The 108494-nt window shown below is 48.1% G+C and overlaps 5 protein-coding genes across 6 annotated transcripts; 2 read left to right on the top strand and 3 right to left on the bottom strand.

The window, feature by feature from the left end:
* Window positions 1-4911: 4911 nt before the first annotated feature.
* On the bottom strand, window positions 4912-8101 carry TMEM125 (transmembrane protein 125). The gene is made up of 3 exons (XM_079777460.1): window positions 7963-8101; window positions 6484-6634; window positions 4912-6254 (listed from the first exon to the last, which is right to left on the bottom strand). Exon 3 carries the CDS (start codon window positions 6108-6110, stop codon window positions 5451-5453), a length of 660 nt encoding a protein of 219 aa, XP_079633586.1. The 5' UTR covers window positions 6111-6254; window positions 6484-6634; window positions 7963-8101; the 3' UTR covers window positions 4912-5450.
* A 5534-nt stretch (window positions 8102-13635) lies between these two features.
* CFAP57 (cilia and flagella associated protein 57) lies at window positions 13636-73859 on the bottom strand (the record flags this gene model as incomplete). The annotated part of the gene is made up of 22 exons (XM_079776567.1): window positions 13636-13958; window positions 22771-22903; window positions 30119-30262; window positions 30339-30473; window positions 31778-31894; window positions 34917-35060; window positions 37382-37540; window positions 38513-38686; window positions 43192-43382; window positions 44002-44095; window positions 45282-45437; window positions 49162-49323; window positions 52552-52725; window positions 54620-54832; window positions 57713-57826; window positions 59944-60109; window positions 60882-61021; window positions 64012-64164; window positions 66172-66379; window positions 68870-69156; window positions 70527-70843; window positions 73703-73859. 22 exons carry the CDS (start codon window positions 73857-73859, stop codon window positions 13729-13731), a joined length of 3768 nt encoding a protein of 1255 aa, XP_079632693.1. The 3' UTR covers window positions 13636-13728.
* Window positions 73860-74302: 443 nt separating this feature from the next.
* EBNA1BP2 (EBNA1 binding protein 2) lies at window positions 74303-81991 on the top strand. Its single transcript, XM_079778395.1, has 9 exons — window positions 74303-74513; window positions 74601-74684; window positions 74905-75074; window positions 75645-75768; window positions 76840-76929; window positions 78759-78834; window positions 79057-79150; window positions 81456-81618; window positions 81747-81991. The coding sequence occupies exons 1-9, from the start codon at window positions 74448-74450 to the stop codon at window positions 81795-81797; spliced, it is 918 nt and encodes a 305-aa protein (XP_079634521.1). The 5' UTR covers window positions 74303-74447; the 3' UTR covers window positions 81798-81991.
* A 4712-nt stretch (window positions 81992-86703) lies between these two features.
* CFAP144 (cilia and flagella associated protein 144) lies at window positions 86704-95803 on the bottom strand. 2 transcript variants are annotated; one of them, XM_079777775.1, is made up of 4 exons: window positions 95786-95803; window positions 95439-95674; window positions 90164-90267; window positions 86704-86915 (listed from the first exon to the last, which is right to left on the bottom strand). In XM_079777775.1, the coding sequence occupies exons 2-4, from the start codon at window positions 95569-95571 to the stop codon at window positions 86805-86807; spliced, it is 348 nt and encodes a 115-aa protein (XP_079633901.1). In that variant the 5' UTR covers window positions 95572-95674; window positions 95786-95803; the 3' UTR covers window positions 86704-86804. The 2 variants fall into 2 exon arrangements, with proteins under 2 accessions (XP_079633901.1, XP_079633900.1); XM_079777774.1 differs by lacking the exon at window positions 95786-95803 and adding an exon at window positions 92741-92800 and having other exon boundaries at window positions 86712-86915.
* On the top strand, window positions 95799-97606 carry LOC307103421 (spermine synthase-like). The gene has a single exon (XM_079777773.1). The coding sequence runs from the start codon at window positions 95889-95891 to the stop codon at window positions 97119-97121; it is 1233 nt and encodes a 410-aa protein (XP_079633899.1). The 5' UTR covers window positions 95799-95888; the 3' UTR covers window positions 97122-97606.
* The last annotated feature ends 10888 nt before the right edge of the window (window positions 97607-108494 follow it).

Here is a 108494-nt window from a genome sequence, read left to right as displayed (position 1 = left end):
GGGGGCAAGCTCCTGGTTTGGGAGAGCCGCTGTGAGGGTAGAAGTGGTCTGTTCCATCCCTGGGGGCCTTCCAGTCCCGGGGGCTGACTTCCATGGCTATGCCCAGGGGCGTCTCCCAGGTCCTGAGGACAGTCAGGAAGGCGGCCCCTGTCCCGTGCAGAGTGCTGAGCGTGAGGGGCCTGTGTCAGTCCCCTGCAGCCTGGAGGAAGCTCCTTTGGGGAGACCTGAGTGACCCCAGAAGGCCCGAGGTCTCATGTAGGATGTGCTTGGATATGATATAAGCTCCACCTGGACTGGAACAGACTTGGAAATTCCTGGAGCATGTTCTTCCAGTATCCAGGCATCCGGGTGACACGGCTGAGGACCTAGAGTTTGACTCTTGAGCTCAGAAGGAACACGTGGCAAGTCCTCTCTCTCCACCTCACCTGCCACCCGCTGGGAGCCTCTAGCTTCACACCACTGTCCTCGGTCTCCGTCGGCCCCTTCTTGCCTTTTCACTCAATGCCAGTTTAGATTTCAGGGTCTATTCTGTCAGCCTCTCTCGACAGTCTCCTCTACTTACATGCCCCATTGTCCCAGCATGGCACACTCCAGGTGACCTCCAGCCTAGGACCTGGAGCCTGGCCTCTGAGTGCTGTGGGGTAAGGCCCACCATCGTCCAGGCTGTGGTCTCTGTTAAGGCCGGGCCTCCAGCCTCTCGTGGGCTCTCACAGCTTCTGGGAATCGTGCTGTTTTTTGGTCCCATCCCTCTCCCACCCTCCACAGCAGCTCCTTAAAATGGCTGGTGCCTCACGGACACAATAGTTATTGGTCAGGGCCCCCTTCAATTTCCTGCTACAAAACCCACACCTGTAACCTGTGTCCATTCTTCTCTCTCTTCAAAATGGCTTTATAAGCCCAATCCTCCCCTTGTGTCCTGGACTTACCCTCCCTGCCTCCTGTTTAGGGACTTTAAGAGCAGCTTCTTCTTTACCTGTAGCTTAAACCTCTTTCTATCGACCTTAACCCATCACGTCTCCCATCCTCCAATCAGTCACAAGGACCTGTCAGTCAGCTCTGAACATCCTCGGAATCTGTTCTGTTTCTTTCTGTCCCTCGTCATCTTGCATCTGGACGATGGCATTAATCAGCCAACCCATTTCCTTGCCTCCATTTCGGCCCCTTCCCATGAAGTTTCTGTGTTGCAGGCAGGACGATGGTCCTAAAACACATTCTGACCAGGCCATTCCTCTGCTTACAGCCCTTCACTGGCTTGCTCTTGGCCTTGAGAAACTGCCACATGCTAGGGAGCTGCTGAAGCCTGGGACTGGCTGAGGGCCCCTCCTTAGCACCCCCCTCGCCTCTTCCCAGCTACTGCTCCATGTTTCAGCCACACAAACCCTTAGTGGTTCCTCTTTTTTTTTTTAAAAAAAAATATTTTTATTGATTTCAGAGAGGGAGAGATAGAAATATCAATGATAAGAATCATTGATTGGCTGCCTCCTACGTGCCCCCTACTGGGGGTCGAGCCTGCAATCGGGCATGTGCCTTAATGAGGAATCAAACAGTGACCTGGTTCATAACTCGATGCTCAACCACTGAGCCACACCGGCCAGGCCCTTTGTAGTTCCTTGAAGGAGCCACGTTCCTTTGTCCCTAGATCCTTCTGCTATTTCTTCTTTTTGGGGCACTCTTCCCACCCCTTAGGGCCAGCAGAGACATCACTTCTGGGGCTGTTTGGCCATTTCTTCTTATTCTTTTCAGGGAGAGCTAACCCTGGTTCCAGACTGCAGCCAGCGAGTCCCAAATCCTATTCTCACTCCCCTGATTAAATTTGTCCTGTGTTTCTCTGAGTCCTGAGGACAAAGTCCAAATTCCTCAGCTGGGCTGCCAAGGTCATTGCCCGGACAGGAGTAAGGAGGAGGGATTTGGTGGGAGCAATGTGAAGGCTTCCTTCCATAGGACTCTCAGTCTCATGAGGTGGAAGGTCAAGCCACCTGCAGAGAGTGATGTCAGGTGACGCTGGGATGTGAAGGGAATGGAGGTAACTTGAGGGTCACTGTGGGAACAGCTGACGAAGGAAACAGTGCGGATGAGCTACATTGCGGACCCAGCTGAGACTGGTGAGGAATTCATGGTGACACCTGCTGCCTGGCTGTGCCGGTTTCTCTAATAACCACTCACTGAGAGGCAGCAGGTGCAGTGAAGGCCAGTGTGTGGATTAGTCCATGGAGGTGGTTTCCTGGGAGACCAAAGGGGCAAGTGGCTAAGGAGTTGAGGACTCTGTCGAGGAGTGGGTGAAATGATGGGCCGAAGGATCATCACCAGAAGGGGGATAAAGGCAGGAGGGGGAGGTAAGAGAGGAAGGGACAGCTTTATATTTATTTTTTGTTAATCCTCACCTGAGGACATTCTTCCATTGCATTTTAGAGAGAGTGGAAGAAAGGGAGAGAGGCAGCAACACCAATATGAGAGAGACACATTGATTAGTTGCCTCCAGCACCCGCCCCAACTTGGGGCCGGGAATTGAGCCTGCATCGAACCTGGGACCCTTCGGTCTGTGGGCTGACACTCTACCCACTGAGCCAAACCTGCTAGGGCAGGAAGGGGAAGCTTTAGAGAGACAGCAGAGGGGGCCGGTGGCCAGCTGGTTGTAATGTGGACCGAGATGGGGTTTTGTGAAGTGCTTTGAGCAAACAGGCTGGAGGCGGGAGGTTGTGGGTGGGCTTAAGTGATTGAGGAAGCGGTAGCATTTCTGCCCTGCCTGTGCCTTGACCCAGCTCTTACCCTCCCAACTCCTGTTCCAGATGGGTGTGCAGATGTCTACTCCCACTGCTCTCTGAAGTAGGCCATCTGGGGACACAAACTATATTCTTCATGTGGTCTCCTTTCCAGGAGAGCCTGGCACGGGCCTTGCCTGGAGTAGCTGCTCATCCAGACATCTGTGCCATGTAACCCTCCCCCTTCCCATTTTCTGGGCCTCTGTTTTCTGTTTTCCTTTAGTTTCTTAAAAGAAATATTATGGAAGAGTCTAACCCAGTCTCGGCCAAAAAGAAACATGATTCCTCCCCATGTTACGGGATGGAGAGGTGTTCTGTGGTCCTCGAATGGCCCAGGAGTTGGTGATAATGATTGCTCCCTCCAGGAAGAGCCAGAATGTCTTGGGCAGGCAGGGTGGGGCCTCAGGAGAGTCAGGGCCAATAGTGGTCAGCAGCCTAACTTCCATACCCTTCACAATTATAGTTGGGTCTCTCCCTGATCCTTGCACACACATTGCCATCCAACAAAGCACCTACTATGCGTCAGGCCTGTGCTGGGAACTAGGGACACACAGGTGAGAAGACCCAAACCCTGCCAGGAGGAGTTTACCACCCAATTAAGGAGACAGGTGCACAGAGAAAGAATTGCAGACTGTTGTCTACAATTGAGGGTTTGAGGCTAGAAAAGGGGCAACTCTCTAGTTTAGGGGAGATGGTCAGGGAAGACTCCCCGAGAATGTGGTGCCCTAGAGAACTGAGTCTTGGAGAAGGACATGAAGGCAAGGAAAGAACACACAGAGGCGGGGAGAAGGGAGAGAACACGGTGAGGTCCAGCAGTAGTCGAGCATGTCTGGCTCACGGGGTGATTCGAGAGGGGAGAGACCAAATCGGCTAAAGTCTGTACGTTAGCCTGCAAGAGGTGGGGCCACCGAAGGATCTCAAGGTAATTTGCATTTTTTGTTTTAACACAGTCACTGGGGCTCCACATGTACAGGTTGGAGCTGGGGAGGGGAAGTCGCGTTTAAGAGGAGAAAAGAACAAAAGTAGGGAGAACAGTAAGGAGGCTGCTGCACAAATAGGCCGAGACGAAGAGCACTGTCTGGGAGGTGAGCGTGGAGGTCTGAGTATCACAAGAACATCTACAAAGGAAGTCCGCAGGAGCTGCTGTGTGTGCTGGACACAGGGCGAGGGAGAGCGAGGGTGCTGTCTGGGCCGGCTGAGGGTGCTAACCTGGACGCTCGGTGAATGGTGAGATGGAGGGGCTAGTTTAAGAGCGAGAAGAGGGGTTCCAAGTTGAGTATATGGAGGGTCCGAGGTGCCTTTAGGATACCTGGTGCTCCCGGACACGCCCTATTCCTTCTGCTCCCGCAGCTCTCTCCCTGGGTTGGAACACCCTTGCCCTCATCCAGCAGCTCGGTGTTGTCTCCAGGAGACGGCCTTGACCTCGGCAGCTGGAAGCAATGTTCTCTGGTGGGAGCCCTTGCAGGTCTACATTGAACACGTCTGGTCCCGACCTCTCTGCTCGCGGAGGTGCTGCCTGTAATCTGCACCTTGCGAAGCAGGAAGTGATGAAACGCTCTTCTGGTGAAACTTTGCCCTGGGCACCCAGGAAGTGTTCCTGCACCAGAGAAGGGGAGAGCCCTTCCAGGGTGGACCTCAAGCAGGAAGTGACTCTTACCACCCGAGGGAGTTTCAAACAGCCCTCCTGTGCCCAGGAGCCCAGAGTCAGGCCAGCCAGTGCCGCGAGGACACGGACCAGGACCAGGACCAGGACCAGGACCAGGGTGTTCCGGTTGCAGGGGCGGGTAGGGAGCTGCTGCCTCCCGCGTCACCAGCTGACAAAACCCCAAACCCGAGGCTTCCTCGTGAGCCAGCACATGAGCTAATGGCAAGGACCTCCCTGCCCTCTCTGGGACCAGAAACCCACCATCTTCCCGAGGCCGAGCCCCCCTCAACCCCCATCTCCCCTCAGCTTCATAGCAGCTAAGAGGAGGAACCCCAGGCTTTACTGAGGACACCTCCAAGATGCTTTTGTCACAGAATAGGCACCAGTGTTCACTTCGGATGCGGGGGGGGGGGGGGGGGGGGGGGGGCGGGGAGGGTGAGAAGGGAAAAGGAAAGTCTCTAGGTGAGGTGGGGATGTAAAGACAGTAACAGTAATAGCAGCCACCACTTTTAATGCACATCTGTAATGTTCCCAGTCCTTCCATACTCAATCCTCAGCATTGATGACCACAACCATGACTCTCAAAAACTGAGGCGCAGAGAGGCTGAATCACTTGCCCAGGTTCCCCAGCTGGGAAGTGGTAGAGGGGGATTCCAACGCAGGCCTGTCATGCTCCGGAGCCCACTCCGCCACCAGTGACTCTCCTCAATGAAGGCTTGCTGGTGTGGTCTCTGGGGTGGGCAACAGTCACTCCTGGGGAAGCCCCTGACGAGTGCTAGAGGGCAGGATTGGCTTGGAGGGGTGCTGGGAATAGGAGCGAGCCGAGAATCTCCAGGGGCCCCAGATACTTGTCTGCCTGGAGACCCCAGATGCAGACAGGCAGCCGCTGACAGTTCCATGGACACAACACCCAGTTCCAAGAAGACTCACACTCACCTTCCCGTAGAAGGCTGGACAGTCCTGGGGACGTGCACACACACAGTCACACACACTCACACTCACACGCCAGCACAGGTCCACGAGGCTGTGGCAAGGGCCCGGCTTGGTCAGATGAGGCTGGCGATGCTGGATGTGGTCTCGTGACGCTGGCCAGCAGAGAGCCGCCCTGAGATGCTGAAGATGCTGCCGCTGCCGCTGCGGTCACTGCGGGCGGAGGGGGCAGCTGCGCGGAGGGGAGGGCAGTGTCCACTCACGCCCACCTGATACAGCAGCAAGCCCAGTAGCAAGAGTGAGCCGGAGGCAGCCAGGGCGATGCCCACAGACAGCATGACGGTCAGCGGCCGGGCGGGGGCTGGGGCGGCGGCCAGCCCGGCCAGCGTCAGGCCGGTGACCAGCAGCACCAGGCCACTGAGCAGCACCACGAGGGCGTCGGCACCGCCACCGCTGCGCAGCAGGGCCACGTGTTGGGGCTGGCGTACGCAGTTCATGTCCTGCACGGCTGAGCTCATCAGCTGCTTAACCAGAACCAACAGGGCCAGCAGGCAGAGCACGGTGCCCACTGCCAGCCGCCACTCGCCCGAGCGACTGCTGGTGGAGGCGAGCAGTGCCACGCCGCCGGCCCCGCAGCCGGCCACGAGGCCCACTGCCATGGCAAAGCAGAGTGCCGAGCGCCGCGGCTCCTGGGACCACCATAACTCCACCTGCTCCGCCAGCACATCTGGGGGCAGCGCCCGGCCCCGCGGGGCAGGAGCCTCTCCTTCCGACATGGCCGGGTGTGGCGGGAGTCAGGGCAGCGGGCAGCACCAGCGGTCAGAGGGTGCAGATCATGGCCTGGAGCCCCCGCCACCTGCTTGGCAGCTGGAAGCCCGAAGTCCTATTCCTCTCGCAGTCCAGGGCAAAGTCACCATCGTCTGTGAGGGAGAATCACTGTTGTTACCTCCCCAGCCCACCTGCCCCCCATGGTCTCTCCTGGGGGCTGTGGGGATGATCCCTGAGAATCCTCCCAGGTCCCCTGGAATATCCCCCAAGAAAGCCCCCTCCCCAGCACTGCTGCTTGGGAATGCCTCCCCAATGACTCCAGGAGAGTTTCCCCATATAAAGCACCCCCACCCCTCCGGGGAACCCCCTTCCCCAGCTGACCTCTCTGGCTCTCTCAGTTGCCTGTCCCATCCCAGCTGGCCGAGGGAGCTGGTGCCATGGTGGATGGTGGACGGTGGCCGATGACGAAGAGCCAGAGATAAAGCCTCATTCAGGATCCGACTCACATGGCTTCAGCTGTCACCACTGACTCCTGGGGGGAGGGTGACGGGACGGGAGGGGGGTGACTTAACCCTTCTGGAACCAGCAGCCTGACCCTGAATATTCTCTCTTAGGGCTGTGGTTCCTTCTCTGCACATTAGGATCTAATCCCTAACACCCTCCTCCCCCTAACATTCCATCCAATCTCCCAGCCACGGCCCTCAAATCCCAAACTCCCTCCCGGGCTCCCGACCCATAAGCCAACTGTCACCTTGATGTCCCATAGTCACCTCTGATGCAACAGGTCCAACCCGAGCTCGTCATCTTACCCAAACCTGCTCCTCCTCTTAAGTTCGTTCCTCACGTATGCACGTCCCAGGGAGGCCACCTCTAGACATTTCTCCATCCCAGTCCCTGCCCTCATCCCCTCTGCTTCCTGACTCTTCAACACCCCACCTCCTCACGGGCCTTCCTGTCCCCCAGCTCTTCACCCCCCCCCGGCTCCCCCCACCCCATCCTCCTCCTCCAAGATTTTTCTAAAGTTGTGCAAAGGGAAAGAAGGGCTCTGGACCTGAACCCCAGCTGCAGTCCTTACAGCATGGGAACTCGGTGAGGGACCTCAGAGTGGTTCCTCATTTACTCATTTAACTTGTCCCGAAAGACACCAGGCAGCAGGACTGGGCAAAATGGAGCTGCCGGGGTCCCTGCCCTCAAGGAGCTTCGGTTACAGCAGGTTCGCGCCATAAATGCTGGGTGTGGATTAGTCAGAAGAGGGGTTTGGGGGAGGGTCAGGGAAGCTCCCTTGCGTTCACCTCTTAGAGCCCCAGGCTCCGTATCTTAAAATCGAGGACAAAACATTTATCTTGAGGGGGTGGGGGCGAGTCATTTGATATCTCCATTTCAGAATTTCAGTGGGAATTCTGGGGCCTGCACAGATGCCCAGAGCATGCTTTTTGAATAAAAGAACACAACGTTCGTTCCCTCCTCCAGTTCAGGATGGGACTCCTGCTATATACTTAGGACCCAGACCCTGGGTCACTTCCGGAATGTGACTATGAGGCTGTACATGGGTTACGCCCCACGTGAGGCATCATCAGTCCTCCACAACCCCTCTGCAGGGCAACCCGGCCACCGGGTAGGAGGGGCAGGTGCAAATGCCCCTAAGGGAGATGGAGAAGGGGCCGTGGGAGGGGCGCTGGTGTCAGAGCCACATTCCCCAGGGCGGTGACTGCACTGGTCAGAAAGTGCTTGCACAAGTGTGCTGGACAGTGGGGCCAGGCTGGGGGTGAGGTGGAGGCTCTCAGGTGACGAGCCAGTGGGAGAAGATGGAGGCGGCGGGGGGGGGGGGGGGGGGAGTAAGGGGGGCCCAGGGACACTCACGAGAAGCCTGGGAGTGCTGGATCCAATCCGAGCCCGGCAGGTGGAGCGCCCCAGCTCCGTTTCCGGGGGAGGTGCTCACCTGCCTAACCTGCACCCTGGTGAGCTCTGCGAGGGGGGTGGGGAGGGGAGGGAGATCAACAACAGGTGTTTCCCAGTCCGGGCTTGAGCTGATTGGCTGACGTGGCACTCCTTCTCCAGCGGAGGCATTCCTGGGAAGGGCGGGGCTTCTGTCAGCTGCTGTTAGGGCTCCGGCAGAATTCCCAGACCTGGGCAGCAGGAGAAATGTCTCTGCCCCAGCGCCTGGGCCCGAACCCATCCCCCCAGCTCCACCCCCATCCTAGATTTAGCCCCAGCTGCAGTTTCAAACCCTAACTAGAACTCCTAGCTCCAACCCCAGATCTTACCCCGCATCTTAGCCCCAACCTGGAACTTTGAAACCCAATCCCAACCCCCAGCCTCATTTCCAAATCTAATTCCTGTCCCAGCTCTCAAACCCAACCCTGAATCTGGCTTGGAACCTCAGCTCAAATTCCTCACCTGACCCCAGCTCCAAATCCTGGAATGAGGTCCTGGACCCCACTCTCACCGCAGTGCCGGCCTTGCCTCCTGTTCCTGAATCCAGCCCCCAGATCCCAAATCCGGATTCAGACTGAGCCTCAGCCCCAAATTCCCCAGCTGGTCCCTAAGCCCCAGTCCCTCCATCCCTTGGCACTTTCCCTGGGCCGAGGCCCCCACAAGCCCCCTGCTCATTCTCCTTCAAAACTCCATCCAGTGCCTGACTATGGCAGGTCTGCCTGCCCCGACCCCCCCACCACCCCCCGCCCCGTGGCTCCCACTGGGGGGCAGGAGGAGGCAGGATTTGAGCACAGGAAGGAGGGGTAAAGGCACTCCTGTGGGAAACAGGAGCTCCCTTGCTTAAAACACTTGCAGAACAAACTTCCAGATAAATGCCACACTCCTTCACGGGGCTCACAAGCCCCTGCCATACACACCAGGCCAGCTAATTGCCATGGGTCCCTGCCCTCCAGCCAGAATGCATGTCGTTCAGTTCAGCATGCTCTGCCCTCTGCTCTGCCCTTCCGGTTAGTTCTTGAACCCAGAGTTCCCTCTGCCTGGGATATTTACCACGCCCAGCCTCAGTCTGGCCAACAGGACTTCTTTAACTGAGATGTTACCTCCTCCAGGAAGCCCTCCGTGACTTCAAGACTGGTGGAGGTGCCCCTTTGGAGCACCCATGGTCCCTGTGCTTCCTCCACAACTGCTGACGTCGCATGCACTGTAATGTTCCTTATTTACTTACATGTTAGCCCCCACTAGACATGTGGTCCCCAAAGGGTACAAGTTTATGCCTATTTTGCTAACCATCGTGGCCTCAGCAGCCAGCACTGTGCTCGGCACATGGGCAGTAGTCAGGAAATGTTTGCTGAATGAACAGAAGTGTGAACTGACAGGGTTTTGAGCAGGGAGCATGTGAGATGAAGCGCAAAAGATGAGCTGCACTGGGCCTTGAATGCCACGGGGAGGTACTGGGTCTCGTCTGAGGCACCGATGGAGGGTCCTGAAGTATAAGTGGACATGGTCAGGGCTCCGATTCTAACAGGTGAGCCTGGCACCACACACCACATGTGCTCTGGGTGGGCTAAGGCGGGTGCTGGTTGGAGCTGGTTGGAGGCCGTCACCCCTCCCCTGGATTGAGATCCTTGAAATGAATGCCTCTTGCGCTCTCTCCTCCTGATGTGTTTGAAGGAGACAAGAAAACAAAACCGAAGTTACCTTTCCACCAGCAGCTCACAAAGTGCTTATGCTTGACCTGTCCATGCTTCTCTTCGCTTTGTGCTGTGGAGACGATAGGGGGTCAGTCCCAACTCGAGAGCAGTGCTGTCCAGTAGGAATATAACATGGGCCGCGTATGGAATTCAAGGTTCCAGTAGCCACGTTAAAAAGGTGAAAAGAAATCGACGCTACTACATTAAACTGGTTATTTAACCCCTAAATATTTTCACTGTAATATGCAAATGATTAAATGAGCTATTTCAGTCTTTCATTTTGTATGAATTGTTGAAAATGAGTTGTGTACCTTAGACTAGCCCCGTTTCAAGCGCTCCATCGCCACACGTGGCTTGCGGCTCCCTTACTGGACGGTGCAGCTCTGGGCGGTTCTGTCCCTGGGAAAGCTTAGGGTAGGCTGCCTAGTGCGGGGCAGGGTCTGGGGGCGGGGGGACCACGTGGTTTGCCATTTTGCAAAGCATTATAAAGGTGTCCCCTTCCCTGGGAGGAGCAGGGGGCCTGGCAGGCTTGCTGGTTGTGTATTCCCCTCGCACATGTCTGACATCTATGAGTATTTATCTTCCTGGTCCCAAGGAGGGGCCAATCCCGGGCAGACCCACGGTCCAGCTGTCCCAGGTAGAGCTGGGCAGGGAACTTGTGAAAATTCCCCTCCCTTTCCCCAATCCTGGTCCTGACATGTCTTCTCTCTTACCTCTCACTCCAAATCCAGAGCAGTGAGTGCCAGGGGAGTCCTACCTGGACACACCGACATTCCCATGCTCACCAGGGTCCCTCAGGTACTACTTGGGAGCAGCTGGCTGGTAATGGCTGCTCACACTCTATATGGGGAAAGATGGACACTGATGCCAGAACCTCCTATGGGGCAGGGTCTTCGGTGCTGGGAGAACAGGATGGCAGAGGAGGCTCAGCTGGGAACCCACATGGTGTGGCCAGAGCTGATGCTGACTCTAGAAGAAGGGCAGGAGAGCACCTGGCGGTCTGGGGCCCAGGCAGAGGGCAGCCTCCAAAGGCACCCGCGGTCACCCCAGCATTGCACGAGTCCCCAGAGCTCCATGATGGACTGCAACCAGAAGAATGAGAGTGGAGTCCATATGCCAATGCCTGGCCACTGGAGTGGCCAGCAAGGTTCCTAAGGCTGCGGGAGGAGAGACTGCCAGGCCCACTCAGTGAGGCGTCAACTGGCTGAAGAGACCCCGTGAAGGAGGAGGTGGCACCGTGAGGTGAGAACCTGCCCCTGGGGTCAGCACAGGCCAATGGACGGAGGTCTCAGGTGCAGCGGCCACCCAATCAATGCCACCCAACAGGTGGATGGCGGAACACACAAGACAGAGCGTGGAGAGGTAAGCAAGGTTATTCCTCTGGCCCCAGCTTTGCTAGCAAGAAGCTGTGCTCACCCTGTGCAGCTGAGAAAACACCTTGCGGATGCGCTGGCCACAGGGCCAGGTTCTGTTGTGGCGGGCTCTCCTTGGCTGGGCTTTCTCCTCCACCTTCTCCTCCCCAGCTGGGCCACAGCCAGCCTCCGGCTTAGGTAAGCTTAGCTGGCAGGTGTCAGCGCCGTTTTCTTCTGGGCTGGACTCTCCAGATGTCACACTCCTAATACCGCCAACACTTGGCCCAGTGCTCTGTTTGGACGCGTCTCCAGGGCAGGCTTAAGATCATGGGATGGGGAGGCCACTGGGGAGATGGCCTGCAATCCTGGCTCCATCGTGTGACCCTGCGCTGGTGACTTCATGCCTCCTTGGTTTTGGTTTCCCCATCTGTAACCTAAGGCTCATCTTAGAGGGGAAATGGGATATCTTGATTCTAAGGCATTTTTAAGTTGAAAAGTCTGTCATTTGAATGTTGCTACTTCATAGCCACAGCGAATTCATTTCCTTCTGGCCCTGAGAAGGGCCCGTTTCTTTGGCGTGTTCCTTCTTACTGGGTCTTTCTACCCCCCACCCCCACCCCAGCCCCCCTTGCTTGGACAACTCCCTCTGGTCCTAAAGTCAGGATTCACTTCTCTGCATCTCCACCGCCACCATGTTGGTTCCAGCAGTTGTCCTCTCCCATGTGGTCGGCCACCGTGTCCTCCTAACTGGTCCCCCTGCCTCCACTATTAGGTCCCTTAATCAGTGACCCACCCAGGTACCCAAGTGAACTTTAAAATCCGACAGAGCCTTGCCTCCGTGGAACGAGAGCCTAGAAGGAGAGGCAGCATCTACAACTGAACGGATCTGTCACAGAGGGTTATGAAAGGAAGCCATGTGGGAGTGTAATTTAGGGGGGGGGGAGGGCGGGGTCGGGACAGTCCCCCAACATTTCAGTTATCATCTGAAGGATGAGTGGAAGTTCTCTGAGTGAGGTGTAGAAAGACCTGGAGGCAGAGAAGAACTTGGCCTTTTGGAGGAATTGGAAGGAGGCCAGTGTGTCAAGAGCCTGGGAGGTGGTGGGGAGGGACTCTCGGTGGTTCAGCACTGGCCTCTGTATGTGCCTTCACCGCTCTGCACCATCTGGCCCTGCTGACCTCCCCAAACTCATTTTGAGTCCATTTCCTCTACAAAGGTCAAGGCAAGGTGCTGGCCGGGAATGGAGAAGTCCGACTCCCAGAAAGCCCATCTGCCCAGCGTGGCTGTGGTCCTAGTGGGTGAATCTCTCAGGGTGCCTGAACGTTGTCCTGCTTCCTGGGCCTGGTCTGGAGGAGATAAGCTGGCCACTGTGGCAGGTGTGGGCTGGGTGGGGGTGGGGAATTGCTAAGGAGAGAGAGTCCCGTGTACACTTGCTTTACAGCCTCTGCCCTGTGCCTTCTTTCCGCTCTTCCCAGCCCTCAGGAGAGACTTGCCAAGTGTGACAGCCATGCCTCGGCGCTCACTGGGGAAACTAACCCGAGAGCAGTGCCCAGAGCAGATCGGGGAAGCTGGGGAGATGCCCTGGGGACACAGGTTTAAGAGGCAGCAGGGACCAGCAGGGTATTAGAGGGGTGCCTGGCCTCCGCAGGTGGGAGGACAGGGCTGTCTGGGTATACTGCTTTGCTCTTTAGTGCATAAAAACGGCCTTTTCTGCCCTCGCTGGTTTGGCTCAGTGGATAGAGCATTGGCCTGCGGACTGAAGGGTCCCAGGTTCGATTCCAGTCAAGGGCACGTGCCGAGCTCTATCCCCAGTGGGGGGCGTGCAGGAGGCAGCCGATCAATGATTCTCTCTCATCAATGATGTTTCTATTTCTCCCTCTCCCTTTCTCTCTGAACTCAATAAAAATATATATATATATATAAAAAAAGAATAATTGAATAAAACAACAACAACAAAAACAGCCTTTTCTGGTATGTGTGGCTGGGTACCCAGGATGGGTCCCAGAGGAAGAGGTGTCCCCCAGAATTGCAGGCGGGGTAGGACCTTGGGGAACAAGTCTAGAGTGGCATGGAGGTGAGAGAAATAAGGGTGGGGCTCTGCTTCTAATTCTAACAACAGGGTCAGCAGATAAGGGACTTTGAGGGAACTTTGCCATGTTCTCTCTTTTACTCTGATCTTTACACAAATCCTCAGAAAGCCTCCTTAGGTTTCATAAAGGAGAACAGATGACGGAGGCTGTGTCGGGTCCTGTTCTGGCTGATGGAGGAGAAAGCCAGGTCAGACACGCGGGCAGTGATACTTAAAGTGGGAGCAGGCAGCCCATCTGTGGGGCCCAGAGAAGAACGTGGTGGCAGGAACCAGCTCCAAGTTCAGTGTGATTTCCATAGGGAGAGGTGGCTTTGGATGAGCTGGAGACACCCCCAGTCCTCAGAGTCCCCCCTTTCCCTTCTTCTTTCCCCAGCTCCTTGGCTAAGCAAAGAGGTGGACACAGCTGTGGGCAAACACCTTTATTCTGACCAAGTCTCAAATTCCCCAGGGCAGGAGCGAGGCTGGGGCGGTGAGTGCCGCAGGGGCTGCAGCCCAGCGTCGGCCGGGGACAGATGCGCAGTGCTTCCTCTAGTGTGGCTGGAGGTGGCTCACCAGAGGGGGTCACTTGTTGGGCACCTCAGCGTCCACCTTGGCAAAAGAATGAATCCTCGTTCCGAGGGAAGGAAGCCGGACTCCACCGATGGAGTGGAACCCTGGGACTTGCTCCTGTTCTTGGATCTGGTTTCTGAGGCGCTGGATTTCTAGGCGTTGCATTTCAATAATTCTCCCAGTTTCTTCTTGCTCATTCAGTCTCACGGTGGGAGCGACGCGGTGTGTGACCTCACTGGGCCCTGTAAGGGACAGAGCAGGGTGAATGCGGGCCTGTCATTGGACTGCAGCATATCCCCCCTTCCTCCCTCCCTGCCTCCTCAAAGTTTTATTGAGCACCTACTCAATCCCAGATGCTAGGGATACAAGGTGGAGAAGTGAAGAGACATACTTGAGAGTGATAGCCAAATGCTGACCTCAGCCCAGCACCTCTCCGGAGCCCCAGGCTGCTGGCCTTGAGGCCACTCCCGTGCAGGCCGCTCATTCTCCCATTCTCCACCCCAATCAGGGTGGCGCTCTCCTGTTGACGTTGGTTGGCTTCTAAACCTCCAGTGCTCCTCCTCGGGTAAAACCCCTGCTCCTGGAGACAGACCCCTCTCTACCCCTCCTGGTGTGGCCACTCATTCATGTTCCTTGAGGACTTTCCCTTAACTCTCCCGTCCCCAGTCATTCTCAGATGCTGCCATCATCCTGGGCAACGCTGGTGTCCACCAGGGTCCAGGGCTCATCCATTACCTAGCCTCACAGGCTGGACCCTCAGCAGGAATGTTCTTGGCTTCCACGATGTGTCAGCACCCACTCCTGTAGTTTCCCCTCCCTTAGCACACACGAGGTCTCCATTCTCCCATCATGACCTCTCTTACTGCCTTATGCTCAAGGCACCTGTTCTTTGACTGAGTTTGGACCTCTTCTTCCTGGACAACTCTATTTCTTACCTACCAAATGGGATCTTTTTACATCCACTCCCTTTTCTGTCCAGTTAGATCAATTTACAATAGCATCAAAAAGAATAAAATACTTAGGAATAGACTTAACCAAGGAGGCAAAAGACATTTACATTGAAAAGTACTTAAAAAAAAAAGGAAAGTACTTTCCTCTTACACTACAAAGCCACCGTAATCAAAACAGCCTGGTACTGGCATAAGAATAGACATATAGATCAATGGAACATAACAGAGAACCCAGAAATAGACCCAAGCCATTAAGTTGAATTAATATTTGACAAAGGAAGGCAAGAGCATATAATGGAGTCAAGAGAGTCTCTTCAATAAATGGTGTTGGGAAAATTGGACAGACATATGCAAACAACAACAACAAAAAACTAGACCACCAACTTACACCATATACAAGAATAAACCCAAAATGGATAAAAGACTTAAATGTACTAGTAAGTTGTGAAACCATAAAAATCCTAGAAGAAACCATAGGCAGCAAAATCTCAGACATCTCTCATAGCATTATGTTTACAGATACATCTCCTAAGGCAAAGGAAATTAAGGAGAAAATGAACAAATGGGACTATATCAAAATAAAAAGCTCTGCACAGCAAAAGAAACCATCAACAAAAGGAAAAGAGAGTCCACTCTATGGGAGAACCTATTTGGCAATGATACATCTGATAAAGGGTTAATATCCAAAATATATAAGGAACTCATACAACTTAACAGAAGGAAGGCAAACAATCCAATTAAAAAATGGGCAAAGGACCTAAATAGACACTTCTCCAAAGAGGATATACAGATGGCCAAGAGACATATGAAAAAATGCTCAAAGTCACTAATTATCAGAGAGATGCAAATCAAAACAACCATGAGGTACCATCTCACACCTGTCAGAATGGCTACCATCGACAAATCAACAAATGACAAGTGCTGGCGAGGATGTGGAGAAAAGGGAACCCTACTACACTGCTGGTGGGAATGCTGACTGGTGCAGCCACTGTGGAAAACACTATGGAGTTTCCTCAAAAAATTAAATATGGAACTGCCATTTGACCTAGTGATCCCACTTCTAGAAATATATCCTAAGAAACCCAAAGCACCAATCAGAAAGAATATATGCACCCCTATGTTCATAGCAGCACAATTTACAATGGCTAAGATCTGGAAACAGCCCAAGTGCCCATCAGGAGATGAGTGGATCAAAAAGCTGTGGTACATTTGCACCATGGAATACTATGCAGCAGTAAAAAAGAAGAATCTCTTACCCTTTGAGACAGAATGGAGGGACCTGGAGAGTATCATGCTAAGTGAAATAAGTCAGTCAGAGAAAGACAAGTATCACATGATCACACTCATGTGGAATCTACATAACAAAATAAACTGATGAATGGAGTGGATCCAGAGACATGGAAGCATGGAACAGAGGCGGAATCTCAGAGGGAAGGTGGGGGAGATAAACAACCAAAGACCTTGTATGCATTTATGCATAACGCATGGACACAGAGAATAGGGTGTTGAAGGCCTGGGGTGAGGGGGGCTGTGGCGGGGGCTGGAAGGGGTCAATGGGGGGGGGGGGAAAGGGGACATATGTAATATTTTCACCAATAAAGATTTATTTTTTAAAAATAAATAAAAATAAAAGTTACAATGATAGAAGAACTGGGCTGGCAGTGAATTGTTTTTTAAAAATAGAAAAAGGAAAAAAAGTTATGTTTTTTTAGTGTATAGAAATGCAACTGATTTTTGTGTGTTGATTTTGTATTTTGCAATTGGAATTTTTGATCCTTTGCATGAAATCTCCCCTTATTTTCTTTGGAAGGCTAACATTTAATGATGATGGCCCTGTTGAAGGTCTATCATTTTTTTTCAATCCTTACCTGAGGATACTTTTTAATTGATTTTTAGAGAAAGTAGAAGAGAAAGGGAAAAACAGAACTATCATGTCAGAGAAGAAACACATCAATTGGTTGCCTCCTGCAAGTGCCTTGACCAGGGCCTGGGCCAGAGTGGAGCCTGCAACCGAGGTATATGCCCTTGACTGGAATCTAACCCAGGACCCTTAGGTCCGCAGGCCAATGCTCTATCCCTTGAGCCAAACCAACTAGGGATGGCGAGGGTCTATCTTTAACCATTCTATTAGATACTGGGCGGATCAAATAACTTTTTAAAATGTCCCTTTTGTTTTCAGGCCCACTTTACTCCCACTTCCAGAGATGTCAGCTTCTGCTAATTTCTGAGCCTTTTGAGGGTTCTGTGATTAGGTTTCCTCTAGTTTTCCCAAACCTGGCTTAGGAGTCAGGTTTCTTGTGCCTATGAAGTGGAGTTACCACTCATGTATCCATTTTCAGCTTTCCAATTTTTATGTCTCTTTCTTTCTTTTGGGTTGTTTTTTTTTAGATCTTATAGTTTACTTGTGCTATTTTAGTAGGTTTTCAATGAACCATCTTTAATTAGAAGTTCTAATGATATGGTTTTAGTAATTGAAAACAAGCAGGTGTATCTAGCAGACCTGTTAGTTAATTGTGTGAATAAAAACTTAATAATAAATGCTGCTAAAACTAAAATGGTGGTTTGGAGATGGCAACCTCTCCTGTTTGGAAAAAAAATTCTTAAAAGCCAACCAAACTCGTCAATTCCTTAAACAACTTGAGGGTGTAAATTTTGAGTTAGCCTGTCTTGGCGGGCCCATGTTCAAAATCAGAGGTTTGACTTAGGCTGTACATGATCAAGGCAGGCAGTTGGTAATATATGTCTCCAACTGTTATCCTATCTAATAAAAGAGTAATATGCAAATTGACCATACCCCCACTACACCACAAGCCACGCCCACCAGCCAATCAGGAGTGAGTATGCAAATTAACCTAACCAAGATGGCTGTGGCCACAGAGTGAGCAGGAGGCTTGGGTTTCCCCGGTAATGGAGGAAGTCAAGCTTTCCGCACACCCTGGCCGGCCTAGGCCTCCACTAAAGGCTACAAAGTTTCAATTATAGAAGATAAATAAATCCCAACAAAAATGGCGGCAGCCATGGAGCTGGAGAGAGCAGGAGGCTTGAGTTGCCCCTGGCGATGGAGGAAGCCAAGCTTTCTGCACACCCTGGCCGGCCTAGGCCTCCACTCAAGGCTACAAAGTTTCTTTCTTTTTTTTTTAAAATTTCTTTATTGATTAAGGTATCACATATTTGTCCTCATCCCCCCATTCCCATCCCACACCCCTCCCCATGCATGCCCCCACCCCTCTGTTGTCCTTAACCACTGGTTAGGCTCATATGCATGCACACAAGTCCATTGGTTGATCTCTCCCCTTTACCCTCACCCTCCCCTGCCTTCCCTCTGAGGCCCGACAGTCTGATCCATGCCTCCTTGTTTCTGGGTCTGTTCTTGTTCATCAGTCTATGTTGTTCATTATTTCCCCTAGATGAGTGAGATCATGTGCTATTAGAAATACACTTATAAGAACCGAAAATGAGAAAAGCAATAATGGTTATGCTGACAGGCAAATGAATCAGTCTGTAGTGAGTTTCTTTCTGGGCCAACAGTTCTTTTGAGGCCCAATTTCAATGTCAAGGCTAGAAAGTTTCAATTATAGAAGATAAATAAATCCCAGATACCAGGGCCTCCACTTGGGTCGCCGGGGGGCGTGGCCGGCCTGCAAACCACCACAGGACCCTCGCCCAGGCCACCCCACGCCCCAAAGGAACCCCCACCCTGATCCAGGACACCCTTCAGGGCAAACCAGCTGGCCCCCACCTGTGCACCAGGCCTCTATCCTATCCAATAAAAGAGTAATATGCAAATTGACCATTACTCCAACACACAAGATGGCTGCCCCATGTGGTCAAAGATGGCTGCCCCCATGTGGACACAAGATGGCCAGCAGGGGAGGGCAGTTGAGAGGGACCAGGCCTGCAAGGGAGGGCAGTTGTGGGCGATCAGGCCAGCAGGGGAGGGCAGTTGGGAGGGACCAGGCCTGCAAGGGAGGGCAGTGGGGGCGATCAAGCCTGCAGGGAAGGGCAGTTGGGGGGGACCAGGCCTGCAGGGGAGGGCAGTTGGGGGGGACCAGGCCTGCAGGGGAGGGCAGTTAGGGGTAACCAGGCCTGCAGGGGAGGGCAGTTAGGGGCAAACAGGCTGGCAGGGGAGCAGTTAGGCATCAATCAGGCTGGCAGGGGAGTGGTTAGGGGGTGATCAGGCTGGCAGGCAGAAGCAGTTAGGGGCAATCAGGAAGGCAGGCAGGCGAGCACTTGGGAGCTAGCAGTCCTGGATCGGACTAAAGTGTCCTCCTGTATCAGGTCACATCCACCTGTGAGGACCTACCACATTCAAATATATGCAGGTCCAAAATCCTTAGAGTTAGCCACAGTGTCAGAATCTTTCAGATCTTAGAGCAGCGATTTTCAACCTTTTTTCATCTCATGGCATGCAGAAACTACTAAAATTCTTTGGCCCATCAAAAAATATATACTAGTATTTTTTGCTGATCTGACAAAAAATAGGTATAATGTTGATTTGTTCACATTAGACAGCTATTTTGTTGGCTCTTGTCATTTCTTTTATTTGACAATCTAAGGGAAAAGAGGCCCCAGGGGAGGGCAGTTAGGGGCAAACAGGCTGGCAGGGGAGCAGTTAGGCATAAATCAGGCTGGCAGGGGAGTGGTTAGGGGGTGATCAGGCCTAAATGAGCAGTCGGACATCTTGAGGGGTCCCAGATTGGAGAGAGTGCAGGCTGGGCTGAGGGACACTCTCCCCCCCGCATACATGAATTTCATGCACGGGGCCTCTAGTGAACTATAAATATCTCCCATGAGAAAACTACATTACATGAGTGCCATGATGTTTGCTTTGTTTAAAAATAATCCATGGTGGGTGTGGGGGCAATTACTGTGGGGTAGGGACACTGATGAAGCAAGAGTGACAGAAATTGATGCTTGTTGAAGTTGGGGGATGGATTCATTAGACTTTTCTCTCAATTTCTGAATATGTCTGAAAATTTCCATGATTGTAATAAGAATACCATAGATAGATATATCATACCTCATCCTGAGGATGTCTCAATGAATTATTTGCTAGGACTCTCAGGCATATTCATTTGTAAAAAATATTTTATTTATTTTTTACAGAGAGGAAGGGAGAGGGATAGAGAGCTAGAAACATCGATGAGAGAGAAACATCGATCACCTGCCTCCTGCACCCGCGCCCCCCCCCCCCCCCCCCCGCACTGGGGATGTGCCTGCAACCAAGGTACATGGCCCTGACTGGAATCGAACCTGGGAACCTTGAGTCCACAGGCCAACGCTCGATCCACTGAGCCAAACCAGTCAGGGCCGAAATGTTTTTTAAAGTGAAGTTTTGCAATTGTCAAGTGCCTGGTCTTTGTAATACATGTGCTCTTATGTCATTCTTTAGATCTGATAGTGCCACTCAGATACTACTCAGAGAGTTTACTATTGTGTTAATTTCTCATCAACTCTAATGACAAGGGCACAGGAGACATACACACACTATATATATATATATATTCTATCTAATAAAGAGGGAATATGCTAATTGACCCTCACACTGTCGCAAAGATGACAGCGCCCATAGCCAATAAGGAGGGAATATGCTAATTGACTGCCCCACCCTCAAAGATGGCGGCACCCACAGCCAATAAGGAGGGGATATGCTAATTGACAGCCACGCCCTCAAAGATGGTGATGTCCACAGCCACAAGATGGCAGCACCCAGTCCCCTCAGCACCACTGGGGTGGCAGGCATGTGGCAAGGCCGGGTGCCTGCCTCCAGAGTCCCCCAGTTGCCCAGGGCCGGCCCGAGGTACAGGCAAGCCTCAGTTGGTGGCTGCCCAGCCACCCAGGACCACCTGAGGCTCAGGTAACCAGGGCCGGCTGATGCTTGCACTGCTGGCAATGGCAGCAGCAGAGGTGTGATGGGGCGTCGCCTTCCCCTGATCACTGAGTCACCTCCCGCCCCTGAGGGCTCCCAGACTGTGAGAGGGGGCAGGCCGGGCTGAAGGACCCCCCATCCAGTGCATGAATTTTCATGCACTGGGTCTCTAGCATGTATGTATGTGTGTGTGTGTATATATATATATATATATATATATATATATATATATATATATATATATATATATATATAGTTTAAGACTTACAAGAAGTTGTGAAAATAGTACAGAGAGTTCTTTTGTATCCTTCCACTACCTTTCCCCCAATGATAGTATCCTACCTAATAATAGAAAATATGCAAATTTACCGTACCTTCGCTATGCCCACGATTGGCCAGGAGGCGTGGAGGGGTGGGACTCAGGGTGGCCGGGGTGGCCTATTGGGCTGGCGGGATGCTGAGCTCGCGTCGCCAGCGGCGGCTTGAGCTCAGCATCTGTGCCATGGCTGTGCTGTGGCACAGAAGGGGCCTCTGGGGCAGCGAGCTCACGTCCCACCACGGACCATCAAAAGCGGGAGAGCTGGGTGCCTGTCCGCTCCCACACCAGGCCTTTCAGAAGCCTCCGCCGTGCCGGAGGCTTCTGAAAGGCCTGGTGCACCAGCAGACAAGCACCCAGCTCCCCCGCGATCGAAAGCAAAAGCGGGAGAGCTGGGTGCCTGTCTGTTCCCGCACCAGGCCTTTCAGAAGCCTCTGCCGCGCCGGAGGCTTTCGAAAGGCCTGGTGCACCAGCGGACAGACAGACAGCTCCCCCGCGATCGAAAGCGGGGAGCTGTGTGTCCGCTCCAGCACCAGCGGACCCCCTGCCATCAAAAGCGGGGAGCAGGCTGCTAGCAGTGTCCGCGGAGCGTGCTAGGCTTTGCGGGGCAGTGGATATGGCCTGGATGGCAGGTTAGGCCTAGGGGACCCTACATGTGCATGATTTAATCATGCACTGGGCCTCTAGTCTTATATAACCTCAGTACATGAGACAACTCATATTTGAAAGACCCGGTCCTCAGCAATGGGATGTTTTGTCAAGGTTTCTAAGCTTTATTCCTGAATGTAAATCACCAGAACACAATATACTTGAACCATGTTGGCTTAATTTTCCACAGAAATGCCTTACCCTCTTGGTTTTTATTGACTGTCCAGGTAAGAAAGAAATGGACACCTGAAGAATGTTTTTTTAATTGTCTGAAAACCTACAATTATAGACTATCAATTATATTATTCAACACCCCTTTCATAAGCATCCATGTGATAAGCTTTTCATGCAATTTAGTGCCAGGGAAAGGTTTCTTTCTCCAGAAAAAGAAAATTCCTTTATCCATAAATGAAAACTATGTAAATAATCGTATTTCTTTGTTTCCCTTTTTGCCTTGGTTGTCAGAAATTCAGAGGAACTTTAGGATATAATTATAGTCATAACTCATTTATAATTTCTAATATCATCTCCCCCTCTCCCTTTAAATAGTCTCTGATTTTTTATGTGTCTTTAATTATACTGGTCTTCCATCCCTTATCCATAGTTCTAAGAGGCGCAAAGCTCTAAAAATGAAATGCATTTTAAAATTATGAAGTGTAGTGTAAATATACAGCTGTTTCACAAAAGAAACACTACTGTAGGGCTGCCATGTAATATACAGTATACAGTATGCTCTAAAACAATGATTTTCAACAGGTGTGCTCCAAGAATTTTTTAAAACATGCAATACCTGACTATTTAGTCAGGGCCACTGACCTCTTTTCCCTTAGATTGTCAAATAAAAGAAATGTCAAGAGCCAACAAAACAGCTGTCTAGTGTGAACAAATCAACATTATACCTATTTTTTGTCAGATCAGCAAAATATACTAGTATATATTTTTTGATGGGCCAAAGAATTTTAGTAGTTTCTGCATGCCACGAGATGAAAAAAGGTTGAAAATCGCTGCTCTAAGATCTGAAAGATTCTGACACTGTGGCTAACTCTAAGGATTTTGGACCTGCGTATATTTGAATGTGGTAGGTCCTCACAGACCCTTTAGAGAGCAGGTGTGTGGCATGGGAGGCTCCCAGAAGGCCATGGGGTGGATGTGACCTGATACAGGAGGACACTTAGGAGAGGCTACCTCGGAAGCCAAAGGGTGACCTGCCCATGGCTGCCATTGGTCTGATTGTCCCAATGTCCATCTCCTTTAGCCACTGGGGACAGTACCTGTTTCTGGAGCCTCTTGTTGTTGGAATTTCTTGGTCGGTTTCAGAGCTGCTTCAAGGTCATAGACCTGGGAGCGGGTGAACTTCAGCTCCCTGCGGAGCTCATTAATCTCCTTGATGAGGGAGACATTTTCCTGCATAAAAGGAGGAAAAGAGAGTGAATATGGATGAGTGATCAGTGGGCGCAGGGCATTGCCCTGGCTAGGGGCCGAGGGTGTGGGGAATGGGTGGGGTTGGTCCTGAACCCAGATTAATTATCTGGTGCCTCTACTGGGGTATGAGTCTTCGTCCTAGCTCATGGCTCAGCCTCTTGAGGCATCAGCTAACTTACCTTCAGGTGGACTCTAGCAACATTAGATACAGACAGTACACACAATTTCCATCCATCCAGGCTCTTTCCAACACCAACAAACTTTTCTAAGAATTTCATATGAATTTAATGCATTGAAGAAGCATAATAACCCTGTAAGTAGATTCTATTATAATCACAATTTTACAAAAGAGGCAATTGAGGCACAGAAAGGTTATGTAACTTGCTCCAATTACATAGATAGTAAGTGACCGTGTCAGGATTCTGAGCCTGACAGCCTGGCTCCAGAGTTACAAGCTCTTAAGTACTGTGCTGTCCTTTATTCATTTTTTTCATTAACTGTTGAGCCTATATTTATAGGGTATCTGCCATGTCCCTGAGATGTAGACAGAAAAAGACATGGTTTCTGCCCCCCACAGCATACTGTTTAGTTAGGAACCCAGAAAAGTATGTGGATAATTAACATTTGCAACATCCATCTGAAGTTCACTTCTCTTGTGTTTGATAATATCCATCCATCCATCCATCCATCCACCCACCTATCCATCCATGCATCATCCATCCCATATGTATGAGTACCAATTATGTGCCAGGCACTGCGCTGACCCTGAGGTATACAAAAAGTGAGACCTGGTTTTGAGGAGGTTAAGGTTTCGTGGGGGACCTGGCACAGTGCAATGCGTGGCTGCCCTGCGGAGAGGCAGGAGTGGGGCACAAAGCACAGGTGCTTAGCTCTGCCGGAATGACCAGGGTGGATTCCTAGGAATAGGTCCGTGGGCTGAGGCTTGAAGGAGCTGCCAAGGAGAAGGTAAGGGGGTCCTAGACAACTGGGACAGCAGGAGAGAGGCAGAGAGTAGGACACGGCGGGTGGGCGACTAGCAGCAGTTCTGCATCCTGGAACACCCAGTGAGAGAGGGGAGTGGCAAGGAGTGAGGATGAAGGGCCTGCTGGGCGCCGGGTGGTGGGGGCTCTGCCCCTGGGAACACTCTTCCCTTCCCACACCTCAGATCACTGCCTTCCTTTTCTTACTCAGCACGAGGGCAGCAAGGGTGGCTCTGCGGAGGTGTCCCCTTCACCACAGGCCCAGAGAGACACTGGCCATGTTGCTCTGAGCCCACAGCCTCAAGTACTTGGCTTGTCTACAGCGGCACCTCCCATAGATCACCCAAAGGAATCACCTGAGGATCCTGTTAAATGCGGCTTCGGACTCGGTAGGTCTGGAGCTAGTTCTGAAAGTCTCCATTTCTAAGGAGCTCCTAAGAGATGCTGCCGCCGGTGTGTGAGCCAGGCCATCAGTGGGTAGCAAGGCCCTGGAGGTCTGACTACCAAAACAGTCAATGCGGGCCAAACCTACATGGAACGGACTTGTGCCGGGAACAAGCTGAGCTTCCACTGGGGACATTGTGAGTGTGGGGTCTGAGCCCAGAGAACGGGATGATCCCAAGCACTGTTCTCACTGAGTTCTGACAGCACGTCTGGGTTATGGGGACATGCCCGCGGAGCCCAAGAGGAACACCCCATCATAGTCTTTCCCCCCAGAGCCTCTGTGTCTAAGCATGTCAAACATACCTTCCGATTTTCAGTGTATCACTTAATTTCAGTGTTCTTCCCTCCCTCGTGGATGAGGTGCCCAGTCATTGTCAACCGCCTGTTCTCAGGCAAGGCCCTGTGCCTGTCTGTAGACAGTCAGCAGCTTTTCTCCATCTGATCTTTTACCCTTTTAACCCACCCAGGCCTGGGTGATGAATCGGCCACATTTCCTCCCAGATGCTCTCCAGTGAAAGTCTCTGCCAGCCCTCCCCGCCTCTCCCCATCAAACTTCTCTATGCTGACTCTGTATCGTGACACAATCAATTAAATGTGTACCTGTATTTATGGGGTTCTAAGACCTTGGACTCTGCCTTGCCTGTAAGAGGTGCTCCATAAATATTTGTGGAATGGGTAGGCAAATGAATAACGAATGCAGTGGATACCAAGTTGAATAAGACGAGATTCTTACTAATGAGGAAATTATAAACCAGGGGGTAAAGGTCAGGCAGGGGAGAGAAGACCGAGAGGAGGCTCGGGAGAGCTGCAGTGAGCTCATGGGCCACTCGCACACTCGGGGTTCTCCTCTCCTCTCACTTGGTGTCGCTCGGCTTCACTCTCCTGCCTCATTCAACAGAGTAACAGTCATTAGAATAAAAATTAGAGGCTGAGGGTACCATGTCCCCAGTCCTCTCCATAAACTTCTGTAGTTACTTCTTCTTGGTCATCTCTATCCATTTGGTCACTGAACCCTGTGGATTCTGTGTCTGAACAGAATTTCGTGTCTATCCTTCCTGCTGTGATTCCTAACCAGCTTGCAGCATCTCTCTCCTCTGCTACTGTAATGCCCCCAAGTGGACCCTGCCCTAGTTTTCTCCCCGACTCTACCCTCCACAACCCTGTCACATGTCTGGGACTTCTGGCTCCTGATACCTTTAGGTGTGAATGCCTCTTTCTGACCCCACTATCAGCCTTGGGCACCTCCATGATGCTGGTCACCTAACGAACCTCCAGGACATGGCTCAGTCCTTATTAGAGTGTGACCGAGACCCATGCAGCCTGATTCCCCTGTTGTGTTCGTTCGTTCATTCATTCATTCATTCACTCACTCACTCACTCACTCACTCACTCATCCATTCATAAAAAAATCACTTAAGAACGAGTTCCTGAAAGCCTACTATGCACTGGTCATGGTGCCAGACACAGGAGGTCCAGCTTGGATCCAATGCCAAGAGATGCCCTGAGAGTTTGAAGAGGGGTGCTCACCCCATGTGAGGAAGGCTCCATGGGGTGGCAGGGGACAGGGAAGAGTGTTTCAGGCCTGGAGTCAAGAGGGAGCAAGCAGGAGATGAGGCACTAAATACTTGATGAAAATAATAATAAAAGTAATATAATAAGAGTAATCATAATTTCAAGGGTTGATTTGGCTCCCTAAGGAGTACTTTCTGGGGTGGTTCGTGCTCCGAGGAGTCCAGAGGTCACACCGAAGTCAACTGTACAGGCAGGCATACCTCGGGGAGATAGTATGGGTTTGGTTCCAGACCCCTGCAATAAGCGAATAACACAACCCAAATCGCATGAACTTCTTGGCTTCCCAGTGCATATGTTATTTTTACCCCACACTGTAGTCTGTTAAATGTGTAATAGCATTATGTCTAAATACAATGTATAGACCTTAAGTAAAAAATACTTTATTGCTCAAAAATGCTGACCTTCACCTGAACTATTGGAAAACATGGCACCGATAGTGTTGCCTGATGCGGGGTTGCCACAACCCTCCAATTTGTAAAAAACACAGTGTCTGTGAGGCCCAATAAAGCAAGGTATGCCTGTGTGAGCTTTGAGTAGCTTTCTGAACTTAAAACGTGGACACAACAGTTTGCCGAACCTTCTGCTCCTGATCCCTCCTCAGTCAGGATGGCCTACAAAAGCCCTCCAATTCTCCAGGTCCCCACTCAGCAACTCTGGCAGGGAAAAGCTGGCCCAGGCCCGGCAGGTGCCAAGTCACCAGGTATGTAAGAGAGACTGGCTGGGGATGCTAAAGTCTGTTTATACAAAAAACCTTCTACCTAAAGGGGCTGTATCAAGCTGGCCAGGTTTGCCTTTTGTGGAGACTGTCGCCAGAGAGCCACAGATGGGAACAGACTGGCAGTTAAAACACCCACGGTGGGAGGGAAGGGAAAGAATGCCTATAGCACCCCCTACTGGCTTTTCCTGAGTTGACATCTTTAAGAATGTGGCTGGGTGGAAAGAACAGGCGACTGATTGATTCGGTGAACGTAGAAGCCCTGCATTGGTGGCATTTTTCTGGAACCCACAGGTCTCGCCATCTGCCTCATTGCGCAAATGAGCCATTTCTCTGTTCCTCTTTCAACCTTCTCACATGTACTCTGACATTTCTATTAATCATTTCTACTCTGAAATGTCTTTTGACATTTTCCCCTTCCAAGTCCTTCTCGTCTTCCTTGAACACGGGTTTTCCTGCCACTCGCCTTTCCACCTGCCAACGAACTTAACCCCTTTGTAATACCCCTGCCCACTTAAGAAACCTCAGATGGCACCTGCTTATAAGATAAGCTCTATGCTTCTTGGTGTGGCATGGAAAGCCCTTTCAATGGAACCCTAAACTACACACTGTTCCAGTGGGTCCTTTCTCCCTGCCCCCACACTGTGCAATAAAGTAAGGTCTGTGGACTCCTGAGTTCCAACCACCCCACGGGCCTCTCTCTTCTCTGCCTGTCCTCGGGTAGTGCCCTCTGCTGAAAGGCTCTTCCCCATTTGCTCCCAGTCCACTCTCTACTCATCCTTCATGGCCCGCTCAAATGCCACGTCCCCTAACTGAAGCCCACCTCCGTGGTGAGCTCACAGCACTGCATACACGGTGTGGAGCAGTGCTTACTGTATCTTGCTCACGTTCCCTGGCATAGAGTTCCCTACGATGAGCTCCCTGAGGGTAGGCACACTATCACACTCATCTTGGAATCCTCCATGGACGGCCAGAACTTGCCATGTAAGAAGCCCTCAAAGCATGTATACTGAAAGAGCAAAGTATGTGTCCTAGATATTTGTATTCCATAGCAACTCCTATTTTCATATCTGCAAGTGTGCTGGAGAATGAGTAGGGAGGCCCTGTGCTCCCGTCTGAACATGCAAATGAGACAGTGACCTCATTTTCTGTTTTCTAATGAGTTTCTCTCAGATGCCATGTCCGCCCTGGCCTTCCTTGCCCTTTATTTGACTGAAGTGTCAGGGCCTTGGAACCTGCAGACACAGCTCCTTACCAAGGCGCCAGGCATCCAGGCCACCAGCTGGGGGCTCTGGGGTCAGTTGAGTGGCCCCCTCTCCTGTCCTCTCAGCCCACAGGTACCCCTGGTCCATGTGGTGGCCTTCCAGGCTCTCCCTCAGGATTTCCTTGGTTTGTAAATAGATCTCTTGCTCGGGGGACAGGAAGGAAAGAGCATTTCTGAGCACCTGTTCTGGACCTGGCCAGTGCCAAAAGCATCCTATTAGATCTCTCGTTCAAACCTCGCATTACCTTGCTGAAGTTGGTGTTTTCTTCCCCATTTTATAGATAGGGAAGGCATTCCTGAAGACGTTAAGGACTTTACTCGTGACGTCCCCACTAGAGTGGCTGAGGCAGGACAAGCGGGGTCTGCCCAGCGCCAGTGCCTGCCCGACTCCTTGCCTGACCCTCTCCTTCAACTCAAGATTAAAGAAAGGAACAATTTTTAAAACCCAGACCAATGGTTTTGAAAGTTTTCCTTTAAAAAAAAAATCTTCCAAACAAAAGTTTACAGAGCCTGCTGTAATCAGCAAGGAGGCCTCCCCGGTTGAGGGTGGGGACCCTGCCTCCCGGTTCCCCTCTTGCTCCCTGCAGTTGCCTGGGGCACTTCTGCGGGCTCCGGGGCACAGGGGTTTACAATGCTGCTCAAGAAAACACGCTTCCAGGGACTTCCCTCTGCCCGGCACTGGGGAGTGGCAGGGTTGGGCAGGAGCCCTGCCTGATCTCCTCTGCTCCTTCTTCTCCGACTTGCACCCTGCCCAGCAGGAGTGGGCACACAGCCTCTGGGGTAGTGAGGAGCAAAAGAGGACATGATGCCCACCCCGAGCAGCCTCAGGTGCTGCTTGATCCTGGCTAGCCTGCAGTCTTCACTTTCTTTCCTTTTCCTTCTTCTCCTTGGACTGACACTTACTTCGGGCGTCTGCTTGGCATGGAGACAGGCAGCTCACCCCTAGCCCCCTCCCCACCCCCCACCCAGGCCTGTGCGCTGAGAGCTCAGCAATGTCCCCTGCTGACAGCGGCTCCTGCAGTCCCACTGCCCCACTGCCCAGCACGAAGCACTCCCTGGTGGGCTCTTCACGCGTGGGGGCACTCGAGACCCTTAGCCACGGCTCTGTGTGTCAGCTGCTCGTGCCTAAGGGTCCCACCTAATGATCCACTCCTGTCTCTGGGCCTCTGACTGCTTCCAGGGTCCTGCCGTGGGGCAGTGGTTATTGATGGTGTGGGCTGCTTTTAAACCGGGGCTGTTTGTAAGATGGCGCGAGACCTACCGTGCCTGGGCCTGGCCTGAACTGCAGTGCCCTCTGCCCAGGGGTGTGTGGGCTGGCCAAGCCGGGCACTGGTTTGTTTCCATCCAACTGCAGCCCATCCCCATTCCAGTATTTTAATTATGGCATTAAAGACATATAAGCATTAAAAGGTATGTGCCTTATATAGGGGATTCTGATTAATTCATATTAATTGCCTCAGACGATACTGATACCCAAACAGAAATCTGGCAGGAGAAGGCCTGGCAATCCTGATAACGCGCTTACGTGGAGGCGGCAGTAATGGGGTCAGGCTCTCTGCACAGACTATGGAGGATCCGGCAGGTGGGTGTGGAGAGCTCATTAAATCAGAGTGAGGCCAACTCTTGGGGTGGGTGTGGTTAGCTCTGCACCCAAGAGATAAGGGTAGGGACCTGAGGCACCAGAAAAGTCAGGCGAGGTGGGCGGAGACAGGCGTGTTCAGAGGAGAGAACTTGGCCAGCAGGGACCATGTGATACCAGCAGCAGAATAAAAAGCAGCAGAACAAAGTAGGTGACATAAGAGTTGGGAACAGAGGAAAGGAAAAGGAGAGTGTGACTCAGGAGAGCTAAAATCACGGGGATGAAGGTCCAGAGGGGACGGGGCAACAAGAGGAGTGAGGCAGGACACAGGAGTGCTTCAGATAAAGATGGGGCAGGAAAAAGAAACGGATGAAGTTGGGGGGATGCTTGGGCATTGGGGGGCAGGCCTGGGCATAGAGATGCCTAGGAAACCTCCTTGGCGGGCTCTGGGCCATGTCACAGCCAGGGCAAGCTCTGGGAGGTCAGAGGAGAGGAGTCAAAGATAACGTTTCAGGGAAAGCTAGTGGGTCCCCTGGACCCTTGGGGAGCCCTGAGTATTGGGTGGTCTCGAGGGGCCCTTGACAGGCTCTCTCATCAGGGATGGCTCAGCCTCTGAGGGAGCCGACCCGGAGCGCGCAGGTACCTGCATGATGCGGACGTAATCACTGCGGTGCAACTCACTCTCCTTGACCACCTTCTTCTTGAGAGTGGCCAGGTTTCGCTCCAGGTGCTCCCGCTGGCGACTGTACTCCAGCTGCAGGTCTGTGTTCAGCCCTGCGATCTCCACCTGATGGGGCACAGGGGCCTCTGAGCGAGGGGAGACCGGGAGAGAAGGGGAGGGCGGGGAGGGAGGCAGAGCTCACCATGTCTGCCCGCTGCACGTACTTCTCAAAGAGACCTCGGACCTTCTCCTTCAGGGCCCGGGCCTCCTGGATGTATGCCACGCAGTTGTGAAGGTCCGTCTTAAACCGTTTAACCAGCGCCTCCAAGTCCCGCTCCTGCAATCAGAGGCGCTTACTTCTGGCGCTGAAGGAATGGACTCTCCTGGGGCGGGGGCTGCGGGCTAATGGCTGCAGAAAGGGACCACAGGAGGCACCACATCTGGGAGACACCACAGGAGGCACAACCAGGCACAGAGATGGGCACACAGCCCAGAGGTGGAGGCACTAAACCTCCGTGCACCTGGCCTGAACAGCGTCAGCTTTAAGAGGCCAACACAGACTGATTCCTTTATTGGCTCTGGGTTCCCTTCAGGACCATGGCCTTAAAAGATGAGAGGAAGCCCAGTAGTCACCCTTATTCCGTTCTGAGCCGAACTGGAGTATCGATTCTCTCCTGCAGGTCCCTGGGCCAGGGCTTCCGGACCCCCTTATTACAAAAGCTTGCCCAGGGTTTATCCTTCCTGAGGGCTGCTGTGAGTGGGTAGGGGACAATCTGACAAAATTGGGCTAGACGCCCCCCCCCCCCCCACTTCCATCAAGCTTTCTCTGATACCCATCTTCCCCTATCTCTGACATAGCGAGTCCCTCCTTTCTCCTGGCTCCCATAGCCCTTTATTCACATTCCACAATTTTCCACTGTGCATTTTAACTTTTATGCACATGCCACAAACCACCTGTCAACCTTTTCAGTTTGGGAAGGGCAGGATCTGTGTCTGTTCATGTTTGTAGCTCTGTAGCAGCTTCTAGCATTACCTAGTACAGAGCCAATACTTACTGTGGGGAATGGAAAAATCCAGTCTGATCCAAGCAGCACTGCAGGGTGCCCTGTGCCAGTGGGTGAAAGTGCAGCCAAGTCCTGGCCCAGGGCCAGAAGACCTGGCTCCCAGTATTGGCTCTCGGCTCTGTATGAACTATGGGTGCCAGGTGAAGTTTCTTAACTTCCTAATCCTCCTGGCACTGCTTTCCTTATTTCTTACAAATAAAGGACTAGAATAGGTGATCTCTGAGGTCCTCCCAGCTGCAGCATCGATTTGATAGTCAAGGCCTTTAAGCACTGACTACAAATGACTCTGAGCATGCTCCTTCCCAGGACAAACAAGCCAACGCTGAGGGCATTCACACGAAACTGGTCTCCCACCCTCGGGTCACTTTACCCAAAGTCATTGTGTAGTCTCAGGAGGGTTCAGTCATGTGAATTTGCATGGGCCTGCAATCTGGCAGGGCTGTGAGCAAGGATGCAAGTTAAAATGGGACTGTGTCTTAGCAGTGGGCTGGCTCTGCCTCTTAGAAGCCAGCTGCCCACGGCAGGCAGGTGCCAGATCCTGAATCCAAGAACCGCCAGACGCTGAAAATCCTCACACCTTCTGTCTCTCTCTGCGCATCTCCTGATCAGTGGCTCGTAATTTCTGCCACAGTTCTGTGATGTTCAGCTCCAGCTGCGTGTTCTGCTTAAAGAAACGCTCCAGTTCAGATTCCATCTGCAGAGAACAAGGAGCAGAGTCAAGAATAAGAAAGTGAGAGAATGAAAATTAGGTTTGAACCGAAGTCTTTCCGTGGGAATGTCTCCCCTGATAACCAGGACATGTCTTTTCTAGTTCCCACCTGTCCTCTGGAGTAAAACCTTTCTTCTTGCCCTGCCAGGTTTGGTTCAGTGGATTGAGCCTCGGCCTGCGGACTAAAGGGTCCCGGGTTCGATTCTTGTCAAGGGCACATGCCCAGGTTGTGGGCTCAATCCCCAGTAGGGTGTGCAGGAGGCAGCCAATCAGTGACTCTCTCTCATTGATGTTTCTATCTCCTTCTCCCTTCCTCTCTAAAATCAATAAAAATATTTAAAACAAACAAAAAACCTTTCTTCTTACTCCTTGTCTCCTCTAAAGCCCCCACCCCCTTGGCTGACATGTTAACCCAGATCACGTGTTCTATAGCTGGGCCATGAATTTTCCCCTCTTAGTTGCCTGGTTACCTTCTTCGCTTACATTCCTTATGAACGGATAACTCTCAAGTTCTGGAACCTCAACTCCACCGGGAGGCAGGGTCCTACAGGGAAGCACCTTCCTTGCCTACCTCATGACGTTGTGTGAGTGAATCTTGACCCTCTGGGGCCACAACTCATCAGAATCGATTCTAAAGCAGAAAGTTTGGAGGGACCAGCATGTAGGCATCCCCAGACAAAGGCATAAGACAGGAAAGAGGAAGCTGAGGAGGAACCTCCGCCTCACCGCTCTGTTGAAAAGGTCTTAAAAAGTACAACTGAGGAGAGTGTCCCATCTTCAAAAGAAAAAGCAGAACCCACAGGAGCTTCTGCAAGATTTATTAGTTGCTGCAGTTGTAGTGACCAAAGATGTGACTGACACCTGGAGCTTCTGATTAGAGTGAAACCAGCAGTAGCTGAGCTCTCAGCTGATTTAATTCCTCCCCAAAGGGAGAAGTGAAGTTCATTTTCACACGAAATCTGGTGGACCCTAGTGTTCCTGTTAACAGAGAGGTTCACTGTTTAGGGGGCTGGGACATTCACTGGTTTTGTTCATGGCTGGATGGAGTGGCCCCTCGAGTCTATTTCCGGCCCTCTGCTCAGATTTCAAGGCTCCTGGCCACCTTCTGGGCATCAGGAGGTCCTCATGAGCCACACTCACGTTGTGAACACTAAAGGGCAGGTTTTAGAAGAACTTTATCCTCATTATTGAAAGCACTTTGTATAGACAGAGAAGCCCAAATGTGTCTCTGAAACACCCCCCCCCCCCCCCCCGAGGTAATCCTCGAGGTCAAAGGACCTCGAGGAAGGAGTCAGGCCAGCTATCAGCCTTGGCAGCAACTGGTACCAGGGTGGGGTAGGAGGGCCTCTGTTTGATCGCTCCCCAGGTTCGGGCACATCCCCTGCCAAGAATCAATGCCATGGTTGGCGCAGTTACTGAAGGGAAGTGAGTAAGCTCTCAGGTATGTTGGGGTGGGAAGTAACCAACTAAGTCTTAAATCCAGTTGACAAATATGGCAAGGAGGAGGGAGAAACGGGCAGTGATCTCCAGGGGCCTGCAGCACATTGATTCCAGGCAGGGGGACCTCTGCTCTCTCTTTCATATTCTCTGGCTACCATTTTTGGGCCCTGAAGTCACTCAAGAATGGCAGGAGGCCCAGAGGAGGCAGCTCTCTGGTCAGCTGGGGACATCCTTCCTTATCCCAGAGGCCAGGGAGAAAGTCATTGCCAAAAGGACATATGTTCTCTGGACTGCCCTAGCCCTGGACTGATCCCATGCCTGGCTTCTTTCCTGGGCCTCCTAGAGAAAGGGCTTTGCCTTCTCCACCATAACTCTTGTGCATCCAATTCTAGTTGGGTCACCAATGCTCTCTGACACCCTTTTACTTGTTATCCTTGCTCAGCACAATTAGAGAAAATGGAGGGGGAGCAGGAGGTCATTTTGCATAGGGTGGTCAGGAAAGGCCTCCTTGAAGAGGTGGCCTATAAGCTGAGACCTTGAAAGACGAAAAGAAGCCAGTCATGTGAAGAACTGGAACCTCTGAAACAGCATTGCAAAGGTCCCGAGATGGGAAAAGCTTGGCTTACCCTAAGAACTGTCAGAAAGCCTGTGGGCTGGAGAAGGGGAGGGAGCCTGGAGATGAGGCTGGAGAGGCAGATAGAGGCCTCCTGGGCCTCAGTAGGGAGCTCGGAGTTTATTCTAGATGGGATGGGACACCATTGTGGTTCGCTGTGGCCTCTATGTGGGAGTAGACTGGAGGCTGGAGTCAAGTCCAGACCAGAGATGATGGAGGCTTGGACCAGTGTGATGGCAGCAGAAAGGAAGAAGGATTGGATTTGAGAGAGCTTTTGGAGATTGATCAGATAGGCATTGGTGATGGTTGGATATAGGGGTTAAGGGAAGGGAAGGACCAAGAAGACTTCTACACTTCTACCTTAAGCCCCTGGGAGGATCGTGGGACACTTGTACCTCACTGGACTCTCAGGAGCCCTCTTCCAGTTGCTCTTGTTTCTAATCTCCTAGCTACGTTCATCCTGTTTGCTTTCCAAAACACACACTTAATTATGCCACTCCCCTGCACAAGAGCCTTTGATGACTTCCCATTCCTATCAGATGAAGTCCAAACATGGCTTTACATAGGGCCTGAACCAACATTTCCAGTCTGAGAAAAAAATGTTGGAGGGGTGTACTTTCCGGTGCTCAAGGCTGGTGGCTGAGTACACATCGCCCCCTGGTGGCTTAAGGCCCCAAAGCCGCGGTTTCCCTTAGAGGGCCCAGAGCACGCACCTTGAGGTGCTGGTAGGGCCAAAGTCCACCCCCAGGACGGGCGAAAGCCAAATCCCAATGCACTTCGCTCTTGCACAACTGAACACCTGGTTGGGCCTTCTCTGTGGCATCCTCTGCACACACGTGGGAGCAAGGGGGGACTGTGAAGAGAGTTTTCTTTCTGTCCCTCCAGGCCACCCAGGAATAGTCGGACAGGTGGCTATGGTTTGGGGAGGGCAGGGTGTGGCAGATGCCTTCTCACCTCCTGAATCTGTTCCTTCATCACCTTGATCTCATTCTCTCGAGGTTCTATTTGCTTCTTTAGCTCCTTTATTTTGTAGTCGAGCACAAACTTGAATTTCTCTAGTTCTTGATTTTTCTTTTTCAGGTCATAAATTCGCTTCTCCTACAGGTGAGATGAGAGAAAAGCGAGGTGTCAGGAGGCCCGGGATATGGGATCCTGTTAGGCAAAGAACATCCATCCTGTGCCCCCCTGATTGAGGAGGCCACGGACAGCTCTCCTCGCTGGGGATACAAAGGCTGTGGCTCTGACTCCTTGGCTTCCGTGCCAGGACTGCGTGCATTCACTCACTCACTCACTCACTCACTCACTCACTCACTCAAGCACAGGCTGTGGCCGACGGTTTCCCAAAGCTGGCCTCGACAGCATTTCTTGTCCCACATGTTCTTGTACAATACGACCTTATGCTCCTCCATTAGGAGGTAGGATCTGATTCCTCCCCTTGCATCTGGCTGGACTTGCTCGCTTGTAACCCACAGCATGTAGATCACATGATGCTGTGTGGCTTCCCAGGCTAGGTCAGAAAAGGCCAAGCAGCTGCCACCGGTTCTCTGGGGGAGGCCATGTGCTAGGTGAGCAGCCCCACTGCACTGAGACCTCCAGGCTGGGGAACACATTAGGTGCTTTGGTGGATGGTCTTGGCTGATCCCAGCCTCCCAGGTATCCCTGCTAAGGGCTGGGCATGAGGATGAAGAAGCCACCTTATATGCTGATCTTCCCACTCCCAGCTGCTTGCGTCCCCCTGACTGAGGCCCTGCGAGGCCCCAGACACTGAGGACAAAGACAAGCCATCATGTCTAGTTCCAAACCCACCGAACCTGTGAGCATAATAAAAGAGTTGTTGGCTTTTACCACCAAGTTTTGGGGTAATTTGTTGCAAGGCAACAGTCACCAAAATGTAGGTCTATTTATCCATCAAACATTTACCAAAAGAAGACCTTTTATTAAGGTCTGAGATACTAAATAAAAATATGACACAGACCCTGCCCTTAAGGAGAAAACACTAGCTGGGGAAGCAGGTGTGTCCACCAATGTACCCTACGCGGTGACAGGTGTTGCAGAAGAAGGCGTGGAAGGTGCGTGTGTATTGAGGGTGCTGAAAATAAGGCGGTGGTTCATGGGGAAAGTGAAGAATGAGGCTGGAGGGAAGCAGGTGAAGGAGGCAAGGGTCTTGCGTGTTGGATAAAAGGTTCAGAATTTATCCAGGAGGCCAGGAGTTGGCAAACTACGGGCCTCAGATCAATTCTGACCTGTTGCCTGTTTCCACAGTTTTATTGGAACATGGCCAAGCCCATTCATTTATGGGTTGTTTCTGGCTGATTTGGATGGCAGAATTGAGTAGTTGTGACAGAGACTATACTGCCTGCAAAGAGTACACTATTTACTACCTGGCCCTTTACAGAAAAAAGTTTGCTGAGCCCTGCCATAGGCCATGGGGAGCTAGGGAAGAATCTTAAGAGGGAGAGTGACATAATTACAGAGTGTGGTGGCAGGGAGGTGGGAAGAAAGGCCTTTAGACTGGTCAGGAGGCTGATGTAATTTTCTAGGTCAGAAGGTATTAACCTCTTTCTTGTCAACCCCTCACCCTCTTTTGAGAATCTGGAGAGAGCTTTAAACCCTCCTCTAAAAAATGCCCAGATAAATACATAAACACTCACATGTAGAAATTACATGCAGAAACTGTCATTTCATCCCATCAGATGCCCTGAGGGGGCCCCATTTCACAGGTGAGAAAACAAAGGTTTAGAGAACTTGCCTAGGATCCCTTGGCTGATAATAGAAGAGCCTGTGTTGGAACCTAGCTAACTAGGCTAAAACCCATGCGTTCTCAAACATTTGACAGTAATGGTAGAGCCTGGATTTGCTCATGAGGATAATGATATAAAATCAGGAGGATATTGAGGTGGTATGTTTTACAAAATATAATGGGTCTGTCTTCTAAGTGTTTTGTGAGAAAGGGTATCCTAAAATGTGATACAAGTCTTCTGGGGTGCCCAGCAATTATGGGGCCAACACCAGGGAGTTCCTCTCTGAGTGGGCAATGGGGCAATGAGCTGCCCCCAGTCCATGGGGATGGCCCCCCCGGATACCTGGAGCAGTGGAGAGCAGGGGCCTTGCAGTCAGCTGACTCAGGTTCTTATCCCAAGTCTGTCACCTACTACATGTATGGTCTTGGGCAAGATACTTAACCACTTGGAACTCAGTTTCCTGAGCTTTACAACTGGGTTGCTCCTGGCCCCTGGGGTTGCTGGGAGAATTCAATGTGATGTGTTTACAGCAATTAGCCCAGTGCTAAGCACACAGTAGGTACTTTACTGACTGCTTATCCCTCATCGAGTTAAATAAATATGTTCTCCTGGACTTTGTCCTTATTGATGGGGTCCATCTAGGCTGCAGTTGAGGGCGGACAGGAGATGAGCCTTCACCTTATCTTGAATCGTCTCATCTCTTTCCTGGATCTCCCGCTTGAGGCCCAGGATGTCCTTCTCCAGGGACTTAATGACTCCTTGCAGCTTCATCTGCTCTCCCTTCAGGCTCTCGATGTCATTGGCTCGCTCCTCAATCTCCTTCTGCAGGCTGCTGAACTAAAGATACAAATGGCAACAACAAAGACATCAACGGCTTTGAACTGTCTCCATTCCTCCCAACTGTCTGTGAATGTAAAGAGCTCCCCATCAGAATTTGGGACAGTCAGGAATTTCCCAGGCCAAACGGAGGATGTAGTGTTCAGTCTGATAAGATCCAGTTCCATCCCTTTAAGCGGGGATGAACTGTCTTCATTGGGAGGCTCTGGAGACCAGCTCCCCGAGTGGACCCAGAGTTTTCCATGACCACACCGGCCTTGAAAGGTTAGCCTCATCGGGGTCACAAAGATTGAGCCTTAACTGGTGAGTCTTCTTAGCCATGTCCAAGAGGGAAGACATGATGGTCCCCAGACTGACTTGTAGTAGCGTGATTTCTAATAGGAAGGAACGCGGGCTTGCTTACTTGTCTTCTCTATCACTACACATTTTGGGAAAACTGTGGCAATTCTATGAGGATCTATAAACTGAGTCCCTCCTCACCCCGACCATCAGTGGCTAAACACACTGGCCAAGCCCTGTAAACTAAGCATCCTACATCCCCAAGCCGTCTCCCACCCATGGAGTCTAAACTGGAGCCAGCCAGGACTCCCTACACCAGGAGCCTGAGGACACCTCCATGTGAATGCCAGCCGTCTCACCTCCAGAAGACCTCATTTCCATTCCTATGGGGGGGTTAGCTCTGATGACTAAATCCTACTGGCCAATAGATGAACGCCCAGAGCGCGCCCATCAGCACCACCGTGAACCTCACTATCCCTGGGAAGAGAAGGGGAAGCCCCGATGGTTACCCCTTTGGAGGACGCGGTAAGGAGAGCCGAGAGAACCCTGAGGCCAGGCCACGCTCCTTTCCTAACCCACTTGCTGGAGGGGAGGCCCTTCAGGCAGGCTCCACGGCCGTCCACCCGCCGCCCCTCGCTTTCCCTGCAGTATTGCCCTTGCCCCCGCCAGGCCTCTGCGGGAACAGCCCGATACCTTCTTCCTCATGATGCCTGTTTCTCCTTTGAGCCGAAGGTTTGACTCCTTTTCATCCCGAAGCTTTTTCTCATACTTGGTTTTGATATCTTGGATTTCTCGGTCTTCATCTTCTTCAATCTGTTTCTTGGTCTCTTCAAATTCCCGAAGCTGCTGCCTGACATCTTCCTGCGCCTGGCTCAGAGAGAGGGAGAGTGTGTGCTCGGGGAGAAGGGGCGCAGGACACCTTGTGATAAGACAGCCTGGGGCGAGATGAGCACAGGGGCCCCGCGTGGGGAATGGGAGACTGAGGTTATTACAGAAATGGAAACCGAGGCCATGGGTCCCTTGACGCTTCCACATTCTTCCTGTCTGTCCTTCTACCTTCCCTTCTTTTCCTACCAGATTAGGCCTCAGGCCCCATCACTTCAACCACTGTCTTACCAACACCCCCAACCCCTCTTCTACCTCTAGCCTTCACATGGACACCCAGGCCTCCTCTATCTTTCTTCACCGAACTTAGGATACTTGTGATTTTATATTTTTGTGTGAAATTATTTGATTGTCTCTTCCATTAGATGGAAGTTCCTCAAGGGTAGAAACCCTGTCGATCATGCCCACCATTGAACTCCCAGTGTACAACACATACCAGCACACAGCAGGTTTGCAGAAAATACCTGAATGAATGAGTGAACCTTTAATTCTGCCCTCCAGATCCTAATCCAGTCCACCCTGATCTTTCACCTCCCACATGGTTCTTGAATCCATCCACTTCCCTTTATGCCTCCACCACTGCCCAAGCCACTTGCCTGGATTGCTGTCTCGGCCTCCTAACCAGTCTCCCATCTCCAGTCATGCCTCCCTCCCGTCTGTTCCCACTCTCTACTCACAGGGAGCTTTCTAACTCACAAACCTGATCATGCTACCTCCAACTTGAAAGCCTTCCATGGCTCACCTTGTCCTCAGAATAGAGTCCAGACTCTTGAGGTGGGTCTACAAGACTGTGCATGAGTTATAGCACCAGCTCACCTCTCAGCCTCAGCTGACACTCCGCCCCAAGCTCTTGCCAGAGTAACCTAACTTCAGTTCCCCCAAACATGCATGTTCCTCAGCTGCTGGGCTTGGCACACGCTGTCCCTCTGTTTTCAGCCCTCTTCCCGCAACTCTCTCCTAGCTCTTGACTCAGCCATCATTTCTTGCCACTCGGCCATCACTTGGTTATATTGGAATTGCCTGTTTGACAGAGCCCTCCACTGGAATGGAAGCTCCTCAATGGCAGGACCACATCTCTCTGCTCACCACTGTGAACAGCCAGCACAGCATCGGGTCCATAATTGGTGCTGAATGAGTAAAAGCCCAGAGAGCTCAGATGCTGGGAAAACGAGCTCTGCCTGGTGGAGTTCGGCAAGTGACTAGGGCATGACTCCTCGTTGCTCACTGCCACCAAGAGGTGGAAATTTCCAATTATATCAGCATTGACTGCTTCCCTCCCAGGCCGATCCTGGCACTCACTCTCCCAGGCTGCATGTACCATCCCTGACTGTGTGTTTCCAGGGTTGAGAGAGAAAAGATGATCTGAAAACTGGGCTCAATAGCCTCTTAAGGCAGGCTTCTCTTTGCCCATCGCACGTTACCGCACCCCTGCCAGACAGAAGCCTGGCAAGGCCAGCTCTGCCTGAAGCCTTAAGTGGCCCACAAACTCCTGCTCTTTTTCTGGTAGATGTTGCTACGGCATAAAAGCAGCCCAGCCAGGTGAGTTAGGATGGTGTGCCAGGTGGAGGCTCCTAGGAAAGTTCTGAGTTGAGATCTTATTGACTCAGAAGAAGAAATGCATTGTGATCAGTGTGGGAGGTGCTAGGAGGAAGGCCAGCCTCTCTCCCCTCTGGGTGGATTCAATATCCCTAGAGGCAGAGCTCTGACTGTTCTCTTCAAAAACTACTCCATACCTCATGACTCTCCTGCCCCTCACTCTCAGCACACCACCTGCCACCATTTCATGCCAAAAGGAGGCCATCTGGCCTCTCTCGATTTTCTCTTCATCTTGGGAAACTAGGTATTTTGGCAACCCACAGTGCCTGAGCATCTACCCCATTGCTCTGCTTGGGTGCCCTTTACTCCTGCGTTTCCCAGGCTCCTGGTCATGTAACTTACATTCCCCCTGGATCACGTGAGCTCCTTCCCTGACCTCCCAGGCCAACGTGGTCGGTGCCCTTCATCTGCGTGCAGACCTTTATGAGTGGCCATGAATGTGACCGCCTCTCTCGCCTACCTGAGAACCAGGCCTCATGTTTTATTTTTCTTGGTCACCCAGCACTCAGGCTGGTAAACCAACAAGACACTCTTTGTCTTTGCTAAGCCAGCAAAGGAATGACTTCATTTTGTAAGACACAGAAGTTATTAAAGGGCTTCAGACAGCCACCTTCCCCATCATTCCGGGCCCTTGTTCCTCTCCAGGTTCTATAAGCTTCTTCTAGAAAGGTGTCCCCAATTCTTTTTTTTTTTTTTTTTAATTTCTTTATTGATTAAGGTGTCACATATTTGTCCTCATCCCCCCATTCCCATCCCACACCCCTCCCCATGGATGCCCCAACCCTCTGTTGAACTTAAGCATTGGTTAGGCTCATATGCATGCACACAAGACCTTTGGTTGATCTCTCCCCCCTCCCCCCACCCTCCCCTATCCTCCCTCTGAGGCCCGATAGTCCGATTGATGCCTCCTTGTTCCTGGTTCTGTTCTTGTTCATCAGTCTATGTTGTTCATCATTTCCCCTAGATGAGCGAAATCATGTGTCACTAGAGATATACTTATAAGAATTGAATGTGCGACGAGCAATAATAGTTATGCTGACAGGCAAATGAATCAGTCTGTAGTGAGTTTCTTTCTGGACCAACAGTTCTTTTGAGACCCAATATCAATGTCCACCAGTTCCCTATGAGTACATGTCGGCACTGACCCCTCAGCTCTGGATGGTGGACAAATGGTGGTAATGCAGGTCCGACTCCCTCTGGTTTGGTCTCGGCCGGACCCAGGGGCACTGATTCACCCGGATCCAGGGGCCCACGGCCTCACCCGGACCCGGGGCCAGGCTCACCCGGATCCAGGGGCCCATGGCCTCACCCGGACCCGGGGCCAGGCTCACCCGGATCCAGGGGCCCACGGCCTCACCCGGACCCGGGGCCAGGCTCACCCGGATCCAGGGGCCCACGGCCTCACCCGGACCCGGGGCCAGGCTCACCCGGATCCAGGGGCCCACGGCCCCCCCCGGACCCGGGGCCAGGCCCACCCGGATCCAGGGGCCCGCGGCCCCCCCCCCCCGGACCCGGGGCCAGGCCCACCCGGATCCAGGGGCCCGCGGCCCCACCCGGACCCGAGGCCAGGCCCACCCGGATCCAGGGGCCCGCGGCCTCACCCGGACCCGGGGCCAGGCCCACCCGGATCCGGGGGCCCGCGGCCCCACCCGGACCCGGGGCCAGGCCCACCCGGATCCGGGGGCCCGCGGCCTCACCCGGACCCGGGACCCAGGCTCACCCGGATCCGGGGGCCCGCGGCCTCACCCGGACCCGGGACCCAGGCTCACCCGGATCCGGGGGCCCACGGTCTCACCCGGACCCGGGGCCAGGCTCACCCGGATCCAGGGGCCCACGGCCCCCCCCGGACCCGGGGCCAGGCCCACCCGGATCCAGGGGCCCGCGGCCCCCCCCCCCCGGACCCGGGGCCAGGCCCACCCGGATCCAGGGGCCCGCGGCCCCACCCGGACCCGAGGCCAGGCCCACCCGGATCCAGGGGCCCGCGGCCTCACCCGGACCCGGGGCCAGGCCCACCCGGATCCGGGGGCCCGCGGCCCCACCCGGACCCGGGGCCAGGCCCACCCGGATCCGGGGGCCCGCGGCCTCACCCGGACCCGGGACCCAGGCTCACCCGGATCCGGGGGCCCGCGGCCTCACCCGGACCCGGGACCCAGGCTCACCCGGATCCGGGGGCCCACGGTCTCACCCGGACCCGGGGCCAGGCTCACCCGGATCCAGGGGCCCACGGCCTCACCCGGACCCGGGGCCAGGCTCACCCGGATCCAGGGGCCCGCGGCCCCCCCCGGACCCGGGGCCAGGCCCACCCGGATCCAGGGGCCCGCGGCCCCCCCCGGACCCGGGGCCAGGCCCACCCGGATCCAGGGGCCCGCGGCGCCCCACCCGGACCCGGGGCCAGGCCCACCCGGATCCAGGGGCCCACGGCCTCACCCGGACCCGGGGCCAGGCTCACCCGGGCCCGGGACCCAAGCTCACCCGGAGCCAGGGGCCCACGGCCTCACCCGGACCCGGGACCCAAGCTCACCCGGATCCAGGGGCCCGCGGCCTCACCCGGACCCGGGGCCAGGCTCACCCGGATCCAGGGGCCCGCGGCCTCACCCGGACCCGGGGGTGTCCCCAATTCTTAAGGCTTGAGGGTACAGCTAAGATAGAAATAGGCATGCACTTAGTCTGTCCAAGGAATTTTAGTCTCAAAACCAGAGCGCCCCCTGGCTCAGTGAGTCCCCTGGTCTACAGACAAACAAATGTATGAAACAGAGGTCGAAGGACACACACGCTGAAAGGAAGTTGGGGGAGGAGGTCAGGTAAGGCTTCCCACAGCTCTTGGGTTGTTCAGAGGCCGGGCCTGCAGGCCATGCTGTGGGAGGGAGGCACAGCTTGGCTTCTGTGAGTACCTCTTCCAGAAGGCCGGTTTTCTCCTGTAGTTTGGCTTCATAAAACTCGGTCAGCTCCTCCAGGGCCTGGCTCTTGGTCTCATCGTTATCCCGAAGCTGTTTTTCGTACTCCTCCTGCATCCTTTGGGACTTGAGCTGCAATTCCTGGTACTTCTCATACTCCAGAAGCAACTTTTGGTTGTTGCAACATTCTGAAGAGAAGCAAGGAAGGTGTTTAAGGTGAGACAGTGGCACCAACCTCAGGGACACCTAGGAGCCTTGGGTGCTTTCCACCCGCTTCCAGCACCAGCTAGAACATCTGCCTCCAAAGCCAAGATCCAGAGCCTGCCTGTCTTCCTCTCCTGACCACAATTCCATCATCTCATCAGGCAGCCAAATCCCCTTCTCTTTGCTGCCTAGGAAGCAAGGTTTTGAGGAAAGTGCAGATGGGAAGCTTGGGGGTTCAGGGCTAAGAAGAAACATCTATCGATTTTGAGTGTGCAAAATAGATAGTAGTATCCTCATTTTACAGAGGAGTAACTGAGGCCTGGTGAGGTTAGGTGACTCCCCAGAGCTCCCCACAAGTACATGGTGAGTCTGGGACAGTAGATCAGGCTCCAAACCTGCACTTTTCAGTATCTCCTACTGGCTTGTGTTTAATCTGTGTTTAATGAATGAGTAAAATACACAGGAGTAAAAACCACGGTGAGTTCCAGGGGATAAAGGCAGCCTGTTTATAGACAAAGCCTCACCATCCAGGACTTCTGCCGGGTCTGGGGACTCTCAGACATCTGCTACCTTCTGCCCACGTGGCCTCCACTGTGGACTCACCCAGGTCCTGCAGTTCCCGGGTTTGTCTGTCCAGGAGGTCATCCATGCGTTCACGATGAAATATATCCTGCTTTTCTTTTTCTGTTCTTAAAACCTAAAACACAGGGTCAAATGTTCTCGTTTCTACACATCTGCTGAAAGCACTGCTGAGGTGAGAACACATTTTACAAGTGACGTCCACCTTCACCCACAAACATTTCCCAAGCTCGTGTTTTGTTCCAAGCACTGCTCTCTGGGCGGTGACCAAGCTACCCCTTTTTATTTACATTACATTTTGCCCTGAAAGTTCTATACTTTCACTATTTATATGCTTCTACTAAGTGGGTCTTAATGAGTTCAGTTTTGGACATGCAGCAAATGCATTTTGGGGCGAAAAAGGTAAGGGTTCAGTGGGATTCTCTGTTGTCAGCACATTTTTAAACAAAATCCTTGGATATGTTAATGTGTCAGCGTCTAAGGAAGTGTTTCCTTTCTCAGAGCAGGAAGCTCCTCACAGGCAGGGAGGTGCCATCTCCAGCTCCTAAGTTTGTGCTTAGCTCATAGAGGGCACCCAATCAGTGTGCTGACCAAGTGAATGAAATAATAAAATCAACAGCCAGGTTTGTGGGTTGTGTGTGTGGTTTTTTGTTTGTTTGTTTGTTTGTTTTTTTGCCCAACTGTGTGACCCACAGAGATAACTTAAAATAACAAATATCCCTTGAGCTAAAAATAGGGAGTTTTGGGTGAAGGGCCAGGCAGATTAGTGCAGAACAAAGAAATGATTCTGAGAGAGTCCTGGACCAAATCTAACCAGAGGAAGACCATTTAGACTAATTTTATTTAAATTACTGACAATCCGGAGATCAGTACTCTGCTAGCTTTTTTCTTTCTATACTTACTTTTTCTTGTGACCTTTTTATTTTATTTTAAAATAAATTTCTCTTGATCATAAAGGTAATATATTCTTATTGAGGAGTATTTGGAAATTATATAAAAGTATAAAGAACTTTTAAATTACTCATAATTCCAATTTCCAGAGAGTATCACACTGTTAACTATTTTCTTAAAAAAGTGTTCCATGTGTATTTATTTTATTTAATACTATTCACTATAGAGTTTAATATTTTGTTTTTCACTTGCACTTTGTCATAATCATTTCTGATGTTATCAGCTATGCTTTCAAATCACACATTATCATGGATCTTATTGCATGAGCATATACCAGTTCCACCTTGAGTACATGGAAGTGAAAAGAAGATTTCTTGATATTTGTGGTTGCTGGTTTGGTCTCTCGAACAGACCTGGTTTTTCGTTTTCAAGGACTCCATTTCCTGGATGAATTTGTCAGTTAGCTCCTTAATCTTCTCAGAATAGTTCATATCCTTTAGTCGCAATTGATACTCATTCTCCATTTTTAATTCTTCCACACGAGTCTTCAGCTCCAACATGACCTGAGCCTTTGGGAGAAGGACACAGGATCAAGAACACTGACAGTGAGAGTGACTTGGACTATTTACACCTGTGGCCCTGAGCTCTCTGAGACCGGCACCTCTGTTTAGCCTCCAACTCATGTGTCTCAACTAGAACTTGTCATCAAACCCCACAAGACACACAGACTAACGACTAGGAGACATAGGAGCTTCTTCCTCTACCCTCACAACATACATTCAGTGAGCCCTGCTGTGTGCCAGGCATTATGCTAATAACCATCTCCTGCAAACATGAATACATGGCACCTGCTCTGTGAGGTCTATGTGGACCACACCATTTAATCCTGCTACTCTCCCCTTCTCGTTCCCAGCACTCATGGCCACCCTTCCTCCCAACTCTGCCCTACTTTTAATTATTTCCTTACACCTTGGCACTTTCTAATATATACTTTATCATTTTGTTTATTGTCTTTGTGTTCTTCCCCCACTAGAATTTAAGTTCCAAGAAGTCTGAGATATTTGTTGGCCTTGTACGCTGATATATCCCAAGTACCTAGAACAGTGCCCTACACCTAGCAGGCATCGGGAAAACATTTGTTGAGCCATGATTCCTGCCCCCATGGAACTTACAGTCAGAGAATACACACAGCATTATGAATTGTGATAAGTGCCCAAAGCTGGGCGGTTCCGAGGACTGTTCATTTGTCCCTCTCAGGGTCTGTTATGCTTTGCCTGGCCTCACTGTTACTACTTTAATGTAGGTCCTAAGTCTTTCCAACTTCCTGGTTCCCATGTCTAATGTCTTCTTCCTCCAATCCACAGTATTCACCATTGCCACAGTTTTATAAAAATACTGTACTACATACCCCCTCATTTAAGAAAGAGTTGATGACAGAGGAGGCGAGAACACAGGTGTGTGCACCCCCATTCATCTCTTCTGGTCTGTTTCCCCTACTTCCTGGCCAGTGGACTAGTGTGAATCTGGCACACAGGAAGTGCTGAGACAAGAGACGAACACAAGTTGCATGTGCAAAGTCAGGAAGGTAAGAGCGAGGATGCCTGGTCAGGGCACTGCATGCGATTTGGTGAGGTAGGAGGCCGAGGGTGAGAGAGGAGGCTGAGACTGGGTCAGACCATCGAGGTCCCTGTAAGCCGTGCTAAGAAATTTTGATTTTCTCTACAGGGCCTCCGAAGGCCCTTGTCTAACCTGATTAAGCTGACTTTGCCTTAGAAAGACCTCGCTGATGGCAGCGTGCAGCACGGGCTAGATCAGAGGACTGAAGGCAGGGGTACTGCACAGGCCTGTGGGGATGGCAGAGGCTTGATGAGAGGTGGGGTAGGGGGAGCAGAGAGCAATGGAAAGATTCGAGAGAGATTTTAGGGAACGTGGGTCCTGACTGGGTGTGGGTGAAGGTGTGAAGAGAAGGTGAGAGGACCGGGGATGAAGACTGTTTCTCTGGCTAGACTGTTTCTGTGGGTGCATTTGGCCTGTCTTGCTTCACTGCTTTATCCTCAGAGCCTGGCACAGGACCACAACATCGTCAGCACTAAATAAATATTTATCAAGTGAATAAATGACCCCGGGATCTGCCTTAATCTAGTGAACTACATTTATTGTGGGGGTGATTGGGTGTTTGACATGAAGTACTTGCTCATCGTCCTTCCTCAGATCCTTCTCTATGCTGCTGCAGAGTGGTCTCTCCAAGACACAAATCTATCAAGTCCATCTGTGGGTCCTTAGGAACAATGTCCAAAGTCTAAACCATGGTATAAAGGGCCCCTCACCATCTCTCTGCAGCATCTGCACCCCTCCCTCCCGCACTCCCTCTCTTCTCCAGTGCCCCCCGCCCCGTACCTGTCCCCCCACCCCCCAGCCAGGAGAATCTTCCCCAGAGCAACCCTCTGTCATCTCTCTGCACACACTTATTCCTCCGTGTTAAGATCCTTCCCCATTTGTTCTGGAAGACTCCATCCAAGGCTCACTTCCTCTGGTACCACCTGGCCTGGGTCAGGGTCTCCTCCCCGGTGCCCCCACAGCATTGTACCTTCATAACGCCCATTACACCCTTAATTCCCTTTTTAAATTTCACCTATACTTCCTCCCAGGCTATAAGTTAAAGGGCCCTCTATGCCCTTCATTTCTGTGATCCTAGACCTTAGTACAGTGTCTGGTACACAGCAGACTCCTCTGTAAATACCAGCTGCATGAATGAATAAATGAATGGCTGAATGAGTGGGTAAATCATGGCCCGAGAGAGAGTGACATCGACTGTCATAGAATATAAAGAAAGCAAGCAAGCTGGCAAGTCTGGGAATGTGACTTTTAAAGGTCAGGAGGAGGAAGAGCCAGGGAGGAGCAGTCAGAGAGGCTCACAAGGAATAATAAGAAAGTGGTCTCATGGACGCTGGAGAGAGAAGGGAGTTTCGGGATGAGCGGTGCATACACCAGTCATTTCCCAGCTGGGGGAGGGGCAGGCGGCAGCCCAGACACCTCAGACTTTCGGTGCAGGCTGGTGTCTCCTATTTAGTCTCTTCCCCTCCCCTCTGGGAGGAAGAGAGAAGAAAATAGAGAAGGAAGAGGAAACCTATTTGCCTGCCTGCAGCAGGTCAGACTCCAACTCTCAAAGGCTCTCCCCCTCCTTCCCTCCCACTGTGCCTTTCCTGCAGAAACTTCCAGGGAGCTCTAGGAGGGACCCCCAGAAAATGCGAGGGACCTATCATCCTGCTTTGGGGCCATTTCGGCATTGCTGGTCTGATGGTTTTACTTGTCTCCACCCCTCATTTGACTGTGAGTTTCCTGATCACAGGGTCATGCCTGTTTCACACAGGCATCCCCATCACCTAGTAAACAGTAGGTATTCAGTAAATGCACTTTGGATTCTGGGTGAACAGCACTGAGTGCATAGTTTTCCCATCTGACGCAAGCCTCTTGAGTTTATCATCCATTCAGCTCCTCACTTAGGCACAGCTATGCACTCAAAGCCCTCAAAACACCTCTGGATGGAGTTTTTACATGAACAGGAGGGAAGGCCCTTTGGGATAAAGAGAATGGACTCTAGACTAAATCTGGATCAGAACTCTGGTCCTGCAACCTATTAGCTCAGTGACTTTGGACACATCACTCAACCTCTCTGAAACCATTTCTTGAAACATGGGAGAATAACAGTAGTATCTTCTTCATAGATATTAGTGAGTTTTAAATGAGAAAATGCTTGTAATTAGCACAGTGCCTGGTGTGTGATAAACCTAAAAAAATGTTGGTTATTACTTCTATTGTTTTATTAAGAGGAATGGGTTTCAGGAATGTTTTATAAATGCCTCCCTTTTCTTTTCTTTTCTTTTCTTTTTTAAAGAAGGCTTCATATATTAACAGTTATTACGTTTCACAGATACAACTGGGATAGTCAGTGTGTCCCTTCAGTTTTATCAGTATTTATTGATGGTTTTCCAGGGGCTAGAAACTGTTGGTCACACAAGAGAATTGTATGTCATGGTTCCCACCTTCAAAGAGTAGGAAGAGAAAAGCCAGGGCACAGCATAAGATGACCATGTAGCGGAATGACAGGCAGGTGCGGTGGGAACAGACCAAGGGCCAGTGAGGGGGGCAGCATGGCCATGTGGGCAGAGAATGTGCAGCAAGCTCTGGGCACAGGTGCAGCCAGGCTGTAGAGAGCCTCGAATGCCAGCCCAGGAGTTTGGATGCAATCTGCAAGGAATTTCCACTTCCCTCTTCATCAGATCCAATTCTTACCTTCTCCTCCATGTCTGTTTTAGTAACAAGCACCTCTTCGGCAAAGCCCACCTCCCTCTCTCGCTTGATTCCCCGACCATCCTTATCAAAGACCTTCCAGGTGAACAGGCAGCCATCCTCAGAGACCGTCAGCAGGAATTGGTCATCGAAGGTGAGCAACATCTGAGAAAAAGACCATGAAGAGGAGGCTCTCTGAGGCCTGGGATGACAGGACTGGCTATTGTACAAGGCCTCCCCCCATGCAATCCCAGGCACAGCTCATGGGGAGGAAGATGCAATGCTGGGTAAGCATGACACAGAAGCCCTCACGGGTTCCTGGTAATTAATAAAAGAAGCAAGACTGTAGATTTGGAATTTTAAGAGTCAGTTATTATCTAGACCAGTGATGGGCAACCTTTTAAGCTTGGTGTGTCAAACTTCGCCAAAAAACTGAGCATAACTCGGGTAGTGTGTCACTTTGAGGAAAAAACATTATTTCGCAAATGTTTCATCCTCAGGAGCAGCAAATGTTTCATCCTCGGCATGCGGCCGCCTCAGGGGCCGTGTGTCATCAGAAATGGCTACGCGTGTCAGTGCTGACACGTGTGTCATAGGTTCACCATCACTGATCTAGACTGTACAAAGAACTCTCAAAACTCAACAGTAAAAAGCCCAAACAATTCAACTAGAAAGTGGACAAAAGATATGGAGACATTTTACAGAAGAGAATGTACAGATGGCAAATAAGGACACAAAAAGGTGTTCAACAGTATTAGCCATTAGGGAACTGCAAGTGAAGACCATGATGAGATATCACCACACATCCATTAGAACAGCTAACCTACAAAGAGTGACAACACCAAATGCTGGCAATGATGTGGAGAAACTGACTCTCGTGCACTGCTGGTGGGAATGGAAAATAGCTGACAGGCTCTTAAAAAATTAAACATATATTTACAATATGATCCAGCAATGGTACTCCTGGGCATTTATCCCAGAGAAATGAAAACTTAGGTCCACACAAAAGCTTGTACATAATTGTTCAGACAACTTTATTTGTAGTAGCTCAAAGCTGGGAGAAATAAAAATGTCCTACAATAGATGATGGTCGGGAAAACTATGGCAAAGCCTTACCGTGGAACGCCACTCAGCAGTGAGAAGGAATAAACTATTGAGACATGAAATACCTTAGAGGGATCTTAAGGACGTTAGGCTGAGAGGGAAAAGCCACTCTCAGAAGGTCACATACATGTGATTCCATTTATGTAACATTCCCAAGATGACAAATGTTAGAAATGGAAAACAAATGAGTGGCTGTCAAGGACTAGGGCTGGGGTGGGAGGGGGCTGGGGTGACTATAAAAGGGCAGCATGAGGGAGCTCTTTGTGATGGTGGCATAGTTCTGTATCTTGATTGCAGTGCTGGGTACATAGATCTATGCCTGAGATAAAACGGCAGAGACTTACATACACATATTGTCCCAATATCAAGTTTCTGGTTTGGTATTGTACTATAGACAGTTTAGATGTAACTACTAGGGGAAACTGGGTGAAGGGTACACAGGACCTCTATGCTATCTTTAAAATTTCCTGAGAATCTATTATTATCCTATATAATAATCCTATATAATAATAGAGGAATATGCAAATTGTCTGGGATGCCATAACATCATGACCGCTCAGCAGGAAGCATGCACAGCAGGTATGCGTGGGCGGGGCCTTGCAGCATTGGGGATGGGGGCGGGGCCGCGGGGGGAGGGTGGTTAGGCAGGCGCATATAGAGGGAGGCCTCCGCCGCGGGCCTGGCCCGGAGGCAGGGTGGCAGCGGAGGCCTCTGTTTCCGAGCACCTGCACTGGGAGTTAGGCAGGTGCACACAGAGGGAGGCCTCCACTGCGGGCCCACCCCCGGTCTCTTCCGGCTCCGGCCTACTTCTTTGGGACAATCCATCAAGGAGCCCCAGATGGGTGGGTGGGGCCTACCTCTTTAGGGCGATGGATCGCGGGGCTCCCACACTGTGACAGGGCACAGGCCAGGCTGGGGGGTTCCCCGCCCCCCCCCCCCCCGCCGAGTGCATGAATTTCGTGCACCAGGCCACTAGTTTCAAAATAAAACACAAAAAACAAAAAACAAAAGAGCCAACTATGAAAATATCTTCCCACAATCAGTAGCATGTGTCAAAAACCTTAAAGATGGCCATGCTCTTGCTCTCAGGAATTCTAGGGAATTAGCCTCAGGAAATAATCAGAGATGCCCTTGGAAATCTGTAGACTAGGACACTCATTAGCATTTATAAGGTAATTTAAATACCCAGTTATAAGAGAAGAATTAAATAAGTTATGGTTCATCACATAAAAGAATATTTGTGTAGCTACTAAAATCATGCTTTTGAGGACAATTCAAATACTGAATATGGCAAAGTGCTTATAATAGCATTAAGTTTTTTAAAAAGGCTACAAAAGAGTGTATATATAGTATAAACTCAATTTTTGTAAAACACACATGCTATATACATAAAAGAATAGACGTTTCAAATGCACCCAATTATTAATGATGATATTATTATGAGGATTTTTATTTCTAAAATAAACATGCATTGCTTTTATAATCAGAAAACTAAACATCTTATCCATAAAACTTTGTAGATCTGAAGGGAAGGTGGGAGGGACTATGTCATAGGAATTTGCTTTGGAACAAGAACTGGCTCAATACAGGAATGTTCCAGTTTATAATGAAAAATCCTTTCCTAGTAAGGATAGTGCCTAAGGCAAGCCAATAGAATTTGGGACCTAATAAAAAGCCTCAGGTGTTGGTGTTGTTCAATCTGGAGTAAGAGGGGGTTGGGGAAGGAGCTACACATTCTCCCAGTGCCTGTTCTTCAGAACTCCATGTAAATAGAAACACTGCTATTTTAGAAGGGAGAATGAAGGGACAATTTACAAATGTGTGCTCATGTTGTTACCCCAGGTAGGTCTCAGGATGGGGGAGGGCTCATCTCCTGGGCTATGACTCCTTTTAGTCCAGGGCACTTCTGTGGAGGAGATGGAGAGCTGTGATCAGCCAACACTCAGAGCTGGGAGGAATGCCCTGGCCGGGGAGAGCAGGTCTGGGTGAGGCACCTCCAGCATCTCTCAAATGGCCCTTTATTATCCATAATATTGTGGTGAACAATCTGTGCATAAATCTTTAGGCGCATCTAATTATTTCCTAGGATAAATTTCTGTGATTAGGTTAAACAAAGGATATTAATAGCCGATAAATGTCTATTGAATGAATGGCTAAATGAATAAGTAAGAAGACAGAAAAGACACTGCGGGGTTGATGGGGTGAAGAAGGTATGTGGGGACAGGATCAAATGGATCTACTGACAGCTGGTTCTGGGACTGGGCCCCTGAAGAGAGGGGACTCTCTCACCTTGGTGATAGGACCACCATGGGCCTGGTAGTCATTGAACTCTTTCGGCAAAGGCAGAGGGTACTTCATTGCACGTATGGTTCCCACTGAGGTACCCACAAATATCATGCGCCCCGAGTGAGAGACAACAATGGCTGTGTAGACGACATCAAATGCTGGTATCTCCCGAAGGACCTAGAGAAAAGACAGCTCTGCTCAGTGTGAAGGGTGAACCATGTCCCCAGGTTCCCAAGTCTTTCTCTTCCTCTCCTCTAATAGCAATGTTAGAGCAAGTTCTATATTTAAAAATATGTCTCTGCCCGGCCAGTATGGCGCAGTGGCTGAGCCTTGACCCATGAACCAGGAGGTCAAGGTTCGATTTCCGGTCAGGGCACATGCCCTGGTTATGGGCTCAATCCCCAGTAGGGGGCATGCAGGAGGCAGCCGATCAATGATTCTCATCATTGATGTTTCTGTCTCTCTCTCCTTCTCCCTTCCTCTCTCTGAAACCAATAAAAACTTATTTTTTTAATAAAATGTGTCGCCGTGGTCAGTTTGGCTCAGTGCATAGAGCATCGGCCTGCGGACCAAATGGTCCCAGGTTTGATTCCCGTCAAGGGCATGTACCCGGGTTGCAGGTTCCTCCCTGGCCAGGGTCCTGGTCAGGGCACGTGCAGGAGGCAACCAATTGATGTGTTTCTCTCACATTGCTGTTTCTCTCTGTCTTTCCCTCTCTTTTCCACTCTCTCTAAAAAATCAATGGAAAAATATCAAGTGAGGATTTAAATAAAAGGGTCTCCTATTTCTGATAGCATCTGCAACAGTGCTCAGCACATAAAAGGCACAAACTAAATATTTCTTGGCTGCTTGATTGATAATAAACAGTTCCACAGGTTAGGAATAACACTAATAAAGGGGAACTTCCAAACAGCACCTACTAGGTGCCAAGCATCATTCTATGGCTTTTATATGTTGTAACTCATTAAATCCTCACAAAACCCCTTTGATGGAGTAACTGTTACCCCTGAAATAGAGTCACAGAAATGGTAGGTTATTTGCCTCAACTCACCCACCTAGAAAGTGGCATAGGGCTCCAGAGTATTTGCCCTTGGCTGCTGTATTACCATGCACCTCAAATGCAGAACAGGATGTGGATCATAAATGCATTCAGCAAGCATTCATTCATGTTCATTACATAAACAAAGCTATACTATCAAGGAACTCATTCCTGCACATATTAAATCACCCCCACACCCACCCACCCACCCATGTGCCTACCCACCAGCCATTGATCGAATGTTTGCGTTGGGCCATGCAGTGGATGCTGGCTGGTAGGCATATCAAGAAAGGAGAACCATGGCTCTGCCCTACCAGAGCTTTGTTCTGGTGCCGCACTGTGAAAGCCACCACAGAACCAGGACTAAGCTACCGGGGCACGGTGTGAGGCACCCTGCTCCAAGCTGTTTCGATCATGGGGAAACCTGCCTCAGGTCAGTTCGCTGCCGTGGTATCTCTGTCCTTCCCCAGATATCAGGACCCGGAGAGTGACGAGCACCAAAGGAAAGCGAGAGAAAACAATGAAGACCAGCTGCTGCTGGGCTCCTGGAGAAGGACACAGCCACATGAGTAGGAGCTGTCCTTGCTGGGCTCTTCTCTCCCTCAACTATTGGGAGCTGTTGCCACCATTTCAGAGTTGAGGGGGTCTCAAATGAATACGGTGGCAAGCCTAGGTGACAGCAATAACTACAGCTTTGCTTTTACCCCAGGAAAGTAAGTGCAGCTCTAGAGTAAGGGGGCAGGTTCGAAATGCTGCAGAGCTCCATGCCTGGAGGGTGGAGAGAAGGTCTAGATAGCAAGCAAAATTCAAGTGAAAAAGGGCCCCACAATTTAGCCCAGTCAGGTAGGGCACTGGGCAGAAAACTCCAGAAGTAACAAGAACTGAGATGACCGAAAAGGAATGGGGAGCCAGGTGTGACTCCATGAAGAAGAGACCCTGTTCTCACAACCCTCCTACTGCTGTAACCGTAGGGGCTGCCCCCTGCAGGTCAGTGCAGCAGCTCAGAGGCGGGGCAGGGGCAGGCAGACTCACGGAAGAATCGGCGATCTCCTTGAGGGTATGGTCAGATCCAACAGCAAAGATAATTTTGCTATCAGGGGAGACGGTTACACAGTTGTAGCTGCAGGACTTGAGCACACATTCCGTCTCTCTCTTTCCTGTGGACAGATTCCATTCATATACAGCACCATCTGTGCCACAAGAAATCAGTTTGCTGTCATCTGCATTCCACGCAATGGAACGAATCTGCAGGGGATGAAGACATGCCCAGTGAAGGGTACACACACACGTGCACGGCCCTCACATGGAAGAGGCGGATGAACTCTTCACATGTTCCATAGACTGAGGCAGAATGTCCTTTCCTGGTACGCACCCTCCAGTAAGCACAAAACAGAATATTAATACTCTGTTTGCCAAGATGCTTGCAAAATATGGTAGATGAAATACTCCCATGTCCTTTTTACCTTAGAATGGCAAGACTAAATTGTAATGATTCCTATAATGCTACAACTATTCAATTATGACTGTGTTTAATAAACCACTTTTTTTGGGGAAAATAATTTTATATTCACAGGAAGTTACAAAAATAGTAGAAAGAGAAGGACCTCTGAAATAGCAGAGTAAGTCTCTTAGCTGACCTCCCCCAGCCCCCCCCCCGGCAAAAAAAATAAGTTAACTGTTAAAAATAATACAAGCAATTATTTAAAGTCTCTGGAAATTGTCCTAAGGGTATAGAGCAAATGTAAAAACATTCATTCAAGTAAGTCTACTCAGCCTCAGTAAGAACAGAATCTGTGGCATTTGAGCCATGACCTGCTCCTTTATCTTCCTCTGCTCCAAGAATTCTATTCTTGTGCACTCTGGGCAGGTGTGGCCAAAAGATGGGGCTCCCTCTCCCTCCAGCTCTCAGTCTTTGGCTACGGTGTCACCCTGGGAAGGGCAGACTGCTAGTGTTTCTTATCCCTACTCAGAAGCTCTATTCTAGGCAGGCATGGCCAAGAGGACTGGTCTCCCTTCCCCCAGCCAGTCCCCACTGTTGGTGGAAGCTCTACTCCAAGTGTAGGAGGCCAAGAATATAGAGCGACTGAGGAGGCTGGTTCCCAATCATGAGGGGAGAGCTGAAAAGACCAGGAGCTTCCATCCCTTCCCCTCTGCAAGTGCCGCTCAGACTGAAGGTGTCACTCCTGAAAAAGCAGAGCAGGGATTCTGCCCAGGGGATGGTCAGGCCATAAAACAAGAGCTCTCTAGCTCTGCTTGAGGGGACTGCTTTATTTGGAGCAGAGCACAGTGTGCAGCGTCAGGTGACCATCTCCACAGTCACTTAGAGACCAATCCCACTGCAAAGCAGCTCTCAGCAACGCTCGTGTTTATAGCACTTCCATGGCTACAGTCAGCGGTCAGTTTTCAGTCTTTGCAGGACCGCTCTCTGACATTCCATGCCAGCGACCGCTTTATCCTTTCGGAACTAGTTCCCTGGCCTCTTTGATACAAGTCCCTGATTCCAGGTTCTCTTTGTGCCTTCATTTGAGTCTTTCTGTTCTTTTAACAATCCTTTAAATGTTGGACATCTGTCTCTTGCCCAAGATTCTTCTCAGATTCCACACAGGCCCCTGGTGATCTAATCTACTCCACCCTAATCCCCGGAATCTTAATTTTCAGCCTTGACTTCTTTCCTGACCTCAATACTCCCTGGACATGTCAAACATAGTATGTCCAAATGGGACTTAATATCTTTTTTCTCTCTCTGTCCCTACTACTAAAGCCATGGTTTAGTTCCTAACTCATCTTTCACCCTCACTTCCTAGCTGGTCTCCATCATTCAACTTTCGTCCTGTCTAAGTCAACCTCAATACCATCTGCAGAATTACCTTTCTGAACCCATTACGTCCTTTCTTAAATCCTTTCAGTTGTTTCTCATCACCTATAGACCAATGTCCAATTCCTTGGCCTGGCATACAACACTCTATGATTCAGGCAATTTCTCCAGCTCTTTCTTCTATCACTCCTCAAGTGTGCCCAATGTGCCAGCCATAGAAACCACAAGCCACCATCCTATTTTATACTCCCACTAGCGTTCCCGTTGCAGGAAAAATCCTGCAATAGGGTTTCCTGCTGCACTCTACCCCGCCATGCCTGCTTTTCCCTTCTCCCCCGGCCCGCCTTCTCCGCCAGCCCGCCTGCTTTTCTCCCTTCTCCGCCAGCCTGCCCGCTCTTCTTCCTTCTCCCCTGGCCCCGCCTCCGCTCCTCCCTTCTCCTCCCCCCCGGCTTGCTTGCTTGCTTCTCCGCAGCTTTGCTCCCTTCTGCAGCTCTTGGCTTCTTTCTACGCTGTCTTGATATGCAAATTAGCCGCCATCTTTGTTGGGGTAACTTGCATGCTCGTCCTTATTGGTTGGTGGGCGTGGCTGGCTGGTGGGCGTGGCTTGGCGTAGCGAAGGTGCGGTCAATTTGCATATTTGTCTATTATTAGATAGGATTCTATCATCTGTAACACGTCCTCGAGTCTAGAATGCCTTTCTTTTTCTATTGCTTTTTTCTCTCCAAATTCATCTGCTGACATCTTCTTAACCCTTTTAATCTTTGGCCCCTCCCTTTTCTTCATGCCCCCTATCCACTCTGTCTTCATTAACTATTGGTTTTACTTCCTAAATATCTTTTGAATTCATCCACTTCTCCCTATCTATACCACCTCCACCCTAGTCCAAAATACTATCTTCTATCATGTAGATATCCTTATTTCTTTAAATGTTCCAGCCCCACAGACATTTCAGTTCCTCTGACACACAATGCAACCACCCACCTCAGTGTCTTTGGAGCCCTATCTGCAATGACTATCCCACCAGCTCTGTGTGGTTAATCCCTACCCATTCCTTTAGGACCAAGCCTTTGTGAACACCCAATTTCCTTCATTATGCCAATTCCTTCATTATTTCCTCTCATAACACCTCATGTTTTCCTTTCATTGAATTTATTGCAACTAGTAATTAAATTTGTCTGTGCATTTGTTTTATTGTCTCTTCCCCCAAGTGACAATGAGCTCCAAGAGGAAAGGAATCGCTTCTCTTTTCATCACTTATTCCCCATTGGCTAGTATAATGCTGGACTCTGTGCTGCTCCACACGGACTTACCTTCCCTGTGTGTCCTTTCAGATTTGTGATATTCTCCAGGCTTGTGGTGGTGAAAAGGTGAATCACGTTTCCATTGACTGCAGCAAACAGGTGACCTCCATTGCTAAAGGCACTCTACAAGGAAATACAGCCAGAGAGCAAGCATGAAAAAAGTGAGCAGTCTTGTTCCATTACCGTCAAATCCTCCTTTTCTCAAAGAGTTGAGGCTGAGCCCTAGCTGGTTTGGCTCAGTGGACAGAGTGTTGACCTTCGGTTCTGGGTTCGATTCTGGTCAAGGGCATATACCTCACTTGAAGGCTTGATCCCCATCCCTGGTCAGGGCGTTTGTGAGAGGGAACCAATTGATGTGTATCTCTCACATCGATGTTTCTCTGTCTCTCCCTCTCCCTTCCACTCTCGCTAAAAAATCAATGGGGGAAATATATATACACTGAGTGGCCAGATTATTATGACCACCCCATCAGTACTTCGTTGGGCCACCTTTTGCCTTCAATACTGTGGCAATTCTTCTTGGCATTGACTCCACGAGATGTTGAAAGGTGATGCGAGGAATCTGACACCATGCCTGATGAATAGCACTGTCCAGTTCTGTGAGATTTGATGGTTGTGGAACCAGCTGCCTGATGGCCCTTTTAACTTCTTCCCACAAATGCTCAATTGGATTGAGATCTGGTGATTGTGGGGGCCACCTAAGCAAGGTAAAGTCTCCCTCATGTTCTTAAAACCACTCCTCACAATACGAGCACCGTGGCAGGGCACATTGTCTTGTTGGAAGAAGCCATCTCCATTGGGATATGCCATCAACATGATAGGATGAACTTGATCAGCAACGATACTTAGGTATGTTGTGCTATTCAGACATTGTTCCACATGAATTAAAGGGCCCAAATCATGCCAGGAAAACATGCCCCAAACCATAACACTGCCCCCACCAGCTTGAAGGGTTGTACTCATGCATGTGGGGTGCATGCTTTCATGCTGTTTCCATGAAATTCTCACTCTGCCATCTGCATGATGCAACTGGAAACGTGATTCATCGGACCACATGACTTTTTTCCAATGCTCGACTGTCCAATTCTTGTGTTCCTATGAGAATTGGAGACGTTTTATCTTGGTAACTGCAGACAGCAAAGGTGTCTGAACAGGCCTTAGGCTTCCATATCCCATACGATGAAGTGTACGGCTAATTTGCCTACAAATGTCAGGTGGTCATAATAATCTGGCCGCTCAGTGTGTGTGTGTGTGTGTGTGTGTGTGTGTGTGTGTGTGTATACACACACACTGAGTGGCCAGATTATTATGATCTCTGAACGCATAATAATCTGGCCACACAGTGTATATCCTATATAATAAAAGGCTAATATGCAAATTGTCCCCTCAACCAGGAGTTTGACCAGCAGGCAGGCCAGCCAACTGCCCATGTCTCCTCCCCCTGGCCAGGCTGGCTGGATCCCACCCATGCATGAATTCATGCACTGGGCCTCTAATATATATATATTGAGTGGCCAGATTATTATTCATTCAGAGATCATAATAATCTGGCCACTATATATATGTGTGTGTGTGTGTGTGTGTGTATACATATGTGTGTGTGTGTGTGTGTGTATGTATATGTATATATATATATATATATATTAGTTCAGGCTGAAACCATGTGTGGAGGTGGGAATTGGGGCAAGGTACAAACATTCTGAGAATTGGCTGACTACTATTCCTGTATCTCACTGCCATGTGCATTAAGTATGAAGCTGCTTGGTTCACAGAGTAGAGCACTCATTTGTCTGTAGAAGTTTCAGAGTAGGGAAGTGATTCCTGGGACCACCGTCTTGTTCCTGCAGGTCATCTCCGAGAAAGCTGATGGACTGCTTACTAGCTCTCTGCTGACTTCAGAGCTTCTCCCAGTCTCCAGCCTCGCCTTCCCAGCTGTGACTCTGATTCTGTGGTAAGTCTTCTTTCTCAGTGCTTTTGTATTACTCCACAATCACAGAGAGGCCTATTGCAGGTGGGATCTCACAAGGCTGGGCTCAATTAAATATTTTGGTGAGAATAAGAAAAACGCAATAGAGCCATATACTCAATAAGTTTGTTGGGAGAAGAACTGGATTATTTTCTTTTTAAAGCCACTAAAGTTTTCTAAGACACCTTTTGGTCCCATATCCCTAGAGCGTGTTAGTTGATATTTCAGCCCTGGCTTTCCAAGAAACTGGACCCTTATCTCCAGCGGTTCTTACCTCTTTGCATCCTCTGATAGAGTATTCTTTGAATGAACGTATATCGTCAATGAGTAGATTCATGAGGCGTAGTTTGTCAGCAAACCCTACTACAATGAAGTGACCAGATGGGTGAAGGCTGATTGTATAGGCCTCTTCCTGGTATTCCTTGTAGAGTTCCAGAGTGCTGTGAGAAAGGTCAATTACTGAATTATAAGTCTAGCCTGCTAAATCCCTTGAGCCCTCCCCTGTATCTGGTATGTATTTTTATCATAGCATTTGAGATACTTCGTTGCTTGCAATGATTGCTTTCCCTCTTTTCTAGATTTTGATTATTTGAAGATAGGAGCAATGAGTATGGCAAGTAGGGAGACTGATCAGGGGCTTATCTAGTGATGTTGAATGTGCAGCTCCATTTAGATTTCCCAAATCAGAAGGATTTCACATTTTATCTTTCAGCAGCCCCAGCAACTGTGTACAAGAACAAAGAAATTATAGTGTGGGGCCAATCTAGGTCATAGATTCTCAGGGAAGCTATGCCAGGAGGCAAAAAATATCACTAGGGTGTTGAGGGGGGTTGCAGGCAATGAGGAGGGATAAAAGGATAAATAAGAGTCTGGCGAGCTCTCTGAGGTCAAAAGCAGATCTAGTGGGAGTCAGGGGGTAGGAGAGCTGGAAGGACATAGGAGGTCATGGAAGAAGGTGAGATACTGGAGTCCCTAGAGTCTAGCGCAGTGTCTGGCATGGAGCAAGCATGTAATAAAGCACAAAGTAATTTTCTAGCTCATGTAAGAGCGAAAAGAGAAGGCAGGTTGACTGACTTGACTTAAAAAAAATTTTTTTTCCCAACTGAAAGCTTCTAAGTAATTAAAATTTAAAACTCTCTAAAATAACTCACATGAAAAATTTAACAACCCAAATCCTGCATATTAAAGTAACAAAGCCTTTGCATTCCTTACTTTGACTCATAATTCCAGATGCGGATGGATCGGTCCAGAGAACAGGTGGCAATGAGGGGTTTGCGGATGCAAGTAGCCAGACCGGTGATGGATGCTGAGTGTAATGGGTACATCAGATACTCAAAGTGGGCCGGCTCCCCCTGGAGAAATCATAGAGAATGGGATCCGGCAAAGGGAGCAAAAGGCTGGCTGTGCATTTCAGCTTTCATACTGTCCAAGGACATTATCAGGCTGGGAACCAATCATGTTAATATTATGCATATTTTCCTAAGCCTATATTATTTTAAAACATTATTCCAATGGCAATAAAATATTTTATTCCAAAAATATACCAGAATTTTTAATTTAGCCATTCCCCTACGGTGGGGACATTTAAGGGGTCTCCAATTTTTGTTACTTGGGAATAACTAGACTAATTTCCTTGCAGGTAAGTCTGTGTACCTCTGATTATTTCCTTAGATACTGCCGACATGAAGCTTTGTTATTGTAACTAAGTGCCTGACAGTCTGCTTTGATGGTTGAGGCATCTGTTTGAAAACATCATCTTGAAGAAACACATTGCCAGCTGTATAAGCCCAGCAAAGCAGCCAGATAAGGAACCACGCTGCCCCCTTCTTTCAGAAAACCCTGGGTAACCTAGGTAACTGATGACTTCAGTGATACCGCTTCTCTCCTCCATGCCCTAATTCCCACTCTTAGACTGTAAACTAGGCACTAAAGAATGGACCTGAAAAACCCTAGACACCCCACCCATGGCCCTAATAAAGGCAGAGAGCCCCAGGTCTGTGCTCTCTATCTGTGACCTCTCTGTGAGGCCCTGGGCACACATGCTGTGCACCCACCAAGACCTGTTCCTCCAAGTTCCCTGATGGTTTTGTTGGAGAGCATCCTGCAATCATAAGAACCACAAAGGCCAGTCCAGCTACAACACTGGCCCCTGTGGGGGAAACATGCGGGCCTGGGCCAGTGCCTGGGGCTTTCCTAGCTGATAGCATGACTATCAATTGGCTGGGACTGACACAGTTCTAGAATGGAATGCAGGGAAACGTGGTATGAATGATTTTAAGAATCCTGATAAGTACTGCCAAATTTCTCCCCAGGGAGGCCAGTTACTCTACCTCCAGCAGCAATGAGACTTGGGCGAACGACTTTAAATTAAAATGTATCCTATTATACTGCTCATATAGGTTCCAGGTGTCTGCCATCAGAGGCATTTTACCTGGGACGCCTGCATGAGGAGTGATGACTGGGAAATTTAATGAGGTGTACATATTTTGGGTCTGTTCACAAGACAAAGCAAAAGCTGAGATGCGAATTCCTCCACATTCTGCATCACTCCATCCTTTTCTACTACCTCAGAGAAAGAGGCGCTGTGCTGGGGTGGGGGGCAGGCACAGACTATTCCCATTCTTCTCCATCTGTTACCCCTTCTTTCTCTAGTACCTTCAAACGCTTGCCTCTATTCGCTTTTTTGTTCTCTGAAGGATGAGCAAGAACTAATATGGGGAAGAGTGTTCCAGGCAGATGGGACAGTGTTTGCACAAGTCTCCTGGCAGGAAGGAATATGCAGATTCATGGCGATTGGAAAGGTCAGCCTTATGAGGTGGACTGATGGGATGAGGCTGGGGCAGTCAAGTTTGGTCTTCTCAAGAGCACAGGGAAGCCACTGAAAGGTCACAGCTATGATGACGGTGGTGGTGGAGGAAGTTGTATCTTGCAATGACCAGATATGGGTTTTGAAAAGACCACTTTAGCATCAAAATGGAGTATAACTCAGGGGCAGGAAGGTAGAGCGTGTGTATAGGCACAGGCAGAAGACTTTTACAGCCGAGGAGAGAGAATGGAAATGCTCCGCTCCATAGAAGAGCCAACGTCTCTGGCCTAGTTCTCTCCTCCCCGTGCAGACTTCCTTCTCAGAGGCCCTGCCACCTGGAGGGAGAGAGGATCTGCAATGAGCTCACCCCTCCAGACAGAGAAAGTGAACAAATTGGAGATCTGGCCATCAGATTAGTCTTTTTTGAGTGAATCAGTTCCCCCAGGTGAAATGATAAAAATAGTTTCTAAATCTGCCGTTTAAAAACAGCACTGGATTCATGGTACCACGAGTGTAGGTGGCCAGAAAGGCCCCACCTGAGAGCACTGGCCAGACAGCATTATCTCCTTTTCTTACTTCTTATGAAAGCAACCTGTGTCCATTGATGGACAGACAGATAAAGAAGATGTGGCATATACATACAACAGACTACTACTCAGCTATAAAAAAGGTGGAATCCTGCCATTTGCCACAACACGGATGGACCTTGAGGGTATTGCGCTAAGTAAAATAAGTCAGGTGGGTGCCCTCATGGGAAAAGACACATACCATATGACTTCACTTGTATGTGGAATATTAAAAAACAACTAACAAGCAAAAAAGCAAAAACAAGCTTCTAGAGGCAGATGACAGATTGGTGGTTGGGGTGAAGAGGGGCAGGAGGACAGAATGGGGAAAAGGGTTCAATTGTATGGTGATGGATGGAAACTTTTGGTGGTAAGCATGATGTAGTATGTACAAATGTCAAATTATAATGTTAAACACCTGAAATTTATATATGTTACCTCAAAAAAAGAAAAAAAAAGAAAAAAAAAGAAAAGAAAAGAAAAGAAAAAGAAAAAGAAATACAAAAGAGGCTATGTCTTACAACCTCCTGCTGAAAATATGTGGAAAGTGATGCCCAGAGAGGTTTAATCCAAAGAAATTTATCCAAAGTCACATAGTAACTTTTAAGGAGCAGTTCCCAAACTTTCAAAAACTCATTTGATGTGTGATACTTTCAAAATGCTCTACCTGATAGCACATTTAAAAAAACACTGATATATATAACTGACATATAACATTGTATTCTTTTGAGATATACAACATGATTTGATATATGGGCCTGTTAGGTTTTAAATACACTTAGATCTCGCTTATCTTAAAAACAAATCAATTCTCTCTCTTCAGCCTCATCTCTACACCTCTTTCTATGAGGCCAGTATTACCCTGAGACCAAAAGCAGACAAAGGCATCAAGAAAAAAAACTAGAGACCAATTCTGCTACGAAGACAGATGAGAAAAGTCTGGACAGAAACGTTGCTGGGAAAGACTTGCCTTGCTGATCTCCGTCAGGGACATGGTGATGCTGTAGAGTTGGTTCTTACTGGTGCTGACAAGCAGGGTTTCCTCTGAGGGGCTGAAGCACAAGCAGAGGATGTCCTGCTTGTCAGACTGACTCGGGTCGTTGCTCTGCGGGTCCACAGGAATCTGCCCACGACACAAGACGGCTGTCAGTGACGTGCCCGCATCATCGGTGGGTCCTCTCAGGTGTAATGAACTAGGACTCCCAGACCAGCACGGTTCCGGTCCCCCTCAGAGGTGGGGAAGGGAGGGCTTGAGTTGCCTCTGTTTCTGTGTGTTTCATATTCACCTTTAAGTGATTAGTGGCGGAATAATAAGACAACGACATACGTAAAAAGGATCGATCTGCACATGCCCAGCTGAGATCTCCTCTGAAAACAAGTGCTAGTCTAACTCCCACTCACTCCCACTCTTGTATTCACGTGGGATATGTTGTGTACCCCAGCGTGCGCTTCAGGGGGGCAGAGGGGAAGGTGACAGCCCTTCTTCCATATGGGTAGGTGCCAGGGCAGAGAAAAGAGAAGGGGTCACACAGCTCCTGCAAGCAGTCTCTGAGGGGGGCTGTACTTCCCAGGTAGACATTATAAAATTAATTCCCTTTTCCCTTGCTTTTCTTCTATTAACAACCAAGCTTCTTGAAAGGTTGGCCTACACATACCATCTCCTCTTCCTTTTGACTTTTCTAGAGCCTGCAGCTGTGACGGCGGCACCGCCTCCCTGGGGTCCGCTCTCCCGTTTCCCTCCCTCTGCCTGGAGTTCTTCACCCTTCTTCACATAGTCAACTGCCTCTGCTCCGCAGGACAGTGAAGGCTCTGAGAAGCCCCTGACCTGCGCTGCGCTGCGCTGGGCTGGGCGGCCATTGATACTCTCTCAATGTGCCCATAGCATCTGATAGTTCCCTCTGTTGTCACATTTGTGTGACACTCTACGCTGTGTAGAGTAGAATGGGTGCCCGCAGACCTAGGACCTTGTGTGTGTTGCCCCAGTGCTGTCTCCCACACAGGTTTTGCTGGATTTAGATGCTCATCTTAAGCAGCAGAGTCATGCCTAACTCATTCAATGTGTTTTTAGCTGCTTCCTGTCCAGGGCCCCGCAATGGCCCCACCCTCTCTCACAGGCAGAGCACTGTACTTGAGCTTATGCTTCTCCACGCAGGAACAGGCTGTCGGACACACACTCCTCGGGTTGGAGATCTTTCACCCACATGGGTTCTCATCTTTTCCCTTCAAGTGATGTCAGTCCCTCTCTATTGGGGAACACAGGTATCCCCAGTACACCACCCGCTCCCTGTCAGTGGTGGCTTTGCTTAATTTGTTTCTTCCACCTGGAATTCCTAATCTGTTTCTTTCTGTTAAGTGCTATCCATCCTCTAAGGCAGTGGTTCTCAACCTTTCCAATGCCGCGACCCTTTAATACAGTTCCTCATGTTGTGGTGATCCCCAACCATAAAATTGTTTTCGTTGCTACTTCATAACTGTAATTTTGCTACTGTTATGAATCATAATGTAAATATCTGTGTTTTCCAATGGTCTTAGGCGACCCTGCTAGCGGTTCTCAACCTGTGGGTTGTGACCCACAGGTTGAGAACCGCTGCTGTAGAGCCTAAGACCATCGGAAAACACAGATATTTACATTACGACCCTAAACTGTATTAAAGGGTCGTGGCATTAGTAAGGTTGAGAACCACTGCTCTAAGGCCTTTCTTCAACAATTACAATCAAACACCCAGAAGCCTTCCTGGTTCTTCCCGAACTAGATATGCCCTCTCCTCAAAACAGTGTGTATCATTTATTCCACACACATTTACTAAATGCTCACTGTGTGCGTGGTAGTACGCTGGACATTAAATATCAATATTTATCATCATAATATAATTTTTTATGGGGGCACTAAGCTTCAAAGAGAAATAGAATTTGCCAAAGTTCTCTCCCAGTATTGAAATCCAGATCATCCCAATTCTAAACCCCAATTCTGTCCAACCCATCCTAAAACTTCCTCAGGACAAATTGCTCAAATCCCCATTGCTGCTCGGTGCTACACCCCCTTCTTCCCATCAGACTCCTTGTCAGTGCTCTGCTGCTGGAGAACAAATGTCAGTAGGACCCCAGTTTTGCTTATTCCTTCTCTCCTTACCCGGATTTCCCTGCTCTCGTGATAAAAATCCTTATCTTCCATCTTCTCAAACAGTAGAACTCTCCCTGGCCCAGCAGAACAGGCAAATCCCTTTGAGTAGGCTGCAATGGCAAACACCTGGGGCATGGACTGCTGGCTGTGGCCATTGGTCTCCAAGATCTGTTCAAAGGAAGGGACTGGGGAACTGAGTGTTGGAAATTCGATCAAGCTAGAAAAAAACAACAACACAGCATGTAAAGTTTACAGAGACAATCCCCAGGAGAGGAATCCTGCTAGGGATGAGAAAGAAGGGCTGTCCTTGGGTGTGGGAGAAACCACCCAGTGTGAACCCCTTTCCCATTGCCAAAACACTTCCCTTTGCCCTGGGAATGCTACACAAACTCCAAAGGAAGACTGGAAGGCTACACATTTATTTGGTAGTCTCACAACCCTGTGTGGTCACTATTATTATTGTCATTATCCTATATAATAAAAGCCTAATATGAAAATCGACTGAACAGCGGAACGACCAGTTGCTATGACGTGCACTGACCACCAGGGGGAAGATGCTAAACACAGGAGCTGCCCCCAGCCCATCGGCCCCAGGCCAGCCAAGGCAGGTGCCAGCAGGCCCCCCCCACTCAATCACTCCTCTGGTCGCCCCACAGAGAAAGGCGACCGGCAGCAGCGGTGGGGCGATCAGGGGGGTGGGGCTGGCTGGCAAGAAGGTGGGGCCAGCAAGTGGGTGGTGCCAGGCTGGCCAAGGTGGGTGGCAGCAAGGGCCCCCTCAATCACCCTACCAGTCACCCCACAGATTGGCCCTGATCGCCAGCCAGGCCTAGGGACCCTACCCATGCATGAATTTCATGCACCGGGCCTCTAGTTAGTAGTATATTATTAATATCCTCATTTTGGTGTTTAGAAAAAAGTGGCTCAAGGAATTGAGTTTTCTAAAATCACACACTTAGTAAGTAGAAGAGCTGAGATTTGCATCAAGGTATCCATTTCCATCTTCCCTCTCTCTCTACTCCTCTCATTCATTCATCTAACAACTAGAGGCCCAATGCATGAAATTTGTGCAAGGGTTTGGCCCTTGCAGCCTCGGTGGCTTGCCTCAGCCCTTACGGCCATGGCAGCTTGCCTTAGCCCTTGCAGCCCCAGCTTTATCTGGAAGTTCGTCCGGAAGGTCATTTGGCTGTCCAGTCTAATTAGCATATTATGCTTTTATTATTATATGGTGGTAACAACTCTGTGAAATAATCCTATATAATAAAGAGCTAATATGCTAATTAGACCGAATAGCCGAACGACCATCCAGACGACCTTCCGGATGAAGCTGGGGCTGCGAGGGGCTGCGAGGGGCTGTGAGGGCCGAGCCCCTTGCATGAATTTTGTGCATTGGGCCTCTAGTGGTAAATAAGATTGATACAGTTTCTGCCTTTAGAAGGTTATAGTCTAGAGCATCGGTCGCTGTTCTAGAGCACATGTGATAGGACTGTTAGCGGGTAGCTCAGTAGGATGGGAACAGCCAGTCAACAGGTAGCAAAGATTTTCTGAGGACAGTTACAGGGAAGGTGCACTGACCAGAGATATGCAGAGGCTAAGCCCTGCCAGCTAAGATCTGAAGAACGAGCAACAGTACGTCACATATGTGTATGTATCCATGGGAATGGGGTGTGAAGGGGGGCAGGGGAACTCCACATTACCAAGCTCAGAAGCAAGAGCATGCATGAGGCATGCATGGTCTGTAGAGGGCAGAGCCAATGCTTTAGAAGTAAAGAAGGGGCAGAGTAGCAGACATGTGGACCACGTTCAGAAGTCTGGACCCACTGAAGGACTGTGAACTCAGCAAACTGGAGGGCATGGCAACTTATTAGGAAGCTCTTAAGCAAATCACAACAGAAAAGATATCATTGGCAGGAATGGTGAAAATGGTGGACTGAAAGTTATTGAGGAAGGAGCTATAGTATGCCATTATGGTTGAGGGCTCAGGCTCTGGAATCAGGCAGATCCGGGTTTGAATCCTGACCCTGCCACTTCTCAGTGCTAACTGGGCGAGCCAGTTAACCTCTTTGAGTGTCAGTTTCCTTGTCTATAAAATGGGCATGATAATAACATGTACTATAGAGGGTAAGACTCAAATGAGAATATATATATAAAGTGTTCGAGGCAGAGCCTAGTACTTACGATGGTACAGTCCGTATGGGTGAGAGGCTATTGGCAGAGGCAAGATTGATAGCTCCCTCCTGAGCCTCTAATTTCGCCCATATGCTTCTGTTGACATTTCCTTGCACCTCTTCGTTGGTCTGTTGCCTCCTACTGAATTGCAAGGTCCTGGGGGCTCTGTGTCCCCAGCACCTAGCAAGATGCCTGGCACACTGCAAGTGCTCAGTGAACATTTATTCAATTGATTCAGTAAATTAGGCAGCCATTAGAAAATATAATTTGGAAAATCTGTAATTTGGAAGACTAGTCATACTAAAATGCTTATAAAATGAGGTTAGGTATAAAAAAAATAAATGTATCTAGGCTATGGTCATAACTGTCAAATTTGTGCTTGAATATGGATGAACACTAGAAAGGCAGAGGGAAAATGAAGAGTTGATTTTTAAGGTAGAGAGGTAATGAGTGGTTTTTAAAGAATGCTGGTTTTCATGTGATGCTATTAGTACAAGGAGTATATGTTTACAGGAGCACCAGCCCGGAGGGGTGCCATTACCTCTCTGATTCCTGCATCATCTCCAGGTTCTTCAGCTCACTGGTGGATTCCTTGACCATTATACTTGTCTCCCAGCGTTGATCTCCAGATTCAAAGAGGAAGAGCCTGCCTGTATCAGTGCCAACGACAATCTTGTCATCAGACACCCAGGTATGGGCTAGGTAGTTTTGGGGTTCTCCCCTCTGAAAGTTGGTTTGCTTCAGGGTTCCCTCGGCAAAGCGGAGAAGCTTAAACATCCCATTTCCAGTGACACACACCTGCGTGTTATCCTGAGGACTGAAGCTCACCTGTAGAGTGTGAAAGAAGGAAATACAAAGCTTTATAAAACTAATCTTAATGGAATTACTTCCCACTTTACCAATTAATATTTATTCCAGGTAACTCAGAGTACCCTTGAAATATCACTAAATCATATAATTTTGATACCATATTTAATAAGAGCACAGATCTATACCCATTATATTTGTGGGGCCAGTTGTTTTAAACTAGGAAACCTACAAAAGTCATTTTACAAAGGCCAAAAGCAAAAGAGCAGGTCTTGACAATGGCCGAGCACTGTGTCAACAAAAAGGAATGAAGGCTCAGCTGCAAACACAGAAACAGGAGGGTCTGGCAGGTTTATGTGCCCAGTCCAGGGGGAAGGAACCAAATGTCAGGGACTGCTATGTGGTCTCCTGCCAACGGAGCTTCCTTTACCTGTACCCTCCTCATCCCCACGTACAGGGACAGGCAGTCAACCTGTCACCCCCATTAGATGGTGAGCAACTTGAGGGGCTGTGGCTTTCTCATCTCTGTATTCCCAGTGCTGGGTTCCCAGCAAACATCTAATAAGTGCGCACTGAGTCTACTGGAGCAAAGGTGCTCTCTGCTCTGAATGGGGTGCTGCACAGGCCTCGCCAGGGCCTGGAGGAAACGACCCTCGGCTCTCCCTGATTCTGTGATCACCAAGGAGCCTTCTAACTGCCAATTTCTCTTCCAAGTTCTCCATTCCCAGGGTGGAAATACACTGGGTAAATGATGTGAGAGCTCTGGTCTTGAGGTGCTGGTTTATGCACGAGCCTCTTGTGAGAATGACTGAGTCCACTGAACAGAGCCGAGTTCCTGAAAAGCTGTAGAACTGAGTTCTAGATCCTACACTGGGTTGACTGCACCAAGATAAAACTCCTTGGGACCCACTGTCTTAGCAGTGAACCAGCTTCCTAACAGATGCTCTTTATTTTGCCTTCAAACCACAGTAGAAAACTCTGCTCCCCATATAACCACAATTTCATTGACAGCTTCTTAAAGCTCTACCGCTTCCCATTACTCCCTGAAATCTTCCCATTGCCTAGCAATGATGCTGAAAAGAGGCCAGAACCAGAAAGGGAGAGCGAGTTTGGTCACTTCACCTCTGGGCTGAACCTGTGACCAGAAAGCAGTTCCAGGCCAGAGTAAAGAAGACAGGCACGGGACTCCTTGGCCCTGCCATTCAATACCTCTGTGATCTTACGTGTGTAACAGGGATAATTATGCATACCATACACGATTGTTGTGAGACTAAAGTTAAATATGCATGTTAAGGAATTAGCACTGCTTCTAGTACATAGAAAACATTCAATAAAATACAGCTCATGCTATTTTTTACAATTTGCACGATACTTGTTACATTGGGAGGTACCTGGTAGACAATGTTGTTCTGAGTGTCGGTTTTAACAATGGCCATTACTTTCTGTTTTTCCCACAGCCAGTAGACAAGGTTGGACTCTGGAGGCGATGACTGAGCCAATAGGTATTTGGAGTCTGGAGAAAAAGCCATGCTAGTAAATCTCTGAACTGGGAAGTCAAAGTTACTAAGGACTTTACGCTTCCGGCAAGGGATGGATGACAGTTCATAAATGGTGATGATGGGTTTTTCTTGCACCAGCTCAGAGATAGCGAGGTATCGCCGATTGGGACTGATGGACAAGGCTAACATGGCTTGACTCTTGTCTGAGCCTGCAAACAGGTAAAACGGAATAATGAGGGTAGATCGCCAAGATTCAATATGAACCAGGCATCGTGGTAGGCACTGCTGACACAATAGGAGAAAAGTGCAGAAATAGGTAATGGTCAACCTGTGAAGCTCCTCGGTACAACTATGTCTGGGGTATTATAACAATACCTAGGGTGGGCACCTCCCTGAGGCTAAGGTAGGAGGAGAAGTCAGGGATCAATTCCTGGAGGACAAAATGGGACAGGGAAGGGGTGGGGCAGGTGGCAGGAAGAGAAAATGTGTGGCTGTGAGAAAGTGGGATATTGCTGGAGCATCCCATGTGAGCCAGGGTTGGTCACTGTTAGGTAAGTCTAGGGCAGTGGAATAGGGCCATATTACATAGGCCTTTATGCCTTGAGTGGGCAGCACTCAGTACTCTTCCTCTGCTCTCAAGGCTGGGATGCTAACTACTGGATTCCTCAGCCTTCCGTGCAGTTAGGTGATCTATGTGACCTTCTGGCCATGAGAGAGATGCAGAAGTTTGCTGGACTGGCTTTATGGTAAAGCTTGTGCTTTCCTGAAAACCAGGGATGGATACATTCTCTCCCCCTTTCCCTGGAATCTAGGGGTGATATCTGGAATTACAGCAGTCATCTTGCAACCATGAGATAACAAACATGAGAATGCAAGTTATGGTCCTCTACATAGCAGCACCTGAGGCAACACTGAAGTGCACATACTTTCTCGGGGAAATGCAATCACGTTATGATTTTCATGGGCCCTACATACTATTGCTTTCAGGAGCCCCTTCCTCCAGTAAAGAACGTTAAAAAGTATATTTTGTGATTGCATTGGTATAAAGAGAAATATAGCCAGGCTAGATTCATTATGACATATTTATTATTATACTTTTTTCCTGATTTTAAAATAAGTTAAAATTAAGACATTTTCTTGGGTCCTAGGCTCTGTGTGGCTAAGCTCTCTTTCTCACTTAACAGCAACTCCATCCTTCTGCTTAATCAGGCCAGAAATCTTGCTTCTTCTTTTTCTCTTCCACCCTACACCTGGTTTCTGAGAAAACCTGTTACCTCCATTTTCAAAATATATCCAGGACTTGATCTCCTCTCACCATTCCTATTACCTACAACCTGCTCCTTGACACCATTTTCTCTCACCTGGATTGTAGCAATAGTTTCTCAACTGGTCTCCTGCTTCCTCCCTTGTCCCTCCTTAAATCTATTCTCTACCCAGTGGCCAAAATGAAACTGTTGAAACATAAGTCAGATCATGCTACTCTCTCTGCTCAGACTCCCCCCATGACTTCTCATTTCCCTCAGAGTAAGAGCCTATGACCTACAAAGCCCTCTGTGATGTTGCTCCCCATTACTTCTCTGCCTCACCTCTCGCTCCCTGTCCCTCCATTCCCTCCACTCCAGCCACACTGACTTCCTTGCTATTCTCCTAACACACTAAGCACCCTCCTAACTCAGAGCCTCAAAGGTGAAAGACAAAAGTCTAAAGCATAAAGGAGATAATATAGGAGAATATATTCATACGCTTGAGTTAGGGAACAATTCCTGAAGAAGACACAAAAAGGAAAATGTTGATGAACTTCATTAAAACTAAGAATTTCTGTCCATCAAGATACCATAAGGAGGGAGAAAACACAAGCCCCAAACTGGGAGACATTATTTGCAATACATAGGATTGGCATAAAGAATATAGAAAGTGTGCCCAAAAGTCAATAAGAAAATTACCCCAAAACTCCCATAGAAAAAAATGGGTAAAAGAGATGAATAAGGCATTTCATAGGAGACTAAATAGGAATAGCCCATAAGCACGTGAAAAAATTCATCCTCATTAGTAATAGAGAAATATAATACTAAAACCAATAAAATACCCTGTCTCAATCACTAGATTAGCAAAAAAAAAATAGAAATCTGGACAATACCAAGGGTCGGTGAGGTTGTGGATGAATGGCAAGTCTCATGTAGTCCTGGTGGGAGTGTAAATTGGTACTACCATATTACCCAGTAATTTTTGTCCTGGCTGTGTGCCCTGAAGAATCTCTGCACAAGTGGACAAGCACATATGAATGCAATACATTTTATACTAGCATGACTTGTAATACCAAAAAACTGTTGTTTCCCAAAAAGTCCATTAACACTGGAATGGACAGATCTATTTGAGACATTAGATTCATTGATGTAGCAATAAAATGAACTCAAGATGCATGTAATATTCAGGATCTCAAAAGCCTGATGTTGAACAACAGAAGCAAGTCATTGAACACATATACTATGATTCCATTTATATAAAGTTAGTAAATAGCAAAAACAAAACTATATCTTACATGGGGCTACACGTACATGGTCACACTATATGCAACAAAGAGTGGAAAAGGAAATAAGTGATTAAGTTGTGGAAATCATGTATATCATCAACAGGACCAATATGAACAAAAACAATGTAACATTATACAAATAGTTATATTTGTGAGTTGGGATAAAATCTCCAGTGTCCTCATCACACATGAATTCAAAAGGTGCTGGAATGATGGTGGTATGCTCTAGAAAACTGTGTTAGACAACTCAAAAATTGGCCTAGGTGATGACAAAGACAATGATATTGAAGAAGCATGAAAAGAGACTCGTTAAAATATTTTTTTCATTAAATCACAGTGAAAAAGTGCTTTTAAACTAATATTATTTTACATGTGATTTTTGCATGTAATGCAAGTAGACATGTATTTCGTCTACATTTAGAGAACTATACGTTTAGGTGAGTTGGCCCGAAAACTTTCCTTTCAATCTTCGTGTTGGAATTAATGAGGTTATTTTTGCCACATAAGGTTAATGTGTCAGGATGGAAAGGGTTTTTACCTGGAATGAACTTTTGCCATTTCTGATCCATATTGTACTTCACACAGTAATTCCCTGAAGGAAATATAATGATCTGTTCATCGAAGAAGAAGATATTGTTGGCCACGTGGGATCGAAGACCAAAAGCGTGCAGCGACTGTGCTACCACGGCCGACATGGTCCCCGGCCAGAGTTCTGTGAGGACCCAGCGCAGCAGGTGAGCGTCGGGAGGCGTATCGCCCCGCCCCGCCAAGGACACACCCCCGCCCCCGCCCCCGCTCCGCCCCCGGAGTCCTGCTGGGTCGCACCCCCCCCTTCACCGCCAGCACCCCTCACCCTCAACCCCACCGCGGCTTAGTTTCTCCCCTTTCCTTTGCGCCCTAGCGGCTTCCAGCTCCCCCGGACGACCCCCGGGTACCCCTTCCCACCTTACGCTTCTCCTCCAAGTCACCAGACCACTCGTGTACTTAGGGGTAGTTTTCCTACGGATCCCAAGCAACTCGGGCACTTTCCGACGCCGGAGCGGTTCCTATAGCAACGGAAAACCGGAAGTCTGTAGGTCCGCAGCCGGAAGCGGAAGTCTGATCTAGAAGCTCTGCAGCGGCGGAGTGTAGTGGGCGCAGGAGCCGTTCTCGTCCACGTGGAGCCGCGGAGAGAGGGTAGGGGGCCGAAGGCAGGCGGCGGCGGCGGAAGGCGCCCTCTTCCAGCCGCGCGGGCCTGGTCCGGCCCCGGACCTCGGGCAGGTGTAGGACGTGCGTGCTGCGAGATGGACACTCCCCTGCCCTCCGGCTCGGACTCGGATTCTGAAGAATCTCTTGTCACAGACAGAGAGGTAAGTACCAGCCGAGCTCGCGTGGCTGGGCAAGTGGGGAGAGGGACGTCCTCACTCCCCTGTACTGACGCCGATCGTGCCCTGCAGTTGCAGGATGCGTTTTCCCGAGGGCTTCTGAAGCCAGGCCTCAATGTCGTGCTTGAGGGTCCGAAAAAAGCCGTGAACAACGTGGTGAGTCGGGGGTACTGGGACGTGAGATGAGCACAAGGAACTGTTACGCTGGGTGGCTGAGTTCTTGTCCTAGGAAGGATGCAACCTGTGCGTTGTCAAGAGGGTCGATTACGTGTTGGGGTATGGGAGTTAGCAATTTGTCCGTGGGCCTAGCACCCTGGGCTTGGGAGAGACATATGAAGGGTCCCCTTCTTAGGAGCTCTGTGTCTGAATTTTTTAGAATGGCCTGAAGCAGTGTTTGGCAGAATTCAAGCGGGATCTGGAATGGGTTGAAAGGCTTGATGTCACCCTCGGTCCGGTGCCAGAAATCAGTGGACCTCAGGCAACACCTCAGAACAAGGATCAGAAAGCTGTTGATCCCGAAGATGACTTCCAGCGGGAGATGAGCTTGTATGTTTGTTTTCAAATGTGGGGAGAAGTTGTGGGCCCTGTGCTACAGGGGGAGGGGGAAATAGTGAGCCTGTACTCCACAGAGGGTACCCTAAGGGTAGGAGCAGGGAGGAAGTCTTCTTTTGACTAAAAAGAGCTAAAGTTGTGTTTTTGTTGTGTGTTTTTTTTTTTTGCCTGTGTGCGTATTCAGTTATTAGAACAAAAGTTTTCTAATGGAAGGTCCTTATGTAGACTTCTGTAGTGACTACATAAGAATTCCTAATTAGTTTGTAAATTGATAGGTACTTTTAGAGTGGTCGTTCTCTGAAATTACTACTTTATTTTCAGCAGTACTCCTTGCCCCCTTTTTATTCTTCCCCCCCACCCCCTTTAAAAGAGTGTACAGTTAAGTCTCTTCCAGATGCCAAGTTAATGAGGTTTTATTACAGTTTTTGTTTGTGTGTGTCTTCTTGCTGGTGGAGGTCAGATGTTGAGAGTCCTGCTGACCTTGGATAACTCATGAAACGGAGTGAGAAGGAATGTAAGGCCTCTCCTGCCTAGCTGATTTCACACGTTGTCCTCTATCCTCAGCTACCGTCAGGCCCAGGCTGCAGTGCTTGCAGTATTACCTCGGCTCCATCAGCTCAAAGTCCCTACTAAGCGGCCCACTGATTATTTCGCAGAGATGGCTAAGTCTGATCAGCAGATGCAGAAGGTAAGAAACAGAAGATGTTTTTTCCTGGAAAGCTGGGGCTTTGTCCTTTTAAATATATTTACCTGGCTAATCTCCTATAATGTTTAAAAAAAAGACTAAACCTAATAATAGGGAACTGATTGTCAGAGGACAATTATTATCTCTATTGTCTACTTCAGACTCGTGCCAGTCACCACCAATTAGATAAATATAAGGATGATTTTTTCCTAATTTAAACAGCTCAGGGGAGGAAAAGTACAGGAAGAAATGAGGTCCATTTTCTAGCTGGCATGATCATGGCACGGTGCGTAGAAAAATTACAGATCTTGTCCTGCTTTTGCTTGGGGGGAGTGCTGCAACTTGTAGACAGTTCATTTTCTCTGGGCTTCAGTTTTCACTTCTGTAAAATGAGGGATTCGTATATGGCTCACATGTAGTATAATTTAGAGTTAGGTAGAACTGGTCCTTGTTTGACTCTGGGAGGAATTGCCAAAATTTAGTCCAAGATGTATTGAATAGTTCCCTTGGTTCTCAAGCCGGATTTTAGGGAGCTCTTGTCTTGGAGGTACTTAGGGAAACCAGTCTAGAGATGAGCGCAGACACATCTCTGTACATTCACACTGACAGCAGCTTATCCTTTAACTGGAATGTGTATGTTTGATAGAAAAGGCTACGTGCCTGATATCTGTTGGTGTTTTTAACATGTATATGGTATATTGGAGAAGGGAACCAGGGCTGCATGCTGTTTTAACAGTCGGTAGACAGTAGGGATGGGCAGAAGTTAGTTTCTCTCGGCAAAACTGTGGGCAGGCAGTTTTGTATAATGGAGCAAATGGCACACCAGGAGTGGGAAGGTTACTTTCAAGTTCTTGCTTCGCCACTGATACACTTGGTATGCTGGGCAAAGTGCTCAGTCTGTGGGCTGCATTGTCCTCATGTATAAAACCCAGGTCTTGGAATAGATTATTTATAAGGTTTCTTTGAGCTCCATAGTTTGCAGAACAGGGAATATCTGTTTCCTGCTCCAGGGCACCCAAAAGAGCAGTCATCCCAGATTCAAATAACATAAGCTGACAACGTTTTGTGTTTTAGATTCGACAAAAGCTGCAGGCTAAACAGGCCGCCATGGAGAAGTCAGAAAAGGCTAAGCAACTTCGAGCACTTAGGAAATACGGAAAGAAGGTAAGAAGGAAAGTGGCAGGGGGTAGAATGATGCTGAGTGTGTGTGTCAGGTCAGATTGCCGCGGTCTGGTTTGGTTCCATGACCTGTATGTGTTTGATCTTGTGTTTGTTATCTTTTTCTTTTTTAATATATTTTTATTGATTTGAGAGAGGAAGGGAGAGGGAGAGAGAGATAGAAACATCAATGATGAGAGAGAATCATTGATCGGCTGCCTTCTGCATGCCCCCTACTGGGGGACCAAGCCTGCAACCTAGGCATGTATCCTTGACTGGAATTGAACCTGGACCCTTCAGTCCACAGGCCGATGCTCTATCCACTGAGCCAAACTGGCTAAGGCTTGTGTTTGTTATCTCATAGTGGGGTGTGTGTGCTAGTATTCATGAGCACAGTCTTTCCTTGATGGGGTAGTGTGATAACTGTAGCAAATCATTTATCTCTCCAGTTTGCACTTGTATACAGTGAAGAGTTGGGGGGTCCAGGCCAGTGGTTTCCAAACTCAATCTCACAGCAGAATCACCTGGGAAAATTTTTCAAAACAGACTTCCAGGTTTTAGTATCTGGAAATCTGTGTATGTTTTCTTCCCTTCCTCCAAAAGACTCTCAGATGATCACTGGCCTACATGATTGTGAAGTCCTTTAAGAAATCATATGGATTGTCATTCAGTCAGAAAAAGCAAATGGCACCTGCGAGTTTGAGCTATGACTGCCTTGAGTTCTAATGTAAAGCCGAAGCAGACATATCATGAAACTTCTTTTAGTTTTTCTTCTTTATTTCATGGTCACTTAAAGAGATGATAGGAATTAAAGTTAGGGGGTGTGGGAAGAGATGTGTGTAAGGAGATTCAGCATGGGTGTTAAGACTTTGTCCATATTTTGTACATAAACATTAAGATTTGGGGTGTTGAGCTGCTCTCCTCTTTGGGAATCATTTCACTGGTAGATCCTCAGTGGAGTAACAGTAGAGGGTAGATTAGCATCCTGTCCTTTGCAAACAGGCAGCTGTGGATTTATTACATTGAGCTGGTGGTCAGTGGCTGAGATCAGCTCAAAAACATGGGCAGTTGGCTTTAACACAAATTATCAAAAGCAAGGAAAAACTCGGGCTAATTAGCTCACTCTTTCTAATTTGAGGAATCTCAGGGTACTGGTTCTGAACTGGGGATGATTTTGCTTCCCAGGGGTTTTGGGGCAATATTGGAGACATTTTTGGTTGCATCTTGGTGGGGAATGTACAGCTGCCTCTGGTGGGTAGAGGACAAGAAGGCTGCTAAACACCCCACAGTGCCCGGACAGCCGGTCTATCCCCCTGCAGAGAGCTTTCCTGTCTGAACTGTCAGTAGTGTTGAGATTGAGAAACCTGCTTTAGAGTAAAAGCATCTCCTTTTGTCCTTAAAGCTTTTCTTTTCTGACTTTTGGGGAGATTGTTTTTTTCCTGTTGGTACTTTTGTGCCTAGCAACAGTAGGTTAGGTATTTAATTGACCCAGATACAGTTAATGGGGAGAATTGGATGTGGACCTAAACATGATTGGCTACAGTTTTGTAGGCAGGATTGTGTATTGGGGGAAGAGTGCAGATGGCCTGCGTGTGAACCCCAGCTCCCCGCTTTCCTGCTGTGTGACTGGGGCAAGTGGCTTTATCTCTGTGCTTTAGTTTCAGAATTTCTGACTCATTGGGTTGTTGAGAAGCTAAACTTGAGTGTTCGCATAGTTTTGTCGCACAGTAAATATTCAGTAGTGGTGGTATTATCACGATGTTGATACTGGGAGAACATAGGCACTTGCTGTGATGGTTTGGAGTGGGTGTAACAGGCCTACGTCCATGTCCCAGGTGCAAACAGAGGTTCTTCAGAAGAGGCAGCGGGAGAAAACACACATGATGAATGCCATTAAGAAATACCAGAAAGGTCAGTATTTCTCTCTCCTAGGACACAGGGGGCAGGGTCCCTGCTAATTCTGACACCCAGTGCTCTGGAGAATTGATTAATTTGGAGCTATTGGACATAGGGTTTGGGAAGGGTATGGGGAACGAGATGTACCTCTTAAAATCCAGTAAGCAACAATCTTCTTTTGAAGTTTAAGCTTTTCTTAAAATGCGATGGCACTAATCAAATACAGTTCACTCCTAGGCTTCTCTGACAAACTGGATTTCCTTGACGGAGATCAGAAACCTGTTGCACGGAGCTCGAAGGGAGGAGCTAAAGGCCAGCAGATGAAGAAGGGGTATGAAGTGTTGGTTTCGTTTCATTTTGTGGTGTGTGCTGGGCAGCAGTTCACGAGTATGGCAGGGGCTGCCATAGGAGCATCTGCAGGGCTCAGAGCATGGCACTGCTGCCTGCGACCCAGGCTTACCAGGCTATGTGATGGTCCTTTCAGCCATATCAGTCTTTGAATATTAAAGTAAGGTGATTTAAGGATTTGCACATTTGAGTGAATCTGTATATATAAAGAGCCAGGGTCTGTAACGACCAAGGCTCGACCAAACACCAGAAGTCAGTGCTGGGTTGCCGTGGTGACCCAGCACTGACTGCCAAGGGGGCTGCGGATCAGGCCCAGAGAGAGGCCTGCAGAGAGAGGCAGGGTCTGATCCCCAGCCTCTATGGCAGCTGTTGACCAGCTGTTGAAGCGGCACCTCTGTTTTCTCTCCGGGCCTCCTGGGGGGCTGTTGAACAGCCCTGCCTCTTTGATCAGGCCCAGAGATAGGCCTGGAGACGCTGACTGGCATAGAAACCGACCAATCAGAACCAAATCTGGGCAAAGTGCCAGGAGCCAATGGCTGCCTAGGAGGCGGAGCTTTTGACGCTGACTGACATAGAAACCAACCAATCAGAACCTAATCTGGGTGAACTGCGAAGGCAGAACCTAAGGTGGGGGCTGAGGAGGGGTTTTAAGGGCAACAGCTGTTTGGTGTAAGGTGTGAGAAAGCGTTTCAATATTTTCATGACTGGTTTGGTAGTATAGTGCATATGGCTGGCTATCAGTCCAGATATAGGGATTATGTGTTTTTGTCTTCCAAGAGCATCTCCTCCTACTGAAAAAGGCTTCCCTACCCACCCCCATTTAAGCAATCCTATCCTATATAATCTATCTATACTACTAAAAGGGTAATATGCTAATTAGACCGGGTTGACCGGCCATCTTCCGGACGTCCGACTTCCAGACAAAGCCATGGTGGTGGGGGCTGAGATAGAGGCAGTTAGGGGCGATCAGGCCAGCAGGGGAGGGCCGTTGCGGGCGAGATCAGGCCAACAGAGGAGGGCAGTTGGGGGTGATATCAGGCTGGCAGGGGAGGACAGTTAGGGACGATCAGGCAGGCAGGCAGAGGCAGTTAGGGGTGATCAGGCAGGCAGGCAGGTGAGCAGTTAGAAGCCAGCAGTCCCAGATTGCAAGAGGGATGTCCAACCAGTGGTCAGTCATCCCCTAAGGGGTCCCCAGTGGGAGAGGGTGCAGGCTGGGCTAAGGGAACTCCCCCTCCCCCTGTGCACGAATTTCGTGAACCAGGCCCCTAGTGTTTAATAAAACAGTGTGATGGTTAAGAGTACTGTTGAGGGTTCAGATCCAAACTCTGCCCCTCATTGGGAAGGTAGCTGTCAGCAAGTTATTTTATCTTTTTAAATGTTAATTTCCTCTTCTATGAAAATGAGAAAATTGTATGTGCCTCATGCTGTTATAAAGATTAAAAGGGATAATATTGGCTATTATTATTACTTTTAGTTCACTTTTATGCATTCCTGGAAACCAGACCCAGGGTGATGATCCTGGAGGAGGATCCCACCTGAGCTTACTCTGAAAGATGAGTAAGAATTAACCAGAAAGGAGAGGCTCAGATTTGGGGAATATGGAAGAACACGGATGAGCAAAACTTAGAGATGAGATCAGCAGGTTTGCCTGTGAGGAGCAGCAAGCATTTGGTATCACTGGGAATACAGTGTGAGACAAGGAGTGGCAAGACATAGCTGGAGTCACAGAGGCAGAGATTGTTTGTCTTGTTGAGAAGCCTGGGTTTTAGCCAATAGGCATCAGGGAGACACTGATGGGCTTTCCTCAAAATAATGTGCAGGTCATAGTCACATTTTATTTTATTTTTTAAATTTATCTTTATTGTTGAAAGTATTACAGATATCTCCCATAGTCATGTTTAAAAAAAATTATTGTGGTTCTTGTGTAAATGATAGTCTTGAGAGAGGCTGACCAGTTTTAAGATTTATTACATTGGACTGTTAACTGCATGTATATATCCCTGAGAGGAGTAGAAACAAATGAGGATGATTTACCAAGATTTAGTTAAAATAAGGAAGCTTTTCAAAGCTTTCCTGGTCCTTGCTTTGTTTTCCTGCTCTGGTAGTTAAACCTGTAATTAGATGAGCTTGCCTGGGGAGTTTGTTGAGTGGGAATGTAGGGCCAATGATGAGATTCTAGGGGACAGTAATGTCTACTTACAGACAAAATACTGAGGGTGTTGTTGGGGCATAAGATTCATCAGGATTTGCAGGGCTTAGGGTAACCTGTAAAACCATTTTTTCCCCAGTCCCAATGCCAAACGACGCTATAAAAACCAGAAGTTTGGGTTTGGTGGTAAGAAGAAAGGCAGCAAATGGAACACTCGTGAGAGCTACGATGATGTATCCAGCTTCCGGGCCAAGACAGCTCATGGCAAGGGCCTCAAGAGGCCAGGAAAGAAAGGATCAAATGTAAGTGAGCCTGGGGACCAGGTGAGGGGCTGGACTCACACCCACCCGCTCCATCCTTTTTCTGTGCATCCTGACCATGGGCGGGTCAGGCTGCCATGTGACCACATGTGGTATTTCTTTTTCTGTAGAAGAGACCTGGAAAACGGACAAGAGAGAAAATGAAGAGCAGAGCACGCTAAGCCGCATCTTCAAGAAAAAGGATGAAGACTTGGGATTTCACAATACAATTGGGTCCCTTTTTGTAAAAAAATTTTTCAATAAACAAAAATATTATCAAAGAAGCATACACCCTTGGGTGAAAACACAGTTAAGACTAAAAGATTTAGAAATTACTTTTACATATTAAATAACACCTCTATTTATTGATAATTTAGATGTTGAGTCCAAGTTGTCTTCTTTTTATGATAGATGAAGATTTAACACCCATCCATCCTCCCAAATAGTTGTATCATGATTTGAGATAAATCAGCTATCAGTGTTTATATCATTAATATCCCTTAGCAATCACTGGAGAGCTAGATGAGCTATGATAATATTTCCTTTGTGGTATAGTTTTTGTTTTTTTCTTGGGTTGTCACCTTATTTATTTATTTGTGAACCAAATTTTCCTTCTATATTGTTAACTTCTTTCTAGACATTTCATTTTATCCATATAATTTTCCCACTGTAACCCAGGTCTGTCTGTCATACAGCTGTCACCTTATCCCTTTTCTAGACTTTCTAGGTTGAATCCACTGGATCCCGTATAATGCTGGTGCGTATTTCTTGGCATCTGCAAGGGGTTCAGGAATCTGGAGAAGGTGCTATGTGTAAATTAAGAGTCCAGAGATGAAACATAATTTAGGAAGGCATTTGGGGGGCCAGAGGAGCTTGGCTAAAGAAACCAAGTTTTCCTGTCTCTCTGGACCCCTTGCTTTTTATTAATACAAATTGTCCTAAAGCAAGGTAGATATACATATCAAAGGGTAAGGTTTGGTATACAGAATCCATTGTCAGATTGGAGGAATTGCCTAAGGCTGTTCAGGTGTTTGGCCATTAGGAGGCAATAATATGTAGATTGAAATGCCCTCAGCTGTCTGCTAGCAAGCAATCATTTATGCAACCTTTTCAGGATTGGAGAAATTCCCTCAGCCATTTCCAGATGATTCAGCCCTGCTGACATGCTGGAATTGGCTTCTGGCACCCGTACTCTCCTGAGTCTTAGCCCAGGCCTCCTTTGCTCTATACCATTTTCTAGTATCTTTCTAAGAAAGGGAACGTGGGAGGTGAATTTCCTACCTCTTTGTATTTCTTAAGTTGCCTTTAATTTGGTGGGTATGCCTTTCCCTGAGAATGCTGCAGGCATGCTTCTTTGTCTGTGGCTCCCGTGTTGCCACTGAGAAGGCCATGCCCTTCCAGTTCTCATTCTTGTCTCTGGAAGCTTTTTTTCATCCGGTCATCTGAAATGCCATTGGCCATGCCTTGGTGGCCCCTTTGAATAGAGTGTTTGGAAGAATGTGTGCTCTTCCATTCTGGTAAATTTCTTAAGGGATAGCTTCCCCCTATTTTCTTTGTTCTGCAATTTCTGTTAGATGTTGAAATCTAATGATCTAAATTTGTGTTTATATTTAAATTCTCCTTCGGGGGAAGATTTCTTTGATTCTTTTTTTCTGATCATTTTATTGAATACTTACTTTAGCATTCATTTTTCAGTTTATACCCAAGAGTTCTTTGTTTCTAATTTGACTCTCACATCATTTTATTCTATAGCTGTAGGCTCCAGTCATCTCTCTCAGAAGATGAATTACAGTTTTGGTTTTTGAAAAGAGGTTTCTGTTCCCTTCATTCTATTACCTTGGGATTCCCTGAACCCCTCTCTGTGCATTTGTGTTTCCCTTTTCATGTTGAGTTTCTAGTACAAAAATAGTGAATTTAGCTTTTATAAACTAATTTCACATAAAATTCTGAGTAAAGAGGCCATATTTTCAGAAGATGAAATTATTTCCCCCAACTTGTTTTTGACTGTACAATATTAGCAAATGGAGTAAAGCATAGGATTTCAAACAAGGAACCTTAGAATTCGTTAGAAACTTTGAATTATGTTTGGAAGATGTTGAGAGTTTTAAGAAAGAAGAACATAGGTTAACAGCATTTCACAAAGGTAAGGCCAAAAGTAAGTTATTACTGCTATGTACATTTCGGCCCTCAAAGTGTAATCAGGGTGCAGGCACTGTCATTCCTCATGTTCTTTAGAATACTGCTTCATGCAATGCAAGGTAGCAACCTAGCAGTCCCCAGTACCCAGGACAGGCTGTTCTTGGTTCAGTTCCAATATCCATGGGTTTCAGTTATCAAATGCAATTAAATAATAGTTTTTCAACAACACTGTTCAAATTTCAGTTGTCAAGGTATTGTTAACTGTGAGAACTTACAGAAAGTAGTAATTTCTATTAGCCTTTCAGTCCCAAGTCACTTCGTGAATTACAGATGAGATGCATAACGATTACAAAGTCTAGGTGATTGGTCACCGCACAGACAAGCAATGTGTGGAATTGTGTTGCCTCTGTTTTGCCCAGCAATGAACCTACATGGCATTTTACAAAAGTAGATAATTGAGAGAATTGATGAACAAAGATGAAAGTGCAGTAAAGAAATGGAAAGTGATAAGGCTAGAAGCAAAATTTGAAAAGCATGCAAATGGAGTTGAAGTCAGCCGAGGTGGGCGTGGGGGCTCTGCTGTCATTCCAGAGTGTCTGTGCAGCAAGCACTGGGGGACATAATGAGGAAGGCGATGAAGGTGTCCCAGAAATAGCGACACTGGCAAAAATATGGAAGGGACTCTAGGAGATACTTTGTCACATTGAAAGTAGAAATGATGAAATGTTGGGAACCAAATTTAGAAACAAGCAAAGCAATTTGCTGGGGTGTAGAAATGATGCCTGCTCCATGTCATGTACAACAAAAAAAAGAAGGCAAGCACTTTTTTTACAAGAAACATTTGATTCTCAATGTTTTGTTTTCGTTTTCTTATGCATTTAACAAGATGTTTAATAGTTTGACAAAAATTGGAAAATTAATCATAAATATATTTTGAGGAAAGCATAAAAAGTGGATTAATTGATGTAAATTGTAAGAGTAGCTACCAGATTCTTTTCATTATAATGTCCTTAGCTCTGAAAGTGAAAGTGCTCAGGGTGTTCCTGCTTGTGTTTCTTTAAATAGAGCAGCCACATTTCATCTGCTTTCACCTTCTTCCCAATATCACCAGAGAGAGAGAGAGAGAACTGTTACTTTGTTCACAGGCTTCTCTAAAAAGACATAATCTTCACTTTGCACAGTAGTGCAGGACCACAAAGTGACCACTTGCTGGAACCATGCAGTGACCTTAAGGAATTTTGACATTTTTTTAAATGTTGGGGGTTGTGCAAGGACCTTCCATGCCTCTCTGGGCCCACCATCCTCCCAGCACCAGGAAGTGTTTGCAAACACATAGAAGCCCTGTAGTTAGCAGGGTTTATGGAGGATTCACCATGTAGGCATGACTGATTAAATCATGACCATTAGTGAGAAAGTCTATCTTCAACCCTTATTCTCTCCCCAGAAGTTGGTGGTGGGACTGAGAGTTCCAAGGTTCTAAGCAAGGCTTAGTTCTATTGGTTGAGCAGCCCCCATTTTGGATCTACTTAGAGAGGCTGCCAAGAGTCAACAACTCGTTACAACAAAAGCATTCCTGAGACTGCTGTTACATATGAAACTGCTAGGGATTTAGGAGCTCTGTGTTATGAACCAGAGAAAGGAAATATCTTTCTATGATACCATGTCACCCCCTGGTCTTTGACCATGGATCCCTTAGAGCAGAGATTTTCAACCAGTGTCCTACAAGAATTTAAAAAAATGCAGTACCTGACTTTCCCTTAGGTTGTCAAATTAAAAAATGACAACAGTCAACACATCAATAGCTGTCTGGTGTGAACGAATCAAAACTATACCTATTTTTTGTTAGATTGGCAAAAATTATCTTTCTTGGTGTGCTGCAGAATTTCAGTAATTTACGTGTGCCATGAGGTGAAAAAGGTTGAAAATTGCTGCCTTGTAGCAAAAGGATATTGCCCATTTTTAGATCGCCACACAGGCATTAATAATTAGCCTAGTCCATGACATTGTATGAAGGTGTCTCCCGGGGAGGCCACGCAGCTTTGCAGGCTCTCACTGGGCAGTGTGAGGCTCCCAGAGCAGGAGTGATTGCAGCAGTAGGTGGCTTCACCCTTTCAGCAGCCAAGTGGGAGAGAGACAGGGCGCCTCACTCGGAAACTGCAGCATAATTACGGGCGAGGGTGGGGAGGGAGCATGGAGCCTCCATGTCCTCCCTGGGTGCACCACTCTCCCAACACCTCCGCGTGCTCCCAGACTGGCCGCTCCCTGGCTCTTTCCTAAAGGACCTTTAAATGGGTCCGTGTGGGGTCTTTTCTTTAGAGCTGTTCTATTTTTCCAGAGAGGATTCCATTAACTTCAAACCCTGGGCAAAAATGCAGTATAGGTGTGGGCTAGGGATTCAATCCTCCCTTTCAGATTTTCATACCTCTTTCCTATTCTGTGCTTTCCTTAAGTTCCCTGAACGCTGGGCTTCCCACATTTCTCTAAGAATAACCCTCCAGCGTAGGAGTTGTTAACTGCCTGGATGCTGGTGTGTGTGGAGTGGGCCTACCGGTGAGCAGCCCCCATTTCAGATCTATCTAGAGGCTGCCAAGAGTCACCTCACCAACATCCACGGTCATTTCCCTGCTTCACACCCGCCTTGTCTAAGGGTCCAAGGAGGACTGGGACATGGGCTCTGTGCTGAGAGGTGTCCCATTGAGCTTGCATCTGGTGGCTCACACCCTCTCACCAGCTTTCTAGCTCCCCATCAGTGTTCTTGGTTACCAATGTTCTCTCCTCTCAGTTGTGGATTCATACTTTCGGTATCTCTTTATTTCCTTTACTAGGGTCTGGGAAGGCAGAGGAGATATTTTTGCAGTTAGTTTTCCATCTTTAATGGAACTTCTCTGACTAGTTTAGAAGGTTAAGGACTTGAACCAGTGGACATGGGCAGAAAGGAAAAAGGTGAGACTCTGGATAGGAGAAGGTTAGACTTTAAAAGAAGGACCTTTATTTATCTGGGCAGCACACACTTTGGCCATGAAAGGTGGGCAGACACCACTGCTGGCAAACTACTTGTGGCGATCATCTTCTCCCAAGCTCCACATTTTAGCCTTGTACAGAGTGATGTCATTGTAGACCTTGAAGTGATTCAGCCTGGCGTCATCACGTTCTGGGTTGACCTGGACAGGAGAATGTAAGTGTCAGACAGCAGCCTGTGGGAAGGGGGAAGACTTGGGTTTGAAGTTGATGGGCCTGGACTTGAATCAAGGCCCACTCTGCTGATGCACACCCCCTGGTTCTCTTCCTTGCGAAACCCAGTTTGCGAAATGAAGACAACACTGACATCAAAAGAGCTGCAGGATTGAAGGAGAACATCCTGTGCAAAGTTGCTGCCCTCCTCTTTCCACTGCCTGAGCTGGAGGCCTATGGACTCTTTCCCCCACCGGAACTTGAGCTCTGGGGGCGGGGGGGGGGGGGGGTGGGCAGGTGCTGTTTGTTTTAGTCACTGCTTATTCCTGCACCTAGAACAGTATGCAGCACACACTAGGGACTCTACATATTTGTGAATGAATGAATGTGTTGTAATTACACAGAGAACTGAGTAAGAGTGAGAACTCTGGCATGTAAATGGTATAGAAGCTCCACTGTGCAATTAACCTAAAGGACACTCATTCAGCACAAGTTACTAGGAGACCAGAGGCCGACGGTATTCACTGAGTGTGCTTCCCCAGTGTCCTATCATTGGGGGTGGGAGTTCTCTTCCTGTGTAGGCTGGGGTCCTGCCAGGGGGCAGGGAACCCTAGTGAATTTGGGGCCCATCAAGCCTTTTCTGCCCTCCAGTGCATCACTCTGAAACTCCCAGCGTAATTAACTTTATGCTTGCACAATGGATGTAATGGTATTGGGGTATACTTTACTACGCCACCAGCGCCATCTTGTGGCAGTGTCTCCAGTTTATAATGATGAACATGTTAGCTTATTTGCAGACCCTTCACAACTCCATGGTGGAGACCTGATGTGAGGGCCACGCAAGGCTAAGAGGTTGAGCAGGGCAGGCTGGCCACAGCAGTCACACTAGTGACTGTCATTGCATGGTGAGCCTGCTGTGAGATGTGCTTGTCAAAGATACATTTCCATATGCACGCTTTGTACCCCCGGGAGCCAGGCCTTTATCTTTAAAAAACAACAACAAAGAACAATGAGCTAAATTATTGTGCTTTGTCATACTTTTAGAAGTTGCAAAATTATCTAACTTGGATGGTTTTTAATTCGCCTTCTTTCCTTCACAATCCTCTTCTTTTATTCACTGTAAGTGAACCCCTCCCCGTCTGCATGCACACATCCTCCCCTACTTCCCTTTGAACATTTGTCTCTTCCCCAGCCTCTCCCACTAGACTCAGCCCCTCTGTGAAAGTGGTGGGGCTCCCGCTGGAACCCTCAACCTGCCTCCCGAAGTCTCCTCTCTCCGAGGCGATGCCCCTGTGTCTGAAGAGCAGCTGCTACAAGTGCGCAGCTGTTAGCTCTCTCCTCACTGGCAGAACCGACTTACGGAGACACTCATCCCATGCCCATGCAGTCGTCCTGCGGCAGAGCCACTTGCCCCAGGCTGGAGTGTAGAGACGGTGGAGAAGGCCAGGCCCCCATATAGAAATAAGAGAAGGACTGAGTATGGGGAGTGGTGGGAAGGGTGTACACTACATAATTACTCAGTGGACAAAGACAACCAGGAATAAACCAAGGGGCCAGGGGACGCACCTGATGGCTCTCGGTGGGGCCATGTGCCTTCTTTTCTATTATTCACTGACAGCATAGTAGCCCATCGTTATTGAGCACTTACCATGTGCTAGGTACTATCCTAGCAAGTTATACATTTCTGGTTAATCCTCACAACAAACCTTCAAGTATTGATATTTTTATCCCCATTTGATAGTAAATAAATGGAGTTTCAGAGTTTCAGTTCACACAGCTAGAAAGTGGTGGAGCTGGGATTTGAACTCAGGCTGTCTGGCTCCAGAGCCAGCATGTTACATTGAATTGAGTTGAGCTGTAATAGCAGGAGGCACAGGGTGCTGCAGAAGCACCAGGAGCCCCACCACTTTCACAGAGCAGCCCAACTCTGCCAGTGGGGGGCAGAAATCCCTCAGTGGGACTTCATGCAAGAGGCGACTCCTGAGCTGTGTCGAGGATGAGTAGGACTTCCCCAAGGAGTCCTCTGGGGGTCCAGAGCTGGGCTGCAGGAGCAGCACATGTGGAGATACACGGTGTGTTAAGCTCATGGCACCTTTGAGACCATGAAGGAAGTTCCAATACAGCTGTGGAACATCATGCCACCCACAAAATACACAGATGCACTAAAATCCTCATGTTAAAAAGCACAACGTTTAGGGGGAAATGTAAAAGAAAAATTAGTTGTTTTGTAACTCAGGATGTTGAAGGTTTTCCTAAGCAAGGCACAAAACCCAGAAACTGTAATACAAAACATTGGCACGCTGCCTACTTAAAAACCAAAACCTCTATGTGATGGAGACATAAGCAGAGTTAAAAGACAAGACTGGCAGGAAGTTCTTCGAGATGTCTATTTAAAAATCCACATTTTTTCCTTAGTAACAGAAGCCCTGAATCATTAGGGGGATGATGTGTTAAAGGCTCCTTGTAGGAGTGGGGGCCTTTCAATCCAATGAGGTGAGTACTGTTGCCATCATTCCCACGCTACAGGGAAGGGGTAGAACTTAGAGGTGTTAAGTGACATGGCCAAGACCAGCCTACTAAGTACTGTTAGAGCAAATTCAGGCAGTCTGTTTTCAGCAACCTTTGTTCAATCAACACTTACACGGTGAAAGGGTTAAAGAGAATAAAACGGGGCAGAGAAAACGTATTGTGCTTAGCAGATATCTTGCAGAAAGCTTGCAGCCTTGAACACCACACAGCCTAGATAACAACTAGACATCTGGCACAGGGAGGAGCCCAGGATGGACCAGACTCTCACGTCAGCAGAATGGCTTGCAGCCAGCAAGGACTAATAAAAACCTTTCTCTCCCTTCTGTTTCCGCCTATTCCTTTCTCGGACTCGGCCCACCTGCACCCAGGTGCCTGGATAAAATTTCTTTTGATACATTATGGCCTCAAGTCATAGGTGCACGACCCCGGCCCACTCCGAACCTTTCACACAGTACTTACTAGGTGGCAGGCACTGTTTTTGCACCTTACAAATCCTACCTCATTTATTCCTCATAACCTTGAGATATGTCCTGTAATATCTCGTTTACACAGAGAAAACGGAGTTATAAAATAGCTCGGTCACTTATTCAACGTCACACGGCTAGCAAATGGTAGCCAGAGTTCAAAACCAGGCATCAGGTCCACACTCTGCTATCTCAGCCCCCAAGCTCTGTTGCCTCTGAGCTTCCTAAGTAAAGAAGACACTTACCAATGGCTCTGAGAACCAGCCATATTCTTGGCTTTCAGTCTGTGTCTCTGGGTATTTCTTCCTGGGCCCCTGGGCAGCATGGTGAATAAGCTTCAGAAACCTGTCTGGAGGATGGGGCATGAGTTAGAAAGTCAGTCTTTGGGACTGACACCTGGTCCTGTGCCCTTTTCATTCTGGACACTTCCTTCCTTAGAGGCAGAGCACCTGGGCTCGGAGGCTTGCTTAGGCCTCATGCCAAGGGTGTCTGGTTCCTCCATTCATTTTTCAACAAATATATGTTCAGCACAAACTGTGCCAGGCATTGTCTGGGCCCTGGAGGGAGAGCAGAGTGAGACAGACATGGTCCCTGCTCTCCTGGAGCCCCTAGTCTAGGAGAGGGGACAGGGGACACAATGTACAAGTACACAAGCAAACGCGACGGTGGCAAACAGTGAGGTGAACTGTGAAGAAGGGGGCAGTCAAAGGGGCACACAGAGGTCAGCTGGCGAAGTCCACGGGATCTTTAGAGGATGCCTCTCTGGATGTCAAGCAGGAGCCAGCCCTGAGAGGCAGAGGAAAAGCACACCACTGCTGGCATGAGAACAAAGGCCTGGGGCATGAATGAATTTGGACAATGTAGCTGTGGGCCAAAGAGTGAGGAGGAGGGCTGTAAGAAGTAAAGTCAGCCCTGGCTGGTTGCTCAATGGTTAGAGCGTCAGCCCACAGACCAAAGGGGCGTGGGCTCAATTTCCAGGGTCAAGGGTGCATACCTCAGTTGCAGGTGCAGGAGGCAACCAATCGATGTGTCTCTTTCTCTCCCCCTCTTCCCTCCCTTCCACTCTCTCTAGAAATCAATGAGAAAAAATATCCTCCGGTGAGGATTAAAAAACAAAAAACAACAACAAAAAAGTAAGGTCAAAGCCTTTTGTATTGAAATAAGTCTGGCTGCCAACACCAGGTATATTTGTAGCTCCACAGCTTAAGGACTTGAAGAATTTTCATTTTTTATTCATAACTTATCAAATCTCAATTTGAGAGAGGCAGTTTGACATCAGGAAGAAACGGGGGTTTATAGTCGGGCATTCTGGATCTTCTATTATTAGCTTGTCAAGGGGTTTAACTTCTCTGGGTCTCACATGCTCATCTGTAAAATGGGAGGCAAATACCCACTTCAGCAAGGTGACTGGGAATGGACTGAAGGAGTGTGAATGAAGGGCCTGTGCATCCGACCAAGCTCATCCTCAGCAAAAGGGAGCTAGTAATGAACTTCTGCCTGGCTTTCAAGACCTCACTACCTGTCATTTTCCTTATTGCTACAAGTCCCCAGCTCCTGTCCTTTACCTAGGTTGGTGTCTTCACTACAGATAAGAACCATACCTTTTTAATTGTGCTCTTTTGATAGTTCACTTTACTTGTCTGTCTCCACTCTGCTGTGTGATCATCCATGCTTCCCTCACCCCACACCTCCCACCCCATCCTCCTGCATGTCCTACATCCTTTCTCATTTGTGTTCTACTCTAAGAACATAGAGGGGAAGGAGAGCAGCTTTCCATAAAAATTTCTCTTCCCTCATTCCCACACATGGCCAGTGTCCACCTATATACTGTGGCCCTGCCAAACTACTCAGAGTTCTAGGGCCATGGTGGTGTGTCTCGTTTCTGTGCCTTTCCATGTACCTTGGAATGTCTTCCTCGTCACCCTGTTACCACCTCCTTTAAGAAGACTTTCCAAAACTCCACTGCCTGACTTAGGCACCTGTTTTCCATGCTGTTGCCATCCCAGTCCTAGTCTCTAATCTATTCGTCTCTTCTTCACTATGGTATGAGATCTCCTCCCCAGCCCCATCACATAGTGCTATGACATAGTGACTATTACTTAGTAATAATGAAAATAACTACATGAATCTACAATTACTGATCACCATGTACCAGAAACTGTTCTAAACACTTGAAGTATTTTGTTTAATCCTCACAACAACCCTAAGAGATAAGCTCAGGGAAGTATAACAATCTTGCCCAGGCCCTGGTCTGGTAGCTCAGTTGGTTAGTGTGGTTATGGTACGCCAAGGTTGTGGGGTCGACCCCCGGTCAGAGAACATACAAGAATCAACCAAGGAATGCATAAATAAGTGGAACAACAAATCAATGTGTTTCTCCCTCCCTCCCTCCCTCCCTCCCTCCCTCCCTCCCTCCCTCCCTCCCTCCCCCCTTTCCTTCCTCCCTTTTTCTCTCTCTTCTTACAATAAATAAATAAAATTAAAAAAAAAATCTTGTCCAAAGTCACACAGTTCATGAGCGGCAGAACCAGGATTTGAATTAAGTATGATTCCAAATTTTGTGTTTATAACAGCTAATGTTTGATGAATGAATGAATGCAATGTTACGGTCATTAGAAACATGTCTGCGGGCTTGAAAGTTAATAAACTGGAACTATGGTGGAATATGTCCACCTCTTATGAGCTGGGTTAGATGAGCCCAGTTTTCAGATGATCTAAGCAGAGGATTATTTGCTCCAAGGTGAGACCCCCCTGAGAGGAGTGTGCAGCCATCTGCCTCTCTTTGTTCTATCTCAGTGGTGTTCTCAAACCCCAGGACCTACCATCTGCAGGTTCCTCCAGGTTATCGTGCCAAGACATGGGCTTTCTGGCGATTGTGTGAACTAGAGAGAAAATAGCATCACAAGGTCACGTTAAAACACTAATCCTTGCCCTCTCTAAGACCCACAGTAGGCCAGACACCCACTTAGTATTTTCTCAGTGACTGTCACATGTCAGATATTGTGCTGGACATGAGGGAATAAGGCCCTCAAGGACCCCACAGTCTAGAATGTCACTGTCCAGTTCAGTGGCCATCAGCCACATGTGGCTACTTGAATTTGAATATTTAAATACAATTAAAAATTCCTAAGTCACACTAGGCACATTTCAAATGCTTAATAGCACATGTGGCTAATGGCTACCATTTTGGGCAGTACATTTTCATCATTGCAGACCATTCTCTTGGACAACATTATTGTTCGGGGATGCAGACACACCCATCAGCCAAACAAGGTTAGACAGAGAGTGAGGCCACATGGTAACAGAGGTACAGAATCCATAGACATCTACTCAGCTGGTAGTTACTGGTGCCCTGGAGACAGGGAAGGTTCCCATACTCCCTGAGTTTCCCTTCTATTTGTGGTGATATATACAAATAAACCATTTCAGGCAAATCCAAGTAAGATGCAGAACAATAAAGCAGGTTCTGTGGATAGAGAGTTGGTGGTGGGGTGGGGATGGAAGATACATTAAAGCAGAGTCCTGCATAAAGTGAGGGACTGTGCCGGCTGAGGATATGGGAAGAATCCGAGAGTGACCCTGGTGAGTTTGAGAAACATCTAAAAGGCCAGAGTGATTCAAGAGGAGGGAGGTAGGTAGAGAGTGGGAGGAAATGAGCAGAGGCCAGAAAGAACCAGTGGTCTCCAAAGTGATTTTATCTCAAACTCCTAGTAAAAAACTCCTGAGCCTACATCCCTATGATTATCAGTATATTAATAAAGCATAATTTCTTTTTTTCTACATAAAAGTAAACATAAGTACAAGTTCTAGTATTTTCTCACTGCACCACAATGGACCATATTCATCATGTTTTCAAGGGGCAGAGTTAGGAGAGCAATGCTTTCCCCTGAGGGATTATTTAAATTGTTGGAATGGACCAAACTTAAACAAAATTGGACATTAATTTGTTATCTTGAATTTAGTGGTTAGGGACTCCACTGGAAAACCAGGTTAAACTGTAAGAAAAGTGAAGACATTAGATTTTTTTACTGTTGTAATCATTTCACTATGTATATCAAAACATCATGTAATGCGCCTTAAATATATACAATTTTAAAGTTAAAAATGACATTACATTTTTCTCTATGGGCTTCAGTGGACTAGAGTTAATTTAGTCTAGAAGTTGGGGTAGAAGTTCAGGAAGGAGGAACCATTTTTATAAAGGTAAAGAGGTTGGGAATGACCGGATGTGTTAGGAAATCCACTTATTTAGAGGATGGGAGAAAAGGGAGCATGTGGCTGGTGCAGAGTAGGCACTGAAATATTTCTCAAAGGAAGAGTGTATGGGTGGGGAGGGGAGTGAGGGTGAAGCTGGTGGGCAACAGAGGCAGATCCACAGATCAGTTCAAACCTCAGCTCAGAAGCTGTGGGGCCACTGAGGATTTTGCAGAGGGATGGCAGGATCAAATTAGCGTTTTAGCATAGCTCTCTAGCCAGCAGCGGAAAGGTTGCAGGAGAGGGGAGCCTGGAAGAAAAGAGTAGTGAGGAGCCCCTCAGATCAGGCCAGGCAGAAGTGAGGAGGCTCTTTGAGGCCTGGGGATGAGCATGGAGATGCAGGCACTATTTAGAGGGCAGAATTAAGTGAGGAGAGGTGCGATGTCTCCATGTGCACGATGGAGTGTTTCACTGAGGAAGGAACACAGGAGGGGCGGGTGAAAGAAACGTTAATAACCAGGACTGTGAGGACTGAGATGTGGGGTGAGGGACAGAGTGACTGAGGATGGCCTCTAACTTGGGAGAGCAAATGGTTGTGGTGACTTTTGCTAAGACAGGATATTCTGGAATAGCAGCAGGTAGGGAGGGGGTGCAGGATGTGCCTATTTGGGGAACTGGTGAATTCGAGGCACCCATGGGTTGTCCAGGGGAAGGGGGAGCTGGGAAGTGTTTGGGCAAATGGGTCGGGGGCTCCATGTGAGCCTCAATGGCATTCAGGGGGAGTTGATGTTACAGGACCACCCAAGGAATGGGAAAGTGAAGGTAGGGCCATTTTATCAAGGGGACACTATGGGCCCTGAGTCTACTCCCTCTGAACTTTCCAAAAGTCTAAGGCAATTTAGAAACCTGAGAAACAAAAACAACCCTCAAACTTCTGCTCATTAAAAACAAACCAAAATTACAGGCAAAACAAAACACATAAAATCCTGACAAATAGAATATTTCAAACACAAAATTATAAAAAGCCTTTCAACTTTTTTTACAACAAAAATATTTCATCATGACTATTTAAACAAACATGTCTAATATATCTGATGTGATGTGGGGGGAGACACCCCGGACCCCTCTCCCCAGCTGAAAGTCCGGAAGTCTAGGCAGGGGGGTGAGGCAAGAAGGCCTCTCCTACGGTGCTCCGCCCCAACCCCGCCTTCCCCCGACCCGCACCCGGCCGCTCCTCCTCCCCTCCCCCCACACCCCGTACTCCCGGCCTCATCCCAGCGCCCCCCCCGCCCCTTTCCCCTTCCTCAACCCCGCGGCACCCCTCACCCTTGCGCAGGGGATTCACGTGATACTCCGTGTAGAGTTTCTGGGTCCGCAACTCTTTGAGGAACAATTCCCGCAAGATCTGGTTCTGACGCACCTCATCCAGCATCACCTTTTCCCTCTGGTGTCCGGCCATGGCCTCGGCCCGGCTGGGTCTGACCCGGCTTCCTCTCACCGCCTCCCGACGCTCGCGGAGCGCCGGGCCACCGGCCGCCCTCGGGCCCGCAGTCCCCGGCTGTCTCCAAGGCAACAGCGTCCTGGACGCCCCGCCCGCAGACCGCGCTCCCGCCCGCCGGCCCCGCCTCCTGGGATCTCCCCCAGGCCCCGCCCCCTCGGGGCGCCGGACTCACCTTCCGCCCCTTCTCTGGACGTAGCCTGGTGCCGGGGACCGCCCCTGGATGCGACCGGAAAAGGACTCTCCCCGCGGCGGCCGAGTGGGGCGGGAAGGGACTTATGACCGGAACTCACCTGGGTCAGTCATTTGCTGCAGAAGATTCTGGAAGGGGTCGGAGCCCTCTCCCACGTCCGGGAGTCCCGCCGCCGCCCGAGCGGCTGCGAGGTCCCGGCGGCCGCTCCCTCAGGCCGGGCCGCAGGATGGCCGCCGCGCGGCACCGCACCCTGGACTTCCTGCTGGGCGCCCGGGCCGGCGGCGAGAGCGTCCTCGCAGCCCTCCGGCCCGTGTTCCAGGGGCAGGGGATGACGGAGTCGCTGCACACCTGGCAGGACCATGGCTGCCTGGCGACCTACACCGGCACGGACGGCAGCTTCGCCAACGTGAGGGTTTACCCGCACGGACTGGTGTCGCTGGACCTTCAGAGTTACGATGGCGATGCGCAGGCCGAAGAAGTGGACCGTCTTTTGAACCAAGTGGAAGAAAGCATGAAAGAACTGAATCGGGACGGCCCCGGGAAGGTGAAGCGATTGCCACCCATAGTTCGGGGCGGGGCCGTGGACAGATACTGGCCCACCGCCGACGGCCGCCTGGTCGAGTACGACATCGACGAGGTGGTGTACGATGAAGATTCGCCTTATCAGAACATCAAAATTCTGCACTCGAAGCAGTACGGGAACATTCTCATCCTGAGCGGGGATGTTAATCTGGCGGAGAGCGATTGGGTCTACACCCACGCCATCATGGGCAGCGGCAGAGAGGATTACACTGGCAAAGACGTCCTGATCCTGGGAGGCGGGGATGGAGGCATTTTATGTGAAATCGTCAAACTGAAACCAAAGATGGCCACGATGGTAGAGATTGACCAAATGGTGATTGACGGATGTAAGAAATACATGCGAAAAACGTGCGGCGACGTCTTGGACAATCTGGCGGGAGACTGCTACCAGGTTCTCGTAGAAGACTGCATTCCGGTACTGAAGAGGTACGCCGAAGAAGGCAGAACGTTTGATTATGTGATTAATGATTTGACAGCTGTTCCCATCTCCACGTCTCCCGAGCAGGATTCCACCTGGGAGTTTCTCAGACTGATTCTGGACCTCTCAATGAGAGTACTGAAGCAGGATGGGAAATATTTTACACAGGGCAACTGTGTCAATTTGACGGAAGCCCTTTCGCTCTATGAACAGCAGCTTGGATGCCTCTACTGCCCTGTGGAATTCTCCAAGGAAGTGGTCTGTGTCCCTTCATACTTGGAGTTGTGGGTATTTTACACTGTTTGGAAGAAAGCTTAACCTTGAAGATCGATATGCCCTTATCCTGTATGTTGCAAATAGCCTTCCTGACCTTCATATGCTGCACATGCCATCGAATGGAGTCAGGCAATTGCTGGTGAATTTCTTCAAGTTTTTTTTTTTTTTGGTCTAATTATTACTTTTAATTTAAAAAAGCAAATGGAAAATGTATATTTTTATGAGCTAGGGTGCTTTTGTTTATGAAAGCCAGCTGAAGATAATGAGACAGTTTGAAGAAGGCTGCTCAATGAACCCCTAGAATGTGATTTTGTTACTTTTTAAAAATGCATGGGCTTTTCTTGCTTTTTGTTTTGTTAGACTTTGATTGTTTGGAGGAATGAACATCATTGTTTTGTTCTGGAGGAAAGTCTCTATGATGTTTCCCAAAAAGTTAACTTAAGACATTAAACTTTGGTGATTATGTCCAGCTGGTGTGGCTCAATGGTTGAGTGTCGTCCTATGAAAAGGGAGGTAACTGTTCGATTCCCAGTCAGGGCACATGCCAGGGTTGCAGCTTTAATCCCCAGTGCGGGTGTGTGCAGGAGGCAGCCAATCAGTGATTCTCTCATCGTTGATGTTTCTATCTTTCTCTCCCTCTCCCTTCCTCTCTAAAATCAATTTATACATATATATATATATATATATATATATATATATATATATATATATTTGATGCTTATAAAAATAGTTAAAAAGGAATGAATTAGCAATGAATTGATTAAAATTACAAATGAGAAAAAAATATGAAACAAAGAAACCTCTCTCACTTTAAAGCTGATGCCCAGAATCCAACCCTCTATGTCTATCTCACGAAACAGCAGGGGTCTCATATCTAAGAAGACATTCTGGCCCAGATCATCATGTGATAATATAGACAGAATAACCCTTTCCTAACTTAAGTAACTGGGGGACTTTATAGTTTCTTTTTTAATTGTGGTAAAATATACATAAAAGATTACCATCTGAACCATTCTCAGGTACACAGTTCAGTAGTGTTAAGTGTATGCACATTGTGTGAGAACATCTCCAGAACTTTTTCATACCCATTAAACAACAATTCCCCATTTTCTCTACCCCCAGCTCCTGGCAACTATCACTTTCTCTTTTATGAATTTGACTACTCTTAGATACCTTATATAATATAGTTTATTTTAAAAGAACAAAAAACAGGCCTAGCATAAAGAAAGGAGCCACCGTTGGTTTTAAAGGTAAGCATCTAAACACTGACTTCAAAGCCTGTGCTCTCCCCCAGTCCTTCCTTCCTCCATTCATTCATGCACTCATTCATTCCTGACACAGTGTGCTCCAGGATGTGTTTAGGTCTGGGGAACACAGTGTTGAACATGACAGGGGGTGCGAGTCATAGCTTCACTGTTTCACTTTTACTTTTCCCATATAAATTATGGACAACTTGTGAAGTTACCCAAAACTCTATATTAGAATTTTGATTGAAACTGCATGGAATCTATAAATCAGTTTGAGGAGAGTACTTTAAAAAATACATATCGTGTATTCTTCTGATGCTGTCATCTGGGCAGGATCTGTACATGTCCTTTCCTTGTAGATTCTGCTATCTGCCGCAACCTGGAGTGCAGGCAGCAGACTGAGAGAGAGGCTCCACCTTCAGAGCTGTGAAGAAAACACAGTGGAAGGTTCCCTTTATTGCAGGAGGCATTTTTCAAGAGCAGAACTTTATAGAATTCCAAGGTTCAAGAATTTTAAGACTCAAAAAAGAAAATAAAAGGCATTTTAGAGAAACCAGCCTAAAAGAACCTTGAGTCCTTGTATATGGATGAAAGGGACTCTTGTGCCCTGTGTGTGAGTTCTCAGGGGCCACCCATTCTTGCATTCAGTTTAATTTGGGGTAAATCTATTGGACTTACTCTTCTAGAGATTAGATTAGATGTTTTCCACTCTTCACTGTTCTTGCTGTTTTCTCTGTGGTCACAGACTGAGTTCCATGGAGAAGCTAATGGCAAAGGTAGAGGCCTCCGCAGGCTGACTGATCGATCAGGCAAACGAGGGAAGAAACAGACTCTATGGAAATGAAAATTTGTTAAAGGTGTCTTGGACATCTGAAAATAATTGATAGGATAAGGATGAGGACAAAATACAAACAAGATTAAAGTTGGTCATGGCTGAAAACGGGTTCCTGTAAGTAATTGAGCTTACCCTCTAAGCTGAATGTTGGTAGGCCATCATCTCGAATGCCTTATGTCTTCCAGGTCAGGCTAATGCAATTCACTGTCCTAGAAATTCTGAACTGCACCAGAACTGTCCACTGGTAGGAAAAGTATCTCTCTAGGGTTATATTTATGAATTAGGAGGTCTGAATGGGGAGCGAGCTGGAGTGTTGGTGAGGAGCAGAGACCAACATACTAGAAAGAGGGGCTAGTTGGGAGGAGAACAGGCAAAGATAGAGGAATAAGAAGAAAGGAAATCACTATGAACAGAGGGGAAAGAGGGTAGTCTGGAAGGCACATAAGAACTGGGTAGGTAAATAACATGGATGGGGTAGTGGAAAGAGTTCCTACCATTCAGTGGAGGGAGAGTGGTAGGGCAGAAAACACAAAGAGGTGAGTGCCACATGGGAGTAGAGCCAGGAGAATTCGGATCCAGTTTAGGAAGGTTGCTTAGAAGATGAATTTTTTTAGGAACATAAGGAGGCTGGAGTTGAGATGAAGAAATTCGAGGTAGCTTGCTTCTCATTTTTCCAAAATATTATTCATCTTGTCAAAACGAGGGACTGCACATAAGCTCTCACCTAGGCCTGAAGTTATCTCACATACTAGCCCTCGCCTCATCTTGTGGCAGAATGCCCATTATGACATGCACACAGCTATCCATTGGGCAAATCAGGGAGGCCCCATAAAACCAGAGAAATGGTCCCAGTTTCTAGTGATCATGGAAAATTACAGCGGAAATGGGGCTATAATACTTGTTCACATTCCCTGGGAAAACGTGTACCTATGCCCCTCAGTTGGCAAAGATTGATCAAAGGGCTAAGATAGAGTTAGGGTATTGGGACCCAGGAGAATGGATCTGAGGCAGGATTGGACAAAGTGGGGAGAACTCAATATCCCATTTACTTAATTTACTACATTTTTCAAATGCCTTTCCTATAATTTATATCACTCCATGAATACGAGGCATCAGAGAAGAGATAATATGTCCATATTATGACTGAGGAGGAAATTGAAGCCAGAGAGGGAAGTGTATAGCAAGGCAGCAGACCAGAACTTGGGCGAAAAATCCAACAGTAGGGGGCATGAAGGAAGAGGAGAAAATGGCTCAGAGAAGCAGCATGACCTCCTTCCATTTCTGGACAGGATGTTATAAGGGTGCTTCAGAGCAGGATTTTACAGTGTACTTTCCGGTTAGTGCCTGTGGTTCCCGGATTGACTCGTTGCCTGACCCTAAGATGGTACTGGAAATAGAAGGCCAAGGCCGATGTTATGGCTGCCCATTCCTGATGCCTCGCGGCAGTTTTCGGCTTTCTTACTCACTTCTCGAGATGCCTACTTTATGTCAGATGATTTAGGAGCTACTGCACCCTCCCTTTCTATTTTGTCTGTAGGAATTCTCTCCCCTTAAAACTCCTGGTTCCTTTGAGCACCACCCAAATCATAAGCCCCTTTGGTCCCCTATTCTTTTCTGTGTACCTTTTTTCCCCAGAGAAAATAAAACTGTTTCCATTTTATTTTCAAAGTCTAATTTTAATCCAGACTGAACAAACAAGCAGAAAAGTGAGAAAATTAACTGTAGGTATACCAAATGTAAAGGCGTATGTTATTAGCAGAACTTTTTACCTGCATATTTACAAGCCATCCTTTTGTACCTAAGTTTTGTTTTTAGTTAGTTGGAAGAAGATTTTTGACATTAGGTAAAAATAGGCCTGAAGTGGTACCACATTATATTAAAAGTATTTAGAAATGTGATCCTCAAGGTGTATCAATTATAAACTAGATGAAAATTTGAGTGACAAAGATCTAGCAAAATTCTCTAGTGAAAAAGTCAAATGCAATTCATGCTACCAAATAAAAATAAGAAAGCCATATAAATAGAGCAGAATAATGTTCTAGGCTTTTGGGTAATAAGGTTAGGTGAAATTGAACAATTTCGAATTGCAAAAAATCCCCAGTGAAGAATTTTGGTTGTTTAGTTGAGAGTTCCAACTTTTTCTTTTCTTTATTTTCTTTTAAAAAAAATATTTTTATTGATTTCAGAGAGGGAGTGAGAGAGAGAGAAAAAAAACACAATGATGAGAGAGAATCATCGATCAGCTGCCTCCTGCATGCCCCACACTGGGGATCGAGCCCTCAACCCAGGTATGTGCCCTGACTGGGAATCGAACTGTGACCTCCTGGTTCATAGGTGGATGCTCAACCACTGAGCTATGCCAGCCGGGCCCAACTTTTTCCTTTAATGACATTTTAAAAGTCTTTGGTATCAAATAACACCTGGATATGTAAATCAGTTAATGACATATTCTAAGACTTTAATGCCAGAGATTTTTTATGATTGCGATTCATATTTTAAAACCAATTCTTTGAGACACTAAATGTAAAGCTAAATGCAAGCTATGTACTCACATCTTAAAAAGGAATGCTACATTTCTGCAATAATATGTATTTCCAGGCAAAGACGTTTTCCTTCAAGAAAAGTTGAATTTAAAGGATAAACTTCTAACCAGCTAGCATCACTTTCAATGTTTCATTTATTTCAGAATCAATTTTATTGTAGCCCAAACAGTGGAATTAACTGTGTATAACATACTATTTTTTATATATACACATTTTAAGTTATAGGAAATAAAGTTTATTTTGGCAGATAGTGTTAAGCAAAATTAAAGTTGCATACAGTAGTAACATAACTGAACATCCTTAATTTGGCATAAGTGTTTCACATTTTCTTATTTTCCTATGTTCTGCTAAATCACTATAACCTAAACTGCTTGCAAAATTCTGATTTTATAAAACTGATACATTGAAATTTAACTTGCTGTTGTTGCTTACGCTCTGATTCCCAACAAAACTTTTCATAAGCTTCTTTGATCTCTGGGCCCATCTCATTATCAATATCAGCCAAATATGGATCACTAGCCCCTGATAAATCTCCTCCATTTTCTTCATAATCTGGAAAAAAAAATTTTTTCACTTTCAAGTAACTCTTGTTATTTCTCTTGGTAATCTGAATCAGCTGCAGTGAAAGGAACACCATCCGATGTATAAAATGTTGGTTCATTCATAAAATAGAATCATTTCAGGTATTGCTTCTCTGTATGCTGAGGTTACATGGACTCTACCCCAGTTACTGACTGGAGTTTTCTAAGCTTTAAGAGCATCTGTTTTACATCTCTGCTGCAATGTGCATCCAGGACATTTTCAATGCTCTGAATAATTTCTTCCATGTCATTTTCCGCACAAATTAAGTTATCATTCATAGGATTAGAAAAGAGGGCATTCAGCAACTTCTGAAGACAAACCCGAGAAATATCTGCTCTTGTACTCCGTCTGTTGGACTCCAGAGCAAGGACAATGGGCCAGGTACAGAAACTCCCCAGGGCAGAAAGCTCTGGATGCTTAGCAAGAGGCAAAACGGGGAAAACAAGAACCCTTCCCTCAGGGTAACCTATTCTCCCCTAGCATATCACTGGTCATGTGGTTTGGATCCTGGATCTTTCATATCTCTGGTCAGGCAGTTTAGAACCCCTGACCTTTTCCTCCCTAAAGATAACATCTAGACCTCAGTTGTATTTCAGCTCTCCAGGCCCAGAAAAGCAGCAAAACCAGACAAGTGGCCCATGGGTACCTCAGGATCAGCTACATTGAGTAATGACCCCTTGAAAGAGCACACCAGGGATGCTGATGAATATTCTATTAAAGCTACAGGAGCTGATGGGGAGCTGGCACTGAGCCCCTGGTGCGGGCCATCCTGGGCTGGTGCCGTGGGGCTTTGGGCTGTGGTGGCACCTGGTGACGGGTCTCTTCCGCAGGCCCTGTTCTGCTCTGCAGGCCCTCTCGGTTCCAGGAAGCACCGGCCTCAGGCCTGCTCCCTCTGCAACCAGGCCAGGCAGACTAGCACCGGGGGTCCTTTTGAAACCATGGGACATGCTCCTCCTCCTGCTAGGGCCCAGGGTGCTGCTCTGCTCAGGATAGCGCAGGGGCTTCCGGAAGAGGAGGGTGCTGTCCCTGCTTGGTCCTCTGCGCACCCTACACCTCCAGGGAGTGGAGGCACCTGCAGCATCCACAGCAGAGCACCTGCCCTCCCCTTGGACTCTATCTATATATATAAAAGCCAAGCAACCGGAACGACGGAACAACTGGAACAACCCATCGCTATAACGCGCACTGCGGTGGCCAACCAGCCCGATCAGGGCCCCAATCGGTCCCCCCAACCACCCGCAACCCCTCCCCTTGGCCGGCCGGCCCTGCCCCTGATTGCCCCCCATCGGGGTGGGCCGGCTGGACCCCACCCATGTACGAATTTATGTACCAGGCCTCTAGTGTTATATGTTATGGAAAAGCAATGTTCTTTGTCAATTGCATTATAATCAAATCTGTAACCATGTCATTTTTGTTGTTGCTAATCCTCACCTGAGTATATTTTTTTCATTTTAGAGAGTGGAAAGGAGGGGGAAAGGGAGAGAGAAACACCAATAGGAGAGGCACATCTATTGGTTGCCTCAAACTGGAAACCCAGGTACCTGCCCTTGACCAAAATTGAACCTGCAACCATTCAGTGTGTCAACACTCTAACCATTGGGAAACACGGGCCAGGGCTATAACCATGTCATTTTAAGTTTTGTTATTTATAAACAGTCATTGTTTTACTTTGATGCTTTTGCAAATATGTCTCATCTTAATGATCCATGGGAAGGATCCTGGCTTATTCTAAAATAGAGTTTTCTGAGAATAAATTTTCAGGTTATACCTTTAAGCTGGATGAAGTTTTACAGAACTCTAAGGAATTAATTGGATTCATAAAGTGTTGGCAGATTATGATAAATAAGAATTAATTATATGGTACTAAACTGAGGATAATTATTATTTTATGCCTTTTTGTTGAAAATATTGCTGATTTTTAATTTTTTTGTTTTCCAGATATAGGAAACATGTTTTTTTTTTCTTAGAGCAATTTGGTAAATTATACCTTTGTAAGCAATATTGAAGCATATAATATTTTTCTTTCTACTTGATCCTTTCAGAATTTAGAAACTCTTAATGAGTATGATTATGTTCATGGCAATGTTTGTTAGCATAAATTCAATAAGAAAAGGTTCTTTTTAAAACAGGACACAATTGGAGACTGGTTTTATTAACCAGGGCTTTGACTGGAATATCATGTTTGAGAGAGATATGCATAGACTTGGGTGTCACCAGAAAGTTTTAAGGAATTAAGATGGACTTTGGAAGCCAATAAAAGCCCCTTGGGAAAAGAGCCTGGTACCATGCTTACATGCATCACAACAGTGTTCCCAGATATGGAACGAAGGTTGTTTTCCTAAGAGATGGCAAAGGAAGAATCTCAAGACATTTTGGGAACCTTAAGAGCCCAAGGAATTCATCCAAACCTATAGGTATTGTAGGCAAAGCCTGTGGTGGCAACTATATGGCTTGGCTTCTTGACTTTGAGAGGCAATCTGGAGGCCCTGGCCATGTTTTTCAGTGGTTAGAGCACTGGCCCAAGTACTGAAGGGTTTTGAATTTGATTCCTGGTCAAAGGCACATACCTGGGTTGTGGATTCACTCCCTGCCCCCAGTCAAGGCATGAGCGGGAGATAACCAGTGGATGTGTCTTTCTCTTCTCTTTCTCTCTCTCTCTCTCTCTCTCTCTCTCTCTCTCTCTCTCTCTCTCTCTCTCTCTCTCTTCCTCTTCCCCTCCTCCCCTCCCTTCCACTCTCTCTGAAAAGCAATGGAAAAAATATCCTCAGGTGAGGATTAAAACAAAATTCAATCTGGAGATTCCTTATAAGATTCCAGCAAAGCTAATTTAAGAAAGCCTAAGTAATCAACTATTAATCTTATTTTATTTATGAAAGTAATCAAGCCAAAATTATTGAAACTTTACTTATGCAATAAATAAATTAGTCTTAATTTGGCCATCATTGATAAAAATTAGGGGGAAATTGTGTCTCAATAGAAACTAAATATATACTAGTAGTTGTGGATATTAGATTGTAGTTCAGTCAGTTGTCTTTAAAGTTTTATTTTTTTTAACCTATAATCTGGACTGGATCCTGAATCTTTCTAGTTTTCTTAAATATTTGGCTATAACCCTTTGAACTACTATTTCATTGTTCTCTCATCCTTTGACTTTGAATTATTGAGAACTATAACTTTTTTCTCTGAGTCTTGCAGCTAAGACTTGAAAAATTGCCACAACTGCTCATGCTTCAACAATCTCAGTGACTAATGTGGTGTAAGCCATGCAGAATTTCCCTGAGAACCTGATGACATCACCAGAGACATTCAAATTGCAGACCAGGAGAGTCAGATAGTCACTGCCTGCCTTCATCCCAGCAAAAGAAACTGAAACATCCAGATCTCTTCTCCACTGACAGCCTTAGAGACTCAGAAATCTATAATAATCTATAATAATAAAAGTGTATTATGCTAATTAGACCGGATGTCCTTCTGGAATGAAGCCAGGGCTACAGCCGAGGGATCGAGGCAGCCACGGGATTGGGATTGAGGCAGCCGCTGCAGCTTCGAGGGAGGGATCCAGGCAGCTGCCCCGGGCTGTGAAGGCCCACTCTTGCACAAATTTCGTGCATCGGGCCTCTAGTTAGTTTATAATTTGCTCTGATAATTAGCCTTTTTTCTTGTTTTCATAGACATACCCCGGGTTAACTACCTGATTGCTTGCTTACACAATATAGGTCTTGATTTGGGAGGTTAGGTGCATCACTGCCTCCTGAAATGAGACTCAACAATTTAACTGAACTGACTTATTCATAGGACTGAATGATCCAATCAATGAAATATGGGGCAATATACCAACTTAGCTTCTAGAATGTGAAATTTTATTATTTAAAGCTTCAGAGGCCAGACTGAAGGGACCTAAATTCTGTCACCCTGAAGCTACTTTTCAGGATATTGGTTTTAAGCCTGTTTATTAAGAAACAAAAGATTAAGAAAGAACTTTTTTTTTTTCATAATTTATTCTCTTTTTTCTTTCTTATTTTGGTTGATCTTGGTTTCTTTTTTTTTTTTTTTAATATATTTTATTGATTTTTTACAGAGAGGAAGAGAGAGGGACAGAGAGCCAGAAACATCGATGAGAGAGAAACATCAATCAGCTGCCTCTTGCACACCCCCTACTGGGGATGTGCCCGCAACCAAGGTACATGCCCTTGACCGGAATCGAACCTGGGACCCTTGAGTCCACAGTTCGACGCTCTATCCACTGAGCCAAACCGGTTTCGGCAAGATTAAGAAAGAACTTTTGACCCTCCCCTGTTTCCTGCCCGAAAGATTCAGACAGAGAAAACTGCTTCAGGCAAAAGATGTTAGGATGTTTGCCTTAGCCTAACTTGAATTAAGTCTAGTTTACAAGAGGGGAAAAAACAAACAAACAAACAACAAAAAACACAAAGCAAAACAAAACCAAAAACCAAAAACCACAAGAGGGCTCAGGCAGTGCCTGTTAGCTAGATACCCACTATGTCCCATTGTTTCTGAGTTTCCTAGCAAGGATTTTACTGCCAAGTGTGTTCCGCTCTCCCTACAAATTGCCCATTTTCACTTCTGAAATGTAATACCCTGTTCCCCTTCCCTTCTCTTCCCCTCTTTGTCTAAAAATGTCTTATGTACCTAACGCTTCACTACTGTTTTTGGAATTTTCATGGAATTAACGTGTCTACGTCACTTCCCCTGCACATGTATTAAACTTTGATTTTCTCCTGTTAATCTGTCTCTGTTAATTTGGTTATTAGCCCAGCCAGAAGAACTTAGAAGGTGGGAGGAAAAGTATTAATATTTTTAGCCCCCACAGGATAAATGTGAGAGAATTATCAGAGATAGCACAAAGAGATTTAAAAAAAGAAAAACATGGGATGTTGTGATTTAAAAGAAACATATATTTGACTATTCAGATGACCCAGATATATTTCTCATATGTAGTTGGTTTTTGTCTACAATTCCTGAAAACTCTTGGAATTTCCTGAGCAATAAGAGCAATGGGAACACCTTTTCTTATATTTGGTGTCTTGACCTTAGTTCCTGAAATCCCTTCAGAACCATAAAAGTAAAATAGGTGTCTTATTACTTAAGATAACCCTTTCCACTACAATTGGGTGGTCATGGATGAAGTGACTTTGGGAAAGCACTTAAGAATGGGGGCTGGTTTTCAGAGGAATCAACCATGTGATTATACTAGTAGGCTTGGAACTTTCAGTCTCACCCACCCTGTCCTCCAAAGAAAGGGGTGGAGTTAGAGGTTAAATCAATCACCAATGGCCAATGATTTAATAAATTATGTCTGTGCAGTGAAGCCTCCATAAAAGCCCTAAAGGACTGGGTTTGGAGAGCTTCTGAGCTGGTGAACACATGGAGGTGCTGGGAGGGTAGTGTGCCTGGAGAGGGCCTGGAAGCTCTGTGGCCTTTCTTATATAGCTGTTCTTGAGTTACATATCTTTTATAATAAACTGGTGATCTTATAAGTAAAATGTTCCTCTGAGTTCTGTGAGCCTCTTTAGCAAGTTAACTGAACTCAAGAAGGGGGTTGTGGGAACTTCTGATTTATAGCCCATGGGTCAGAAGTACAGGTGACAACCTGGACGAGCAATTGGCATCACATGTGGAGGGCAGTCTTGTGGGACTGAGTACTTTACCTGTGGAATCTGATGCCATCTCTGGGCAAATAGTGTCAGAATTGAGTCGAATGGTAGTGAGACATGAGTCTCAAGAAATTGACAAATGAATTCCCAAACAAGGGAGGGGTAAGCAAAGGGAAGCGAAGTTTATTACAGTGAAAGTAATAAGCTCTGGGTGCCTGAGAAGCTCACTGGTCTAGGGGTTTATATTTTCTGCTCTTGCCCTCTATTGGCTCTTTCAGAAAAACACCAGCCAATCTCCTTTTGCCCTCATCTCCCCACTTTTAGTTCCTGCTCTTGGGTTCAAGGGGAAGGGCACTCTACGGTTAACTGGTACATTCTGCTTACCTTGCTCACATTCTGACCATCTGGCTCATTCCATCCTTATCTACTATCTTCCCTCCTCCAGGCCCTTGCCTGATCCCATCTAACTCCACAGTAGGACATCTAGCTGGTGAACAGCCCCCGCCCCCCTGGCCTGCATATCAAAATTTGATGATCAGAACCATTTAATATGACAGTAATATTGAGAAGTATGTAGAACAAAATTTAAAAGT

Source organism: Cnephaeus nilssonii, assembly GCF_951640355.1.
Source record: "Cnephaeus nilssonii genome assembly, chromosome: 7".
Taxonomy (NCBI): domain Eukaryota; kingdom Metazoa; phylum Chordata; class Mammalia; order Chiroptera; family Vespertilionidae; genus Cnephaeus; species Cnephaeus nilssonii.
The sequence above is the reverse complement of the archived record's forward strand: the minus strand, read 5'-3'. Positions and strand labels throughout refer to the sequence as shown.

Bases quoted from the DNA above. Each gene is read 5' to 3' on its own strand.
- CFAP144 (XM_079777774.1), bottom strand. From the start codon at position 95,571: ATGGCCGGACACCAGAGGGAAAAGGTGATGCTGGATGAGGTGCGTCAG. The intron at 92,801-95,438 runs GTGAGGGGTGCC...TTTTCTCTCTAG, and splicing joins CGTGAATCCCCTGCGCAAGG to TTCACACAATCGCCAGAAAG. The intron at 86,916-90,163 runs GTAAGTGTCTTC...TCTCCTGTCCAG, and splicing joins GCTGGTTCTCAGAGCCATTG to GTCAACCCAGAACGTGATGA.
- EBNA1BP2 (XM_079778395.1), top strand. From the start codon at position 74,448: ATGGACACTCCCCTGCCCTCCGGCTCGGACTCGGATTCTGAAGAATCT. The intron at 76,930-78,758 runs GTAAGAAGGAAA...TCCATGTCCCAG, and splicing joins TTAGGAAATACGGAAAGAAG to GTGCAAACAGAGGTTCTTCA. The intron at 79,151-81,455 runs GTATGAAGTGTT...TTTTTTCCCCAG, and splicing joins GGCCAGCAGATGAAGAAGGG to TCCCAATGCCAAACGACGCT.
- TMEM125 (XM_079777460.1), bottom strand. From the start codon at position 6,110: ATGTCGGAAGGAGAGGCTCCTGCCCCGCGGGGCCGGGCGCTGCCCCCA.
- LOC307103421 (XM_079777773.1), top strand. From the start codon at position 95,889: ATGACCGGAACTCACCTGGGTCAGTCATTTGCTGCAGAAGATTCTGGA.